The 144,179-nt window shown below is 44.1% G+C and overlaps 1 pseudogene; it reads left to right on the top strand.

Annotated features, from left to right (window-relative positions):
• The first annotated feature begins 65,687 nt into the window (after positions 1-65,687).
• On the top strand, positions 65,688-143,971 carry LOC132885858 (zinc finger protein 585A-like; annotated as a pseudogene).
• The last annotated feature ends 208 nt before the right edge of the window (positions 143,972-144,179 follow it).

The raw sequence follows: 144,179 nt of genomic DNA, 5'->3' as shown, positions 1-144,179 counted from the left end.
CCACTTGATTCTCAAACCTCCTTGCTCTTCTTTTCCAACAGTCATCACAGATCCATGTAATTTAACCACAAATGTATTTATTTATTCAACCCACTGTGCTGTGTGCGCACGCGTGTTAAATGTGACAAAATAAAGGCTTGTTCTTAAAATGCATATCACGGGTAAATTCAGGAGCAAGATCAATGTAATTCTCCTATTTTATAATAAACTTTGGTCAAATATGTGTCACATTTTGCATTTTGTGCAATTTTTTTTACCTTGTGCAATACCAGAAAAAAATCAGTTGAAATCAAGCCATTTGAGGCGAATTGGTCCACCTCTGAAAAAACTTGGCATTTGGATTTCCCGGGAAGCATTGATTTTTGTGACGCCACGTGCGGGACGCCTCCCTCTGAATCCTACGTCAGTGCTGGTTTGTTTATGAGAAAATGACCTGGTGGTTTTCTGCAAATTTCTTCAACGTTATCATGTAATTATTAAAATGGTTAACACATGTATCGTAGGAGGGTGTAGCAACACCAGTCTTGATGGGATTAGTCCTCATCGTTTCCCAAAAGACCAGACAATGAGAGAGAAATGTGAGCGCTTGGTCTACACAGGTTGTGCACTGAAACTGTGCAAAGCTCGCGCAGCCTGCTGGCGCTTCCGCAGGTGACGTCACGAATCTGGCTCCAGACTCCCTTGGGATTTTTCCAGACGCGTTTTGTTATTTTATTTTTTTCTGCTGTAGACAGATGGCCTTGTGCAAAATTACCGATCCTCCATTTTGAGCTAATTTATCACTTTGCCACGTAGATGTGTTGCTGCACTCGCCAGCAACATGACAGAAGGTGGATTTATGCTCCATTCATGGTCCAAGAATGTTTAAACTGCAAAGATTTGGACATGTTTTGCGAGAAGTTCACGGGCACATTGGGCGCCTATGAAGTTGTCTCTCCTCTGCTCTGCACATTTTACTGAAGACTCATACGAGACCGCTGATCTGTTGAGGAGCATTGACTATAAGCCTGTATTGAAAGAGGGTGCAGTACCAACAATTAAAGGAAAAGAAAACTACAGGAAAAGGAAAGTATTTATTTATTTATTTATTTATTTATTATTTTTTTAAAAGGAAAGTTCAATTGCACCAGTCCTCCCGGAGTGAGCTGAGGGTTGTTGGTAAAACCCAGGTTGGAAGAGGACATGGCATATCGCTCAGGCAGTGACCTCCCCGTGGTTGTTGCTAAAACCGTGACGTCCCGTCCCGGGTTTTAGTAATTGCCTGAGCCGAGCAGTAATGGTGGAGTATGCTATATGGACTAAATAGAGAATGAGTGGACCAGCCATCTTATTTCTAAACTGGATATGCTGCCATCTTGCCCTTACGTGGAAAAAGTGAATGAACAGAGAACTGAACAAACAACTGAAAGTCAGATTGTTTCAAAACAATTGGCCAAAAGATCAGCCTTCAAGAAGCAAGAACACAGATGGGTAAGCTGCAACTCTTGTTTGGTTAAAAAACAACAACAAGAACAGCACATTGTTTACTTGCATTTAGATTAATACATGTAACTTGTATTGTGTGTTTAAGTTACTCATATAAGATAATTGTATCAAATCATCAATTAGAATGTTTTACTCGCCTAAAAGAAACTGAATTACTTTCATTAATCTCGGCATCAAAAGCCTCAACTTGTGTACTAGATCCCTTACCTACATGCCTATTCAAACAGATAATACCTGAAGTAATTGAACCGCTTCTAAAAATAATAAATTCTTCCCTTACGATTGGCTATGTACCCAAATCCTTTAAACTAGCAGTTATCAAACCCCTGATTAAAAAACCTGACCTTGATCCCTGTTAGCTGTCCAATTATTGGCCAATATCAAACTTCCCCTTTATCTCCACGATCCTTGAAAAAGCTGTGGCACAGCAGTTATGCTCATATTTACATAGGAATAACATCCATGAAATGCATCAGTCAGGATTTAGACCTCATCATAGCACAGAGACAGCTTTGGTTAAAGTAGTAAATGACCTACTGTTGGCGTCTGATCAGGGCTGTGTCTCGCTGCATGTGTTGCTTGACCTCAGTGCAGCATTTGATACCACTGATCATTACATTCTTCTGGATAGACTAGAAAATGTTGTGGAAGTTAAGGGAACGGCTCTCTCCTGGCTCAGCTCTTATTTAACTGATCGCTATCAGTATGTTGATATAAATGGTGATATTTCTAGATGTGGGCGGCACGGTGGTGTAGTGGTTAGCGCTGTCGCCTCACAGCAAGAAGGTCCGGGTTCGAGCCCCGTGGCCGGCGAGGGCCTTTCTGTGTGGAGTTTGCATGTTCTCCCCGTGTCTGCGTGGGTTTCCTCCGGGTGCTCCAGTTTCCCCCACAGTCCAAAGACATGCAGGTTAGGTTAACTGGCGACTCTAAATTGACCGTAGGTGTGAATGTGAGTGTGAATGGTTGTCTGTGTCTATGTGTCAGCCCTGTGATGACCTGGCGACTTGTCCAGGGTGTACCCCGCCTTTCGTCCGTAGTCAGCTGGGATAGGCTCCAGCTTGCCTGCGACCCTGTAGAACAGGATAAAGCGGCTAGAGATAATGAGATAATGAGATTTCTAGATGTACTGAGGTAAAGTTTGGTGTTCCACAAGGGTCTGTCTTGGGTCCACTGCTTTTTTTCTTTATATATGTTACCTCTGGGTGATATTATTCATAAACATTGTATTAGTTTCCACTGTTATGCTGATGACACACAGTTGTATGTTTCTGCAAAACCTGATGAGAGACACCAGCTTAATAGAATTGAGAAATGTGTGAAGGGCATTAGACACTGGATGCTTATTAATTTCCTTCTGCATAACTCTGACAAGACTGAAGTACTTGTACTAGGGCCACATGTAGCTAGAAGTAAGTTTTTTGATTACATGGTAACTCTGGATGGCCTTTCTGTTTCTTCACGTGCAGCAGTAAAAGACCTCGGAGTGATTATTGACCCCAGTCTTTCATTCGAAACTCACATTGATAACATTACCCAGATAGCTTTCTTTCATCTCAGAAATATCGCTAAGATAAGAAATGTAATGTCACTACATGACGCGGAAAAACTAGTTCATGCTTTCGTTACCTCCAGGTTGGATTATTGTAATGCCTTACTGTCTGGATGTTCCAATAAGTGCATAAATAAGCTCCAGTTAGTTCAAAATGCAGCAGCAAGAGTCCTTACTAGAACTAGAAAATATGACCACATCACCCCTGTCTTATCCATACTGCACTGGCTCCCGATCAAATTTCGTATTGATTATAAAGTACTACTATTGACCTTTAAAGCACTTAATGGTCTTGCACCACAGTACCTATCTGCTGGTACCTCGTATAGTGAAGGCTACATCAGGGGGCAGAGCCTTTTCTTACAAAGCCCCACAGTTATGGAATAGCCTTCCAAGTAGTGTTGGGGAATCAGACACAGTCTCAGAGTTTAAGTCTAGGCTGAAAACATATCTGTTTAGTCAAGCCTTTTGTTAATGGTGTTTATGAGGTAAAGGTGTAGATCTGGAGGGTCCTCAGACATAGTGTGTTTTGGTAAACTGGGATGTATGGATGCTGTCAGTCCCCACTCGCTTGCTCACTCGAGTTTGTTGATGGTGTAGTGGCTGGCTGCTTTATGTCCCGGGGCTCCCTCATGCCTGTGTTACCTTCTGGCTCTCCCCTTTTAGTTATGCTGTCATAGTTAGTTGCCGGATTCCCTGCTTGTACTCAGTGCAATATGTATACTGTTCCTACTTATTCAGGTGACATTGGGCATACCTAACAACCTGTGTTTTCTCCCCCCCCCCGCCCCGATCTGTCCCTCTGAGTTACATTTTAATCCTGAGATCGAGATGCTGACCTCTTCTGCTCCTCGGACCTGCCTGATCCATCCTGGTGCCCTGTGTCTGGTTGGAGTCTCATTGCATCGCTCCTGTGGAGGGCGGCCCCATGTGGACAGTTGGGGTCATGCCTGGAGGACACTCTGGACTCTTTCAGTGGTGCTTTTGTGGCTGGGGACTGCAGTTGTCTTGCTGACTTGGGGACTGCAGTTGATTTGCTGACTTTAGGACTGCAGTTGACTTGCTGACTTTAGGACTGCAGTTGACTTGCTGACTTTGGGACTACGATTGTCGTGAATGGTTTTGCGCTCGGGTTTCCATCAGTGGGGGGTTTATATCATCAACGAAGCTGACTTTATGTTAGGACTGTTAATGTTATAGTCATGTTGTTGTTGCCCAAATGAGGATGGGTTCCCTTTTGAGTCTGGTTCCTCTCGAGGTTTCTTCCTCATGCCATCTGAGGGAGGTTTTCCTTGCCACCGTCGCCACAGGCGTGCTCCCTGGGGATAGATTAGGGATAAAATTAGCTCATATTTTAAGTCGTTCAAATTCTGTAAAGCTGCTTTGCGACAATGTTTATTGTTAAAAGTGCTATACAAATAAACTTGACTTGACTTATTTAATTTGCTTCAGAATGTGATTGTCTCAGTTCATCTGATTATTTAATTAGCCTTTTCCATTTTATCAGTGAAAATGCATGCATGTACATGTTGCATAAGTTTTAACATCTATCCTGTTTTAATGAGAGTCAACCCACAATCCATGAAGTCAAATCAGTCTTAGTTGAGCAAGTCGGTAACAGTTTTTCTTACTTTCACCATAAATTTTTATTTATATGACTTTGCTCTATAGCTGTCAAAGGCCTCGACCTTAAAACCAGTTACCGCATTGATGTCACGCACTCAGGCATGGCTAGCTCAGTGGGGCAGCACAAATGCCAACTTTGCAGTGGATTTTAACTTGCAAAAAAATATATTTTTTTTTATTCCCATTTATGCAGCATACAAGAGTCAAGGATGGAGATACTATCCAGTCAGAAATGTATTTAAAAATAAAAGGTTATGTGTATCTGCTTTAACTTACCCACAAATGTATTTATTCCATGTGAAAAGTATACTGCAAACCAGCTACCAGATTTGGGACATTATGACATCCTGAACTATTTAGTATTTAGGTTCAAACTTGAAAAAATTTTGCAGCCCACTAGATGACGGACACAAAACAATAAATTTAACAAGAACTATCATACAGAAACAAGTGTGACCAAAAATTAATCAGGCCTATTCACATTTAAAAACATAAAATCAAAAAAAACCCTCAAGGGGGCTATCCCTGCCCCCTAACCTGCAAGGTATTTCAAACTTCTTTGACACTAAGGCTACCTGCCTTGGAGAACACACCATCCAAGCCTCATTAAAAAAAATTAAACAGTATAATTAGGCCTAGAACTAAGCTACACCTTACTCTTTGACGTTTACACATAGCGCTATGGTTAACGGGGGAGGGAACCCTCCAGCTTACTCGCGCTGGCTATAATTTGCTGCACAAACAAAACATAGATTGTATATAGCACAGTCAAACAGTATGCTAACGATACTCACATACCACATAAGTCCAATCAGCTAATGTTTATTTCCGATCCATGGCATGTCAGTCTGAAGTCTTTTCATGTCCTTGTTCTAATAACTGGACGGACAACGCGGCTTCTTTCGGAGTTTCGAATTTTTGCTTTCCATCCACTGTCACCTTCAATATAGCTGGGTACAACAATGCATCGTCCATAATCATTTTCTTTCATCGCACCTTTATGTCATCAAAAGCTTTATGTCTCCAGACCACTTCTGCTGAGTAATCATTGAAGGAGATTTTGGGCTCTCTGTGTGTGGAGTCATCTTGACTGGATTGATGAGAAGATCCCATCTGACATGCTGCCTTCATTACTCGTTGCTTGTCCCTAAAGTTGTGGAACTTCATCATCAATGGTCTGGGACATTGATTAGGGCCGAGTTTTGGCGCTAAAGACAGATGAGCCCGGTCAAGCTTCAAATGGCCTGCTTTTGTGTTCATTTGGAGGTCATCAAAAATCCACCTTTTGAAGAATTTCACCAGATCAGATCCTTCAGTCTCCTCAGGTAAGCCAACTACACATATATTACATTTGCGACCCTGGTCATTGAGATCGATGTGCCCTAGGCATGTCATGCATTTATTTCTCAAGAGATGCTATCTTGGCCTTAGAGGTTGTAGTCGTCACCTTTACCTCAGCAATACATTTCTTGGCTTCTCCAACCCGAGTGGCAACTGCTTGTAGCTCCAAGGTCCGTTCTTTAATAGCCTCCAAGACCGTGGCAACTTTGGTGTCAATGACTTGAGTGAGGTTATCTGTAATCCTATCCAAAGCTTAAATAATACCTGGCTCCATAGCACCTAAATTTGCAACAATGGGTAGCTCTGTGCTAGCATCTAGCTCTCCACCATCATCAATACTGGAAGGAGGTTTCTTTGAAGATTTATTTGGTTTTGTGGGCATGTTGTCTGGAGTTCTCAGAAAATAACTGTCCAGGCTCATGTTAAGCTATCTCCTGTTCAAAATTCTGTACTTTTATCGCATAGACAGGGGAAATATACACAAACTGATAAATGCCAGTGGAGCTCACAGCGATGTTTACGATGCCATCTTGCTCCCCCAATAAGAATATGTTTTAACAAATCTGTTTTTAATTTCTTTTTAAGAGGAATTGACTTCACTTACTCTTGACTGAAAATCAAAATAATTGGCTTGAAATCAAAATACAGTCAACATAAAACTCATACATATATACAGTATGTAATTACATCAAGGTGTGTGTGTGGTTACATCTGCATAAAATCACCACAAAATACAAATGCACACTTCCTCATAGATTCTGTGTGTAGATTTGCCCTCACTCCCATGCAATGGGATTTCTTGCAGTGACTTCAGTATGCGATCGAGCTGCTGGCATAGCCACCCCTTTTGGAGGGTTCCTTTCAGCTGGGCTATCTCTGCCTTCAAAAGAGTAATCTTATGGCAGTACTTTCTCTTCTGTCTCTCATGCTTCTGCTTGCTCTTTTTGCCTCTGCGACGAGTTCTCTTGCTCTTTGAAGGGCAAGTAGCTCGCTGGACAAAAACACTATTTCTTACAGTACCCAAAGAAATTATCCAGATGGTCATCCAGTCACATTTCCCTCACCTGGACTTCTGCTAGCAAGGCAATAGTATTTCTACAAACACATGCAAGCCTTTGCTCTTGAGCCATACAAGAACATAATGTGCCCTAAACCAGATGTGGTGCCTCCAGATGGGGCAGAAGATGAAGAAATAAAGATGCATGGAGATAAAGGAGAGGAAGGACAGAGTTGAGGTCACAGGTGCAGGTGAGGATGCGGGTGAAGCTGCAAACATGGTCATGGTCATGGCCATTGCAGAGAGATTGAAATACATGGAGGATACAAGGGGGAAAAGTGGTGCTTAAATGAAAAAGGAAAAAAAAAACACGTTACAAACGTAAACATGCTCACAAAAATGTACAGTGAAAAAATTGTGGACGTACATGAAGCAAACATGCATATGTGCCCCAAGTTTCATTTTGATTTTTTTAAAAATATTTGCAGAAAACTATGCCACTCCAAGATTGGCTTGCATACAGTGGTATGCAAAAGTTTGGGCACCCCTGGTCAAAATTGCTGTTACTGTGAACAGTTAAGCAAGTTGAAGATGAAATGAGCTCCAAAAGGTATAAAGTTAAAGATGACTCATTCCCTTTATATTTTAACCAAAAACATTTTTTTTAATTTTCATCTTTTACATTTTCAAAATGACAAAAAAGGAAAAGGGCCCAAAGCAAATGTTTGGGCACCCTGCATGGTTAGTACCTAGTAACAACCCCTTTGGCAAGTATCACAGCTTGTAAACACTTTTTATAGCCAGCTAATAATCTTTCAGTTCTTACCTGGGGGATTTTCGCGCATTCGCCCTCAAAAGCCTTCCAGTTCTACAAGTTTCTTGGGCTGTCTTGCATGCGCTGCTCTTTTGAGATCTATCCACAGATTTTCAATGATGTTTAGGTCAGGGGACTGTGAGGGCCAGGGCAAAACCTTCAGCTTGTGCCTCTTGAGGTATTCCATTGTACATTTTGAGGTGTGTTTTGGATTATCGTCTTATTGTAGGACCCATCCTCTTTTTAACTCTTTTTAATTTTTTTACAGATGGTGTGATGTTTGCTTCCAGAATTTGCTGGTATTTATTCAAATCCATGCTTCCCTCGACCAATGAAATGTGCCCTGTGCCACTGGCTGCAACACAACCCCAAAGCATGATCGATCCACACCCATGCTTCAGAGTTGGAGAGGTGTTCTTTTCCTGGAATTTGGCATCCTTTTTTCTCCAAACATACCTTTGCACATTGTGGCCAAAAAGTTCTATTTTGATTTCATCAGTCCACAGGACTTGTTTCCAAAATGCATCAGGCTTGTTTAGATGTTCATTTGCAAACTTCAGACGCTGAATTTTGTGGCTAGGATGCAGGAAAGGTTTTCTTCTGATGACTTTCCCATGAAGGTCATATTTGTTCAGGTGTCGCTGTATAGTAGAACAGTGCACCACCACTCCAGGGTCTGCTAAATCTTCCTGAAGGTCTTTTGCAGTCAAACGGGTTTTTATTTGCCTTTCTAGCAATCCAACGAGCAGTTCTTTCAGAAAGTTTTCATCTTCCAGACCTCACCTTGATCTCCACTGTTTCTGTTAACTGCCATTTCTTAATAACATTACAATCTGAGGAAAGAGCTACCTGAAAACACTTTGCTACATTCTTGTAGCCTTCTCCTGTTTTGTGAGCATCAACTATTTTATTATTCAGAACGCAAGGGAGTTGCTTAGAGGAGCCCATGGCTGTTGATTTTAGGGACAAGTTTGAGGAGTCAGAGAATTTATACAGCTTTGAAATCTGCATCATCTGACCTTTCCTAACGAAGAATTTGAACAAGCCACAGCTCAATAAGTTAATTAAGGTCTGGAACCTTGGTAAAAGTTACCTGAGAACTCAAATGTATTGGGGTGCCCAAACTTTTGCATGGTGTTCCTTTTCTTTTTCATCTCATCTCATTATCTCTAGCCGCTTTATCCTGTTCTACAGGGTCGCAGGCAAGCTGGAGCCTATCCCAGCTGACTATGGGCAAAAGGCGGGGTACACCCTGGACAAGTCGCCAGGTCATCACAGGGCTGACACATGGACACAGACAACCATTCACACCTACAGTCAATTTAGAGTCACCAGTTAACCTAACCTGCATGTCTTTGGACTGTGGGGGAAGCCGGAGCACACCCACGCGAACACGGGGAGAACATGCAAACTCCGCACAGAAAGGCCCTTGTCGGCCACGGGGCTTGAACCCGGACCTTCTTGCTGTGAGGCGACAGCGCTAACCACTACACCACCATGCCACCCTCCTTTTCTTTTTTCACTCTCCAATTGTACAAAACAAAAATAATACACAAATCTTGCAGAAAACGCTGAAAAGAAAATGTATCGTCTTTACCTTTACGCCTTTTGGTGATCAGTTCATCTTCTGCTCACTTAACTATTCACAGTCACAGACATTTTCAGTAAGGGTGCCCAAACTTTTGCATGCCACTGTAGCCACCAAAGGAAACAATCCCCCCGGGACAATGATGGTTATCATCGTTTGCGATGGACAACAACATATAAAGTCCTTAGCAATGCGCATAACAAGAGAAGGCACCATCAGTGGATAGAGTTTGCTGCCGTACTTTCTGCAGCAACCCGTTTTCATCTCTCTTGGCATTTCTACTTGTGTCGAAGGTCTTTACACCCCTGAGCAAACAGGTTTCTCCATATCCATCTGTCGAGAGCAAAGCATTCAGAGTTGTCAGGGGATACACCAAAACTTTGGAGAGAGACTTTAAGATTGTCTTTGTATCTCTTCTTGGGACATCCTCTATTATGAGTGCCTCTGCAGAGTTCTCCAAAAAAGACCTTTTTTGGCAAATGTGTATCTGACATTCTGACCACATCCTGCCCATCAGAGTAGAGTTTGACGTACAACCCCGATTCCAAAAAAGTTGGGACAAAGTACAAATTGTAAATAAAAACGGAATGCAATGATGTGGAAGTTTCAAAATTCCATATTTTATTCAGAATAGAACATATAGATGACATCAAATGTTTAAACTGAGAAAATGTATCATTTAAAGAGAAAAATTAGGTGATTTTAAATTTCATGACAACAACACATCTCAAAAAAGTTGGGACAAGGCCATGTTTACCACTGTGAGACATCCCCTTTTCTCTTTACAACAGTCTGTAAACGTCTGGGGACTGAGGAGACAAGTTGCTCAAGTTTAGGGATAGGAATGTTAACCCATTCTTGTCTAATGTAGGATTCTAGTTGCTCAACTGTCTTAGGTCTTTTTTGTCATATCTTCCGTTTTATGATGCGCCAAATGTTTTCTATGGGTGAAAGATCTGGACTGCAGGCTGGCCAGTTCAGTACCCGGACCCTTCTTCTACGCAGCCATGATGCTGTAATTGATGCAGTATGTGGTTTGGCATTGTCATGTTGGAAAATGCAAGGTCTTCCCTGAAAGAGACGTCGTCTGGACGGGAGCATATGTTGCTCTAGAACCTGGATATACCTTTCAGCATTGATGGTGTCTTTCCAGATGTGTAAGCTGCCCATGCCACACGCATTAATGCAACCCCATACCATCAGAGATGCAGGCTTCTGAACTGAGCGCCGATAACAACTTGGGTCGTCCTTCTCCTCTTTAGTCCGAATGACATGGCGTCCCTGATTTCCATAAAGAACTTCAAATTTTGATTCATCTGACCACAGAACAGTTTTCCACTTTGCCACAGTCCATTTTAAATGAGCCTTGGCTCAGAGAAGACGTCTGCGCTTCTGGATCATGTTTAGATACGGCTTCTTCTTTGAACTATAGAGTTTTAGCTGGCAACGGTGGATGGCACGGTGAATTGTGTTCACAGATAATGTTCTCTGGAAATATTCCTGAGCCCATTTTGTGATTTCCAATACAGAAGCATGCCTGTATGTGATGCAGTGCCGTCTAAGGGCCTGAAGATCACAGGCACCCAGTATGGTTTTCCGGCCTTGACCCTTACGCACAGAGATTCTTCCAGATTCTCTGAATCTTTTGATGATATTATGCACTGTAGATGATATCTTCAAACTCTTTGCAATTTTACACTGTTGAACTCCTTTCTGATATTGCTCCACTATTTGTCGGCGCAGAATTAGGGGGATTGGTGATCCTCTTCCCATCTTTACTTCTGAGAGCTGCTGCCACTCCAAGATGCTCTTTTTATACCCAGTCATGTTAATGACCTATTGCCAATTGACCTAATGAGTTGCAGTTTGGTCCTCCAGCTGTTCCTTTTTTGTTCCTTTAACTTTTCCAGCCTCTTATTGCCCCTGTCCCAACTTTTTTGAGATGTGTTGCTGTCATGAAATTTCAAATGAGCCAATATTTGGCATGAAATTTCAAAATGTCTCACTTTCAACATTTGATATGTTGTCTATGTTCTATTGTGAATACAATATCAGTTTTTGAGATTTGTAAATTATTGCATTCCGTTTTTATTTACAATTTGTACTTTGTCCCAACTTTTTTGGAATCGGGGTTGTATAATACCTACTAGGAATGTTTGCACGTTCCAGAACTTTAGTATTGGTTACTCGATCTTGCCATTTAAGAGGTGAGAGCCACTCAGCTATGAGCAACTGAGCCGGCAATACATGAGCAAGCAGTTTTTGGGTCACCTTTTCTAGACCCCTCCCCAAAGTTGGGGCAAGCAGTCCTATTCTAAAGAGGGCTGCTTGACCGCCCAAAGTGACACCGAGCTGTGCCATTACTCAGTTGGCAAAACAGAACGATCATTTCCTTTGAGCCGCTTTTGTGTAGTTTTGTGGTTACCAGCTTCCAGCCAATCACGAGCCTGCTGACATTACCACTTGACCATCGCCAAAGGACTTAGAACTTCAGGTGAGAATGAGTAGGTCAATGACATCTGCACATGATGAGTTTAGAGTGGAGGCTCCCTTGCACAGAGGTGGCCCACATTTGACTTGGCTCCAATGTTGAGTGCCAAGGAAGTTTCCAAGACAAACCCAAATCTTCCGCAGCTGCAGTGGGATGGCCAGAGATTCCTTCAGCATCTGCACTCTGCCCTAAATAGCTGTATTTCCACAGTACAGTGCTATTCCATAAGGGACTTTATGTAGTACAACCCCAATTCCATAAATTTGGGACAATGTCCAGCCATCCACCATCTGTAACCACTTATCCTGTGCAGGGTCACAGGCAAGCTGGAGCCTATCCCAGCTGACCATGGGCAAGAGGCAGGGTACACCCTGGACAAGTAGTCAGATCATTGCAGGGCTGACACATAGAGACAAACAACCATTCACACTCACATTTAAACCTACGGTCAATTAAAGCCACCAAATAGCCTAAGCTGCATGTCTTTGGACTGGGGGGGGAACTGGAGCACCCGGAGGAAACCCAAGCAGACACAGGGAAAACATGCTAACTCCACAAATAAAGGCCCCTGTCAGCCACCAAGCTCGAAGCCAGAACCTTCTTGCTGTGAGGCGAGAGTGCTAACCACTACACCACCATAAATTTGGGACACTGTGCAAAATGTAAATAAAACACAGAATATAATGACTTGCAAATCTTAGAAACCCTATATTTCATTGAAAATAGTAGAAAGGCAACATAACTGTTGAAACTGAGAAATGTAATTTTTTTGAAAAAATATATGCTCATTTTGAATTTGATGTCAGCAGCACATTTCAAAAATTTAAGATGGGCATGTTTACCATGATGCTGCATCATCTCGGCTTTGACCAACAGTCTGCAAACATTTGGGAACTGAGGAAACCAATTGCTGGAGTTTTGAAAGAGAAATGTTGTCCCATTATTATCTGATATACAGTTTCAGTTGATCAGCAGTTTGTGGTCTCCTTTGTTGTGTTTTGCGCTTCATAATGCGCCAAATGTCTTAAATGGGAGACAGGTCTGGACTGTAGCCAGGGCAGTTTAGCACCTGGACTCTTACTACAGAACTATGCAGTTTTAATATGTGCAGAAAGCAGTTTCACTTTGTCTTGCTAAAAGAAGGAAGGCCTTCCTTGAAACAGATTTTGTCTGGATGGCACCATATTACATTGAAACGTGTATATACAGTGGTGCTTGAAAGTTTGTGAACCCTTTAGAATTGTCTATATTTCTGCATAAATATGACCTAAAACATCATCAGATTTTCACACAAGTCCTAAAAGTAGATAAAGACAACCCAGTTAAACAAATGAGACAAAAATATTATACTTGGTCATTTATTTATTGAGGAGAATGATCCAATATTACATATCTGTGAGTGGCAAAAGTATGTGAACCTCTTGGATTAGCAGTTGATTTGAAGGTGAAATTTGAGTCAGGTGTTTTCAATCAATGGGATGACAATCAGGTGTGAGTGGGCACCCTGTTTTATTTAAAGAACAGGGATCTATCAAAGTCTGATCTTCACAACACATGTTTGTGGAAGTGTATCATGGCATGAACAAAGGAGATTTCTGAGGACCTCAGAAAAAGCATTGTTGATGCTTATCAGGCTGGAAAAGGTTACAAAACCACCTCTAAAGAGTTTGGACTCCACCAATACACAGTCAGACAGATTGTGTACAAATGGAGGAAATTCAAGACCATTGTTACCCTCCCCAGGAGTGGTCGACCTACAAAGATCACTCCAAGAGCAAGGCATGTAATAGTCGGCAAGGTCACAAAGGACCCCAGGGTAACTTCTCAGCAACTGAAGGCCTCTCTCCCATTGGCTAATGTTAATGTTCATGAGTCCACCATCAGGAGAACACTGAACATCAATGGTGTGCATGGCAGGGTTGCTAGGAGAAAGCCACTGCTCTCCAAAAAGAACATTGTTGCTCGTCTGCAGTTTGCTAAAGATCACGTGGACAAGCCAGAAGGCTATTGGAAAAATGTTTTGTGGATGGATGAGACCAAAATTGAACTTTTTGGTTTAAATGAGAAGCGTTATGTTTGGAGAAAGGAAAACGCTGCATTCCAGCATAAGAACCTTATCCCATCTGTGAAACATGGTGGTGGTAGTATCATGGTTTGGGCCTGTTTTGCTGCATCTGCCCAGGACAGCTTGCCATCATTGATGGAACAATGAATTCTGAATTATACCAGCGAATTCTAAAGGAAAATGTCAGGACATCTGTCCATGAACTGAATCTCAAGAGAAGGTGGGTCATGCCGCAAGACAACGACCCTAAGCACACAAGTTGTTCTACCAAAGAATGGTTAAAGAAGAATAAAGTTAATGTTTTGGAATGGCCAAGTCAAAGTCCTGACCTTAATCCAATTGAAATGTTGTGGAAGGACCTGAAGCAAGCAGTTCATGTGAGGAAACCCACCAACATCCCAGAGTTTAAGCTGTTCTGTATGGAGGAATGGGCTAAAATTCCTCCAAGCCGGTGTGCAGGACTGATCAACAGTTACCGGAAACGTTTAGTTGCAGTTATTGCTGCACAAGGGGGTCACACCAGATACTGAAAGCAAAGGTTCACATACTTTTGCCACTCACAGATATGTAATATTGGATCATTTTCCTCAATAAATAAATGACCAAGTATAATATTTTTGTCTCATTTGTTTAACTGGGTTGTCTTTATCTACTTTTAGGACTTGTGTGAAAATCTGATGATGTTTTAGGTCATATTTATGCAGAAATATCGAAAATTCTAAAGGGTTCACAAACTTTCAAGCACCACTGTATATCATTCAGCATTAATGATGGTTTGAAGTGGCCAAACTTGCTGATCAATTAATCAAGTTCATTTGATCAGCAACACCTGGCTGCTAATTGCCTTCATAATTTCTATGGAAGCAGTAAGGGTGTAATTAATTTTTCACACACTGCTACTGCATTTTTTGGCTTACTTTGTGTTAAATAAATAATGACAGGGTGAATATGTCATGTGTTGTTGGTCAACTGAGGTTGTATTTGCCCAATTTTAAGACCCGGTAAGGACCAGATGATTTTTTTTTATTATGTCCTGACACTTAAAACCTAGACTTGAAAGAGGGTGTACTTTCTTTTTCACATGACTGTATGTGCATATAAAATCATCACACTTTGTAATGCACCAAATGTTTTAAATGGGAGACAGGTTTGGACTGCAGGCAGGGAAGTTTAGCACCCGGACTCTTTTACTACAGAACTATGTAGTTTTTAATAGTTTTTTGCACATATTTTTATTTACTTTGTTTATTTTGTTTATTTTCTATTTTGTTGGTACAGGCAAATATGTTTAATTACTTGTGTTTAGGAGTATGTGATTTAAAAATAGTAAATAAAAATAATAACAAAGATAAATAAATAATAAATTATATATATATATATATATACACACACACACAGGAAGTAAATAGTAAATAGTATTATTAATTAATTGGAAAGGGGGTAGGATTAAATAAGCTAATGCTTCTTCCTACTCCTTTTCAAACATGTTAATATTGTTTCCATTGTTTTTAATTGAATTAAGTGTTTTTATTTGTTATTTTGTTTTTGGTTTTTGTGTTTGTTTTTTTCTCTTCTGTTTTGTACTACTTTGACATGTTTGAAATAAAGCATTCATTCATTCATTCATTCATTCATTCATTCAATATGTGCAGAAAGCAGTTTGGCCTTCCCTGAAACAGATTTTTTCTGGATCACACCATATTGCTCTGAAACATGTATATATTATTCAGCATTCATGATGCCTTCCCAGATGTACAAGCTACCCAGGTCATGTGCATTAATGCACCCTCATACCATTACAGATGCTGGCTTTTGAACTGTGCACTGATAAGCCGGATGGTCCCTCTGCTCTTTAGCTTTGAAGACATGGTGTCCATGTTTTCTAAAAATAATTTCTACTTCTGATTTGTCAGACCTCAGAACAGTTTTCCACTTCGCCTCAGTCCATCATAGAAAAGCTCGGGCCCAGAGAAGGGGGTGCCATTTCTGGATATTGTTTATATCTGGTTTTAACTTGCATTTGTGGATGCAGTAATGAACCGTTTTCACAAATGATGGTTTTCTCAAGTGTTCCTGAGCCCATACAATGATTTCCACTACAGACACGTGTCTGCTTTTAATGCAGTGTCACCTGAGGGCCTGAAGATCACAGGCATCCAGTGTCAGTTTTCAGCCTTGTTTCTTGCATACAGAGATTTCCCCAGATTCTCTGAATCTTTTAATGATATTATGTACCATAGATCATGTGATCCCCAAATTCTTTGTAATTTTACATTGAGGACCGTTATTCTTAAACTTTTGCACTGTTTGCCCATGCAGTCTTTCCCAGAGTGATAAACCCCTCCCCATCTTTGTGAGAGACACAGCCTGACTGGGATGCTCTTTTTATACCCAGTCATGTTACTAACCTGTTAGCAATTAACTAAAATTAGTTTTTTAAGCATTACACGTTTTTCAGTCTTTTGTTACCTCGTCCCAACTTTTCTGAAACGTGTTGTTGACAAATTCAAAATGAGCATATATTTTTCAAAGAACAGTAAAATTTCTCAGTTTCAACATTTAATATGTTGTCTTTCTCCTATTCTCAAAGAAAATATAGGGTTTCCATGATTTGCAAATCATCATATTTTGTTTTTATTTACATTTTACACAAAATGTCCCAATTTTATGGAACTGGATTTGTAAACTTCCCAAGCAGATTTCTTCATTTCTGACTTTTCTTTTAGCCAAAATTTCCCATTACCATTAAAAAAAAGGAATATAAAAACATGTATGTCTTAACTTGACAAATTCTCATGTCAAGAGCTGTTGGTTTTATTGTTAGGGCACTTGTGTTTCCTAAACAATTTTGATTGAGGAAAGCTCCCTCCACATTGCCCACACTGATACGACTTCTGTTATTTATGAATCTGCAGGTGTCTGTGGAAGGCACTTCGGTGACGAAAACTCTTCCCACACTGTCCACAATGATAAGGTTTCTCTCCTGTATGGATCCGCTCATGGTGTTTGAGAGTACTCCGACAAGTAAAACTCTTCCCACGCTGTCCACAATGATATGGCTTCTCTCCTGTGTGGATATGCTCATGGCATTGGAGATTACTCCAACAAGTAAAACTCTTCCCACACTGTCCACAGTAATATGGCTTCTCTCCTGTGTGGACATGCTAATGCTGTTGGAAATTACTCCAATAAATAAAACCCTTCCCACACTGTCCACAGTGATACGGCTTCTCTCCTGTGTGGATACGCTCGTGCTGTTGGAGAAAACAAATGATGAAAACTCTTCCCACACTGTCCACAGCAATATGACTTCTCTCCTGTGTGGATACGCTCATGCAGTTGGAGAACACTCCGAGAAGTAAAACTCTTCCCACACTGTCCACAGTGATACGGCTTCTCTCCGATGTGGATGCCCTGGTGATATTTTAATTGGCGACTCTTCATAAAACTTTTCCCACAATCTGAGCAGTGGTACATCTGGAAAACACCAGAAAATGATTCAAGATGCTTCATTCACCTCCACATATTATACACACACACGCAAAGAGAAAGAAACTATTACATTGTTGCACAAAGCCATGAAGTTTATCTTCAAGTGGTGAATGTAGACATCACGAGGGAGAAGTGAACAAGTGATATTTTTCAACATGAGAAGACCACCATCATGCAAACATGAAAATATTGTTAATTATAGTAAACCCCGATGTGGGTGGAGCACAGAAGCACGGCAGGCGAGAGTTCGTGTTTTCACACACGCACTTTATTGAGCTTTTCAGCTTTCTTTCTTTCTTTCTTTCTTTCTCTCACTCACTCACTCACTCACTCACTCACTCACTCACAAGTGTTGTGGTCAGGAAGCCCCTCTTCTCTCCTCTCCCCCTCCCTTTATACTCCATCCCTGCAACAAACACACCCACACACACACACACACACACACACACACACACACACACACAAATTGACATCAGGTGTAATGACCTAGCCACTTACCTTCCCCGACCCCACCCTCCATTCACAGACTGCTGCTTGGCCACGCCCCCGCTGCCACATACCCCCACAGCCCGACTCAGGCCGGGGAGCCGTCCGGCCTGAAGCTGACTCCCCCCCCGATGGGACAGGAAGTCCGCCACCACCATCTGTGCCCCCGGCCTGTGGATCACCTCGAACTTAAATGGCTGGAGAGCGAGATACCAACGGGTGATCCGTGCATTGGCATCCTTCATGCGGTGGAGCCACTGGAGGGGCGCGTGGTCCGAACAGAGAGTGAAAGGGCGCCCCAGCAGGTAGTATCGCCCACTTGATGGCGAGACACTCCTTTTCAATTGTGCTGTACTTGCTCTCGCGCATCGACAGCTTTCGGCTGATGTACAGCACCAGGCGCTCCTCACCCTCCACCTCCTGGGACAAAACGGCCCCCAGCCCCCTGTCCGATGCATCAGTCTGCAAAATAAAGGGGAGAGAGAAGTCAGGGGAGTGTAAAAGTGGCCCCCCACACAGTGCAGCTTTTACCTCTGAGAAGGCCTGTTGGCATTGCTCCGTCCACTGGACCGGATCTGGAGCCCCCTTTTTAGTGAGGTCGGTTAGCGGGCTGGTGACGTCCGAATAGTTAGGTATAAACCTACGATAATAGCCAGCCAGCCCCAAGAACCGCCTCACCTCCTTTTTGGTCTTGGGCCTCGGGCAGGCTGCAATCGCTGCAGTCTTGTTAATTTGGGGACGCACCTGCCCATGACCCAAGTGGGACCCCAGATACCGTACTTCCACCCGCCCAATCACACACTTTTTCGGGTTAGCTGTGAGGCCCACTCGCCTCAGCGACTTTAGAACAGCCCTCAGGTGTTCCAAGTGCCGTGGCCAATCATGACTGTAGATTATTATGTCATCTAGATAGGCGGCCACGTAGGCAGTATGAGGGTGGAGGACCCTGTCCATAAGCCGCTGGAACATAGCGGGTGCCCCAAATAACCCAAAGGGGAGCGTGACAAATTGGTGTAAACCAAACGGAGTTGAAAAGGCCGTTTTCTCTCGGGATAGAGGAGTCAAGGGGATCTGGCAATATCCCTTGGTTAGATCCAGTGTTGAATAAAAGCGAGCAGCACCTAACTGATCAAGCAACTCATCAATGCGAGGCATTGGGTACGCGTCAAATTTAGACACCGCGTTGACCTTTCTATAGTCCACACAGAACCGGACCGACCCATCAGTCTTGGGCACCAGGACCACTGGGCTGCTCCAGTCACTGTTGGACTCCTTGATTATGCCCATTTCGAGCATGGCCTTGAGTTCATCCCGAACCACCTTTTTCTTGTGTTTGGGCAAGCGGTAAGGGCGGCTACGCACTACCACCCCCGGGGGCATTTCGATGTGGTGTTCTATGAGGTGGGTACGACCCGGAAGGGGCGAGAACACGTCGGAAAATTCCTTCTGCAACTTGGCTACCTCCATGAGTTGGGTCGGCGAGAGGTGGTCTCCACAAGGGACCGGAGTGGTCTACGATGTTATCTTTTTTATCTCTGGCCCCAGCTCTGCCTTCTCTGGGACTACCAACGCCACGGGGACCCCCTCATTCCAGCGTTTTAAAAGGTTGAGGTGGTAGACTTGCAGTGCCCCACCCCATCCGTTTGCTTTACCTCATAGTCGACATCCCCGACTCGCCGTGTGACCTCGAAGGGCCCTTGTCACTTGGCGACTAATTTAGAACTCGACGTGGGCAATAATACGAGTACTTTTTCTCCCGGCGTGAATTCTCTAAGGCGCGTGCCCCTGTCATACAACCGGCTTTGATGTTCTTGTGCCTGCCGTAAATTCTCCTGGGTTAATTGCGTGAGGGTGTGGAGTTTTGCGCGCAGGTTAAGAACAAACTGGATTTCATTTTTACTCGGTGAAGGTCCCTCCTCCCAATTTTCCCGCAGCACATCCAGAATGCCATGCGGCTTATGCCCATATAATAATTCGAAGGGTGAAAACCCTGTGGAGGCTTGCGGGACCTCTCGTACTGCAAACAACAGGGGTTCGAGCCACTTATCCCAATTACGCACATCTTCACTAATGAATTTCCGGATTATGTTTTTGAGTGTCTGGTTGAATCGCTCTACTAATCCATCCATTTGTGGGTGATATACACTGGTGTGGATGGACTTAATCCCCAGTAACCCATACAGCTCGCGCAGTGTGCGTAACATAAACGAGGTGCCTTGGTCTGTCAGGATTTCTTTCGGAATCCCGACCCAGGAGATAACGCGGACGAGCGCTTCCGCAATACTGCGTGCTGAGATATTGCGGAGAGGCACTGCCTCCGGATATCGTGTTGCATAGTCCACCAGAACTAAAATAAAGTGATATCCCCGTGCTGACCGATCTAATGGCCTGACAAGATCCATCCCAATTCGCTCAAACGGGGTCTCGATTAGAGGAAGAGGGCGCAACGGCGCTTTTGGAGTGGCCACGGGATTTAGTAATTGGCATTCACAGCACGCCGCACACCACCGACGGACATCCCTGCGAATCCCAGGCCAATAGAGCCGGGCCATTTATTCGGGCTAGTGTTTTGTCTTGCCCCAAGTGTCCAGCCATGGGATTAAAGTGAGCCGCATGGAATACGAGTTCCCTATGGCTCTTTGGGATTAACAACTGGGTTACTCGTTCCTTGGTTTGAGTGTCCTGCGTCACTCAGTACAATCAATCTTTAATAATGGCAAAATAGGGGAAGGTTGGTGCCACGCTTGGCTGAAGAGTTTGACCATTGATTACTCTCACTTGGTCAAACGCATGCCGCAGAGACTCGTCTCGTGACTGCTCTAACGGGAAATCCCCAAGAGAATCCCCGAGAGAGGGAGGAGGAGCGGGGTGCTCCTCACTCTGACGCGGTGTTGACGCAGACGGCTCTGTGACAGCTTCTCCAGCCAGTGCCACACCAGGATCTTCCTGTGACCTACTAGGGCAGGACCCACTGCGTGTTAAATACTCCATTAATTCTTTAAATCCCAGCCAATCAGTACCCAAGATCAACGAGTGGGTAAGACGAGGATTAACCGCTGCCTTCATTTTATGAATTTGGCCCCGGAATAGAATATGGACAGACACTAGAGAGTAATGGTGAACATTCCCGTGCACACACAACACTTTCACTGCTTGTGCTCCCCCCAATGCCTCACCTTGCACCAGGCGTTGGTGAATTGAGGTCTGATTGCAACCGGAATCCACCAAAGTGTGATATGTATCCCCTTGAATACTCACCAGTACGCGATACGTTCCGGCCCAATCGGGGGCGGTTCCTGGTGCGTCGGGGATCCGGATGACAGCCCCCACCTCCCTTGCGGGGCTCTGATTCAGGAGACGCCCCGATTCCTTGCCGCGCCAGCACACCGGCCCAGGCTTTCTCTCTGCACTGGTGTTATGGGTGTCACTCACCTGAGGGGGAGACAACACAGACACAGAAGAGGGAGATGGGAGGACACCACGGGTGCGACGGGCCGGCTGGGGAGGAGCCAGCCGCCGCCTTCATGGCAGGGGAACGGGGTGGGGAGGGGGACCAGAGACAGGAGAGAGAGAGGGAGGGAGAGAGGGGGAAGAGAAGCAAGGGGAGGCGCCTTGTCTGCCTGCCGTCAGAGCCGTCTCCAGATGGTCCTCCGCCAGCTCGATGGCTCATTCCAGCAACGCCGGGCGGTGACACTGGACCCATTCCGCCATTCCTTCCGGAAGTTGAGAGATAAACTGCTCCAGTGCCACCAGATCGATGATCTCCTCGCCGTCTCGGTCTTCCGCCCTCAGCCACCGCCGGCAGGCGTCCCGGAATTGCTAGCCGAATGCAAACGGCCGGCCGACCTCCTCCAGTGTCAGCGTCCGGAAGCGCTGACGGTGTTGCTCCGGGGAGCGGCCGAGCCGCTGCAGGATGGCTTTCCTCAGGTCCGCATAAACCAGCCGGCTGTGAGCAGGGAGCTGCTGCGCTGCGAGCTGTGCCTTGCCAGTTAGGAGCGGGAGGAGGTGCGCCGCGCGCTGCTCCAGCGGCCACCCCCACGCCTCGGCTGTTTGCTCAAAGAGAGCGAAGAACGCTTCCGGATTGCCCGGATCTTCGTGAGGGTGGCGGCAGCGGCGGCTGGCGGCCCTGCTGACGTGAGCCGGTGCCGGAACGCCTGGCGATCTTCCTGCTGGGCCAGCATCAAGGCTTCGAAGCGCTGCTGCTGCTCCTTCTGGAGGGCGATCAGCTCTTGATGCTGGTTCTGCTGGGCGGTAGCGAGGGCAAGGATGAGCTCTTTGAATGGGGAGGACTCCATGGGGCAGTTCCCTTATGTGCGTCCCGGGTTTCGGCACCACTGTAGTAAACCCCGATGTGGGTGGAGCACAGAAGCACGGCAGGCGAGAGTTCGTGTTTTCACACACGCACCTTATTGAGCTTTTCAGCTTTCTTTCTTTCCTTCCTTTTTTCTTTCTTTCTTTCTCTCTCTCTCTCACTCTCTCACTCACTCACACAAGTGTTATGGTCGGGGAGCCCCTCTTCTCTCCTCTCCCTCTCCCTTTATACTCCATCCCTGCAACACACACACACACACACACACACAAATTGACATCAGGTGTAATGACCTAGCCACTTACCTTCCCCGACCCCGCCCTCCATTCACAGACTGCTGCTTGGCCACGCCCCCGCTGCCACATCAATATTATTGAGACATATCCACAAAAAATACTTGAACCAATATTGAATATTAGCAATATGCCAAATCAGTGGGAAAACACTGGGAGTGACATCATCAGAGTGAAGATATTGGCAAAAGTCACGCATATCTGCAATGTATTTTGCAGACATATACCGGTAATTTTTGCATTTGTCTGTCTGTATTTCAAAAGCATCAAACCAGATGTCCCACGAAAAATAAGATATGGTTCTATCTACTTCAAATTTTCTTCCAAACATTACACTGGGCAAATACATTATGTTGTAACACGGCCTGTGAAACGAAGGCCTCCGCAGATCCAAATTTAGAAACTCATAACCTGGCCACCGATGGTCCTAGCCACAGCAAACTTTACAGGCACTTACCGCTCCCCAAGCCCTTTCGAACCAGACCAAGCACGGCTGTGGCTTGGACCGCTATTTGTCCTAGAGTCCCCGAAAACTTTAACTCAACTCAAACGGCTCGAGCCAGCCTTAAAAATTTCATAACTCTGCCACCCAAAGTCCCAGCCCCAGCAAAATTTACAGGCACATCCCTCTCCCCGAGACCTTTTGGAGGAGAGTAGGCACGGCCTGATCCGACATCAGAAGCAAGCGCAGCTTGTGGAAAACTTTAGCATGAGTCCTGGCTCCAACCGCTCACAAGAATTTAAAAATTCATAACTTGGCCAGCAAAGGTCCCTGCTCCGCCAAAATTTACAGGCACCTTCCTCTCCCCGCGTGGCACGCTAAATAAGGCAATAATAATAATAATAATAATAATAATAATAATAATATACTCAGTGTTCACTGTTGTTTTTATTGCACGATGCAGCTGAACTCGTGTTTTAGGGTTGACAGTATCTGATTGATCCAGCCAGTTGATTAAGAGTTCAGTTTACATCAGTGATGGGCGGTAGCGCCGCTACATGTAGCGAAGCTATTAGTTTAACTACATTTTCCTGTAGCTTGGCAGTAGCATCGCTGATTTCTGAATCAAATAACTTTCCAGAAGTTACATTATTTTTTTGATCAAGTAGCGACGTAGCATCCACAAAAGCTACAATTTCCAGGACATGTATGAGAAAAGCAGAGGTTTGCTCTACAGTATGATTTTGAAATGCAATAATCAGACAGAAATAAAGCATGTTCATGCGTAAGCTTCTACTCTGCTTGTCTGGCTTTCGAAACGCATGCGTATGGCACTGGAACAAGCAGAGCGATTGAGAGCGGCACACACACACACACACACACACAGCACAAGAGGATGGAAGAAGAGACAGGAGGAAAACGAGAAGGGCCGTCCACTGACATCACGCCGTGGCCTTATCTGCAAAAATATATGACACTTGTCGAATCGTCAGAGAAAAAATATGTTTAAATGTGTGCTTTGCAATCCCAAAACCAAATTGTTGTCGACATCTAAGACATCCAACACCAACCTCAGAACCCACATTCAGGTGAATTAATTTCCCTACTGCAGTAGGCTATAATGAAATGTGTGTGTGTAAAATAATACCCTACAGTTTGACTCAGAATTGAGCGGAAACGAGGGAATAACGTCATGTTAACGCATGCTGACTAGCAGGGGGAACTAGCCTACAAAAGTGGCAGTACTAGCCTGTCTAAGATAGTTTATCCACTGTCTCTGGTCAGTGTTTTTTAAAGCTTAGGCTACATGCAGTTTTTATCATTGTGAAATTAGATTAGCATATACATAAGTGTTTTTATCAATAGGCTCCAGTTATTCAGATATTCAGAGTGATGTTCAAGGTCCTAGGCCAGGAGTCTCCAACCTTTTTTTCTCCGAGAGCTACTTTGACAAAATCAATGTGGCCAAGTGCTACTCTACAACTATTTTACAGCATTTATCTATTGGCCTGTTGATAGTCTTAGAGATACTGTAGATGTTACATCCTTTATCATATTCACTTGCAGTACTCATCTAAAGTGTCATCTAAACTTGTGGAGAGAAAAATATTTTAACTATAACTTTTTTGGTTCCTTTTTCCATAGTAGTCAAATCTGATGAGCACTACTAACATCAACTCTCATGAGAGAGCAGTAGAACTGGGATATTATCATTTTATAGCGACCAGACAGAAAGTTTACACAAATCTGTTTACATTTCATTTGACCCTTTGGAGAGCTACTTTAAAGCAGTTGGTGACCCAGCTACCTGTTGGAGACCCTTGACCTAGGCCTACTCAGTTTAGTTTTTTGGGGTAGACCTGATTAACTTAGCCTACCAAGGGAAATATAACCCTAGTCCTTACCACAACCACACACACAAAAAATAATCATGAATCAATCATTTCTTCTCTAGATGGTCCATCCAAATAAAATGGCATGCATAGACAAGGAGCGCGAACGGGCCAAGAGGAGATGTCTACCTCTGGATGATGAAGATCATGCTTTACAAACCAGTTTGTCACAGTTTTTCAAGGGAGGGGGGCACACGCATCATATCTCAGGAACGTTTTGATAAACTCATTCTTAACTTCATAGTTCAAGGAATGCACCCACTCCACACTGTGGACAGATCAACAATTATTTAGTGAAATTCTGCCCTCAAGGCATTTGATGTCAAGGCGGACATTGGGGCGGCTGCTTGACAAGGAATACTCTTCCATGAAGAGTGCTTTGGCTGATGTATTGTCCAAACAGAGTCACATATGTACTACCACAGATGCCTGGTCATCAAATAATAGGAGCTTCCTTGGTGTCAGTATCCACTGGATAGATGAAGACTCCTTGAACATCTGCTCTGGGGCAATAGCCTGTCGTAGAATTGTAGGGAGGCACACTTTTGATGTTTTAGCCGAGATGCTTGAAGATGTTCACAGAGAATTCAACATAAAAGACAAGGTGACTCTGACAACTACAGATAATGGGTCTAACTTCATAAAGGCATTTACTATGTTTGCAGAAGTTCAGAGAAGTATCCAGGACTACAGACAAGAGGAGGAAGATGATGATGATGAGGAGGAAGATCATCCCATCTTCATCAATCTCACAGACATCCTAGATGAAACACAGGAAGATTACAGCCTCCCTCCTCATCAGCGGTGTGCCTGCCACACCCTCAATCTTGTTGCCACCCGAGATATTGAGCACGTGTTGACCCAATCAGAGCCATTTAAGAGAGTATCGAGATCAACACTTGCCAAATGTCAGGCTCTTTGGAACAAGCAACACAGGAGCACTTAAGCCTCTGATACTATTCAAGAAAAGCTAGGCTGTCAGCTGATAGTGCCCATTTTAACCAGATGGAACTCCACTTACCATGCCATGGAGCGCTTGAATACTTGTATCCTAACAAAAGAACAAGAATTCTATGAAGTCTGTGAGAAGCTGCAGGTGGCACAGTTCAAGTCAACAGAATTTACATTCATACAGGAGTATGTGAAGGTAAATATGATGTGTGCAAATAGTACAGTTTGTCAACATGACAACCACTATAATAATAATAACAGGGGCGGCACGGTGGTGTAGTGGTTAGCACTGTCACCTCACAGCAAGAAGGTCCTGGGTTCGAGCCCCGGAGCCGGCGAGGGCCTTTGTGTGTGGAGTTTGCATGTTCTCTGCGTGGGTTTCCTCTGGGTGCTCCGGTTTCCCCCACAGTCCAAAGACATGCAGGTTAGGTTAACTGGTGACTCTAAATTGACCGTAGGTGTGAATGTGAGTGTGAATGGTTGTCTGTGTCTATGTGTCAGCCCTGCGATGACCTGGCGACTTGTCCAGGGTGTACCCCACCTTTCGCCCGTAGTCAGCTGGGATAGGCTCCAGCTTGCCTGCGACCCTGTAGAAGGATAAAGCGGCTAGAGATAATGAGATGAGATAATAATAATAATAGCCTGAATTTCATATGGGATAAATAAAGTATGTAATAATAATATTAATAATCATAACTCAGTTGTATGAGTTAAATAATTGAACAATATGTGATGTGACATTAATATTTTTATTTGTCTGTACTCCAAGGTTCTGATGCCTTTGGCCAAGCTGTTGACGTGTTACAGTCTGACCGAATGGGCTTCTTGGGAGTGTTGGTGCCAACCATCTCAATTCTACTTGAGAAGATGGAACGGATGAAGCGGGAGAGCCAACTTCATCATTGTAACCCCCGGTAGATGCCATCATCAGTGGGATTAAGAAAAGGTTTGACTACATTTTTCAAGATGCCAGGTTGCTCACAGCCACTGCAGCTCACCCAATGTTCAGACTGACCTACATCCCCAGTGACAAGAAGGCTCAAGTTGTGTCAGACCTGAAAGCAGAAGTACACCTGCTTCAAACCCAGTCTTCAGGTCACATGCAAACAGATGAGGACAACGCAACTGATGATGGTGATGAGGTAACAGGGTACTTCCCATCCCTGAGATCAGCCACAGAGCTGAATGAAGTGGACTCCTACTTGCAGTCATCTGAAACCAAACTTGTAAATGCATTCCAAAACCTGCCACTGATGAAAAAGGTCTTGTTAGGGTTTTGCTGGGATTCGAACCTTGTTTGTTGGTGTGATAATCCAGCAAACCCCCACTAGGCCACCAGGGGGATGACTCAAGTGCAGAGGCATGAGGCAGAAGTAGAAAAGTATCAAAAAGTTTATTTACAATATTTACAGTCCAAACAAAAATATAATTCAAAAAACGCTTAGAAGATGAAGGGAAAAATAAAATATCCAAAAGGTCAAAGTTAAATACAAAAGCAAAAAACTAGAAAAGAAAAGGCAAAATACCAATGCTCAGAAGATCAAAAAACAGTAAACACAAAGTCCAAAAAGAAAAGCAAAGTGCAAAACCAAAGAGACAATGGCAAGGAACACAGAACAGAGGTAACTGGAGCTAAACATAACAGCACAAAGACTCTGTGACAAGAGGACTGAACTCAGGGGTATAAATACACAAAATAAATTGGAAACAGGTGACACTAATGAAAACAGGCAATCAACACCAACACAAAACACAGGACACAGTGGCGACCTCTAGAGGCCAAAACAAACATAGACAAAAAAACAGGAAATAACAGCGGCCTCTAGAGGCCAAAACAGTCCCAGTCCTAACAGGTCTTTCTTAAATACAACACAGGGGTCCCAGCAAGTGCAGCATGTGAAAGACTGTTTAGCATAGGAAAAGATATTTTCAGACCAAAGAGAAACCGCCTTTCTGATGCCACTTTTGAAAAGCTTGTCTTGTGCCGTGTAAACAAACACCTCTTGTTAGAACAATAAGGGCCCAGCCATGCAACATAACCCCCCTCCCCCTCCCATACCCCAGCACTAAAACATGTATTTGAGGACTTTGACTCTCATTTCAGCTTGGACCAGTTCATTTACTATTGTCCCAGTGATCACTCTCTGAGCCATGCTTTATAATCATGGTGTTAGATATTATGGTTTCCTTAAACACAGTTTAACATGGTTTTTAAACACGAAGTTCATTTGTAACTTGAATAGACTTAATTGGAGTCTGAAGAAGTTTTCTCATTAGAGGAGGCCCTGAGGAGATAAGATGCCTGTTAATATGGTTTTGATTTCCCTAGAAATTTTAAATTGGTCAATTTAAACCTATAGCCATATCTTGCCCATAGAACACTACACAGTAGCTTTAATTTGGTACTAAATAGTTTGTTTCCTAGAGTACTGGTTTACCTAATAGTAGGCCAATAACTTTTTTGTTTCATTCCCAGCAGTAAGCATGGTTGCTTTTATTTATGTCTCAATGCTTCACATAATGCACTGTCTACACTGTGTTAGATCATGGGCTTTTCTTCAATAAATGCTTTAACCAGTGTATCTATCTGACTGTCATTTTGCACTGATCTGGCATTAGGTTGGTACAACGTGAAGTAACTTCTGATGTAGTTAAGATACTTTTGCCATATTTGTGTAACTTAGCTTGCTATATTTCTATGGGTGGTAGCTTTTGTGGAGTGAAGCTTAATTTATTGTTGAGTAACTGATAGCTTAGCTCACTACATTTTACAAGTAGCTTGCCCAACACTGGTTTACATGTAACTTTGCAGTACAGTATTAGGTGCCAAACTGTCAATCAGTGGTTGTTATTAAGTGCATTTTTTTTTCAATCATAATGAGAATGACAGTCATAGTCAGGATGTAGATTTATATTTTAAGAGTTTTTCTTTCTTCTAAGTTCTAGTCCAGCAGATCTTAATATGAATGCCAAATGATATTACCATGTCCAGCTTTGAGTCCTTTTAAAAGCCATTTTGTTACAAAGTTACTTGGACTCTCGTATTGTGGTGATTTTATATGTAATCTCACACATTACATGAAGAATTACATCAAGGTATTACATCCAAATGTAAATGCACACATACCTTGATGTAATCACACAAGCAATAATTTGTTTTATGATGACTGTATTTTGATTCAAAGCCAGTCATGTTGATTTTCTGTAAAAAGTTTATGAAGTTGATTTTACTCCAAAAAGCAATGACAAATAGACTGGTCAAAGCAATATATTGTTATAGAACCTTGGAAATGTGTGTTAAGCCAGAATAACCTGAAACCAGAATAAAGCCTTATTTAGATGAATATTTTTAATTTGCTCTGGGTGGTCTATCCAGTGCAGACTGGGATGTATCCTTGGATAGTGCAGTCTGGCACTGGAAATAATGGAACACTATAAAAATGGATGATTTGTGACTTGGCGCGAGATCACTCTGCAGACTGACTCGGCTTTTGTTCATTGATTTAATAAGTCTAAACCTTTCTGCAACCTCTTTGACTTCGAATTATTTTTGCTTTGGAGAGTTTCTACAACATATTTTTTGGTGACCCTGAAGTGATTTGGAAGAAGCCTCTTGCTTGACTGCACTTGGGTGTCTGAACTGCACTGCACAAACAGCAGCTGCAACAAAACAGTGAGCGATTTTTTGCTACTAATCTGATCTATAAAAAGTTTGCTCTGTTGTGGTTTTGGCTACAGGTGTGGTGGTAAGAGGACTAAAAGTCTCCAAATTTGAGCAGCTTTTAAAAGTGGAAACTTTTTTTGTGAAACACAGTAATTCTGAGATTGAAAGGGAAGATGGCATTGGTCTTGGCTTTTGTGGTTCTTGTTATGTGTTTTGAGATATTTTCTACTGGCTGATTTTCCCTAAAAATCCTGTCTTTCCAAAGAGTTGCAGAAAACTGTTGCTGTTTTTAAGAAAAAGCTTGTAAGAGAAACAGGTCGTGTGTAAAATCCTGCAATACTGCTTTATTCTGGTATAAATAAAGGGCTACATGGGCAGGTCACATTGTGAGAACGTGTTGTGAGAAGAATACTGCAGTTTTTGTGGACCTATGAATAGTGTGTGTGTGTAAATAGGTAAAGTGCTGAATTGTATTGTTTCTTTATTATGTGTGTCAGAGAAGAAAAGGCACCAGTCTGTGTGTCCGCACATGCGCGCTGCAGATGTCCTTGTGTGTGTGTGTGAAGTATTGTCAAGGTGACGTCAGAGCTCAAGCAGGTGTGTGTGTGTGTGTGTGTGTGTGTGTTTAGGCCCCACCTTCTGAAACTCCCTTCTCTTTGAATCTCACCATCTGAATTTCTCTCTCTCTCTCTCTCTCTCTCACCCTCTCTCTCCTGCCTCAGTGGTAATAAAATGTCTGTAAATGGCTGTGCGATGCATCTAGTGTGTAGGCTTCCAACCCTCACCGCTGGCTAGCAGACCTTTACAGTGCCATAAAAAGAGACCTGAGTGCCTAAGTCTCTCCTGCCAGTACATAGCCTCTCCACAGCAAATCCTATGCAGTGCCTCCTTGTGGCTACAGACAGAAACTGGGCAACTGGGCACTGCAAAGCCCCAGGCTAAACTGCAGGGAGCTCAGAGGAAGTTTAACCCCAAGACATGAGGCATGCATGGCCCACCAGCATGTGGGCACGCCCTGATGCCCATGAACCAGACCCCCAGCTATGGGCAAATAGCACGGGTACGCAGAGCTCATTAGCCTTGGTAGGCAGTCCATCTAGGTGAAAGAAAACCCCAAAATCAAACCTGCAGCCATCCTGGTGTCAAATGTTGTGCGCTGCACTCCTTTGGACCCCACCAGCAAGGCATAGAGGGATATCCTGACATACATTTGGGCAACCCAGGACCTCCATACCTTGTACCAACTACTTCTGCCCAGGCCTGTGCTCTGGAGAGGCCACTCCAGCCTCACCCTAAATTGTGAGGAAATTACACGGAAGCTGGCAGTCTATGGGTGATAAGCCCATTCCTGATTGACATAGGGTACAGGTGCCATGGGTCAGCTTCGATGGTGGGAGTGACCATCACATCCCAATGGTCAGCTACCGCACGCCTCAAGCCGGGCAGCCCCCGGCCAGTAAGGTACTGGCCTGTCACGGTCTGCCTACTTCAGTGGGTGCCTGGAGCTTAGAGCACATCGTTTAACAAGCAGATCATTAAACGTGTACCAGGCAAGCAGGAAAAGAGTAAAACGAAGACGCCAGCTTTGGTAGCTGGAATGTGACATAGCAGCCCTACAAGAAACCCAACTTCCAGACAGCGGATCTCTAAAGGAAGAGCACTACACCTTCTTCTGGCAGGGGAAAGGTACAGAGGAAACAAGGGAACATGGGGTTGGCTTCGCTGTTAAAAACATCCTGCTCCGCTCGAGTGAACATCCATTGGGCAGCATGGAGAGAATCCTCACCCTTCGGCTGCCTACATCGGAATGCCCTGTAAACCTTGTGTGTATTTATGTACCAACACTACAAGCCATGCCGGAGGCAAAAGACCAGTTCTATGATCAATGTGATAGCATCATCAACAAAGTTCCAACATGAGAGCACATTTACCTCCTGGGAGATTTTAATGCCAGGGTGGGCGCAGACAGAGTCTTGACCAAGTGTGCTAGGTCACCATGGCATAGGAAAATTGAATGAGAATGGCCAGTGACTCTTGGAGTTTTGCTGCTACCACAAGTTTTGCATGATGAACACCTACTTCCAGAACAAGGCATGCTGCAAAGCATCCTGGAGACACCCAAGGTCAAAATTTTGGCATCAACTGGACTTGGTCATCACCAGACATGATTCCCTGAACATGTGCAATACCAGATCCTACCACAGTGCAGACTGACACCGACCACTCCCTTATTGTCTCAAAGCTAAAGCTAAAACCAAAGAAACTCCACCACTCTAGGAAGAAATGTCAACCAAGAATCAACATCAGCAAGACTGCCAACTCAACCAAAAACCAAGAGTTTATACACCACTTGGAGAAGACATTGACTAGTAACCAAGCACAGTGTGCCGAGAATAGGTGGAACTTCTTGCAAAATACCATTTACAATACCGCTGTTTGTACCTATGGAAAGAAAGAACACAGACTGGTTTGAAGCCAACATCCCAGTGTTAGAGCCGGTCATTGATGCCAAATGTAGCACAGTAATTAGCTACAAGCATGACCCAAGCCAGCAAAACCTACAAGCACTGAAAGCCACCCACTGAAAGGCCCAACAAGCTGCCTGTCGTTGTGCAAACGACTACTGGATCAAACTGTAAGCCAAAATCCAGCAGGCATCGGACACTGGTAACATCAGGAGCATGTATGAGAGCATAAAACAAGCAACAGGCAAACCAATAAAGAAGTCTATGCCCCTGAAATCAAAGTCTGCAGATTTGATGCCAGACAAAGACAAGCAAATGGAGCATTGGGTTGAGCACTACCTGGACCTTTACTCCAGAGAAAACTCCATCACTCAAGAAGCTCTGGATGCCATCGAGGACTTACCGGTTCTGAAAGAACTGGACTTGGAACCCAGTGTGGAAGAGCTTGAGCTATTGATGCCCTCAGATGTGGAAAAGCCCCTGGTGAGGACAACATCCCACCTAAGATTATCAAATGCGGAAAGCCAGCTCCTGCTAAAGCCATTTCATGAACTCTTGTGTCTTTGCTGGAGAGAAGACAAAGTACCTCAAGACATGCACAATGCCAAGATTGTCCCTTTATACAAAAACAAAGGTGACCGTAACAACTACAGAGGCATTTCCCTACTGAGTATTGTGGGCAAAGTCTTCACTCGGGTGGTCCTAACTCGAATACAAGTCCTAGCTGACTGCATCTACCCAGAATTCCAGTGTGGATTCAGGTCCGAGAGGTCTACAGTTGACATGATCTCCATATGCCAGTTACAGGAGAAATGTCACAAACAGATGCCACTATACATTGCCTTTACCGATCTTACCAAGGCTTTTGATCCTTTTAACATCATCAAATATAATTTCCAGGGTGACCATGGAATCTTAATAAAGAAAACAAGAACTAGGATAATACTTGTTCTTATCATATTCTCCCTGAACCATTTCCATTTTGGAAACTGAAACCATATTTCCAAAATATGGCTTGCATTTCTACTTTTCTTGCAGTGGTAACCAATCAAAATATAAAGAAAAGATACATTTCACTTTTTAATTTTTTTTAATTGTAAGGTCCACTGATTGCAACCAGGGCAGGATGGTGGTGTAGTGGTTAGCACTGTCGCTTCACAGCAAGAAGGTCCTGGGTTCAAGCCCAGTGGCCGATGGGGGCCTTTCTGTGTGGAGTTTGCATGTTCTCCTTGTGTCTGCGTGGGTTTCCTCCGGGTGCTCCAGTTTCCCCCACAGTCCAAAGACATGCAGGTTAGTTTAAGTGGTGGCTCTAAAATTAACTGTAGATGTGAATTGCTGTTTGTCTCTATGTGTCAGTGCTGCGATGATCTGGCGACTTGTCCAGGGTGTACCCCGCCTCTCGCCCATAGTTAGCTTACCTGCAACCCTGCAACCCTGCACAGGATAAGCAGTTATGAATAGTGGATGGATGGATGATTGCAGCCAGCTGAATGCCTTTACCTTAACCCTCCCTTTCCAAGAGCGTTTCTGAACGTATGATAGCCTTCAGGTTCCCATAGCATACTTCAAACACTTATGTTCGCACTTCCTTGCTTTTTCTTGTGCAATATAATAAGTATGATCCTCCATTCTACAAAATGTGGGCTGTTAAACTTCTTAGCCAGCACCAGCAAATGCTGATTCCTCTTCTTTCTTCTTCTTCATCTTTCTTCCGGGTTCATATTGCCATTTGTAAAAATGCAAAACATGAAAGGCATTCTCTCAGGGTCTGCCCCTTCTGGATTACTGTAGTGGCACAAAATGAGGGCTCCATCGAAGTGGACCTGTGCCCTATGTAGATCTAAAGTGCTCATTTCATGGTCACCCTGGAAATTATATTTGATGATGTTAAAAGGATCTATGAATCATTGCTCATGAAAATGCAGTGATTCATACGGTAGTTACAGGTAATTATACACTCATGAAAACATACTTATGAGTACTATATTCCATTTCTGCTAATAGATTCCCCTAAATCCTATTTACTGTCATGAAATTGGAAAATGCATAATTTTTTCATGTTCCTTTTTTTAGCTCATCTGGCCGCAGACAAGGCCAGATGAGCTTATGCGATCATGCATTGTCCAGCCATTGTCTGTCGTCGTCCATTCACAATTTACAAAAATCACTCCTCCTCCTACAGGATTGATTGGATTTCGATCAAACTCACAGACAATGTTCCCCAGGCAGGTGTGCATGAAAGTTGTCAAGATGGTGGCACCACCTGTCATATTTACGATTTTATGGGCATCTGAAATTTTTGGGTGACTCGTCACATTAAACATGACTTCATAAACTGCTGGGACATTTTCACTGAAACTCACCTAGAAGAATCTAAAGACATATACCAACAAGAGTTGTTCACCAGGTGGCGCCACCTACCATGAATGAGGCAACAGAAGGGTCACGTGCAATTTCATGAAAATCGTGACTCCTCTTACAGGAGTGATCAGATTTTGATCAAACTCATATGGAATGTTCCCTAGGTTGGTATGTATTAAAGTTGTCAAGATGGTGGCACCATACATCATATTTAACATTTTAAGGGCGTTTGAAAATTTTGGGTGACTTGTCACACCAAACGCTACTGTTCATAAACTACTAGGATATTTTCACTGAAACTCACCCAGAAGACTCTAAAGGCATATTCCAACAAGAATTGTTCACCAGGTAATGCCACCTGCCATGGATGTGGCTACACAGAGGTCATATGCAATTTCACAAAAATTGCTACTCCTCGCACAAGATTGACTGGATTTCAAAGTCACATACAACAACAGCAACAGCCTCATTGAGGCTATTTTTCATTTTCACTTGACAATCAAATGGTTAGAATATACACGGGCCTAAACAGAACACAGGCTGATGTGAATACTTTGGACAAGAAGAAACATCCATCCATCCATTATCTGTAGCCGCTTATCCTGTCCTACAGGGTTGCAGGCAAGCTGGAGCCTATCCCAGCTGACTATGGGCGAAAGGTGGGGTACACCCTGGACAAGTCGCCAGGTCATCACAGGGCTGACACATAGACACAGACAACCATTCACACTCACATTCACACCTACAGTCAATTTAGAGCCACCAATTAATGCATATCTTTGGACTGTGAGGGAAACTGGAGCATCTGGAGGAAACCCATTCAGACACGGGGAGAGCATGCAAACTCCACACAGAAAGGCCCTTGTCGGCCACTGGGCTCAAACCCAGGACCTTCTTGCTGTGAGGTGACAGTGTTAACCACTACACCACCGTGCCGCCTGCAAGAAGAAACAGTGGAGTATTTTATGCTACACTGTGAGAAATATGAGGCAGAAACAAAACATCTGATTCAAAACCTCAGAACAATAAAAGTACACTTTTTGATCTAATAGATATTCTACAAAACAGTTCAAGAAATGAGTGTGATCAGGAATGCTGAACGACTAATTTGATTGAGAAGATATAGTCAGGGGGCCAAAACTGATATTAAAACTTTGTCAGACACTTTTTGGTACAAAAAGTGAAACCCATCCCCATTGTATTGTACCAAATATTAATATCCAGTATTAATATTTAACCCCTTAACATGTGTTCTAGCCAGGTTGTCAGCTTAGAAAATTGTTTTTCTTTTGTCCATTTTAACACTATTTTCTTAAAAGTGGTAAAATCGGGATTTTTTTCCCAAAGTGCTTCCTCTTTCTTCCGTGTTACCTCCTGTAATTTTGGGCAAATGTGCAATATAATCCAACTTATGTGCAAGCATAATCTTTAAAAAATAATAATCAATAAATACCACAAGAGTATCACACCGCAAGGGGCACTGTTGTATCACTCAAGTCAAGTCAAGTTTATTTGTATAGTGCTTTTAACAATAAACATTGTCGCAAAGCAGCTTTACAGAATTTGAACAACTTAAAATATGAGCTAATTTTATCCCTAATCTATCCCCAATGAGCACGCCAGTAGTGACGGTGGCAAGGAAAAACTCCCTCAGATGACCTGAGGAAGAAACCTTGAGAGGAACCAGACTCAAAAGGGAACCCATCCCCATCCGGGCAACAACAGACAACATGACTAACATTAACAGTCTTAACATAAAGTCACCTTCGTTGATGCTATAAACCCCCCACCAACAGAAACCCGAGCGCAAAACCGTTCACGACAACCGCAGTCCCAAAGTCAGCAAGTCAACTGCAGTCCTAAAGTCAGCAAGTCAACTGCAGTCCTAAAGTCAGCAAGTCAACTGCAGTCCCTAGTCACAAAAGCACCACTTCAAGAGTCCAGAGCATTCTCCAGGCATGACCCCAACTGTCCACATGGGGCCACCATCCACAGGAGTGATGCGATGAGACTCCAACCAGACACAGGACACCAGGATGGATCAGGCAGATCCGAGGAGCAGAAGAGGTCAGCATCTCGATCCCAGGACCGACATGTAACTCAGAGGGACATATTTGGGGGGGGGGGGGAGAAGAGAGAGAAAACATAGGTTGCTAGGTATTGCCAATTGTCACCTGAATAAGTAGGAACAGTATACATATTGCACTGAGTACAAGCAGGGACTCCAGCAACTAACTATGACAGCATAACTAAAAGGGGAGAGCCAGAAGGTAACACAGGCATAAACACAGGGACATAAAGCAGCCACCCACTTCACCATCAACAAACTTGAGTGAGCAAGTGAATGGGGACTGACAGCATCCATACATCCCAGTTTACCAAAAACACTCTGTCTTAGGACCCTCCAGATCTACATATTTACCTCATAAACACCATTAACAAAAGGCTTGACTAAACAGATATGTTTTCAGCCTAGACTTAAACACTGAGACTGTGTCTGATTCCCAAACACTACTTGGAAGGCTGTTCCATAACTGTGGGGCTTTGTAAGAAAAGGCTCTGCCCCCTGATGTAGCCTTCATTATACAAGGTAGCAGCAGATAGCCTGCACCTTTTGATCTAAGTAGGCGTGGTGGGTCATAGAGGACCAGAAGTTCACTCAGGTACTGTGGTGCAAGACCATTCAGTGCTTTAAAGGTCAATAGTAGTATTTTATAATCAATATGAAATTTGATTGGGAGCCAATGCAGTGTGGATAAGACAGGGGTGATGTGGTCATATTTTCTAGTTCTAGTAAGGACTCTTGCTGCTGCATTTTGAACTAACTGGAGCTTGTTTATGCACTTATTGGAGCATCCAGACAGCACAGCTGTGATTTTGGCATGAGGCAGCAGATCCAGTGAAGATGATCACAGCAGGTGTCAACAGTCTGAACAAAACTTTATAAAGGAGTGAATTTCACACAACAGATTAACTTGGTCTATTTCTGTATGAAAACATTTACCTCAAGATTCTACCATCAAATGTTGCCAGAAACAGGTAGGCGAAACTGTTTTCCAACTAGCTATACATCCCAGACAGATAGCTAGGCTAAGGTACTTTCATATCTACTAGCCTATTATTCAGGGGGCCAAAACTGATATTAAAACTTTGTCAGACACTTTTTGGTACAAGCATACAACCTATCCAGTACTAATATTTAACCCCTTAACATGTGTTCTAGCCAGGTTGTGGGTGTGAGGATATTATTATTCTCTTGGGTGGCTTTCATGTGCAGATGAACTTTTCAAAGGTCATTTGCCAGCATCTTGCTGATTCTGGACTGAGGGACATTCTTGAGGAAAGTGGTGTGTTCGGAAAGAACACAGCTGAAAACATCATGAAGGGAAAGGGATGGAACTGTGTAGCCCGTGCACACAAACTTGCCTTTGAAGCACTTTGGAGAATATTGTGGCCAACCTTTCTGCAATGGGTGGATGACAATGATAGCATAATAGACAAAAGTTGCTTCGAGTTGGCAGATGCACTCTCAAAACACATACGATGTGGAGAAATTGAGGCAGCTGCAGCATACTATGAAGATCTTGTTCTGAAAGTTGGAGAGGTTCAGGATCTCCTTGCTGAGTTTGACAAGGCTAATGAAGACAAACCAACATTTACCTTCTGGCGGCAATACATGGACCTTGTGTCTATTCTCCTGGTATTCACACGGGCACTGAGATGTGGTGACTGGAAGCTTTACATGTCGGCCTTCAAGAGCATGATGCCCTGGTTTGCTGCATATGATCACACTCACTACACAAGATGAGGTGCTGTATTCATAGCAGACATGGAACATCTGGCACAGACAGCACCACGGGTCTACCAGGGCTTCCTAGATGGTGATTTTGTAGCCAAAGAGGCCAAACACAGCTTTAACGAGGTGCCTTTTGATCTTTGCCTTGGGCACATCTACAAAACCGGAAAGGTTGCTGGAGGATTGGTAGGCATCACTCGAAATGAGACAGCTAGAAATCATTGGTCCATCACCTACAATGAACGTGCATCTTTAGCACAGGACACTAGATCCCTGTTTGGACTGACACATGATGGAGAAGATGATGAAGACAACCACAAAGACTGCCTTCCATCAAGACTCAGAAGGGGTTAATGATGATGTCATTCAACTTGTAGACCAATTCCAGAGATACCATGTCTTCCAAGTGGAGAATATGTATGAGTTGGTGTCTTTGACAACTGGTGATGTTGCTTCAGAAGATATACTGAATGACCTAACACATGCTACAGAGTCTGGGAAACAAATGATAACTGAGCTGGTGAAAAAAAGAATGAGCACAATGAACACAAACTTCCATAACAGCCTCACTAAGAGAAAACTCAAAACATTCTCAAATCTTTACATAACAGATAGCAAACTTGGAAAACTCAAATCCAAGTGTGTGAAGCCTGACAGGGATATTTTCCGTCACATCACTGTATCCATGGACAGTAGCAGAGAGGTTAACATAGATGGGCTTCTCCAAAAGGAACTGTGTGCAGTCCCCTGTCACTTGCCACAACAGAGTCAGTGCTCAGACCTACAAGCAAAGCTGACTTAGCCACTATACTACAAGCTGGTGCAAAGGAGACAGGGCTAAGTCCATCTCTTGTGAGAACATGCACTATCATTGATGGGATGGCTTTAGTAAGAGCAATAGGAAAACCTCAAAATGCATCAACCTTTGGGGATTATGCTGAATTGTTCAAACAGAAAGTGACTGGCAATCTACATGGGAACATTACTAGAGTGGTGTGGCAACAGGGACGTGGTCAAGCGTCGGTCTGTGAATGGAGGGCGGAGTCAGGGAAGGTAAGTGGCAGAATCACTGCACCTGACATGAATTAACCTGTGTTTGTGTATCTCTCCCAGTGACCACGCCCTATAAAAGGAGAGAGAGAGCAGAGAAAGGGAGCTCTCCCCAACCTGGACACTTGTGTGCGTGTGTGCATGTGTGTGGGCGAGCGAAGTAAACCACTGAAAAGCGCAAAATAAAGTGTGTTTGTAAGAACTCAGTTCTGGCCTGCCATGTTTCTGTACTCCACCCACCTTCAACTATTTCTACAGTGGTGCCGAAACCCAGGAGGAGCACAGAAGAGAACAGCCTCATGGAGTCTTCCCCCTTCAAGGACCTGGTCCGTGCCCTCACCACAGCCCAACAGAGCCAGCACCAGGCACTGGTCGCCCTCAGGAAGGAGCAGGAACAACGACTTGGAGCCCTGGTGCTGACGCAGCAGGAAGATCGCCAGGCGTTCCGGCACCTACTCGCGTCGGCGGGGTCCACCATCACCACCACCGCGGACCCTCCCCACCTCACTCTAATGAAGATGGGTCCACAGGATGACCCTGAAGCCTTCCTCACTCTTTTTGAGCAGGCAGCAGAGGCTGTGGGGTTGGCCGGTGGAACAGCGCGCGGCGTGCCTCCTCCCCTTGCTAACGGGTGAGACGCGGCTGGCCATGCTACAGCTCCCCGCCGACAGCTGACTGGTCTATGCCGACCTCCGCAGGGCTGTCCTCCAATGTGTGGGGTGCACCCCGGAGCAGCAATGGCAGCGCTTCCGCGCGCTGCGCCTGGAGGAGGTCGGCCGGCCGTTCATGTTCGTCCAGCAACTCCGGGACGCCTGCCGGTGGTGGCTGAGGGGCAACAACCGTGACGGCGAGGGAATCATTGACCTGGTGGCGCTGGAACAATTAATCGCCTGACTTCCAGAAGGAACAGTGGAGTGGGTCCAGTGCCATCGCCCGGCGTCGCTGGATCAGGCCATCTTGCTGGCGGAGGACCACATGGCAGCTGTTCCGACGGCAGGATAGTGTGTCTCCTCTTCTCCCCTCTTTTCTCTCTCTTTCTCCTTCTGTTCCTCGTCCTCACCCCATTCCCCCATCGCGGAGGTGGGGGCCTGCTCCACCCCAGCCGGCTCGCCGCACCTGCGGTGCCCTACCATTTCCTATTTCCTTGCCTGTGTTTTCCCCCCCTCAGGTGAGCTCTGAAACACCGGTGCAGAGGGAGAGCCTGGGCCGGTATGCTGGTGCTGCGGGGAGCCAGGGTACCTCCAGCATCAGTGCTCAGCGATGGAGGTGGGCGCGGTGGTCCGGATCCCCGACGCGCCAGGGACCGCCCTCGATCGGGCCGGAGCGTATCACATACCGGTGAGTATCCAAGGGGATACGTATCAGGCTTTGGTGGACTCCGGCTGTAATCAGACCTCAATCCACCAAAGCCTGGTGCAAGATGAGCCATTGGGGAGAGCACAATTGGTGGTGTTGTGTGTGCATGGGGATGTTCACAACTATCCTTTAGTGTCGGTCCACATTCTATTTCGAGGGGAGAAATTTAGAGTAACGATGGCGGTTAATCCTCGCCTTACCCACTCGATAATTTTGGGGACTGATTGGCCGGGATTTAGAGTATTAATGGCACATTTAGTGAAGAGTGGGGCCTGCCATAATTTAGTGGGGGGAGGTCCTGGTGTGGCATTGGCGGGAGCAGCTGTCACAGAGCCGTCTATGTCATCGCCGCATCAGAGTGAGGAGCAGCAGGCTCCTCCTCCCTCTCTTGGGGAAACCCTTGCGAATTTCCCGTTGGAGCAGTCACAAGACGAAACTCTGCGGCATGTGTTTGACCCAGTGAGAGTAATCAATGGTCAAACGCTCCAGCCAAATGCCACCCCATCCTTCCCATATTTTTCCATTATTAAGGATAGGCTATACCGAGTGACGCAGGACACTCAGCGTAAGGAACCGATAACACAGCTTTTGATCCCAAAGAGCCACCAGCAATTTATATTCCAGGTGGCTCACTTTAATCCCACTTTAATCTCACTTTAATGGCCCGGTTCTATTGGCCAGGGATTCGCGGCGATGTCCGTAGGTGGTGTACGGCATGCCGCGAATGCCAGTTAGTAAATCCCGCGGCCATTCCAAAAGCACATTTGCGCCCTCTGCCATTAATTGAGACCCCGTTCAAAAGAATTGGGATGGATCCCCTTTGCAAACCCACAGACAATGCTACAAAATATGTAAAGAAACATCAACTTTTAGAATGTTTTCTCTTTTATTCAATATTCAATAATTTTACATTTGTTTAGCATAAGAATATTATTAACTAACATGTTTTCAACAGGGCAGCACGGTGGTGTAGTGGTTAGCACTGTCACCTCACAGCAAGAAGGTCCGGGTTCAAGCCCCGTGGCCGGCGAGGGCCTTTCTGTGCGGAGTTTGCGTGTTCTCCCTGTGTCCGCGTGGGTTTCCTCCGGATGCTCTGGTTTCCCCCACAGTCCAAAGACATGCAGGTTAGGTTAACTGGTGACTCTAAATTGAGTGTAGATGTTAGTGTGAATGGTTGTCTGTGTCTATGTGTCAGCCCTGTGATGACCTGGCGACTTGTCCAGGGTGTACCCCGCCTTTCGCCCGTAGTCAGCTGGGATAGGCTCCAGCTTGCCTGTGACCCTGTAGAACAGGATGAAGCGGTTAGAGATAATGAGATGAGATGTTTTCAACACAAATATTTTCGCACTGAACAATAAACTTTTCAACAAACTGTTGATAAGAACAGCACAAAAGAAATCAAACCACTCTCAATTGTGTGTGTGTGTGTGTGTGTGTGTCTGGGAGTGACAGACAATTTACACTAGTGGGAGGGATGGGCTTGGTGGCTTCTACATAGTTTGTCAACAGGGGTTAAATTGGGCCGGGGCTGTCCGGGGCTGAGCCCCGGCACATAAGCTCGGAGCGGATGGCATATGATCACGCACACATCAAAAGCAACAAACCCTTTTCACGATTTTCAGTTCTGAATAATTAAATATCGTTTTATTAATCAATAAACCCATGACTTTTATGAGATAGATCATAGTTTTCCTGATAACAAGACGACCTGTCAAAGCTATTTAGAACAGAACTTGCGATCAGAGATTCTGGTTTCTGGAACACTGCATGGGTTGCCAATTCCGCTTTTCATAAGCGACTTTGGGGTTTCTTTTTTTGTGAGCTCGCTTTAAAAAAAAATCAGAAGTCGTGGTTTGCGGGTTTTTGGGCTTGTGTTTCAGCGTTGTGACTTGTTTATAATTTTCTCCGTACACCGTCTCCCCTTTTACCTGCATACGATCCTAATCCATCAGAGGTGCTTGAACGAACTGTCTGTGCATTTGGCGAGTTCAATTTCCATAGTCCCCAGTTATCGACAGAAATTAGTCAGGGAGAAGGGGGAGATGTCAGTTAAAGTTAGCTAGTGAACATAATCATTATCATATTTTTTATTATTAAAAACAAAATATCAAATAATACTGAAGAGGGGAAAAAATAATACTGATCTAAATATGTTGTGTTTTTATTTTTAGACAGTATGTGTTTAGCAAAACACATACTGTCTAAAAATAAAAACACAACATATTTAGATCAGTATTATTTTTTCCCCTCTTCAGTATTATTTGATATTTTGTTTTTAATAATAAAAAATATGATAATGATTATGTTTACTGTATTGTTAATATTATTAGTGTTTTATTATTTATTGTTAATATTTAATTTAATGTTAATTTATTATTATTTATTGTTAATATTATTAGTGTATTATTAGTGTAATTATTATTATTGTTATTATTATGTATTCAATTATTTATTTGGCATGTGGTGCTTTTTGTATTGTCTAGAACATACATAAGATGAGCATATTATAGCAGCAAAATAGAAGCACAATCATTTGAATGCAGCAAAACTTTTGCTGCATTCAAATGATTGTGCTTCTATTTTGCTGCTATAATATGCTCATCTTATGTATGTTCTAGACCAGGGGTTTTCAAAGTGTGGGAGAGTCAGCCCCCCCTCGGAGAGCAAATAAACAACAGCACCCCCCTTACAATTTTTGTTGTTGCTATACTTAATGTTCCATTCGTATTAAAAGAAAATGGTTGTTGTACACATTTTTTTCTTTTTCACATTTTAAACATCTGTGCTTTTTAAAACATCTTGTTTTACACATTTTAAACATCTCATAGCATCGTTAGCTAGCACCTCTTGGCAGACAACACACTGTGACAAAAACAAAGACACTGAGAAATGGTCCTATAAACAACTTTATCAATATAAAAGATTACCAGGACTACAAAAATGCAGAAAAATAGGCTTTACTTATCCAAATGCACCTGTTGGTTCAAAAGTTAAAGTGCATAGAACCTCACAGCACAACATGAAGTTACCTTAAAATGTAATATAAATGCCTCAGCTTTCATGTAAGAAAAAAAAAACTATTAATACTAGCACCGTGTGCAGGCAGTCTCTCTTGAAGACTAAATTAAACAATAATTATAAACTAATAAAGTAAATGGCTCAGCCTTCATAGAAGAAAAAAAAACAATTTGAACAGAATCTTACAGTATGATGCTGAAGCTGCCTAAACAATGGAAAATAAAATACCATTTTGGCAAAAATGTTGGCATCCATTAATTTCTTGTATTAAGTAAAAAAATAAATAAATAAAGTGCACACAGTCCTTCACTGTAAACATCACACACTTTCAGTAACAGAATTTAAGCCTACAGAAACACTGACTCACACATCATGCAATGTTGCCAGATACTGCTGACGTTTTCCAGTCCAAAATATATTCAAAACCTGCCAAAATGCACTTGAAACCGTCAATCTGGCAACACTGCGCGCGTGCTGCTTCTCTTGAACATAGACATCCGGAAGTAAGGCGGAAGGTAGTTTGTCGACGTCACCTCAAGACGACGCCAACGATTGGTCAAATTTGCGGGAAAGTTGCGGTGATTGGATATAATTGCAACACCGCCCTGAATTCGCGGGGATTGGTTGAATTTGCGCTGAAGTTGCAAATCGCAACATCCTGGAGGCTCTGTTTTTTTGCTTGGCCGTCTCCTCACTCCCTGTAGCTTTAGGTACTAAAAATCGATCCATTTTGTCTCTCACGTTGCGCCCCCCCCCCCTGAAGAACTCTGGCGCCCCCCAGGGGGGGCGCGCCCCACACTTTGAAAAGCCCTGTTCTAGACAATACAAAAAGCACCACATGCCAAATAAATAATTGAATACATAATAATAACAATAATAATAAATGCTTCCAATGTTATAGTGTTGTTTGTATTTGGTTGCAGTCACTGCATGAATATATTTGATTGACAATTTGACTGACAGTGTTTTGGCATATTTAACATTTATCCTCCAAAATAAATCAACTGTTTTGGTTTAAGATTGTGCAAGCCTTCAAATTTTCTCACTGAACATATCTCCACATTTTTCACCTGTAGGCATGTGACAAGATTTAACATGATATTGCTCAACCTACCTCTTAAATGTGTGTTAGTCAGCTAACAACTTATTAAAATGCACCAGAATTCAGCAAATAGCATGTATGATAATAAAAAACTTCTGGGGGAGGACCCCCAGACCCCCCACTAATCATTTCCTTCAAACCAATGTACAACAACCTGTACAATCTGTTACATTGGCCAACCAATCTACATTCAAACTGCCATAATGTGTAGGGGGGCACTACAAGACACACATAGGCCTACAACACACAGATAAGGTGTATATCTCTGTGCAATATGATATGGTTATCAAATTAGAGGGTTATTTTCCAAAAAGTATATTGGGGCAGGGCGGCGGGGGCAGGGGCAGGTACGAGGCAGAGCCCCCCCACATAACCAATCCCAATTTAACCCCTGTTTGTCAACCCTGGGCTTAATCTCCGTCAGTGCCATACGCATGTCATTGTCCACATGTAGACGTGCTCTATGTTTGGCTTTCAGTACCCTTAAAGCTGAAAAGCCAGACTCACACAAGTAGGTTGTTGCAAAAGGGAGAAGGCATTTCAATGCCCTGTCAGCCAAGCTGGGATAGTCCTTTCTTACTTGTAGCCAGTAGTTAGACAGGGGAAGAGCCTCAAAGTACATTTTTAAATCCCCTGAGTTTGTCATCTCAATCAGCTCCTCCTGTGACTTTAAGTCCAGACTAGAACTGACGCCGGGGGCAAAGGGGTTCCTAACCCAGTTTAAATGTGTGTTTTCGAGGTCAGGGAAATAGTCTTTGAAATATCCTTGGAGGTGCTCCAGGTGGGACTGGATCAATGGAGAGACGGAGCCCAAATTATCACATGACAGCAGCTCCTGGTGAAGTAGTGTGAACATTTCTGTAACTCCCTCCTGGAGCTTGTTTGACCACAGCATGATCTTTTTGGAAAAAGCATGCACTTTGTCTTGCACCTGGAGTATGTATGTGTCACGTCCTTGCATGCTTTGATTCAGTACATTTAGATGCTGGAAAATGTCTGACATGTATGCAAGTTTGCGGATCCAGGTTGCATCAGTGAACCGATCTGCCAGCTGATGCTTTTCAGATGAGAGGAACTCTGCAACCTCCCTCCGCAGCTCATAGACACAGTTCAAAACTGCGCCCTGTGACAGCCAGTGCATGTTCAAGTGAAGCAGCAGCCCCTCAAAACAAGTGCCCATCTCATTACAAAGCAGGGTAAACAGTCTGTGTTTCATGGGACGGGCTTTAATAAAATTCACTACTTGTATAACCTCCTGTAGTACCTGATTCAACTCGTTATCCATCCTTTTTGTGACCAGTGCCTCGCGATGGAGCATGCAGTGTGTGGCCACTACATGCGGGGCATTCTGCTTAATGAGAGCGGTCACTCCACTGATCTTCCCGGTCATTGCCGCGGCTCTGTCCGAACACACCCCCACACAACGGGTCCAGTCCAATCCGTTAGACTCGATGTAATCATCCAAAACTTGAAAAATGTCTTTCCCAGTAGTTCTTCTTTCAAGTGCTTTACAAAATAGTATTTCCTCCACAAATCTTTCCTGTGAAATCAATCTGATGTACACAAGCAGTTGGGCCTCACTGGATAAATCTATGCTCTCATCCAGCTGAAGTGTGAAGTATTCGCTGGCTCTCACCTGCTCCAACAGCTGAGCAGATACGTCTTGAATCATGTTACCAATCCGTCGGCTCACGGTGTTATCAGAGAGTGGGACAGCATCGATTTTTTTTAGCAGCATCCTCACCAAGCAATTCTCGGACAATGTCTTTGGTGGCTGGTAAAATCAAATCTTCTCCAATTGAGTGAGGTTTTTTAGCATGAGCAATGTGGTACGAGGCTAAAAATGATGCCTTCAGGGCCCGCTCGGGGACAGTAGCTTGCTGGGTGAATGCAGCAGATTGCCTGACCAAATGCTCTTCTTTGCGTCTGAAGAAATCTACTGTTTTTTCAGCATCTGTCGGATGTTTTTGTACCAAGTGACGCTGAAGTTTCGAAGGTTTGAAGCACTCATTTGACAGGGTCTCCAGACAGAGGACGCATTTCAGGCAATCATGGCCATTTTTCTGTAAGGCTGTAAAGCCATACTTAATGTATGCTGCCTCATATTTTCGGATTTTAGTTGGCCAGGACTTCTTAGTTTTTTTCGCAGCAGTGTCCTCCACAACAGGGCTGTTGGTTTGTTCCTTCGAAAACCTGTCAATTTTGCACTAGCAATATGCTAGCTTGAGGAGCAAAGCAGCTTGATAAATGGCGCAAACCGCAACGTCACAGGCAATCGGAGAGATGAGCATGGCAAGCAATGTTTTGATATGATGTATTATTATCAATAATTATATTTTATAACAATGATTAAAAAACTAATTACAATATATTTAATAATAATTATTTAAATTTTTTTTCGCAATTTTTTTGTTATCGTCCCTCCAACTTTCTGAGGCCCCCCTAGCACCCCCTGGCAGCCCCCCAGGGGGCCGCGGTCCCAACTTTGAAAACCACTGCCTTAGGGAATTCACACTGGGAGATAAAGTACTCGTGTTGTTGCCCACGTCGAGCTCCAAATTGACCGCCAGGTGGCAAGGACCCTTTGAGGTCACACGCTGAGTCGGGGACATCGACTATGAGGTGAGGCGAATGGACAGGGGTGGGGCGTTCCAGATTTACCACCTCAATCTTTTAAAACTTTGGAATGAGGAGGTCCCCGTGGCATTGGTGTCGGTAGTTCCAAAGAAGGCAGAGCTGGGGCCGGAGGTTCAAAAAGGAAAATTGACATCGCTCACCGATCCGGTCCCCTGTGGAGACCATCTCTCCCTGACCCAACTCACGGAGGTCGCCCAGTTGCAGACAGAATTTTCTGACGTGTTCTCGCCCCTGCCCGGCCGCACCCACCTCATAGAACAACACATTGAGACGCCCCCGGTAGGGCCGTAACCAGGATTTTTCAAATACCGAGGTCAAACATTGCGATACATCTTATTTGCCAAAAAAAAATGTCCTAATATGGTGACTTTTCATACATTTTGGAAACGAGTCAAAATCACAAGCCCAACAAGATGAACATGTAGGTGAACATGTTTATTTTAACAATTTCAAAACTGCACGATCACAAAAGTATTTTGTATGTGTGTGTGCGTGAGTGAGTGAGTGAGTGAGTGAGTGTGGGTGAGTGAGAGAGTGAGAGAGTGAGTGAGTGAGAACGCAATCTAGCCGAGCCTGAATGGACTTCAATTGCTTTTTAAAAAATATATGCCCTTTTCAATAGCAAAATACTAGACGGTTATTGGACAAAACCAACTAAAACGCCACATTCGGAGACTGAGCCTCACTGGAGATGGGAGTCAATAAGAGGGACGGGACAAGACTTCCCGAGAGGAGGCTCATCTCCAGCTGGTGATCGGAGGAGGAGCTGTGAACGTGGCTGGGCTGTTCATGATTGACAGAAAGCAGTCAGAGGTGGTACATCATGTTGTAAATAAAATGTGAACATAAGTTTGCTACCCGTTTTCATTTCCGTTCGAAAATACAACCAATGATCAAAACAATAGTGTCTTGTGTTCACGTTAGCCTATAGTCTGGTAAGTTAGCAAAATAGCTCAAGTCTCGTCAGCACCCAATAACTTCATAAACAACAGGTCACGACTGTCCAGCCTTTTCTGATCTGAAACGCACCAAATCAAATCGAGAGAGAGAATAAAAGAGTTTGTGCCGCCTGGAAAACGAAAATCCTATCTAGCTAAGTGGCTTCGACTGTTGTTGCTTGAAATGCTAATTAAAATTGCACTGTTAATGATCATAAGCATTCCGGCACATAACTGTCAATGACTGGCAAAATTAACTCACCTTCTTCCCTTTCTTTTTCTCTCACTTGTTGACTTTCCAAAGCTGAGTTTGGTTTGTTTTAGTGTAGTAGACTTCTTCATCTTATGTCAATTTTCAGATTCCACGACTAATTGACAAACTGACTGGCTGCGGAGTCAGACCTTGATGAGAACACTTCTCAACTCTTGTATATCCCGTGGTGCTTAGCTGACTATCGCGAGGCTGCCTAATATGAAATGTTTCCAATGTCGGATATTTCAGCTTCGTTTAAAAATGATTATGTGGACTTTATTTTTAGACAAACAAATGAGAACAGGGGGATGCAAGCTGAATTTAGAATTTTCCACCGATCAAAGTCAGAACGATTTTCATCATATATTAATTTCACATTTCTGAGTGAAAAAAAAATACCGTGGGAAAAAAATGCCGCGGACATGACCTCGGTGTCCTCAATGGTAGTTACGGCCCTGGCCCCCGGGGGTAGTAGTGTGCAGCCACCCTTACAGACTACCCGAACACAAAAAAAAGGTGGTTCGGGAAGAACTCGAGGCCATGATCGAAATGGGCATCATCGAGGAGTCCCACAGTGACTGGAGCAGCCCAGTGGTCTTGGTTCCCAAGGCCGACGGGTCGGTCCGGTTCTGTGTGGACTATAGAAAAGTCAACACGGTGTATAAATTCGATGCGTACCCAATGCCTCGTATTGACGAGTTGCTCGATCGACTAGGCACGTCTCATTTTTATTCGACACTGGATTTGACAAAGCGATATTGGCAGATCCCCTTGACTCCGCTATCCCAAGAGAAAACGGCCTTTTCCACACCGTTTGGCTTACACCAGTTTGTCACACTTCCTTTTGGGCTGTTTGGGGTGCCCGCTACATTCCAGCAGCTTATGGATAGGGTCCTCCACCCCCACGCCACCTACATGGCTGCATACTTGGATGACATCATTATTTATAGTAATGACTGGCCACGGCACTTAGACCACCTAAGGGCTGTCCTTAGGTCACTGAGGTGAGCGGGTCTCACAGCCAACCTGAAGAAGTGTGCAATTGGGCGGGTGGAAGTAAGGTATCTTGGCTTCCACTTGGGCAATGGGCAGGTGTGTCCCCAAATCAATAAGACAGCAGCGATTGCGGCCTGCCCGAGGCCCAAAACCCAAAAGGGGGTGAGACAGTTCCTGGGGCTGGCTGGCTACTATTGTAGGTTTATACCTAATTATTCAGACGTCACCAGCCCGCTGACTGATCTCACTAAAAAGGGGGCACCAGATCCGTCCAGTGGACGGACCAATGCCAGCGGGCTTTCTCTGAGGTAAAGGCTGCACTGTGTGGGGGGCCACTGTTACACTCCCCTGACTTTTCTCTCCCCTTTGTTTTGCAGACGGATGCATCGGACAGAGAGCTGGGGGCTGTTCTGTCCCAGGAGGTGGAGGGGGAGGACCGTCCAGTGCTGTACATCAGCTGCAAGCTGTCGGTGCGTGAGGGCAGGTACAGCACAATAGAAAAGGAATGCCTCGCCATCAAGTGGGTGGTCCTCGCCCTCTGCTACTACCTGCTGGGGCGCCCTTTCACCCTCTGTTCGGACCATGCGCCCCTGCAGTGGCTCCACCACATGAAGGATGCCAACGCGCGGATCACCAATTGGTATCTGGCACTCCAGCCATTTAAGTTCGAGGTGGTCCACAGGCTGGGGGCACAGATGGTCTTGCCGGATTTCCTCTCCCGTCGGGGGGGGGGTCAGCTGCAGGCCGGACGGCTCCCCGGCCTGAGTCGGGCGGTGGGGGTATGTGGCAGTGGGGGCATGGCCAAGTGTCAGTCTGTGAATGGAGGGCGGAGTCAGGGAAGGTAAGTGGCAGAATCGCTGCACCTGATGTGAATTAACCTGTGTTTGTGTGTCTCCCCCAGTGACCACGCCCTATAAAAGGAGAGAGAGAGCAGAGAAAGGGAGCTCTCCCCAACCTGGACATTTATGTGCGTGTGTGCATGTGTGTGGGTGAGCAAAGTAAGCCACTGAAAAGTGCAAAATCAAGTCTTTGTAAGAACTCAGTTCTGGCCTGCCTTGCTTCTGTGCTCCACCCACCTTCAACTATTTCTACAAGTGGATCTAGTCTTTGATCAGTACCTACAGAACTCCATAAAGGGTGGAACAAGAGCAAAACGTAGCACCACTCTGCAAAAAATTCGCACCATTGTAAGTAATGATGTAAAGATGCCAGCTAACTGGAATAGTTTCATTGAAATGGACTAAAACAAGGCCAACCTTACACAATTCCTTTCAGTTGAACTTGAAAGGCATGTCATTCAGTATGGTCTTGAAATTGTAATAAGTGGGGGATTTGATGATGCTGAAAAAGTGCCATCGGCAGCTGGGATTGATGTTTTCTACCTACGGGCTGCACATGAAGAAGCAGATACCCGCATATTGCTACATGCTGTTGATGCCACAACCAAAGGGTATGAGAGGCTCATCATTCAAAGACACAGATGTACTGTTGTTGCTTCTTGTGTTTACACACTGGCTGAGCCCAGAAATTTGGATGAATGCAGGAACTGCCAAGAAACCATGCTACATTAAAGTGCATGATATTAAAATGTCAAATGAGATTCTGAATGGTCTGTTGGCATTTCATGCCATCACTGGATGTGACACTACCAGTCACACTGTAAAAAAAGAATAGTTGAGAATACTTGAAATTTCAAGGCAACCGTCTGCATTAAGAATTTTATGTTTTGCCAATGATGTGCCCATGATAATCCAAACTATGATAACACTCTTATCTTTATTAAGAATTCTTAATTAAGTCAATTTTCAATTCCTCATTCTGCCAACATAGATTTCTCTTTTTGCTGAACAGTGGCATTCACAAAAAGGCAATTGAGGTTATCCCAATTCTTGGGGGGGCTTTTTTCACCTTTATTTGGATAGGACAGTGTAGAGACAGGAAATGAGCAGGAGAGAGAGACGGGGAGGGATCGGGAAATGACCTTGGGTCGGAATCGAACCAGGGTCCCCGGATTTATGGTATGGCACCTTATCCACCTGAGCCACGACGCCCCCAAGGTTATTATAATTTATCATTAAACTATACATGCCTTTTTTCATTGTTCTACACAATTACAAAACTTCAATAATGTACAATAAACTTCACACTTTTTTAAAAACTTTATTTCAATATTGAAGTTTTGTAATTGTGTAGAACAATGAAAAAAAGCATTCCTGATCCCTCCTCGTCTCTCTCTCCTGCTCATTTCCTGTCTCTACACTGTCCTATCCAAATAAAGGTGAAAAAGCCCCAAAAAAAATCTAAAAAAAAATTGTGATAACCTCAATTGCCTTTTTGTACTACTGTGAATGCCACTGTTCAGCAAAAAGAGAAATCTATATTGGCAGAATGAGGAATTGAAAATTGACTTAATTAAGAATTCTTAATAAAGATAAGAGTATCATAGTTTGGATATTCATGGGTACATCATTGGCAAAACATAAAATTCTTAATGCAGATGGTTGCCTTGAAATTTCAAGTATTCTCAACTATTCTTTTTTACAGTGCAGTTCACTGGAATAGGAAAAAGGAAGGCATGGAAAGTGTTCCAGTAGCGCTCTCATCTTCTCCACAACTTTGGTGAGGATGAAGTACCAAGTCCAGCAATTCTATCCTCAGCAGAACAGTTTGTCTGCAAACTTTATGATCCAAACACGACCAGCACTTCAGTCCATGAAGTTCGCTGTGCCCTGTTTCAGAAAGTGAAAGTCAATGTGGATACTTTACCACCAACTCAGGATGCCTTGTCTCTGCACCTCATGCGGGCCCACTATCAAACAAAGGTTTGGAAACAGTCACTAGTGACCCATCCACAGTTGCCCTCACCAACCAGTTGTGGTTGGCACATGAAGGATGGAATGCTTGTCCCCCAGCTTTTAACCAAAGAACCTGTACAGGCCAGATGCTTGGAGCTGACGATTTGTGAATGCCAGGAAAGTGATAGTCAGTGCAGTACCAGGCAGTGTCAATGTCGAAAAAGTGGAATATTTTGCAGTGAGGCATGTGGGTGTGCCTGTGCAGTTTGGTGCAAGAATACTCACATCATTATTATTGAGTGTTGCCACATTATATGCAACTGTATTGTTTCAGATTATTTGGCATGACATTGTTTTTCCTGTTTTGTAGATTAGATTTATGTTATGCCCTTTGGGGTAATGCATGTTTTGTACTATGAAGGTATTCATTATCAAAACACTAAACTCTTCTTTTGTGTCCCTGACCAGGACTCAGACAGAGCACATGGACATGGTCCCTGCGTGCCTTCTGTTGGCTGCCTACCTGAGTGCCACAGCTTTGATGGGGAAAAACATACCTTTGCCATACAACTATGACATAGTTATTACTACTAACTAGTTACTAACCCCTAACCCTAAAGAAGTGAGAGAGCAGTTATATTAGGATGGAATTAATAACTATAGTGATATGTCAATTAAATATAATTTGTGTTACAACCTGGTACATTAATGAAGTCAAATAGCACCTTAGACCACCATCTAGAGTTCTACATTTCCGCCTGGACATTAAAGTATTATAACTTGTGCAGCATTGCACTGTCTCTCCCTACAAGCTTTAAACTAGGCATGACTCATTCCCATAGATAGGGGTACTGATCGATAGAGGTTTTGGCATACTATGTTATGTTTCCAAGCTGATATTCACTTTGGAAACTGGTTCTCTTTAGGCGGAGATTGATTTTTTTCATGTTCTAGTTCTGTTTTCTCTTAAACTCTACAATAAATGTTCATTCTGACACTTCCGCAGACATCCCATGAGTGTTAGCTTTTATTTGATACCATTTTTATGTATATGGTCCTTGTGGTTTTGGAGATATACAACATTTATTGTTGGCATGTTGTGTTGAGCAGGAAACCTAAAAATTGGCCTGAAATTGCTTGTAAAAGTCACAAAAATATTTTTTTCACCTTGACAGCCACCCTAATATCTTACCTATGGGTGTTTTCTAACTAAAAAAAAATAGGGTGACAGCTTGTACCAAAACATGTCCACAAAAGTCTTAAAGTGCATATCACGGGTAAGTTCAGGAGCAAGATCAATGTAATTCTCCTATTTTATATTAAACTTTGGTCAAATATCTGTCACATTTTGCATTTTGTGCAATTTTTTTTACCTTGCGCAATACCAGAAAAATGCAGTTGAAATTAAATCATTTGAGGCAAATTCGTCCGCCTCTGTAAAAACTTGGCATTTGGATTTCCTGGGAAACATTGATTTTTGTGACGTCGCGTGCGGGACGCCTCCTTCTGAATCCTACGTACGTCAGCGCTGGTTTGTTTATGAGAAAATGACCTGGTGGTTTTCTGCAAATTTCTTCAATGTTATCATCTCACCTCATCTCATTATCTCTAGCCGCTTTATCCTTCTACAGGGTCGCAGGCAAGCTGGAGCCTATCCCAGCTGACTATGGGCGAAAGGCGGGGTACACCCTGGACAAGTCGCCAGGTCATCACAGGGCTGACACATAGACACAGACAACCATTCACACTCACATTCACACCTACGGTCAATTTAGAATCACCAGTTAACCTAACCTGCATGTCTTTGGACTGTGGGGGAAACCGGAGCACCCGGAGGAAACCCACGCGGACACGGGGAGAACATGAAAACTCCGCACAGAAAGGCCCTCGCCGGCCCCGGGGCTCGAACCCAGGACCTTCTTGCTGTGAGGTGACAGCGCTAACCACTACACCACCGTGCCGCCCAATGTTATCATGTAATTATTAAAATGGTTAACAGATGTATCGTAGGAGGGTGTAGCAACACCAATCTTGATGGGATTAGTCCTCATCATTTCCCAAAAGACCAGACAATAAGAGAGAAATGGGAGTGCTTGGTCATGGCCGTAGCCAAATGAGGCCACCGAGGTCCGGACCCCGGTCATTTTTAAGAGCTGAAAATACATTTGTATGCTAAATATTCAACTGGATAAAAAAATAAAGAATAACATTAAAACGTCTCTGTAAAAAGTGCATTGTTAATTATGTTAAACGTTGATTCTGTCTTCTGTGTTTGTTTTGTGCATGCGGCTCTGAGATCAAGAACACAAAAACGAATGAGTGTGCAACTCGGGGGAGTGAACGCAGTGAGGTAGACACGTTTTTTTTCATGGTAATCATCAGCGCACTTTCATGAAGCTGTTAAATTTACATTTTCGAAGCAGCACAGTTTTGTCCTCATTGCTTGGGCCAGATCAAACAATTAAACAAGCTTAAATTATTCTTAGTCTTGCCACATACATGGTTTTTTTTTCAAAACTGATGATATTCAGTTCAAACACCATTAAAAGTAATTTCAGGAATAGATATCTTGTGTGACATGTAATTCACCCCTCTCATTTAAATATGTCGAAAATTTTTCAGCGCGCGCTTTGCACGTGCATCATGGACCTCAGTGATTTTAAAATCCTGGCTACGGCCCTGCGCTTGGTCTACACAGGCTGTGATAAATGCCTTGAGACCTCAAGAATGGCACAGGAAAAGTTTTAAGCCATTTGAGGCGAATTCATCCACCTCTGAAAAAACTTGGCATTTGGAGTTCCCGGGAAACATTGATTTTCGTGAAGTCACGTGCGGGACACCTCCTGAATCCTACGTCAGCGCTGGTTTGTTTATGAGAAAACAATCTGGTGGTTTTCTGCAAATTTCTTCAACATTATCACGTAATTATTAAAATGGTTAACAGATATATCGTAGGAGGGTGTAGCAACACCAATCTCGATGGGATTAGTCCTCATCGTTTCCCAAAAGACCGGACAATGAGAGAGAAATGGGAGCGCTTGGTCTGCTAGTACCACATCACCAGGAAGTAACTTATCTAAAATGTTGCAATGTTCAGTCATATATTTATCTGAGGTCCTACCACCCCAACCTTCAGAGATGTAGCAAATCACACCTTGTGGAATTATTCCAATCAAATACTTAACAGTATTAGAGTGTTTGTAGTTGGAGAAAGTCAAAGCTCTTCCTTGAAGAGTTGATGGCCTCTCAATAAACACCTCAAAGCAATCTATAATCAAAGCAACATTTGTTTTAAAGTGTTTCCGAAAATCCATGGGCATTGTTTTTTTTTAGTTGCTCCCTTTCAGGCCATCGAATGAGACATTTCATCTTTGCATACATTATGTTTACAATGGTTTCATAAATTCTGGAGGCTGTTGTAGGTGACACACTGAACCAATGGCCCAACAATGTCAGTGGAACATTTAAACGAAGTCTCATTAACACCATCATCATTTTCTGGAACTTTGTCAATAAGCACCTGTCTGTTTGAGGAATGGATTTGGAAATAAAATTGAATATAGCCATCAACATTAAATAGTTGGGAAGGCCTGTGAAGTATTTGACCTTGTCATCATTTCCTTTGAAGGAGTCTGCTGTGACTGTAAAATGACCAAGTTTATCTTTTAAATCCATGTTTTCCATGGTCAGGCGTTGCATTTCTGCTTGCAAAGCGGAAATATAATCTTTTGTGACAACAGTTTGTACCTCCACACTTTTTTTTCTTTTCATTGATCTCTTCCACCTCTTCATTTCGCAGTTCTGGTATATTAACCTCAGTGTTCTCCATCACAAGGTTCTTTTGCAGATCCAACAATGCTTGTGCCACATCATGCCGTCTGCGTTTCACTTCACGCTCAAGTATCCTCTTGTGCCTATCTCCTCCACGCTTACTTGATGATACCTGAAACTTGTCATGACCCATCTTCAGCATTGGGATCCAGTTGGGGGCAGTTGACTCGTAAAGCTTTGCTGGCACACCTGAAATGCAGCAGCAAATTTTCTTTCATTAACATGTTAACAGTGTTTTCTTTACTACATTAACAGTTGTTCCATTCTTCAAATTAAGTCTGTTAATTATATGGGCTTTTAATTCTGTTTCAAACAATGATTATGAAAGACCTGTTCAGGATTTGTTAATTTATATTTCATATAATAATCAGTGCAGATTAAATGAAATTCTCCACTATCATGTTAAAAAAATTATAGCACTTGACCACTATTGCAATCTGTATTCATGCTGTTGTGGATTTTTTAATTTCATAATTTATTTTTAATTTACTACTTATCTGTTTTGATTCATATATCTTTGAATTATTTGGACATGGGGAAAAACTATATTTAAAATCCAAAGAGGGATGGAGGGAGCAAAATTAAAACAAAAGAAAGAAATGAAATATATAACATCAATGTGATAAAATTAAGGATGTTTTTATTCAGTTAACATTTAAAAAAATGTTCTACAACACTCTAGCCTAGTGACTTACCAGTAACAAAATGGTCTGAACATATTCTGTACTGTTGTAGACTTGAAGTATTCAGATCCGCTCTGCATAAAGCAGCTAAATAATACTCTCTCTGTCTCCGGGCAGAAAGCTCCTTAGTTTGCTCCCCTTGTGTCTCAATCACAGCTGGTATTCTGAAGAACGACTTCTTTTCACCTTTCCCATCAGCTTTGTTGGAACACCCTAACACAGCACAAAAGTTTACCATTGTAGGTTTATGATGAATCAAGTGCCTCGTGGGTTTAAATTCCGCGCGTTGCCGTTATTTCCCCCGATCACGAGTTTGTTGGTCTTCCAATACATAGACATCCTAACACATAGACGGAGCATCCAATGTAAATTCTAAAAGCGCTGACGAGACGCGGGGCCGCCATCTTGGAGTGGTGATCCGCTGCACTCAGTGTAATACTAAATACATTAGATATAAACAGCTTAACGTTTTTCTATCGGCTACAACCACCAATCTGTTGCAAATAAAATGCGGTTTTAACAATCTAAATCCATTATAATGATTCAAATGTGTGTATGTTTTCTTTAAATAGATTGTTAAGAACATATCAAAGGAGAAATTAATCTAGTCAGTGAATTTATAAGAGCCTTTTACATCCTTCAACACAATCTGACAACCCTTCAGCAAAGCTGATGTATTTAGGTTGAGTGGGGCACTTTGTTTGGTATGTAGGACAATGTGTGATGACCATATATTGACCACAAACATTTTTTGTCTTGTTTTAAAGCATATCAAAACATTTATTTATAACAAATTAATGTCAAACATAAAAAATATAACAATGTAGTAAATAAATAAACTAGTAAACAAATAAAAAAGGTAGTATATGAATAAACATTTAATAACAATATATATAATATTAGCATACAACATTAAAACATCACTCGTGAAACCACTACCTGATGACGATTTAAGTCTCTTAGCTCCTTCTCAGCTCTGGTAATATACTATTTAAAAAAAACAACAAATAGTACGGTAATGTTAAATCTTACTTGTGAAAAGTAACCCCCCTGCTTCTGTTTGAAACGGTTCGCTCGTTTGAGCAGGAGTACACTGAGCACCAGCCTGGCAGCTTGTCTCTTGTCTTCTTCTTCAGTCGTGCAGTAATAGACGGTACTTTTTATTATTATTATTATTATTATTATTATTTCCGGCGGCACGGTGGTGTAGTGGTTAGCGCTGTCGCCTCACAGCAAGAAGGTCCTGGGTTCGAGCCCCAGGGCCGGCGAGGGCCTTTCTGTGTGGAGTTTGCATGTTCTCCCCGTGTCCGCGTGGGTTTCCTCCGGGTGCTCCGGTTTCCCCCACAGTCCAAAGACATGCAGGTTAGGTTAACTGGTGACTCTAAATTGAGCGTAGGTGTGAATGTGAGTGTGAATGGTTGTCTATGTGTCAGCCCTGTGATGACCTGGCGACTTGTCCAGGGTGTACCCCGCCTTTCGCCCGTAGTCAGCTGGGATAGGCTCCAGCTTGCCTGCGACCCTGTAGAAGGATAAAGCGGCTAGAGATAATGAGATGAGATGAGATTATTATTTCCCAAAACATTCAAAATACAAACAAATAGAGCACCATATATATACAGATCCAAAATATCAAAATAGTAAAACACACACATAGCAATAAAGTTAAAAATATGAACAAGAAAGGGGTTACTTAACTCTTTACATATGTTAATCGAGTAAATCAAAGTCATCCAAAAAAGATATAAAATAACCAACATCCTTATTTTCAACTAACTTTAGAGATTTGGCAAAAAGCTTGAGGTCATTCTTCCAGTGTGTAACATAAGGTTTAGTTTTAAATAAAACGACATTTGTGAATAAAATGTTTACCTAAAAGTAGTAAATTATTAATACCATATTCAATTTTTTTATTATTTAAAAACACTCCAAATTTAATTTCTTTAATGGATAAAGGGGCAAACTGAATCCCCCTAGACTAATAGACGGTACCTTGATATCTCGCGCTTTCTCACCACTCCAAGATGGTGACCGTATTTCTCACGTCAGAACAGCCAACTCTCCGTCTATGTATTAGGATGTCTATTGGCCCTTTTCCACTACCCTTTTTCAGCTCAATTCAGCCCGACACGGCTCGCGTTTCGACTACCAAAAAACAGCACGACTCAGCTCGCTTCAGCCCTGCTTAGCCCCTAAAACTCGCACGGTTTTGGAGTGGGGCTGAAGCGAGCCAAAGCGAGCTGAGTGAGGCTGGGGGCGTGAGCAGACACTCCCCTGTGCACTGATTGGTGAGGAGGAGTGTCCTCACATGCCCACACACGCCCCGCGAGCACACTGGGATCTGTAAACACCGTAAACCCGGAAGAAGAAGAATTACGAATTACGAGAATTTCTGAAGCCTTATGCGCCTCGCCTCATCTATACGCTCTTGTCAGTATCTGTTCGCGTTGTCGGTGACAACAAGCCACAGCACCAAGACCAGCAACACTAACGACTCCATGTTTATTGTTTACTATCCGGGTCGTGAGACTACCGCTTAAAAGCTCACTGATGTCACTGTTTGCGCTGCTTAACGACATCACGTGACGTCCACCCACTTTCGCTAACTCCACCCAATGTGTCCACCCACTTCCAGCCAGCACGGTTCAGCGCGGTTGTAGTCGAAATGCAACTCCAACAGCCCCGCTCAGCTCGACTCAGCTCGACTCAGCACAGCACGGCTCAGCCGCGTTTGTAGTGGAAAAGTGGCATATGTTCCAATATAGGATTTCCGGCAAGATGGCGAACTAAGCACACACTTCACTCCGAACACGGAGTGATTCATGCCCCAAACCTAAGCAAAACAAGTCCCTCTAGTTACGGAAATTAGACCCACTGAGCTTTAAGGTTTAGCCCATCATATTTTTTTCCTCTTTTATCCTATTTGCTGTCATTCTGACCATGGAAATCACGTCTGAGAAGACCGAGGCGGCAGGTGCCTCAGCACTAGCCCTGCACGACTACTGCGGCAACGTGACTGCACCTGTGGAAGACATGGAGTCTGCAGCCACGAAGAACTCCCGTCCTTTACCCGAGACACCAACCAAGCCTGCAGTTGACGCGAAGAAAATGAAAATACGTGAGTCCACAGTTGATACTGAAACCGAGGTATCCAATGCTACCATACTGGCTGCAGTACACAACCTCTATGCCATGCTGTAAGAATATAATCCTGAATACTCCTAAACTTACTCTTGTAAATGCGCGGCCCAAGGGTGACTGTCGTTTAGTGTAGCAGTTTAGGGTTTACTTTAGGCCAGCTACAATACGTGCTGCTCTGTACATTTTGCACTTCCACATGTTCTGTTCCCGTTTCATATCCTGATTTTGTATATGTTTTCGTGTGAAACATCCTGTTAGAACTGTGCATAACTCTTGTGTGACCTTGACGGTGTGTGCAAGCACATTCTGAAATTTTCCACTGCTGATACTCCCTGCGAGGAGTGTATATAAACGCCCCGACGCAGCTGCGCGTTGGGCACGGCTGAGAATAAACCAGATTGATTTAACTCGTGTGGTTTGCTCTCTTTTGTCCCAGGAGTACTCCTTTGGTAACGCATCTGAACAGCACACAGCGCAATCCTAACACATGCTAAAAGAAATGAACTTGCAACTGAAAGAAAACACCACAATGATATCAGAAGTAACTAAAAGTGTTGAATTTAATGCTAAAGAAATCGAAATATGCAAAGCAGAAAACGTTGCTGTTCAAAAACAGATTACAAATTTGGCAAAAGAAAACGCCAACCTCTGAGAGAGGGTTTTGGAGTTGGCGTGTTATAAGCGTCGTTGGAATCTGAAACTACGCGGGCTAAAGGAAAAGGACAACGAAGACACTCGTGAACAGGTGTCCCACATCATCATGCAGATCATTCCAAAATGGAAGGAAAAAATCAACTTTGTCATCGACTCGGTGCACCGCTTGGGCCAAAAGCAGAAGAACAAAAACAAGCACATCATCATACAATTCACAATGCGACACTCCAGGGATGAGCTGTGGCGCCTCTCAAAAGGCTCTGCAGTGTGCTCGAAGCTCAGCATCGCGTTCGCTGAACACCTTCTCCCGGAGGACAAGGAGGCGAGAGAGGCTGTGTGGCCAAAGATCAAGGCAGCAAGAGAAGCTGGTCAGCGAGCCTACTACAAAGGTCCGATTGGCTACATAAACGGGAGTGCCATTGAGGTCACCGAAGTTGGTAACGTATAGAGGGACATGTTTAAATTGACCACTTGTAAGGGGTTCAGTTCATTTTTGCCTAGGAACCTACAGGCGAGGTTTATTCCTGTTACTCCCTGAAGTTTTCTTCAAAGTTCAGAGTTTCACTCTCTCTCTTTAGTACTGTTCTTTTTTTTTCCGTCCGATTAATGTTTTCTATCAAAGAAGATTTTAAGTTAATTTCTTTTAATGCAAGGGGACTAAGAGACAGTGTCAAAAGAAAAGCTGTCTTTCTTTTTTGTAAAAATAAGAAATCACACATTGTTTTACTACAAGAGACTCACTCTATAAAGACTGATGAAAAATTCTGGTCCAACCAATGAGGAGATAAAATAATTTTTGGACATGGTACCAATCGCTCTGCTGGTACAGCTATCCTCCTGCACAACTTCCCTGGGAAAATTCTCACCACCAGAAAAGGCTCAGATGGACACTGGATCTTTTGTGTTTTGTCTATCGAACATTCCTTTATTATTTTGGGAAACATCTATGGTCACAACAACTTAACACAAAACAAGGAACTACTCTCTGATATCAACGATATTATTAAGGAACTGAAACTTACTTACCCAACAGACAATGTACTGCTGGGGGGTGACTTTAACATGGTATGTAATGAATGGTTAGATCGCTGTCCCACCAAATTTGTTAACCACCATTATAATCCTCATCTGTATAATTTCTGCAACCTTCACAATTTGATCGATCCTTGGCGTATCTTACATCAAGATCAAAAAGACTTTTCTTGGTTTAAGCCAGACGGGTCAAGCAGATCCAGAATTGATTTCTGGCTCATCTCTGACTGCTTAAAAGAACTTGTTAGTGATTGCTCAATCTCTGCTGCTCCTCTATCAGACCATTGTCTCATAAGTTTACTATTGAAACCTTCCAACACTGTCAAACGCAATAGGGGTTACTGGAAATTCAATGCTGATCTTTTGAATTCTGAAGTATTTTGCACGGGGATAAGGAGTATTATCAAAGACATCTCTGAGGATGATAGCTTTTCTTCTTTTACATCAAAATGGGAATATATCAAATTCAAGATAAGAAACTTCTCTATATCATTCAGCAAACAACTAAAACACTCCACTCAGCTAGTGGAGAACGAACTGTTAAGGGAAATTTATCTATGCTGCAACAAACCCACTATCTCTGATTCTGACAAAAGGAAACTACTTAACTTGCAAACTAAACTTGATGACTTCTACACCAAAAAAGCCAAAGGGGCTTATATCAGATCAAGAGCTAAATGGATAGAGGAAGGGGAGAGGAACTCTGCTTATTTTTGCAGGTTAGAAAGGGCACGACAAGAAAAAAACCAATTTAGAAACATTGTTAATAAATGGCACTGAATGTTCTGACCCCAAAACTATAGCAAAAGAGGTCTTCACCTTCTTTAACTCATTATACTCAAGCAATTTTTCACCAGAGGCAGCCGACACTTTTTTTTTGACAAAATAAAAGAATACATCCCACTTATCTCAGAAGATTTCAAATTAAGTTGCGATGCACCTCTATCACGTGAAGAATTAGAAAAGGCTATGCAATGTTTAATACCAGACCGTTCACCAGGTTCAGACGGCCTCACAGCAAACTTCTACAAACACTTCTGGGAGGATATCAAACACATTTTGTTTTATACTCTGAATGAAGTTATTGCTAACTTGTCACTCCCACACACCATGAAACAAGGTGTAATAGTACTTATTCCCAAACCTGGTAAAGATGGAAAATACCTTGAAAACTGGCGACCAATTACTCTGCTTAACAACGACTATAAATTATTAACACACATCTTCTCGAACAGACTAAAAAATGGTCTTCACCAAATAATCAGTGAAACACAATCGGGGTTTATGAAAGGCAGATCAATACACAACAATGTACGTCTAGTATTAGACCTACTAGAATATAACAACTACCTACAGGATGATGGTTTTATTCTCTTCCTTGATTTCTATAAAGCATTTGACACAGTCGAACACTCTTTCATTTTTCAGGCTCTTAAAAGATGTGGGTTTGGAGATTTTTTCAGGAACATAATCAGATGCATCTACCATGACACTAACAGTTCTGTTTCTCTTTCAAAAGGTACATCCCCCCATTTCACTATCAGAAGAGGTATAAAACAAGGGTGCCCCATCTCACCTTATCTATTCCTAATTGCAGCAGAAATGCTTTCCATCCTAATTAAAAACTCAGAAATTGAACACATTAATGTTTTCAATACTAAACTTCAAATAAGCCAGCTAGCCGACGACACCACTTTGTTCCTGAGAAACCCTGAACAAGTCCCAAAAGCCATAGACTCTATAAAATTATTTTCAAATGCTTCAGGTTTACACTTAAACCTTAACAAATGTGAACTTCTAGCTATACACAACTCCCTCCTCTCATCGGTTTATGGCATTCCCATCAAATCCTCAGTTAAATATCTAGGAGTGCATATTACAAAGGATGCAACTCTAAGTGATTCTCTTAACTTATGGAGCAAATTAGAAGAATGTAAATCTAGATTGGATAGGTGGTTCAATAGGGACTTATCTCTATTAGGTCGAATCTACATAACCAAAATGGAAAGTATTTCTAGATGTATTTACCCTGCTAGTTCTCTACCCTTTCCTGACAAAGTAATTAAAACCATAAATAAATTAAATTTTGACTATATTTGGAGAAGGAAAGTCCACTATCTAAGAAAGGCATCCATGGTAAAAAGTTATGAAGATGGTGGACTGCAGGCAATTGACTTTGATTGCATCAATGGCACATTAAAAATAAAGTGGCTAAGATCATTCCTTGTTAACAACAACAGTTTTTGGTATTGTGTCCCTAGGGAAATCTTTAGAAAACTTGGTGGTATTCTTTTTCTCTTGCACTGTGATTTCATCCCAAAGAAGTTGCCTTTAAAACTATCCTCTTTCCATTCTCAAGTCCTCCTCTACTGGAACCTTCTGTACAAACACAACTTCACTCCACACAACACACCTATCTGGAACCGCAGATATATTCTTCACAAAAACAAATCAATATATTTTAGCGAATGGATGGAGAGGGACGTGTGGTCGATAATGCACCTGCTAGATGAGGATGGCAGTGTCTTATCATTTGATAACTTCTGTTTAAAACACGGCTTTCAATGTGATCGACAACAATACAACAGGCTCATGAAATGTATCCCTCCTGCCTTTTTATTAATGGCCAAAAACTCAAAACAATTCACTTCTGCCCCTAGCCTTCCTAGTGCCTTAAGAGTAGGTGAGGACGACTTCATAAACAAAGATATACCTAACCAAGTAATCCGAGGATTGTTCACTTCTTATCTCTTTCCTTATCACCAATATAAAAACTTTAATCCTAAAAATATTGATTCACACACTATCAAAAAACTACGCACTCTCACTTTAAACCTACCTATCCCTCCCAAAACAAAGGAACTCCACTTTAAAATATTTAATGACATATATCCCTCAGGGGAGCTTATTAACTAAAGATTTAATATAGAGCTGAAGAATTGCATATTTTGTTGTGAAAATGTTGAAACTACAGATCATTTATTTTTCTTATGTTTATACAGTAACACCTTTTGGGACGATGTATGTGACTGGCTCTGTGAAAACATTCCTACCGTTCCTTTTTTAAACTTGAATCTACTCAAATATGGGTGTATACACAAAGACAAAAACATAGAGCTAGTGTGCTAAATGTGGTGACGTCTCATCTCATCTCATTATCTCTAGCCGCTTTATCCTTCTACAGGGTCGCAGGCAAGCTGGAGCCTATCCCAGCTGACTACAGGCGAAAGGCAGGGTACACCCTGGACAAGTCGCCAGGTCATCACAGGGCTGACACATAGACACAGACAACCATTCACACTCACATTCACACCTACGCTCAATTTAGAGTCACCAGTTAACCTAACCTGCATGTCTTTGGACTGTGGGGGAAACCGGAGCACCCGGAGGAAACCCACGCGGACACGGGGAGAACATGCAAACTCCGCACAGAAAGGCCCTCGCCAGCCCCGGGGCTCAAACCCAGGACCTTCTTGCTGTGAAGCGACAGCGCTAACCACTACACCACCGTGCCGCCCCATGTGGTGACGTGTTTAGGAAAATATTATATTCACAAATGCAAATGCATAAAGACAATCCCCATTTTCCCTTCCTTTAAAAACGAGTTATGTTTGTACAGTAAATCCGTCAGATATTTAAAAACTAAGAGGAGTAACGAACTTATATCAATAATAGACAGCTTCAATTTGTTATAATGTACCCCCCCTCCATTACTTTCTTTCGAGTGTCTTTTTTTCCTTTCTTTCTTTCTTTCTTTCTTTTTATCTATTTATTTATTTTTTTCCTCTTATGTTTTATAATTTCTTGTTATGTGTACTATGTGTGCTATGTTCCTACAAGGTTCTGTAAAAAAGACATACATTTGCCTTAATGCTCTGTAAACCTTTGAAACTTCCAATAAAAAAAAAAACACCAAAAAAAAAAAAAGTCTATGTTCCAATATGGCGCAGGGTCTGTTTTCTTCCGGTTTCCGGTGACGTCAGTGGGAAGGGTCTATATGAGTTCTTCTGAGCTGCACTCCATACCTCTAGGTGGCGGTAATGCACAGATTCGTTGTCAAAAAAAAAAAAAAAACTTCGAAGAAGAAATAATTCCTGAACACCACTGATCTGAACGCTGCAGAATAGCGCGGTTCCTTTTCTGCAAGGGAATTTGAAGTTGATATTTTGTGTAGCATCATTAAAAGTGAGTTAATCTGAAATTTACCACATAAGTTGTTCGGTTAGCAGGTAGTGGAGATTCTGGACTCATGAGTCTCAGTGTCCTGATTCTTTTCACCTTTTTATAATGAACTCAGAGTCCAGACGGCGCTCTTAGGAAAATCTCCACAGACTCCTGCTGCTGCCTCAAAGGTAAAGTTTATTCATGTGTCTCATTTTTCTTTTATTTTTTTAAACTACACTACCGTTCAAAAGTTTGGGGTCACCCAGACAATTTTGTGTTTTCCATGAAAAGTCACACTTTTATTTACCACCATAAGTTGTAAAATGAATAGAAAATATAGTCGAGACATTTTTCTGGCCATTTTGAGCATTTAATCGACCCCACAAATGTGATGCTCCAGAAACTCAATCTGCTCAAAGGAAGGTCAGTTTTATAGCTTCTCTAAAGAGCTCAACTGTTTTCAGCTGTGCTAACATGATTGTACAAGGGTTTTCTAATCATCCATTAGCCTTCTGAGGCAATGAGCAAACACATTGTACCATTAGAACACTGGAGTGAGAGTTGCTGGAAATGGGCCTCTATACACCTATGGAGATATTGCACCAAAAACCAGACATTTGCAGCTAGAATAGTCATTTACCACATTAGCAATGTATAGAGTGGATTTCTGACTAGTTTAAAGTGATCTTCATTGAAAAGAACAGTGCTTTTCTTTCAAAAATAAGGACATTTCAAAGTGACCCCAAACTTTTGAACGGTAGTGTATATGAACTTATTTATAGTTAGGTTTTTTTTTTTCTTTTTTATCAGACATCTAGTTTTTGGGTTTGTTTACCTGACATGTTTCGACGTACGACTGTCGTCTTCCTCAGAGTGTCACCGGATGTTAATTGGTGACGCATCTTTTATCAGCTGATGTTTCTGAAGGCGTGGCCTTCCTGTCTGGATTGACAGGTCGGTCACGCCTTCTACTGTCTGTTCGTCCCCTGCAAGATGGCACTCCAGGTGTGGGAGAGCATGTATGCTCCCTCATCCCGGTTGATGGTCCTCGGGCTTCGCTTACGGATCTCTATGGCCTCCCTGATCCAGCGCTGATGTTTGTTATCTTCTGTGCGGATGACTCTGGCATTCCCCCAGTCCATAATATGATTTTCCCTTTTGCAGTGATCTGTTATGGCTGACTTATAATTTTCCTGTTGTGCCTTTTCTTTTATTGTTCGGGTTTGTCTTGTAGCTATCTCCTTTTCGCACTCTTTTTCTTATGTTCATTTTTTCTTGTGTTGAAACTCCTTCCTGTCTCCCCAATGTAAGTTTTATTGCATAATTGACATGGAATCTCATATATGGTGTTGCATCTGTTGTCCGGATGTATTCTGTCTTTGGGATGAAACAGTAGAAGGCGTGACCGACCTGTCAATCCAGACAGGAAGGCCACGCCTTCAGAAACATCAGCTGATAAAAGATGCATCACCAATTAACATCCGGTGACACTCTGAGGAAGACGACAGTCGTACGTCGAAACATGTCAGGTAAACAAACCCAAAAACTAGATGTCTGATAAAAAAGAAAAAAAAAACTAACTATATTTAATATAAGACATAATGAACGTAATCGAAATATGAACTTATTTATATCCTGGTGTAACCAGTTCTGGATAGCATAAGGCTAATAATAAAAGACTGCCGACTTTTGCCTTTATTTTTGGGCACAATGCAATAAATGTTTAGATAAATGAACTGACCAGCTTTCTGAAAAAAAACAAAACGGGTGTTTTTTGCACTGAATGGAGGGTTTTGGGTTTTTTTTTTTTTTGCTTTCTTTGAAAGGAATTTTTTTCATGTGATTTAAGCCAAATAATTATTGTAATTTCAGTCGCTTGCCTTGCATGGCTGTTTCAAAGATTCAAGATTCAAAGATTTTTTTTTTTTTTTTATTGTCAGTTCACTATATAGGTCTGTCTCAGAAACTGGTCTCTCATTTGGGACATTATGGTCAAAAAATAAATTTAATTTATTTATTTATTTTGCATTTACCTAACACACTCAACGTTTCTTTTATCATGTTTAATAGATTCGATTAGATAAAACTTTATTGATCCCTTTAGGAGGGTTCCCTCGGGGAAATGAAGATTCCAGCAGCATCATTACAGATAAACAGAGAAAAGAAATAGAGGAAAACTTCTAGATAAATTAAAATAAATTAAGTATTTACATATATAAAAAGAATAAGATATGAGGAGGGGGGGAAAGAAGAAGAAAAGAGGGGGTGGCGGTAGGAGAGATATTGCACTTTATATTGCACATTGTCTGGTATTGCTGATTGTTAGGCTAGGCTACTGCTCCTTCCCATCCTCTGTCCTCCTGCTACCCCTCCTCCCCCCAGAGAGGAGCTGTACAGTCTGATGGCGTGAGGGACAAAGGAGTTTTTGAGTCTGTTCGTCCTGCACTTGAGAAGGAGCATTCTGTCACTGAACAGGCTCCTCTGGTTGCTGATGACGGTGTGCAGAGGGTGACTGGCATCATCATCCATGATGTTCAATAGTTTGTCCATAGGAGCAATTCCAGCGTTATGGACGTGACACTTGAACTCAAAATGGCAACAAATGACCCAGTGCATGTTTTATTGTCTCCCAGTATTTAAACAGGTGTTGCATATTTTAAGGCTGTACCATACTGGAGAAGTGATAGAACAAGAACAATTCCCATAGTACATCTAGGGCATGCCAGAAAATGCCAATAAAAGATGCGTTATGGATGTGACAGAAAAAGTATCACTTTTCTTGGGTGACTGTACATTTTTATCAAACTCTGTGAAATTGTAAACCTAATGTCGAAATGGAGATATCCATTTGATAGAGAGGTCCAAGGTGAATATTAAAAAATCTTTGTTTAAAATATTTTGTATTTCATGCAGAGTTTCGGAAGGAAAAGTCAGCGTTATGGATGTGACGAAATTCCGTTATGGATGTGACGCGTCTGAAATAGACATGGCATATGTTTAGAAAATCAGCAATTTAACCACCATAACCCTTTGAAAAACTCTCTAAATATCAGCTAAAACTATCAAAGTTCTTAAATAATATTTAGGATGGCTATTGTTTTGCTGTTTTGTGGATTTTAGCATACATTTCTGTGGCTTGTGGCAATAATATCGAATTGTACATGATCAAAGTTGATTTTAGCTTGGGTTTTACATTATAAGAAAGAAAGACTGACAGTGACATATTAGGTTGGTTACAAATTAGTTCAACTTATTCACATCTGTAAAATACAGGCCTAGGTGATATCTCTGGGAGTGGTTTTGATGTATTACATGTTGCTTTATTTTTGCATGGTGAGGTTGACATTTACATGGAATTGCCCTTATGATGATTATTTGAAATTATGCTATATTTGACACATTTGGACAACTTCACTTTGTGAGTGTGTTTATAAGTACATAATCTTTCTGCAAACCCAAACTAATGAATTAAGTTTTCTACTCCTTTAAAGCAGATTACAGGGATGGCAATTTTCCGCCGAACGGCGGAAATCCGCCGTTTTGAATTTCAATTTTATCATTTTTGTGGAACGTCTAAATCCGTAGAGAAAAGTTTTAGGGGGGGTTCGGTACCTAACTTGTATTGCTGCTACCGAGATTAGTGTCAAATCGTATCGAAACCACATGTCTCGCGAACAACGGAAGCTTCTATATCGAGTGTAACAATGAACAAGAGGGCTCTGATTGGTCCACTCTACATCCGCTGTACACGCACTTCCGCTTCCCTACTTTCCCGGTTTGGTTTGTTTTCACGACCGGCATTTTTAAAAACACGAGCAAAGATGGAGCAGCATGAAGAGCGGTTGATTGAGGAAGTACGGACATCTATACGATTCCAGTTCTAGTCATTATAAAAAAAAAAAAAGTTCTAGTCATTATAAGTAACCGGAGGATAAACACTCCACTAACCACACCCACCAACTACTCCTAGCGACTTCGCGCCCCCTTGCGTTGTGCCGGTGAATAACTTTAGATACTTATTTTTATCATGCATTTTTCACACAATATACATGTAAAATGGCTAGAAAATAGGTAGAAGAGGCTAAAAAGGCTAAAGCTTCAGGGGGGGCTCCGCCCCCCTGAACCCCCCATTCGGAGTTTCAGCTGAAATAAAATTTTCCTGTTGCCATCCCTGAGATTAATTTTCCTTGGCTTTTGCTTGGCCCAACATTGGGCCACCCTCTCATATGGCCCTTTTCCACTACCCTTTTTCAGCTCGCTTCAGCTCACTTCAGCCCGACACGGCTCGCGTTTCGACTACCTCAGAGCGGCGCGACTCGGCTTGCTTCAGCCCTGCTTAGCACCCAAAACTCGCACGGTTTTGGAGTGAGGCTGAAGCGGGCCAAACCAAGCCGAGTGGGGCTAGGGGCGTGAGCAGACACTCCCCTGTGCACTGATTGGTGAGGAGTGTCCTCACACGCCCCGCGAGCACGTTGGGATCTGTAAACACCGTAAACCTGGAAGAAGAAGAATTACGAATTACGAGAATTTCTGAAGCCTTATGCGCCTCGCCTCATCTATACGCTCTTGCCAGTATCTGTTGGCGTTGTCGGTGACAACAAGCCACAGCACCAAGACCAGCAACACTAACGACTCCATGTCCTCCATGTTTATTGTTTACTATCCGGGTCGTGAGACTACCACTTAAAAGCTCACTGATGTCACTGTTTGCGCCACCTAACGACATCACGTGACGTCCACCCACTTTCGCCAACTCCACCCAATGTGTCCACCCACTTCCAGCCAGCGCGGTTGTAGTCGAAATGCAACTCCAACAGCCCCACTCAGCACCGCACAGCTCAGCCCAACTCAGCCACGTTGGTAGTGGAAAAGCGGCAATAGTCCATCTCGCTGTTATCCATGCTGATGTGGATCAAATTGTCCAGCGAGTCTTCTCCTAGCTTATTAAAGTCAATCGGCTTTGTCCGTCTAGTGGGGGACAACATCGGCAGCCAATGAGATCACCTATAATGAATCGGAAACTTCCAGGATGTTTGACGTTTTCTTTCAATATTTTTATTGCACGGTTTGAACACGTGATCTTGACATAGCCAACAGATTAGTTTGTTTACATCATACCACGTGGACATATTACTTTGACAGAATCAACACAAACATTGGGGAAAAAAGACCGCTTGTTTAACACCAGTCAGTATGTAAATGGATCTGTTATTTGCTCTCCTATGTATCTAGTTACTTGTGGGTAGGAAATTTTAACGTATCGGTATAAATCTAAGCGTATCGGATTTTAACTACAGTGACTAAGCGTATCGGCAGGCAGAGCAAGCGTATCGGGCCCGATACACTAAAACGCTTTGGGGAAAACCATGGCAACTGTCACGAAGATCTGTGGGAATTCCCGTGGCAGGTACAGAGGACGCACGGAAACGGAGAGCAGTTCAATGTCTTTGGTACACAGTTTTTCTCTTACTAGTGTTCTACACCAGCGCTCGTTTATGTACATACACCGCCTCCACGCGTCTTACCGGTAGCCAAGGCAACCCGGTCTGTGCGTAATGGCACCACAAAACCATCAATCGCCAGGTCACTGTCAGAGTCCATTTCCCCTAGCCATGTTTCAGTCAGGGCCAGTATACAAGCGTTTTTAAACTTATGCTGGTAGCGGACAAGAGCTAGCAAATCATCTGTTTTATTTTGGAGAGATTGAGCATTGGCCAAGGTAATAGAGGGCAAAGGAATGCGTGACAAGGGCCATCTTGCTCACTCACATACCCCGCCTCTCCTACCTCACTTCCTTATTTTGCGACGAGAAGAGCTGGAAAAGTTCCCCTTTGTATTGTCCGCGTAGAAGTCTGCGATGTTAGGAAACTGTAAATCCGGGGGTGGTCCCATGCCTGTGGACTTTTCGAAACTTAGGAGAAGGTCTCTAGTGTATAATATTCTGGTCAGTTTCAGCGTAGTATGCAGTCCTGCTCCCAGATAGGCCCATAGCACCACCAGTGCAAACACAACAATCCACTCCATATCGGCTGAGCGACCGATTTGATCCATTTTTCCAGTGGCCTTCTGGCTTGTCCACGTGATCTTTAGCAAACTGCAGACGAGCAGCAGTGTTCTTTTTGGAGAGCAGTGGCTTTCTCTTTGCAACCCTGCCATGCACACCATTGTTGTTGCTGTTGAAACCTTCAGGTTTCTGGATTCCACAATCTCCTGGGACCTGAAGTGGGAGACCAACACAGTCACCATCATCAAAAAGGCCCAGCAGAGGTTGTACTTTCTGCGCCAGCTCAGAAAGCTCAACCTGTCTAAGGAGCTGCTGATACAATTCTACTCTGCTATCATTCAGTCTGTTCTCTGCTCTTCCATCACCGTTTGGTTTGGATCGGTCACCAAACAGGACAAGAACAGACTGCAACAGACAATAAGGTCTGCAGAGAAAATTATTGGTGTCAGCCTGCCCTCCATCCAAGACCTGTACCTGTCCAGAGTCAGGAAACGGGCAGGTAACATCTCTGCAGACCCATCACACCCTGGTCACAAATTGTTTAAACTTCTCCCCTCTGGGAGATGCTACAGAACACTGTACACAAAAACAACCAGACACAAGCAGGGCTCTACATGAACTTTTGAAACCACTTGTCCTGTCGGGCAAGTTGAAAGGAAATTTACTTGTCCGAATGTGAAGTTGACTTGTCCGAAGAAAAATTTGAGAAAAAAAAAACACAAGTAAACTATTTGTAATAAACTAATTTCACCAGAATTACTTTAACACAAAAATTTTTTCACTGCAGAAAAAAATTGGACTCCATCAATCATTAATTTATTTATGAGAAATTGAAAACCAGAAAATTAAAATTATATATATTTTCATTTTTATATTATTAACTTTGAATATAAGTTCAAATTGATTAATAATTGTTGTCTAATTATTCAGTGTGGCTCCTGTATGGTATTTAATGGTTGCGATGAAAGTTGCGGTATTTTTTAGGTTTTTGCTGCAATTACATTGCGGGAGGAAGTGAAAGTTGCGAGAAATTGTGATTTTCTCTTTTTGTGATTAAAATTGAGTGATATGTTAAATATTAAGTTATTACTGAAAAACTATTGATTAAAAAAAGCAAAGATACTGAGAAATGGTCCTACAACTTTACCAATATAAAAGATTACCAGGACTACAAAAATGCAGAAAAATAGGCTTTACTTATCCAAATGCACCTGTTGGTTCAAAAGTTAAAGTGCATAGAACCTCACAGCACAACATGAAGTTACCTTAAAATATAATATAAATGCCTCAGCTGTGAGTGCAGGAGGCTGAAGAGTGAGTGTGAAGGGTGGGAGGTGTCACCAGCAATGCTGATGGCTCTGCAGGTGAGACAGGAGTGATGGATGCCCGTAAGGGAGGGCTAAGGGGTCCCGATGATCTTTCTGGCTGTGTTCACTATGTGTTGCAGAGTCTTCTGGCAGGAGTCACTGCAGCCTCCCGTACCACGCAGTGCTGCAGCCAGTGAGGTGTTGTTGGACCAGTTTTGGTGGGTTATATGAACTGTGGGTCCCTTTTCAGTGTAAAAGTTTGTCTATAATTTTTTTTTCTGAAATATCTTCCAGCTTCAGTCACTTTTGTTGGTAATTGGTTGCCAAATTCAATTAAAAACACAAATGTTCAATGGTATTTTCCAGGGACAGAGTTGCATCAGGTGTCTGATCTCTCACAAGAAGTTTCATTACTTCACAAACCCCAATATAGTATTTAGCTGCAACAGGCTACTCTAAATAGCTCAGTTAAAGCTAAGTGTATATATAATACAACAAACTTTGTCTTTTTAGATGCTTTTTGTATATTAGTAAATCTTTATCACCAGTTGGCCACTTTTTACTGCATTTTTGTTCCTTAAAAGCGGATTTCTAAAACATAATTAAATTGGATGAAAAAAGATACATTTACAATTTTCGTATTTATTGATCTATGCAAAATATTTTTCCAGGACCCAGAAAACCAGATTTATTTCTTATGTCCCACATTTTGATTTTTCTCTCTGAAAAACTGCTTAATTTAATTCTGGAACCATATTGGTAGCTAGTTTATTATGCGTGTACTCATGAAGTTTTCATCTGTATGAGTAGACAACATGGCTGCAAGGTTGTAGGACTTGTGTGTTGCTCAGCTCCAATAATTTTACTTATTCAACCAGTCCGTCCTCCTCTAAAGTATCCTGGTCAACAACTTTCAAAAATTTGTGGAAAAATTGTTTGGGGGAAGTTTGTTTGAAGTCGAGCTGACCGGTTTTGTGTGTGATTATTGGAGTGTTTATGTGCAAACTCACATAAGAAATGTAATATTTCTTTGGAATCAATACTGAAGAAATGGCGAAAGAACACGTCCTCCTCTTGTCTTCTGATAGTCTTTGTTTCTGAAGTCATCAATGGCATTTCGTATTCCACTGTTGATACTTTTGTCCAGTCTGAAGGATTTCTTAAGGCTTTAATTGATGAGCTTGTGAAAAGAATCACCATTGGTATGAAGGCAGCCATAGTAGATTTCCTCAAAGAAGAATATGAAAACCTCAGAATTGACCTGAATGAGATGAAAGACAACACAATGCAGGAAAGTGATTATTGTGGATCTTCAAGACAAAAATCTTTCGATAGTGGATGAAATTAATGCAAATGTACAATATAATTGGCGTAATTGCTTGTTGTGACATGGCATACTTGGACTGACTGAGCACCTGATGAAAGAAGATACTGACAAGGCAGTCATTGCAGTCTTCCATGAGAAACTAAAGATTCATGTTGACCAGTCAGATATTGATCGATCTCACAGATTGAATGAATGTCAAGACATCAGCAATGCAGGTGAGATGAAATAAGCCTCTTCCCATAATTGTGAAACTTGCTTTGTACAAGAAATGTGCTCAGGGATTCTTGAGATGAGGGACAAAACCTGTCCGGGAGATAAAACTCATTGTAATGATTAAAATGTGTTTAGAAAATGTCAAATAACTTGATTAAACAATAAAACAACAACATATATATACTACAAAATGTTAATGTTTTTTACACATATATTGTATTTTAAATAGCCTAGTGTGCTGCCTGAACCTAAAAATACCCATGTCCGAAAGCACGTTTCATGACTTCACAATACTTAAATAATTGTTTAAAGTACATTAAAACAAACAAAATTGCTACTGTGATCATGTATTTTAAATGACTATTCAACCTGCGTAGGAACCAACCATTTAAAAAATATATTTATGTACTTTTTACGGGATTGAAATCGTGTCCGGACTTTCTGTCAACACCATAAGATTTTTCTAAAAACGCAAAAAATCAGGCATTATAGTGGCCAACTCACATTCTAAGGACCCCTTTTCTGCTCCCTGTGTGGTGGACATGCCATGAGGGCTCTGCTCTGGTAAGTTAATATTTCACATATTTGTCTTAAATTATCTTCTTTTACAAAACCACCTATGTCACAACCATAGAGTGTCAACACCATGGTCGATAAAATTTAAGGTTTATGTGATTTTATTCAGAAATAAAAGTTTAATCTAACTTTATTTTGGAGGCCATAAGCAGCTGGTGAAAAACAAGATGGCTCCTGCAAAGAAAACGCGTTATGATGAAAAGTTGAAGATTTCGTCAACTCCGTAAGACTCCATCAGACGTCAACTCCATAAGAAAATTTGTCTTATGGAGTTGACCACTTAACTTATGGTGTTGACAAATGGGACTTGAATGTATTATTTACCCATTTAATTAAATTTTATACATTGACATTGTAGTTTTATTTTATATTTTAATAACATGCATTCATTCAATATGAAATACACAGAAGATAATTATTTCTTTTGTAATACTGAATTCAGTCTGTATGTACTGTGTGCGCGCGCGCGTGTGTGTTCATTATGTGAGAAATAAGTAAGTTACAGTACAATACACGTTATGCTTTCCATTTAAGGTGCTTAAATAACGAAGAGCTTTTGTATTATTTGAACAATCATATTTGTTGAATATGGTATAATTATTATTATGCTGATTTCAATCTGCCTATTATAAGGAAAGTAATGGCCCTTTTCCACTACCCTTTTTCAGCTCACTTCAGCCTGACACGGCTCGCGTTTCGACTACCAAAGAACAGCACGACTCGGCTCGCTTCAGCCCTGCTTGGCCCCTAAAACTCGCACGGTTTTGGAGTGGGGCTGAAGCGAGCCAAAGCGAGCCGAGTGAGGCTGGGGGCGTGAGCAGACACTCCCCTGTGCACTGATTGGTGAGGAGGAGTGTCCTCACATGCCCACACACGCCCCGCGAGCACGCTGGGATCTGTAAACACCGTAAACCCGGAAGAAGAATTATTACGAATTACGAGAATTTCTGAAGCCTTATGCGCCTCGCCTCATCTATACGCTCTTGCCAGTATCTGTTGGTGTTGTCGGTGACAACAAGCCACAGCACCAAGACCAGCAACACTAACGACTCCATGTCCTCCATGTTTATTGTTTACTATCCGGGTCGTGAGACTACCGCTTAAAAGGTCACTGATGTCACTGTTTGCGCTGCTTAACGACATCACATGACGTCCACCCACTTTCGCTAACTCCACCCAATGTGTCCACCCACTTCCAGCCAGCACGGTTCAGCGCAGTTGTAGTCGAAATGCAACTCCAACAGCCCCACTCAGCTCGACTCAGCCCAACTCAGCACGGCACGGCTCAGCCCAACTCAGCCGCGTTGGTAGTGGAAAAGCGGCATAAGTCAAGTACACACATGTATACATTTCATCAGCTTGTGTCCAGCAAGCTAAGTGGAGTCCACCTACACTATGTCAGCAATGATGATTTCCTGACTTATGATGCTGTTCTCCCCCAGTCCCTACGATCCATCCCGGGAACAAGAAAGGTTCATCAAGTTGTAGCTCAGGGCAATATGATCTACTGTAGGCATATTTCATGCTTTTGTAATGAGCCACAAATCTGCCGCTGTTTTAATCCAGTTGCACACCACCACACTCAGCATGCAGATGAACATGGGGCTGTTCAGAGTCCTCTTGCGATGTTGGTAGAAGCAATGGAGAAGGAGCCATCCAGAGCACCTGAGGGCTTAATGTCAGCAGTGGGGCTGAGTGATCTCCACACAGGAGATTGGCTCTCTGTGGTTTACGACTACAATTGGTGGCTGGCTAAAGTGCTTAAAACCGATCAAGAACATGGGGATGTCCAAGTAGAATTTTTTCACCCTCATGGGCCAAGCAGTCGTTTCCAGAGGAAACAAGGGGGTCAGGATGTCTGCTATGTCCCATTTGCTGACATCATAGTCAAACACCAATCATCACCAGTTTGTACAAGCCGCTCCAGAGAAATCTATCAGCTCTCCCCAGAAGTCATGGACTTCATAGATGAAGAACTTTTCAATCGGTTGTTGCCAGGTCTTTAAATTCATGCCATGACATTGGATGAGTTCAAGATTTTCAGGGATGTTTACATTCAAAGGCTGAATTACTGAATGTTCTGAATGTTCTTTGTCCATGATCCACATATTTGATGAGAGGGACTGTTCAAGAGATTAGAAAAGTCTACTGCCCAGTTACTGTTTTTGAAGTGGGTGAGAGTGCAAAAAAAATGAGTTTTTGAAGTTCAGTGGTCATGGTAAATGAAGTTATACCCTGTTCTCTTCTAATCCGTCAACACCGTAAGATGTGTGTCAACTCCGTCAACAGCTCGTCAACTCCATAAGATGAGTTTTCTTTTCATTTTTGTTTTTAAAAGGAGATTTTATTATATTGTCTCAGATTATCTCAATAAAAACCTCATTTCCTAAATGAATTTGTAATTTTTATATAGCTGAATACCATTGTCTGTTTTTTAGATTAAAAACTAAATGTGAATGTATATTTCCCCACTAATAATAAGCGATAGCTCCATAATTTATTTATTTTAAGTAATCGTAGTAGTTTGAAAATGTGGATAGATCAGCACAGATTAAAATGATCTCCAATATTCAAAAGAACTGCAATAATTTTATTCAAAATACATATTTTCTAGGTTTCTGTGTGTCTTATGGTGTTGACAAAATTCCATGCTTGTCCAGCAATCATGACAAAAATGTTAAAAATGTTAAACCTGGGAGATTGTATTTTGACAACATTAAAAGGCCAACATCTGGGGCAACTATAATATATAAATATATTTTGGAAAAATCAACATTTTATTTTTAGAAATTAAAAACCCATTTTATCCCTTGTCTCAAGAATCCCTGTGCTGATATATTTTTGGCCAAACATCATCTTAAGAACTCCGGGATTAGTATCCCTGAAAGCGTAACTGCTAGATACCAAACTGTGTTGGGAAATGTCAGTTCTCTCCCCTCAGTTTCCACTTGCTGAACTTTGGATGGCCGAGTCATTGCTTTATTGATAAACAACCTCACTAGAGTGATGATCAAGGAAACCCTTCTGCCCCTTTTCTACCAAAGCAGTTCCAGGGCTGGTTCGGGGCCAGTGCTTAGTTTGGAACCGGGTTTTCTATTTCCACTGACAAAGAACTGGCTCTGGGGCCAGAAAAACCGGTTCCAGGCTAGCACCAACTCTCTACTGGGCCAGAGGAAAGAACCGCTTATGTCCGCGGGGGGGCGGAGTTGTTGAGACCAACAGCAATATCAAGACCACGAAAGATCACCATTTTTAAGCGACGAGAAGCAGCAGCTGTACAAACGTGAAGTCATTTATTATTATTGTTGTTGCTGCTGTTGCTGCTTCTTCTTCTTCTGTGTTTGCTTTTGCTTCGATGTTCACGCCAAGGTTTATGCAAACATAGCGACGTAACTGACGTATACAGCGATGTAACTGATGTATACAACGACGTAACTGACGTATACAGCGATGTAATGACGTGGCGTCCCTTAGCACTGCGAGCTATGGAAAAGCAAACTGGTTCTCAGCTGGCTCCCAAATTGAACGAGTTGCAAACCAGCACCAGCACTTGCCCCGAACCAGCACTGGAACTGATTTGGTGGAAAAGGGGTATTCCTGGTGGTGGCAGTTAGTTAGCTCGAGTGTCTTGTGTTTTTCCTGCAGTAACCTTGAGTTTGTGAAGGAAAAGTTTTGTTCAAGGTCAAGCCTGTTTACTGCATGTAATGGATTTGTGGATGCTTGTTTTATTTGATGAATTGCAACACAAGGAAGTTTTACACAAGACTTCAAATTTTGGAATTATGTTCATAAGAACTTGTATAAAATTGTGTACTTCAGGGTTTTCATTAGTAACCGATTTGCTGATCGAAATCATCGGTTGTAATGATGTCTGAATCGGTTGTTTTTTGGCCAAATGCAATTTTCCCATAATTGTTCAAACTTTCTCGTCGGACTTATTTGATGACTTGTTTATATAATATAATAAACTTGTTATAATAATAAACTTGTCCCCCTGGCCCCTCACTGGGGCTCCGCCACCTTTTATTTTTGAAAAGTGGAGAACCCTGCCCAGTTTACATTTTAAGTTATTGCTATTTTGCATGTTTGTCATTATACATTCGATTTCTTCATTCTGCAAGTGTTCGTGTTCATGTTCTGATTTCCGAAATCTTGATTGGGCTTTGTGGCATATGAAGTGTAATTGCCATGAGACCCAGGAATGACTGTTGAATTTCTATTTCAGATGGTCCATAGAGAGCTAACGATTGGCTGTTAGAAATTGCGAAATTCGTTTTCGGCCGGTCCCCCCACCAGGGCCCAAATCGGCCGAGAGCAGGTGCTGGCTGCGCTGGAGTTGGTCAGCGTCCCAGAGGCAGCGATTGCAGGGATGTTCATTGGCCAAGTGTGCATGAGGCTCGAGATTGTCGTCATCCTACGTGTCGGTGGAGTTGCCTGCACAAGGGAGAGAGAAGGAGAGAGACCGGGAGAGACCGAGAGAGACCAAAAGCTCATCAGGCTGATTGAGAGACAGGTGAAGAGCAAACTCAGTCTCTTTCTCTCTCTCTCCCCATTAGCTTCCAGAGGCTAATTAGAGAGGAAAAAACACATCCACTTCTGTCACTCCATCCCTCTGTTATGCCAACCTCATCTGTCCATCCCTTTGTCACTACATTCAACCATTATTCCAGATTTCACTCCTGCATTCCTCCACCCTCTTCCATTTATGACATAAAGCCAGCGAGCACATTCGAATTCTGACTCGCCTTGGAGAGCCTTTTTATACTCCTCTGGCTACTTGAACAAGGGTGAATTAAGGTGCCAATTATGCCACTCCAGGCTTGTGTGATAAGCGGGCCCCACCACATGGTCATGCTGCTTTTGGCTGTCCAAAACAATGGTGTTGAAACGCTGCTTTTTCTTCAGCACCATGGGAGCAGTTGTGCGAGGAGCGGTGCATTGCTTTGGCAGTGATTTTTCCGAGGCAGCCGTCACAATTAAATGAAAAAAGTTATATTTGCAAGTTTTGTCTTTATTAAGCAACACAACTTATTCTTCCAGGACACAGAAAATCAGATTTACTCTTGCATCGCAGACAATTAGAATATCATGAAAAAGTTCAATATTTTCCATCAGTTATTTTTAAAGGTTCTGACTATAAATTTGAATTCTGGGCAAAAATGTTTTTTTTTTTTTTTTTTTTTTTTATTGCTGTTTGGAGTTTTGAGATGTTTTGCGTTGATTTGAGTTGAAATTGAGGAGTTGTGGTGCTGCACACTCTGGGTCTCCTATGTGTAAATGTTTTGCCGAGATAAAATGCATCCCGTGTTTTACGATTCTGGACGTTGCCGAAGCAAGTGACCAAAAATATAACATGACCATCGTGGAGTGTGTTTTGACCTACTTTTACCCAAAACAAGTCAATATGGGCAAACATGGCGGACTCCATTCTGCCAGTGGAAAAGGAAAGGAAAATATGAAAACAAATCAGGTGGAAAGTGTGCTAGAAAAGCGATGGACACCAAAATGATGTGAAGGGACAGATAGACCACTAGAATCGACTGAAGGATGAAACAAGCACGAAACATGATGAATTTGCAGCACTTGTATTGGATTGGGGAGTCTAAAGTTATACAACATGTTTTTATCTGACAGAGAATGAAATAACACATTACGTGGCATTTAACAGATGCTCTTACATAGAGCAACATACAATAAGTGCAAAAATCAGGTACACGAAGTGCTGAACTTATAGACAAGAAAGTTCTGGTGCCAACTGAACAAGTGACAGTAATACTTAGTGAAGTATTCTGCTGAAATACAAATACTCAGCAAACAGCCAAGGAAACAAACTAACCTCACAAATGAACTGAAGTACAACTAAATAGAGAAAATTAAACTCCAGTGGCTAACCCCAGGCCAGCCTGGGTTGGTCTAGACCGATATGCATTTGTGCAGGGGAGAGGTGAGTCTTTGGTCTGTGCTTGAAGATGGTCAGGGAGTTGGCAGTTCTGACCTCAGTGGGAAGGTAATTCTACCAAAGGGGAAGCCAGGACAGATGACAGTCTTGAGCCAGCTGGGCAGGAGCACAAAGGAGGAAGGGCCAGGTGACCAGTAGTAGCAGAGCATGGGGATCTGGCTGATGTGTAGGGGCGGATCAGACTCTGGAGGTATGCTGGCCCTAACCCCTTGGTAGTCTGGTAAGCTAGCACCAATGTGTTAAATTTGTTACAAGCTGCAGTAGGTAGCCAGTGCAGGTCAGCAAGCAGAGAGATGACATGGGAAGAACGAGGGAGGTTGTAGACTAGACGAGCTGCAGCATTCTGGATAAGCTGCAGGGGGCCTGATGGCAGATGCTGGAAGGCCAGCAAGGAGAGAGTTGCAGTAGTCCAAGCATGAGAGGCTCAGTGCTTGGACCAGGAGCTGACGAGTAGGTGGTGAGGAAAGGGTGGATCCTTTGGATGTTGTAAAGGAGGAATCTACACATCTGGGCCACTGCAGCAGTGTTCACTGAGGAGGACAGTTTGTCAGCAAACACAATCCCTAGGTTCTTTACATTGGGTGAAGGTGACCAAGAGATGTCCAACAGGGAGATGATTATGTCCAGGCATGGAGAGGATGGAACAGGAATGTAGATTACCTCTGTCTCTTGCCTGGGTTGAGCTTCAGGTGATGGTTGTCCATCCAGCTCTGGATGTCATGCAGGTAAGCAGAGATGTGAGCTGTGTGTTAGGAGGAAAAGGGGGGGGGGATGGTTGGGTGTCATCAGCATAGCAGTGTTAGGATAGGCTATGAGCAGAGAGGTGTCGAGGGAGAAGTGGACCAAGGACTGAACCTTGAAGGACACCAGTGGTAAGTGATACTGTATCAGCACCATGCCCAGACTAGGTAACCTGGAAGGAATGACCAGAGATATAGGGTTTTAACCAGTCTAGGACTGTCCTGCAGATCCCCAGAGCTAATAAAGATGACAGGAAGATGGGGTGATCAGTGTCAAATGCAGCAGAAAGGTCGAGGAGATTCAGGACAGAGGAGAGGGAGGTGGCACGTGCTGCGCAGAGTGCTTCACTGATGGAGAGAAGCGCAGTCTCGGTTGAGTGTCCGGCTTGGAAGCCAGACTGGTGAAGATCCAGGAGGTGGGTCCGCAGGAGAAAACAGGAGAGATGGTTAGCAACAGCACGTTCAAGCATCTTTTGATGAGAAGAGAAACTGGGCAATAGTTCTGGATGACCGAGGGGTCGAGGGCCAGTTTTTTTTCAGCAGAGGAGTGATGTGGGCCTGTTTGAGGATTGAAGGAAAGTATCTGGAGGACAAGGAGGAGTTGACGAGGGAGGTGATAAATGAGAGAATGTTAAAAGTGATGGTCTGGAGGAGAGATGAGGGGATAGGGTCAAGGGCACAGGTGGTAGGACAGTGAGGGTGCAGGAGCTGGGAGACCTCAGAAGTGGGGGGGGGGAACAGAGCAAAGGTGAAGAAACGGGGAGGATGGGGCAGGTGTGATGAAGGAGTTGCAGATGTCCATGATCTTCAAAAAAGACTGCAGAGTCCTCTGCAGTGATTGAGGACTGAGGTGCAGCTGGTGGAGAGTTGAGAGAAGAGAAAACAGTTGACGAAGGTTGGAAATGGACGTATGAGTTTTGGCATGATGAAACTTGATCTTGGCTGATTTGAGCGAAGCTGTGAACTTGGCAAGGAGGGACTGGTAGCGAGACAGGTCAGCGGGGGCCCTGGATTTTCTCCACTTCCTCTCTGCTGCATGTTGACTGCTTCTGTTAGAGTGAAGTGTTCCAGACATCCAGGGACTAGGAGGGGAAGATCTTGCTGGCCTGAAGACAAAAGGAGATGATGAGCAGAGAAGATGCAGCAGATTCAGCAGGAAGATTGGAGAAGGATTCAAAGAGGAGAAGGGAGAGAGGGAGTGGAGGTTACAATAGACTGTAACAGTGGGGGTGGGGGGGGTGGTTGGGAGGCAGAATGAAATGAAGTGGTGGTCAGACAGATGGAGAGGGGTAACTGTGGGATCTGAGGCTGAGCAGTTTCTGAGGAAGACCGGGTCAAGAAGGTTGCCAGCTTTATGGGTTGTAGGTGAGTGCAGCAGGGAGAGATTAAAGGAGTGGAAGGAAGGCAGCAGAGTGGGAGGCTTTGAGGTGGAGGTTGAAGTCTCCCAGGAGCATCAAGGGGTGCCATCTTCTGGTGCCTTTTTTCCACCAAATCAGTTCCAGGGCTGGTTCGGGGCCAGTGCTGGTGCTGGTTCACAACTCGTTCAACTCGCGAGCCAGCTGAGAACCAGTTTGCTTTTCCATAGCTCGCGGTGCTAAGAGAAGCCACGTCATTATGTCACTGTATACGTCAGTTACGTCACTGTATACGTCATTACGTTGCTGTATATGTCAGTTACGTTGCTACGTTTGCATAAACCTTAGCGCGAATATCGAAGCAAAAACAACACGGAAGAAGCAGCAGCAACAACAATAATAATGGATGACTTCGCGTTTGTACAGCTGCTGCTTCTCGTCGCTTAAAAATGGCGATCTTTCGTGGTCTTGTTATTGTTGTTGGTCTTAACAACTCCCCCCCCCCCCCCCCCCCCGTCAGTGGAAACAGAAAACCCGGTTCCAAACTAAGCACTGGCCCCGAACCAGCCCTGGAACTGCTTTGGTGGAAAAGGGGCATGGGAGCAAGCGGAGTAGGATGTCCAGTTTATCAAAGAAACCTTTCACAGGGCCAGGAAGGCAATAAATAATGACAGAATGGTTTACAGGAGAAGAGACTGAAACTGGGTGAAATTCAAAGGAGGAGATGAAGCGATGGGAGAGTGGAAGAGGTGAGAACTTCCATGACTGAGAGATCAACACAAAAGCAGTAACAGATATATATTCGTCTTTGGTTTCATGGATGTATTTGTGAAATGTTAACCACAAGTTACATACCTGCGACTCAACTCTCTGAGGTCGATGTAGACTCACGAGGTTTTCCATGCGTTACCATCTTGGTGTGACCAGTTCCATAATTATGCTAATTAGTTCAAGCTCCTCATGTTCAGCCGTTTCCTTAGGACAGGGGTTGGCAACCCTAGGCATGCGTGCCACAACTGGCACACCGAGGAATTTCCAGTGGCACACTGACAATGATGCACAAACCTAATTATTCAACACATTAAAAATGTTCAAATGTCATCTTGAACTGCTGTCATTGGCTTTTGCATGGCGAGCCTGCTCTTTTAGCATGACTACACAACAATATAGCGCCCCCCCTCCCAGTGTTGCCAGATATTGCTGACGTTTTCCAGCCCAAAATATGTTCAAAACCTGTCAAAATGCACTTAAAACCACCCAAGCTGGCAACACTTCCTCCTCTCCATATTTCTCACGAGATGGGCGCACTTGATGCAGCAGTTGCGCCAAGATGGCAAAGAAGCTGACAGTTTGGGCTTTCCTCTCCTCGTGGACCAAAGAATATGGGTTCGTTTCTCAGAGGGACCATGCTGTGTGCACGTTGTGTTTTGAAACTGTTGTGTGTCGAACATCCAGTGTTAAACGTCATTTCGAGGCAAAGCATGAAAAGACTTTCAAAGATCAGACAGATGGGGACGAATCAATCTCACGCGCAGTGTGCGGATATGGGAAGCAAGCCCACACTTTAAAAGTCTTTACCTCAGCTAAAAACAATGCCACTGAAGCTAGCTATATAATTTCTCACTGCATAGCTAAACATGGAAAGCCATTCACAGACTGTGAATACATTAAGGAGGCCTTTCTCTCCAGCTCGGATGGTCTTTTTGAGGGGCTGCCAAATAGAGGGACAATAAAATCAAGAATAAAAGACAAGACATGTATATGTAGCTCTGCAAAAAAAAGTTTGCAGAGCTATGTATACAATTACAAAGCACAGCGCAGGGTCAAGGAGACATCATTTACGCCTGCTGGGCATCTTTACCCGAAAAGTTCAACTGTCTTCGCAATATCACACTGGCTTTATTGTCAGTGTTCAGATCAACATATCTGTGTGAACAGATATTTTCGCACATGAAGAATGCACTTTGCCTTTCCTGAAGTCATCTGACAACGGGCCATTCGGAAGCATGCGTCCAACTCAGTGACCAATTACCATCCCCACATCTCGGAGCTACAGTGGAGCTTGAAAGTTTGTGAACCCTTTAGAATTTTCTATATTTCTGCATAAATATGACTTAAAACATCAGATTTTCACACAAGTCCTAAAAGTAGATAAAGAGAACCCAGTTAAACAAATGAGACAAAAATATTACATTTGGTCATGTATTTATTGAGGAAAATGATCCAATATTACATATCTGTGAGTGGCAAAAGTATGTGAACCTTTGCTTTCAGTATCTGGTGTGACCCCCTTGTGCAGCAATAACTGCAACTAAACGTTTCCGGTAACTGTTGATCAGTCCTGCACACCGGCTTGGAGGAATTTTAGCCCATTCCTCCATACAGAACAGCTTCAACTCTGGGATGTTGGTGGGTTTCCTCACATGAACTGCTCGCTTCAGGTCCTTCCACAACATTTCGATTGGATTAAGGTCAGGACTTTGACTTGGCCATTCCAAAACATTAACTTCATTCTTCTTTAACCATTCTTTGGTAGAATGACTTGTGTGCTTCGGGTCGTTGTCTTGCTGCATGACCCACCTTCTCTTGAGATTCAGTTCATGGACAGATGTCCTGATATTTTCCTTTAGAATTCGCTGGTATCATTCATTGTTGTATTAATGATGGCAAGCCGTCCTGGCCCAGATGCAGCAAAACAGGCCCAAACCATGATACTACCACCACCATGTTTCACGGATGGGATAAGGTTCTTATATGCTGGAATGCAGTGTTTTCCTTTCTCCAAACATAACGCTTCTCATTTAAACCAAAAAGTTCTATTTTGATCTCATCTGTCCACATAACATTTTTCCAATAGCCTTCTGGCTTGTTCACATGATCTTTAGCAAACTGCAGATAAGCAGCAATGTTCTTTGTGGAGAGCAGTGTCTGTCTTCTTGCAACCCTGCCATGCACACCATTGTTGTTCAGTGTTCTCCTGATGGTGGACTCATGAACACTAACATTAGCCAATGTGAGAGAGGCCTTCAGTTGCTTAGAAGTTACCCTGGGGTCCTTTGTGACCTCACCGACTATTACACATCTTGCTCTTGGAGTGATCTTTGTTGGTCAACCACTCCTGGGGAGGGTAACAATGGTCTTGAATTTCCGCCATTTGTACACAATCTGTCTGACTGTGGATTGGTGGAGTCCAAACTCGTTCGAGATGGTTTTGTAACCTTTTCCAGCCTGATGAGCATCAACAAAGCTTTCTGAGGCCCTCAGAAATCTCCTTTGTTCGTGCCTGTGGCAGCGGGGGCATGGTCTTGCATCGGTCTGTGACAGGAGGGCGGAGTCGGGGAAGTTAAGTGGCAGAATCACTACACCTTTTGTTAATTAATGTTTGTGTGTCTTCCCAGTGACCGCGCCCTATTTAAGGAGAGAGAGCGAGAGCAGAGGGAGCTCTCTCTCCACAACCAGACGGCTGATGTATGTGCGTGTCTGAGTGTGTGGGAACATATATTTAAAGCTGAAAAGCTGAATAAAAGAGAGTTTGTGAAATCAGTTCTGTCCTGCCGTCCTTCTGTGCTCCACCCACCTACATGGACGGCTACAGTGGTGCCGAAACCCGGGACCCGAGCACAGAAGACAACAGCCCCATGGAGTCCTCCACCTTCGCCGACCTGATCCACGCCCTCGCCACGGCCCAACAGAGCCAGCACCAGGCGCTGCTCGCCCTCCGAAAGGAGCAAGAACAACGGTTTGAGGCCCTGGTGCTGGCGCAACAGGAAGATCGTCAGGCGTTCCGGCACCTCCTCGCGTCGGCGGGGTCCACCATCTCCACCGCCGTGGGCCCTTCCTCACCCTCACGAAGATGGGCCCGCAGGACGACCCTGAGGCATTCTTCACGCTCTTTGAGCAGGTAGCAGAGACCTCGGGGTGGCCGGTGGAACAGCGCGAGGCGCGCCTCCTCCCCCTGCTAATGGGAGAGGCGCAGCTGGCCGCGCTACAGCTCCCCACCGACCGCCGGCTGGCCTACGCAGACCTTCGCCGGGCCGTCCTCCAGCGGGTGGGACGCACCCCGGAGCAACAACATCAGCGTTTCTGCGCTTGGAGGAAGCCGGCCGGCCGTTTTGCATTTGGCCAGCAACTCCAGGACGCCTGCTGGCAGTGGTTGAGGGCCGACAGTTACGACGCCGAGGGACTCATCGACCAGGTGGTACTGGAACAGTTCGTCGCGTGTTTACCAGCGGGAACCGCAGAGTGGGTCCAGTGCCACCGCCCAGCGTCGCTGGATCAGGCAATCGAGCTTGCGGAGGATCATCTGGCGGCTGTCCTGGCGGCAGGACAGCAGATGGCATCTTCTCTTCTCTCCTCTTCTCTCTCTCTCTCTCCCCCTCCCCTTCTCCTCCTGTGTCATGTCCTCTCCCCGTTCCCCCACCGCGGAGGCGGGGGCCGGCACCACCCCAGCCGGCCCGCCGCACCCGCGGTGCCCTCCTGTTTCTCCCTTCTGTGTCTGTCTCTCCCCCACCTCAGGTGAGTGAGCCCCAGATCACCGGTGCAGAGGGAAAGCTCGGGCCGGTTTGCTGGTGCTGCGGGGAGCCGGGCCACCTTCAACAGCAGTGCACGGCGATGGAGGTGGGCGCGGTGGTTCGGATCCCCGATGCGCCAGAGGCCGCCCTCGATCGGGCCGGAGCATATCGCATACCGGTGAGTATCCAAGGGGCTACATATCAGGCGTTGGTGGATTCTGGTTGTAATCAGACCTCAATTCGCCAAAGCCTGGTTCAAGACGAGGCATTGGGGGGAGCACAAGGGGTGAAGGTGTTGTGTGCACGGGGATGTTCACCGCTACCCTTTGGTGTCGGCCCACATTATTTTCAGAGGGGAGAAATTTATAGTGAAGGTGGCGGTTAATCCTCGCCTTACCCACTCTTTAATTTTGGGGACTGATTGGCCGGGATTTCGGGGTTTAATGACACGCCTAGTAAAGAGTGGGTCCTGCCATTTGACAGGGGGAGGTCCCGGTGTCGCTTTGGCGGGAGCAGCTGTCACAGAGCTGTCTACGTCATCTCCGCGTCAGAGTGAGGAGCCGCCGGCTCCTCCTCTCTCTATTGGGGAATCCCTCGCGGATTTCCCATTAGAGCAGTCGCGAGACGAGACTCTGCGGCATGCGTTTGACCAAGTGAGAGTAATCGATGGTCAAACGCTCCAGCCGAACGCCACCCCGTCCTTCCCCTACTTCGCGATTATGAAGGATAGATTATACCGAGTGACGCAGGACACTCAAACTAAAGAGCGAGTCACGCAGCTTTTAATTCCGAAGAGCCGCCGAGAATTGGTATTCCAGGTGGCTCACTTTAATCCCATGGCTGGACACTTGGGGCAGGATAAAACACTAGCCCGAATAATGGCCCGATTCTATTGGCCGGGGATTCGCGGCGATGTCCGTAGGTGGTGTACGGCATGCCGCGAATGCCAGTTAGTAAATCCAGTGGCCATTCCAAAAGCGCCTTTGCGCCCTCTACCATTAATCGAGACCCCGTTCGAAAGAATCGGGATGGATCTCGTCGGGCCATTAGATCGGTCAGCACGAGGGTACAGCTTTATATTAGTTCTGGTGGACTATGCAATGCGATACCCAGAAGCCGTGCCTCTTCGCAGTATCTCAGCACGCAGTATTGCGGAGGCACTCTTCCACGTCATCTCCCGAGTTGGAATCCCGAAAGAGATTCTGACTGATCAAGGCACCTCGTTTATGTCACGAACACCGAACGAACTGTATGGGTTATTAGGTATTAAGCCGATCCGCACCAGCGTGTATCACCCACAAATGGACGGTTTAGTGGAACGGTTTAATCGCACCCTTTAAAACATAATTAAATTTGTGAGGATGCGCGTAACTGGGATAAATGGCTCGAACCCTTGCTCTTTGCAGTGCGAGAGGTTCCCCAAGCCTTCATGGGGTTCTCCCTGTTTGAATTATTATATGGGCGTAAGCCGCGCGGCATTTTAGACGTGCTGCGAGAAAATTGGGAGGAGGGACCTTCACCAAGCAAAAATGAAATTCAATACGTTATTGACCTGCATGCAAAACTCCGCGCACTCACACACCTAACCCAGGAGAATTTGCGGCAGGCCCAAGAACGGCAAACCCGCCTGTACGACAAGGGTACGCGCCTTAGAGAGTTTGCACCGGGAGAGAAAGTACTCGTACTGTTGCCCACATCAAGCTCTAAATTAGTTGCCAAGTGGCAAGGACCCTTTTGAGGTCACACGGCGAGTCGGGGACGTCGACTATGAGGTGAAGCGAACGGACAGGGGTGGGGCGCTACAGATTTACCACCTCAACCTACTCAAACTCTGGAACGAGGAGGTCCCCGTGGCGTTGGTGTCGGTGGTTCCGGAGAAGGCGGAGCTGGGGCCGGAGGTTCAAAAAGGAACATTAGCATCATGTCCCTCTCTGGTCCCCTGTGGAGACCACCTCTCCCCGACCCAACTCGCGGAGGTTGCCCAGTTGCAGACCGAGTTTTCGGACGTGTTCTCACCCCTGCCCGGCTGCACTAACCTCATAGAGCACCACATTGAGATGCCCCCGGGGGTGGTAGTGCGTAGCCGCCCTTACAGGTTACCCGAACACAAGAAAAAGGTGGTTCGGGAAGAACTCGAGGCCATGCTCGAAATGGGCATCGTCGAGGAGTCCCACAGTGACTGGAGCAGCCCGGTGGTCTTGGTACCCAAGGCCGACGGGTCGGTCCGGTTCTGTGTGGACTATAGAAAAGTCAACGCGGTGTCTAAATTCGATGCGTATCCAATGCCTCGTATTGATGAGTTGCTCGATCGGCTAAGCACGGCTCGTTTTTACTCGACACTGGATTTAACAAAGGGTTATTGGCAGATCCCCTTGACTCCATTATCCCGTGAAAAAACGGCCTTTTCCACACCGTTCGGCTTACACCAATTCGTCACACTTCCTTTTGGGCTGTTTGGGGCGTCTGCTACGTTTCAGCGGCTGATGGACAGGGTCCTCCGCCCCCACGCCACCTATGCGGCCGCGTACTTGGACGATATCATTATTTATAGTAATGACTGGCCGCGGCACCTACAACACCTGAGGGCCGTCCTTAGGTCGCTGAGGCGGGTGGGTCTCACAGCCAACCCGAAGAAGTGTGCGATTGGGCGGGTGGAAGTACGGTATCTGGGCTTCCACTTGGGCAACGGGCAGGTGCGTCCCCAAATTAACAAGACTGCAGCGATTGCGGCCTGCCCGAGGCCCAAGACCAAAAAGGGGGTGAGACAGTTCCTGGGGCTGGCTGGCTATTATCGTAGGCTTATACCTAATTATTCAGATGTCACCAGCCCGCTGACTGATCTGACTAAAAAGGGGGCACCAGATCCGGTCCAGTGGACGGAGCAATGCCAGCGGGCTTTTTCTAAGGTTAAGGCTGCACTGTGTGGGGGGCCACTTTTACACTCCCCTGACTTTTCTCTCCCCTTTGTTACAGACGGACGCGTCGGACAGAGGGCTGGGGGCCGTTTTGTCCCAGCAGGTGGAGGGGGAGGATCGCCCCGTCTTGTACATTAGTCGCAAGCTGTCGGTGCGTGAGGGGCGCTACAGTACCATCGAGAAGGAGTGCCTGGCGATCAAGTGGGCGGTCCTCGCCCTCCGGTACTACCTGCTGGGACGCCCTTTCACCCTCTGTTTGGACCACGCGCCCCTCCAGTGGCTCCACCGCATGAAGGATGCCAATGCGTGGATCACCCGTTGGTATCTGGCACTCCAACCCTTTAACTTCAAGGTGATCCACAGGCCGGGGGCGCAGATGGTCATGGCGGACTTCCTCTCCCGTCAAGGGGGGGGGGGGGGGGGGCGAGTCGGCTGCGGGCTGGACGGCTGCCCGGCCTGAGTCGGGCGGTGGGCGTATGTGGCAGCGGGGGCGTGGTCTAGCATCGGTCTGTGACAAGAGGGCGGAGTCGGGGAAGTTAAGTGGCAGAATCACTACACCTGTTGTTAATTAATGTTTGTGTGTCTTCCCAGTGACCGCGCCCTATTTAAGGAGAGAGAGCGAGAGCAGAGGGAGCTCTCTCTCCACAACCAGACGGCTGATGTGTGTGTGTGTGTGTGTCTGAGTGTGTGGGAACATGTATTTAACGCTGAAAAGCTGAATAAAAGAGTTTGTGAAATCAGTTCTGTCCTGCCGTCCTTCTGTGCTCCACCCACCTACATGGACTGCTACAGTGCCATGATACACTTCCACAAACGTGTTGTGAAGATCAGACTTTGATAGCTCCCTGTTCTTTAAATAAAAAAGGGTGCCCACTCACACCTGATTGTCATCCCATTGATTGAAAACACCTGACTCTAATTTCACCTTCAAATTAATTGCTAATCCTAGAGGTTCACATACTTTTGCCACTCACAGATATGTAATATTGGATCATTTTCCTCAATAAATAAATGACCAAGTATAATATTTTTGTCTTATTTGTTTAACTGGGTTCTCTTTATCTACTTTTAGGACTTGTGTGAAAATCTGATGATGTTTTAGGTCATATTTATGCAGAAATATAGAAAATTCTAAAGGGTTCACAAACTTTCAAGCACCACTATAAGTAAGGGGAAGCAGGGCCAGGGATCACACTGACTGACAGGCAAAACATTTATTTTGTAACAAGGCTACTTCAAATTTGCAGTTTATTGTTAAGCCACTTTATGTAGGCTACTTGTCAATGTTGTCTGACACTCATTATTTAATTTTTTTTCAGCAGTTTTATTATTCATCAGTTCCATTTCCATTAGGCTTCTACGACTTTATTGTGAATAACTTGGGCCTGTTACCTACTGAAAGATTTTGGATGTTATTTTGTGACTTTGTATAAGCTGCTTGCAATGTTGTTATCCAATGGGGGGGGCGTCCTTAAACCTTGTGTGTGAGGTTAATGGCATAAAACAAGTGCAATGGTGTTTTACATTTGCTCAATGCATTAAATATCCATATCCGTCTAAAATGTGTGGTCTAATTACACATAGTTAACAACACCTATTTGAATGGCACACTAATGCCGCTTTTCCACTACCAACGCGGCTGAGTCGGGCTGAGCCGTGCCGTGCTGAGTTGGGCTGAGTCGAGCTGAGTGGGGCTGTTGGAGTTGCATTTTGACTACAACCGCGCTGAACCGTGCTGGCTGGAAGTGGGTGGACACATTGGGTGGAGTTAGCGAAAGTGGGTGGAAGTCACGTGATGTCGTTAGGTGGCGCAAACAGTGACATCAGTGACCTTTTAAGCGGATAATAAACAATAAACATGGAGTCGTTAGTGTTGCTGGTCTTGGTGCTGTGGCTTGTTGTCACCGACAACGCAAACAGATACTGGCAAGAGCGTATAGATGAGGCGAGGCGCATAAGGCTTCAGAAATTCTCGTAATTCGTAATTCTTCTTCCGGGTTTACGGTGTTTACAGATCCCAGCGTGCTCGCGGAGCATGTGTGGGCATGTGAGGACACTCCTCCTCACCAATCAGTGCACAGGGGAGTGTCTCCTCATGCCCCTAGCCCCACTCAGCTTGGTTTGGCTCGCTTCAGCCCCACTCCAAAACCGTGCGAGTTTTGGGTGCTAAGCAGGGCTGAAGCGAGCTGAGTCGCGCCGCTCTGAGGTAGTCGAAACGCGAGCCGTGTCGGGCTGAAGTGAGCTGAAAAAGGGTAGTGGAAAAGGGCCATAACTAACAAGAAAATTTCTAATTGGCACTACATGGCAAAAAGGTTGCCGACCCCTGCCTTAGGATGTTCAGTCCCAAAGCGGAGGAAAGAATGATCATGTCTCATCCACATGATATTGTTCTTGTGGGACATAGAAAAATGCCATGCACAAAAAAAAAGTAAAAATCTCAGATGACTTTGCAGTCAGTACCTTTTTAAGAAAGTGAAACTTTAATATATTCTAGGTTCATTACACATAAACTAAAATGTTCCAAGCATTTTTCTATTTTAATTTTGATAATTATGGCCAACAGCACAAAAAAATCCCCTCAAAATAATAGTATATTTCACTTCAAATTTGAGTAAAACAGTATAAATACCGTGCATCTGTGTTGTTCAGTATACACAACCACAATCCCAGGAAAGACTGCTGACTTGACAGTTGTCCAGAAGATGATCGATGTCCTCCACAAGGAGGCTGAGCCACAGAAGGTTAATGCTAAAAAGGCTGGCTGAAAAAGGTGCACAAGCAACAGGAATGACTGCAGCCTTGAGGTGATGGTCAAGAAAAGTCAAATCATGTATGAACTGAAAGGTAATGCTGACTAAGACAAAGGTGTTAGCATTTAACTTTTTCAACAGTTTGTGCTACAGTAGCCCTTCTGTGAAATTGGACCATATGGGTTAACCTTTGTGCCCAAGTGAATCAATGAGCCTTGGCCTCCTATGACTCCGTCGCAGATTCACTGGTGGTTGTCCTTCTTTGGACCAAATTTGTTAGGTACTAAGCACTGCATACCAAGAACATGCCACAAGATGTGCCATTTTTGGAGATGCTCAGACCCAGTCATCTGGCCATCACAATTTGGCCCTTGTCAGAGTCGCTCAGATCCTTACGCTTGCCCATTTTTCCTGCTTCCAACACATCAACTTTGAGAACTGATTGTTTACTTGCTACCTAATATATCCTACCTTGTGACAGGTATCATTGTAACAACATAATGTAATTCACTTTAACTGTCAGTGTTTTTAATTTAATGGCTGATTTGGTGTGTGTCAGTATGTTAATTTATCAGCACCATTTGCAACCTTAAAATTTGTGGTACTGCATCCATTAAAGGTAGGTAATTTGGTGGTCAAGCCGTATTACAGTATTGTAGGGGAAATTTCCAAGAACCATTCCATCAAAATATGGGGACAAAAAGTAAAGTATAATAATGAATCATAAAAAGGTATAATAAAAGTATAAAAGTAAAAAGTATAAAAATGAATCATTTCATTATGTTTTCCAGATGTACCACTGCTCAGATTGTGGGAAGGGGTTTATGAAGAGTCACCTTCTCGATTATCACCAGCGCATCCACATTGGAGAGAAGCCGTACTGCTGTGGACAGTGTGGGAAAAGTTATACTCAGCAGAGTCATCTCCAACAGCATGAGCGTATCCACACAGGAGAGAAGCTGTACCACTGTGGACAGTGTGGAAAGAGTTTTACTTCTCGGAGTCAACTCAAACGGCATGAGCGCGTCCACACAGGAGAGAAGCCATATTATTGTGGACAGTGTGGGAAGAGTTTTACTCAGCAGAGTGCTGTCCGACAGCATGAGCGTATCCACACAGGAGAGAAGCCATACCACTGTGGACAGTGTGGAAAGAGTTTTACTTATCAGAGTCATCTCAAACGGCATGAGCGCATCCACACAGGAGAGAAGCCCTATTACTGTGGACATTGTGGGAAGAGTTTTACTCATCACGATAGTCTCAAACGGCACAAGCGCGTCCACACAGGAGAGAAGCCATATTCTTGCGGACAGTGTGGGAAGAGTTTTACTCAGCACTGCCATCTCCAATGTCATGAACGCATTCACACGGGAGTGAAGCCGTATCACTGTGGATTTTGTGGGAGAAGTTTTAGTCACCAAGGTGCCTTCCGCAGCCATCTGCAGAGTCATACAGAACAGAAGCTGCATCAGTGTGGGCAGTGTGAAGGGAGCTTTCCAGATTCAAGATTATTTCGGAAGCACAAGTGCTCCAATAGTAAAGCCGACAGCTCTTGACGTGAATTTTCAAATGAAGATATATACATTTTTTTTCAAAATTACTTTTTTATAAAGGGTAATGGTAAATTTTGGATAAAAATGTGACTCTCCAGTACAGGAGCAGTCACGTGGGTCAGTTTTTCAAGATTGAATTGTGTTTTTATAAAAGGTCATTTAAAAAACTTTCCAGTTATGAATAGATCAAGAAATTTGGCCAATACACTTCTGGGATATGGGTATTTGAAATGGTCAGATTTGACTTTTTAAGAAATGCCAGAAATGAAATCTGCTTGTCAAGTCTACTGTATAAAGTCCTTCACAATGCACAATTGAAAAAGATATGAAAATGAAATTTGGGGCACATTCATGATGGCTTCACCGATGTGTGCACAATTTTTTCACTGTACCTTTTTCCAAGCATGTTAACATTTACAAAATGTAGATGGGGTATTTCTTTAAAAAAAATTATACAGGATTTTCCCCACTTGTATCCTCCATGTATTTTCCTCCCCCAGTCTTCAGTTCTCTCATCTCATCTCATTATCTCTAGCCGCTTTATCCTGTTACAGGGTCGCAGGCAAGCTGGAGCCTATCCCAGCTGACTATGCGTGAAAGGCAGGGTACACCCTGGACAAGTCGCCAGGTCATCACAGGGCTGACACATAGACACCGACAACCATTCACACTCACATTCACACCTACGGTCAATTTAGAGTCATCAGTTAACCTAACCTGCATGTCTTTGGACTGTGGGGGAAACCGGAGGAAACCCACACGGACACAGGGAGAACATGCAAACTCCACACAGAAAGGCCCTCACCGGCCACGGGGCTCGAACCCGTACCTTCTTACTGTGAGGCGACAGTGCTAACCACTACACCACCACCGTGCTGCCCTAGTCTTCAGTTCAAAAGTTCCTGCCTGCACCTGTGACCTTGACTCTGGCCTTGTCCTTTACGTTTCTGCACCTTTATCTCCTTCATCCTCTGCCTCATCTGGAGGCAGCACATCTGGTTTAGAGCACATTATGTCCTTGTAGGGCTCAAGAGCAAGTATTTGGCTGTGTTTGTTGCATCATACCATTGCCTAGCTCACGGAAGTCCAGGTGAGGGAAGTGTGACTGGACAACCAGCTGGATCATTTCTTTGGGTACTGTAAGAAATGGTGTTTTTGTCCAACAAGCCCCTGCCCTTCAAAGAGAGAGAGCAACACCCCCCCCGCTGCTCTTTGATAGCTTTTGATATGCTGTTGTGATTTTTATCCTACTTTTGCTTATTGTAATGGTTATCTTGGCAAATCTTCATTAAATAAAGTTAAACCCCACTTGTGATTTGTGTACCTTTATCTGTGCTGAGTATGGTTTTCCTGGAAGAACGTTCTCATGAGTTTTACACAGGACCACCAAGGGTCAAGTCAACTTTATTGTCAAATATGCTATACATGCTCGACATACAGCACAAATGAAATTTCAGTCCTCTCTGACCCACGGTGCAAACAGGCAATGCAATAAATAAAAATAGAGTAACTGAAATAAACAATATAAACAGTATAAACACTCTAGATAAGAAATAGACTAAACATATACAGTACATATATTTTATATATGTATATGCATCCACTTACACAAGTGGATGCATATACTTGTAATTCTGTAATAAAGCTTCGCAGTTGTACTGTAGCTAATTCAAAGCCATGAATAAATGTTAAATTAGCAATAATTTAGGTTTTAACCAGTACAGTACAAAAAGGTGATTAGCATGGTGTTCCAACAGGCCCAATCTGGAAAAATGTAGTTAATTGAGCCGTCAGAAACCTGTATGACAAAAGGTATCTGGCTCATTTCATTAAATTTAGTCTAGTCTGTCATTCAGCCACTGGAGGCTCAAAGCATCACAGCACATGTTTGTCAATTTAAAAAATAAATGGGAATGAAAAAGAAAGGCCTGTATGTGTCTGTACATATTAAGAACTGACATGTAATTTGTCAGTCTTTGAACTGAAGCTAACTGGAACTTCTCTGGTTTATGGTTGCTTACTTTTGAGGTGCCTTCATTGCTTGTCCACATAGCACATATTAAATGTAGTGATTGTAATGTTAGGCTTCTGGAAGACTTTGAAATGTATATTAGTACTCATGAAATTAATGCTGATCGTGTTTGATGCCCCTCGCAATAACTTCAACACATGACAGAAAGATCATAGTCACTGCACACAAGAAATAGAAAACATCTTTAAAGCTTTCTCTCACCAACTTGATTGACAATGCTAGCATTGGCAGCTAAGCACTTTCCATAACAAACTTGAACTCTATTTTTGGGATCAAAGTCATCTTCAAATTCATCATTACTGATATCAGTTATGATATTCTCATCCCAGAGTTGTACAACCCCGATTCCAAAAAATTTGGGACAAAGTACAAATTGTAAATAAAAACGGAATGCAATGATGTGGAAGTTTCAAAATTCCATATTTTATTTAGAATAGAACATAGATGACATATCAAATGTTTAAACTGAGAAAATGTATCATTTAAAGAGAAAAATTAGGTGATTTTAAATTTCATGGCAACAACACATCTCAAAAAAAGTTGGGACAAGGCCATGTTTACCACTGTGAGACATCCCCTTTTCTCTTTACAACAGTCTGTAAACGTCTGGGGACTGAGGAGACAAGTTGCTCAAGTTTAGGGATAGGAATGTTAACCCATTCTTGTCTAATGTAGGATTCTAGTTGCTCAACTGTCTTAGGTCTTTTTTGTTGTATCTTCCGTTTTATGATGTGCCAAATGTTTTCTATGGGTGAAAGATCTGGACTGCAGGCTGACCAGTTCAGTACCCGGACCCTTCTTCTACGCACCCATGATGCTGTAATTGATGCAGTATGTGGTTTGGCATTGTCATGTTGGAAAATGCAAGGTCTTCCCTGAAAGAGACGTCGTCTGGATGGGAGCATATGTTGCTCTAGAACCTGGATATACCTTTCAGCATTGATGGTGTCTTTCCAGATGTGTAAGCTGCCCATGCCACACGCACTAATGCAACCCCATACCATCAGAGATGCAGGCTTCTGAACTGAGTGCTGATAACTTGGGTCGTCCTTCTCCTCTTTAGTCCGAATGACACGGTGTCCCTGATTTCCATAAAGAACTTCAAATTTTGATTCGTCTGACCACAGAACAGTTTTCCACTTTCCCACAGCCCATTTTAAATGAGCCTTGGCCCAGAGAAGACGTCTGCGCTTCTGGATCATGTTTAGATATGGCTTCTTCTTTGAAATATAGAGTTTTAGCTGGCAACGGCGGATGGCACGGTGAATTGTGTTCACAGATAATGTTCTCTGGAAATATTCCTGAGCCCATTTTGTGATTTCCAGTACAGAAGCATGCCTGTATGTGATGCAGTGCCGTCTAAGGGCCCGAAGATCACGGGCACCCAGTATGGTTTTCCGGCCTTGACCCTTATGCACAGAGATTCTTCCAGATTCTCTGAATCTTTTGATGATATTATGCACTGTAGATGATATGTTCAAACTCTTTGCAATTTTACACTGTCGAACTCCTTTCTGATATTGCTCCACTATTTGTCGGCGCAGAATTAGGGTGATTGGTGATCCTCTTCCCATCTTTACTTCTGAGAGCCACTGCCACTCCAAGATGCTCTTTTTATACCCAGTCATGTTAATGACCTATTGCCAATTGACCTAATGAGTTGCAATTTGGTCCTCCAGCTGTTCCTTTTTTGTACCTTTAACTTTTCCAGCCTCTTATTGCCCCTGTCCCAACTTTTTTGAGATGTGCTGCTGTCATGAAATTTCAAATGAGCCAATATTTGGCATGAAATTTCAAAATGTCTCAATTTCGACATTTGATATGTTGTCTATGTTCTATTGTTAATACAATATCAGTTTTTGAGATTTGTAAATTATTGCATTCCGTTTTTATTTACAATTTGTACTTTGTCCCAACTTTTTTGGAATCGGGGTTGTACAAAAGAATCCGCAACTAAATCACTCAACTTTTAACTATTATTGTGATTTAAGAGCTCTGTGATTTTCTCCTGCTATGAATCATACAGGAACTATGCTATGCCTTATCGATTAAAAAGGCTGCACTTTTCTCATGCGCGCACACAGCAAATTAGAAGCCTTCTTGCAGAGCAACAGGGAGATTTTGTTTACACAAAGATGAGCTTGTTTTCTACCATTTTATTGGCTACTTATTGAAATTGCATCAAAATGAATACTTGAATCCAGTGAGTGGGAAATCGCCACTGGATTTTGATAGCAAATATGAAGGGTTTTCCTCAGAAATGCGCAATCAGTGGTACAAAGTCTGAAGGGCGGTTGTAACAATTCCCTGTGGTAGGACAATGATGGACTGGAACAGGCACAACAGTTCAAGCTGCACTTTTCTTTGTAATCCTCACTTTTCAGTGGCACACACGTACACACTCGGGTTGCAGGACACAGCTCACTCTCTCGTTATTGACTATCTGAAAAACGCAGAGACACATTAATAGACAACCAGTAATTAGACACGGGGTAACTCATCATGTTACTTGCTGGTTCAACCTGACTCCTTGCTGTTCACAGCTGACTCTTGATCACACCCTCACTGCCACGTACCCCCACTGCCTGACTCGGGCCGGAGAGTTGTCTGGCCTGCAGCTGACCTCCAAACCCATGCCCCCGGCCTGTGGACCACCTCAGACTTGAAAGGCTAGATACCAATGAGTCATCTGTGCCTTGGCATCCTTCATGTGGTGGAGCCACTGGAGCAGGGCATGGTCGGAGCAGAGGGTGAAGGATCATCCTAGCAGGTAGTACCAAAGAGTGAGTACCGGCCACTTGATGGCCAAACATTCCTTCTCTGTGGTGCTATAATATCTTCCCCCTCCACCACCTGGGACAAAACAGCCCTCTGTCCGATGCCTTGGTCTGCAAAACAAAACTGAGAGAAAAGTCAGGTGAATGCAACAGTGGGCCCCCACATCAAACCGCTTTAAGTTGATTGAAAGCCCATTCTCATGGCTCCATCCACTGGACCAGATCTGGTGCCCCCTTTTTAGTGAGGTTAGTTAGTGGTCATGTCCAAAAAAAAAAAAATGCTCATCATAGCCAGCCCCAGGAACTGCCTCGCCCCCTTTGTTGTCTTAGGTCTTGGGCAGGCCAAATTTGCTGTAGTGTTAGCAATTTGGGGATGCACCTGCCCATGATCCAAGTGGAAGCCCCGGTACCGTACTTCCACCCATCCAATTGGACACTTCTTTGGGTTTGCCATGAGCCCTGCATGCCTCAGTGACCTCAGGACAGCCCTTACTGTGGATGTTGTAAATGCCATTGCCAATCATTCTTATAAGAAATAATAGTGTTTAAGTAGGCAGCGGCATACGCATTGTGGGGACAGAGGATTTTGTCCATGAGATGCTGAAACGTTGCTGGGCCCCTAAACAACCCAAACAGAAGTGTGACAAATTGGTGTAAACCAAGTGTAGTGGAAAAGGCCGTTTTTTCATGGGTCAAGGGGATCTACCAATATCCCTTTGTCAAATCCCAAGCCGTGCCTAACCATTCAAGTAGTTCATCAATGCGAGGCTAGGGATGGCGAAAACTAAAAAAAATCTTGACCGACCACCGAGCCTCATTAGCCGGTTAAAGTCGGTTAACCGGCTAATGAGTTAGTCGGTTAAAGTTTACAGGGATGCAAACGTTTTCGCGGAAGCTGCGCAAATGTGCGCAGTTTTCTGATTTACTGTTTTCTTCTCCTACTTCCTATGTTTCATGGACTGTAACAGCATTTGCTTATTTAGTAATTTTAATACAGAATTTACTCTGATGAAATTATTCAGACACTCCAACGCCCCCCCTAAAAAAAAATCAGATCTGCGCGATTCAGTTGTTAAAAAGGCGGCATCTGCGCCTTTAGTTTGTGTGGAGAGATATGATCTGCAATAACATGCATTGTTGGCTACAGACCGAAACATACTTTCAGAATGCGCTGGCCAAGGCAGGACTAAACTCGATGTGCCTTCTAATAATAATTAAAGAAAAAAAAATAGAATAGTAATTTGTAAGCTAAAAAGCCTGTGTCTACACTTTTCTTTCGCCGAGTGGCAGCGGGAGGGCAGGACATGACTGAATGGGTGTTTCTGATTTGTCAGCTGTCTTTAACTGGGGCAGGACATGACTGAATGGGTGTTTCTGATTTGTCAGCTGTCGTCCTTACACCGCATGGCATGCCCAAGCATTTACAACACAGAATTCCAGGTTCTCCGCTCCAAAATCGGCAGCTTCAAAACGACTGATTTTTTTTAACCGACAACCAAAAAAAAATTAACTGGTTGATGTTGATTCGGTCAACCACCGGTCAAACGGTCATTGGTCATCGGTTAACATCCCTATGCAAGGCATTGGCTATGTCTGAAATTGAGAGACTGCGTTGACTTTTTTTCTATGGTCCACACAGAACTGGACCATTCTGTCAGTTGCTGGGTCACCTTGAGTTCATCCCAAACCACCTTTTTCTTGTGCTTGAAAAGCCTATACAGGCAGCTGCGCACCACCATGCCCAGGAGAGTCTCTATGTGGTGCTCCATGAGGTCAGTGTGACCAGGGATGGGTGAAAACACATTGCAGAATTCCTTCTGCAAATTGATAACCTGTACTCTCTCAGATGGTGCAAGATGGACTCCACAGGGGACTGGGGTGAATCGGTCCATGCCTTTTGGACTTAACTTTGGTCCCAGCTCTGCGTTCTCTGGAACAACCATTGCCAGAGCCATTAGAACCTTATCTCTCCATGGTTTCAGGAAACTGATGTGGCAAAATTTTGACATGCGTTACCTCTATCTGTGTGCCTGACCCCTTAGTCAACTTCCTCAATTTGCTGTGTAACCTCAAAGGGCCCTTGCCACTTGGCGAGTAATTTTGAGCTCGATGTGGGCAGTAAAATGAGTATTTTATCTCCTGGTGCAAATTCTTTGATCTGTGTCCCTCTGTTGTACAGGCAAGATTAGATGGCAGTGCAGCAGTAGCACGCAGAGGCCTCTCCGGATCCTAGACGGTGCTTTCTTGTGTCATTTTGTTCCTTTGCCTGACTTTGTACAGCACATGGACATTGGATCAACTGGTGTTCACATCCACTATTGCCAGACACTCCTTCAGTACAGAAATCATGCAGAAAACATCATAAAAGATTATCTGCTGGAGAAGCTACATGACCTCAGCCTGCTGCAAGGAACAAGCCTTCAGTCCTTAGCCTCACCTGAGGCTGGTAACCTGGGGAGGAGCCATTGAAAGTGGTGTGCAAGGAGGCAAAAATGTGGCAAATGTGGGTGTGTCCATGCTAGGTTAACAGCTAACCCTAGCCAGTTGGCTCTCCTATCCATTCTACTCTCCAATGTCTGCTCCCTGGAAAATATACTCAACTGTATTCAATTCCAGCGGACTACCCAGCATGAGTTTAGAGACTGTTGCATCCTTGTTTTCATGGAGACTGTTAGGGTTTTGCTGGGATTTGAACCTGGTTCACTGGTGTGATAATCCAGCAAACCCCCACTAGGCCACCAGGGGGATGACTCAAGTGCAGAGGCGTGAGGCAGAAGTAGAAAGGTATCAAAAACAGTTTATTTACACTATGTACAATCTAAGGGAAAAAACAAAAAGAATAATCCAAAGCTCAGAAGATAAACCAAAAATAAAAATATCCAAAGGTACAAAGTCCAAAATCCAAATAAGAAAAAAGGTAAAAACTCAAACGCTCAGAAGATCAAAAAGGTCAAAAACAAAATCCACAAAGTCCAAAAGAAAGAAGCAAAAACCAAGAATACAAAGACACAGACGGCGGCACGGTGGTGTAGTGGTTAGCGCTGTCGCCTCACAACAAGAAGGTCCTGGGTTCGAGCCCCGGGGCCGGCGAGGGCCTTTCTGTGCGGAGTTTGCATGTTCTCCCCGTGTCCGCGTGGGTTTCCTCCGGGTGCTCCGGTTTCCCCCACAGTCCAAAGACATGCAGGTTAGGTTAACTGGTGACTCTAAATTGACCGTAGGTGTGAATGTGAGTGTGAATGGTTGTCTGTGTCTATGTGTCAGCCCTGTGATGACCTGGCGACTTGTCCAGGGTGTACCCCGCCTTTCGCCCGTAGTCAGCTGGGATAGGCTCCAGCTTGCCTGCGACCCTGTAGAAGGATAAAGCGGTTAGAGATAATGAGATGAGATGAGACAAAGACACAGGCAAGGTACATGGGACAGAGGGAACTAGCACTAACAGCATAACATAGGAAAAAGACTGTGACAAGGGAACAAACAGAGGGGTATTTATACACAAACTAATTAAGGACAGGGTGGGGCAGGAAACAGGCAATAAGACAAAAACAGAACACAGTGGTGACCTCTAGAGGCCCAAAACAAACATGACAAGAAAAGGAAATAACAGTGGCCTCTAGAGGCCAAAACAGTCCCAGTCCTAACAGGACCCCCCCCCCCCCCCCCCCCCCCCCCCCCCAGGAGCATCTCCTGACGTTCCCAGGACAATCAGGATGGGCCGAATGGAAGTCCCGACAAAGTTCTTTATCGAGTATGTCCCGAGCTGGGACCCAGCAGCGCTCCTCAGGGCCATAGCCCTCCCAGTCCACAAGATATTGGAGGCCCCCGCAAACCCGGCGGGAGTCCAGCAGGTGGCGCACGGTGAACACAGTCTGACCCTGGAAGATGCGGGGGGTTCCTAGGGGCAGGGGCATACGTGGACGTCAGTATGGGCCGCAACAGGGAAACATGGAATGTGGGGTTGATCCTTAGCATACGTGGTAACTGGAGCCGGTAGGAGACAGGGTTAACTCTGCGTACAACCTTGAAAGGGCCAATGTAATGAGGAGCAAGCTTGCGGTTCTCCACCCGCAGCGGAAGGTCCTTGGTGGACAGCCAAACCCGCTGCCCAGGGCGGAAAGTGTGGGCAGGTCTCCTATGGCGGTTGGCCTGAGTCTGGTTGGTACTGGAGGTCTGGATGAGTGTCCTCCTGACCTTGCTCCAGGTCTTGCGACACCGTCTCACGTAATGGTTGACCGAGGGCACCCCAGCGTTCCTCCTCCTGGTCTGGGAACAGAGGTGGCTGGAACCCGAATTGGCACTGGAACGGCGACAGCTTGGTGGCCGACGACTGCAGGGTGTTGTGGGCGTACTCTGCCCATGGCAGCCAGGTGCTCCACGATGTCGGGTTATCCATAGCCAGACCTCGCAGGGTGGTTTCCAGCTCCTGGTTGAGCCTCTCCGTCTGGCCGTTGGACTGGGGGTGGAACCCAGAGGAGAGGCTGGCAGTGGCCCCGATGCTCTTACAGAAGCCGTGCCATACTCGGGAGGAGAACTGGGGCCCCCGGTCAGAGACGATGTCCTGAGGGAGACCAAAGACTCGGAAGACATGAGTGAACAACAATTTAGCAGTGTCAAGGGCAGAGGGGAGTTTGCACAGTGGAATAAAGGGGCAGGCCTTGGAGAATCTGTCCACTATGACCAATATGACAGTGTTACCTTGAGACTCAGGGAGACCCGTGATGAAGTCGACCGCCACATGGGACCAGGGACGCCGGGGAATAGGCAGAGGATGCAGGAGACCCTGGGGACGCTGTCGCGGGTTCTTGGTTCTGGTGCAGACCTCACAGGACAGGACGAATGACTTCACTTCCTTCTCCATGTTAGGCCACCAGAAGCGTCTTTTCAGGAAGTCCAGGGTCCTCCGAGCTTCTGGGTGGGCGGTGAGAGGGGAAGAGTGACCCCACTGGAGAACCTTGGCCCGGACTTGACGAGGGATGTACAGGAGGCCCGGTGGCCCCGTCCCAGGATCAGGGTCCTGGCGTTGAGCTTGTCGAACGGTCTCCTCAATACCCCAGCGGACAGGAGCCACAATCCGGGATATAGGGATGATAGGCCCGACTTCACTCTCCCTGTTAGTGTCAGAGAACAGCCTGGACAGTGCGTCAGGTTTGGTGTTCTTGGAGCCGGGGCAGTACGATAGGGTGAAGTCAAACCGACTGAAAAACAGGGCCCACCTAGCCTGTCGTGGGTTCAGTCTCTTGGCTTGCTGGAGGTACTCCAGGTTCTTGTGGTCCGTCCAAACCAGGAATGGATGTTGCGCTCCCTCCAGCCAGTGCCTCCACTCCTCAAGGGCCAGTTTGACCGCTAGCAGTTCTCGATCCCCCACATCGTACCAGGACTCAGGCGGTGGGAGAAGTAAGCGCAGGGGTGCAGCTTTCCTTCCGAACGTTGAGAGAGCACCGCGCCGACACCACTGTCTGAGGCGTCCACCTCCACAATGAATGGTTTGGGAGGTGTCCGGGAGGACCAGAATGGGTGCCATGCAGAAGCGGTCCTTGAGGTCTTTGAACGCCTTTTCCACCTGAGGAGACCAGACATAAGATCCACCTGTCCTTTTGGTGAGGTCCGACATGGGTGCTGCTACAGAACTAAAGTTCCTGATAAACTTGTGGTAGAAGTTAGCAAATCCTAAGACCTGCTGAACCTCTTTGACGGACTTGGGAGTGGGCCAGTCCCGGACAGCCAGGGTCTTGGCTGGGTCCATTTGGAGTTGGCCTGTCCGTACAATAAAACCCAGAAAGGAGACCTCGGGAACATGAAATTCGCATTTCTGGGCCTTGGCGAACAGATTGTTCTGTAGCAGCCTCTGGAGAACCTGGCGGACATGGTGGCGGTGCTCCTGCATGGTCTTGGAAAAGATAAGGATGTCGTCGAGGTAGACAAAAACGTACAGGTTAATCATGTCCCTCAAGACGTCGTTGATTAGGGCCTGAAAAACAGCTGGTGCGTTGGTGAGTCCAAAGGGCATCACCTGGTATTCTTAGTGCCCAGATGGGGTGTTGAAGGCAGTCTTCCACTCGTCTCCCTGTCGGATACGGATGAGGTGGTATGCGTTCCGTAGGTCCAACTTGGTGAAGACGGTGGCGCCTTGGAGCAGGTCGAATGCTGTGGGCATCAGCGGAAGGGGATATCGGTTGCGCACAGTGATCTTGTTCAGGCCCCTGTAGTCAATACATGGTCGGAGCCCCCCATCCTTCTTGCCGACAAAGAAGAAGCCGGCACCAGCGGGTGAGGTGGAGGGTCGAATGAACCCAGAGACCAGGGCATCTTTGAGGTATTCCTCCATGGCCTTGCGTTCTGGCTGAGAGAGGGAAAACAGTCTGCCACGAGGAGGGGTAGTCCCAGGGAGCAAGTCGATGGCACAGTCGTAGGCATGGTGTGGAGGAAGAACGACGGCCCTGCTCTTGCTGAAAACTTCCTTAAGATCCCAGTACTCTGTGGGAACTTGAGATAACTCGGTGAGATCAGGAGGCTCAGCAGGAGACACAGGAGAGCTAGAGAGCAGACGAGGCATAGCAAGCAGGACCCCACTCCACAACCTGGCTAGTGACCCAGTCTATATGAGGGTTGTGGCGGGTAAGCCAAGGGAGACCTAGAATAACTGGGAACTCAGGTGAAGGAATCAGGTGCAGGGATATTTCTTCCTTGTGACCTTGAGACTGGAGGAAGACTGGAGAAGTTACTTGGGTGACTCTTCTGTCACCTAAGGCTTGGCCATCCAGGGCAGACATAGACAGTGGGACTTCAAGAGGTGCAGTCGGGACATTGATACTTTGGGCAAAGTTAATATCCATAAAGTTTCCAGCCGCCCCTGAGTCTAACAAAGCTTGACAAGAGTGGACGGACTCACCCCAGGAGATGGAGACCGGGATGTAGATTCCTTGGCCAGGGAGTCTGGGAGAGAGGGTAGGCCCCGTCACAACCCTCCCTCGGCTGGACGGGGCGGTCCTTTTCCCGAGAGTTCGGGACATGATGCTCGGAAGTGACCAGGCTTGCCATAGTAGATGCAGCACTTGTCCCTCCTTCTGCGCTCCCTCTCAGATGCGGAGAGGCAAGTACGGCCCACTTGCATGGGTTCTGGACAGTCACTGGAGGAGGTAGACGGGCTCCAGGTAGAGGCAGGGAGGCCGGGGAGGCTCAGGAATTGGCGGAATTCTCTCATCCTGTTGTCCAGACGAGTAGAATGTGAGATCAGTGTTTCGAGGTCACTTGGGCATCCGATAGAAGCCAGACCGTCTTTGATGGGGTCAGACAGACCATGGTGGAAGGCTGACACCAGGGCAGTCTCGTTCCATCCAATTACTGCTGCAAGCGTCCGGAACGAGATGGCGTAGTCTGCGACGCTTCCCCCTTGCCGGATGGACATGAGCTTTCTGGCTGCGTCTTTACTGATGTCTGCTTGATCGAAGACACGCAGCATCTCCTCAGTAAATAGCTGGAAATCAGAGCACTCAGGTCCCTGTCTCTGCCAAATAGCAGTAGCCCAGGCTCGCGCCTTACCAGCTAACAAGGTTATCACAAAGGCAATCTTGCGGCGATCCGTAGTGTAGGTGGTAGGCTGAAGCTCAAAGGTGAGTTGACACTGGGTAAGGAACTCTCGACACTCACTGTGCTTGCTGTCGTACCTCTGTGGTGCAGGAAGGCTGGGTTCGCGAGGTGAAGGCAGCATGGCAGGAGGCATTGGAGCAGGAGCAGAATCAGGCGGAGGAGATGGGGACAGAGAAGTCAGCTGTGCCAGGGTTCTCCCAATCTGCTGAAGCAGTACCTCGTGGCAAGCAAGGGTCTCACATTGGCTTGCGAGAGTGTCCATGATGGATCCGAGGCGTGTTAACGCAGCCATCATTCCCTGAAGGTTGGCCGGGTAGACAGATGAAGAAGCCTCTGCTGAGTCGGTCATGACGGAGTCTTTCTGTTAGGGTTTTGCTGGGATTTGAACCTGGTTCGCTGGTGTGATAATCCAGCAAACCCCCACTAGGCCACCAGGGGGATGACTCAAGTGCAGAGGCGTGAGGCGGAAGTAGAAAGGTATCAAAAACAGTTTATTTACACTATGTACAATCTAAGGGAAAAAACAAAAAGAATAATCCAAAGCTCAGAAGATAAACCAAAAATAAAAATACCCAAAGGTACAAAGTCCAAAATCCAAATAAGAAAAAAAGGCAAAAACTCAAACGCTCAGAAGATCAAAAAGGTCAAAAACAAAATCCACAAAGTCCAAAAGAAAGAAGCAAAAACCAAGAATACAAAGACACAGGCAAGGTACATGGAACAGAGGGAACTAGCACTAACAGCATAACATAGGAAAAAGACTCCGTGACAAGGGAACAAACAGAGGGGTATTTATACACAAACTAATTAAGGACAGGGCGGGGCAGGAAACGGGCAATAAGACAAAAACAAAACACAGAACACAGTGGTGACCTCTAGAGGCCCAAAACAAACATGACAAGAAAAGGAAATAACAGTGGCCTCTAGAGGCCAAAACAGTCCCAGTCCTAACAGAGACGTGGCTCAACGACAGAGTTCTGGACACTCCCATTCAGCTGGACGGGCTAGCCTCATTCCGAGCCATCAGAAATACAGCTCTGTGCGGTAAGACGCGTGGAGGTGGCTTGTGTATTTACATCAACACAGAATGGTGCAAGAATTTGGTGCTAGTCTCTGGTTATTGGTCATCGCTAGTAGAGTTTGTGACTGTTTAAATGTAGACCACAGGAATCCACTTCCACATTCATAATAGTTTACATTTCCCCCAGTGCTCATGCTAAGTACAGTGTACTGTACGGTACTGTCAGAGAACTGCAGAATGCACACCCAGATGGATTGTTTGTCACTGGAGATTTCAACCATGCAAATCTCAGGTCAGTGCTCCCTAAATTCCATCAGTATGTTGACTTTGCAATGAGAAGGGTGAACATGCTGGATCTTGGTTGCACACAAATTCCCACCCCCACCTCAGCTATTTAGACCACATCTCTGGAATGCTAATTCCAGCATACAGACCGCTTGTCAGACACTCCAAACTGGTTCTAAAGCAGCTAAAAACCTTGCCAGAAGGAGCCATCTCTGCTCTGTTTTGAGAGAACTGACTGGGACATGTTTAAGAAGGCTGCAACCAATAGTGACTACACCAACTTTGAGGAGTACACAGCATCAGTGACTAGCTACATCAACAAGTGCATCGATGTCAATGTGTCTAAGATCATCACCAATTGTCCCAACCAGAAGCCGTGGATTGCTGCAGGTGTGCGCACACAACTGAGGACCCGAGATGCTACTTCTGAGCAGGTGATGGGGCAGCCCTAAGCGTAGCAAGGACCAAATTTTCTCAGGCCATCAGATCAGCAAAGCACGCACACGTCCAGAGAATTCAAAGCTACTTTCATGACAGCGGTAACATGCAGTGCATGTGGCAGGGCATCTAGGTCATCACCAACTACAGGACAACACCTGCCTGTGACAATGATGCCTCCCTTCCAGATGTGCTGAACAAATTCTACGCACGATTTGAGGTGCGGAATAGCGTAGCAATGAGCAAAGACCATCCCTCCTCCCAATGACCAGGTGCTGTGTCTGACCATAGTCAATGTAAGGAAAACTCTACGCAGAGTCAACCCACAGAAGGCTGCTGGACCAGACAACATCCCCAGTAAATTGTTCAGACAATGTGCAGAACAGCTAGCAGATGTTCTTACTGACATCTTCAATATCTCCTTGAGCAACGCTGTCGTTCCAAAGTGCTTCGAGACCACTACTATTGTCCCCATGCCAAAGAAGTCTTCAGTGTTCTGCCTCAATGACTACCGTCTTGTTGCACTCACACCCATCATTATGAAGTGCTTCAAGAGGCTCATCATGAGGCACATAAAGACCCTGCTGCCTCCCTCACTGGACCCCCCTGCAGTTCACGTACTGCCATAACCAGCTGCCACCCTTCATCTGGCCCTTAGCCACCTGGACAAAAAGGACACATACATTCAAATGCTCTTCATAGACATCAGTTCCCCATTCAACACAATCATTCCTCAGCAGCAAATTGGAAAGCTGGGCCTGAACCCCTCCCTCTGCAACTGTATTCTGGACTTCCTGACTGAGAGACCTCAGTCACTCCAGATTGGGAGCAGAACTTCCAGCACCACCATACTAAGCACTGCCCCTCCCCCCCCAAGTGTGCTTAATCCACTGCTGTTCACTCTGACTCACAACTGTGCAGCAGTGCACAGTTCTAATCATAACATCACGTTTGCTGATGACATGACTGTGGTGGATCTCATCACTAAGAATGACAAGTCAGCAAACAGAGAGGGGGTGCAATGGCAATCAGACTGGTGCAGAATCAACAACCTGTCTCTGAACGTAGACAAAATAAAAGAGATGGTTGTTTGCTTCAGAACAATACAGAGTGACCACTCTCCGCTGTACATCGACAGCTCGCCTGTGGAGATCATTAAGGGCACCAGATTCCTTGGTGTTCATCTGGTAGAGAACCTCACCTAGTCCCTCAACACCAGCTCCATAGCCAAGAAAGCCCAGCAGCATCTCTACTTCCTACGAAAGCTGAGGAAAACACATCACCCATCCTCACATTATTCTACAGAGGGACTATTGGGAGCATTCTAAGCAGCTGCATAACAGTCTAGTTTGAGAATTGCATGGTCTCAGCTTGCAAGACCTTACAGCGGATAGTGAGGACAGCTGAGAAGATTGGAGTCTCTCTTCCCTTCATCAAGGGAATTTACACCACATGCTGCATCTGGAAAGCCACCAACATTGTACATGACCCCATGCACCCCTCACACAACCTCTTCACCCTCCTGGCGTCTGGAAAGAGGTACCGAAGCGTTTGGGCCTTCACAGCCAGGGTTTGTAACAGTTTCTTCTTACATGCCATCAGACTCCTCAACTCTGAGGGATTGGATTGATACACACGGATTGTTGATCACACCACTCCCACTGCAGTCTTTGCACAGTGAAGAACAATACACTGTCATGTTTTACAATGTTTGCAATGCTTCTCACATACACAATGTTTACTTTTTTTTCTTTACACATGCTACCTCAAAACGCACACTCATACTTTGTGCCCGTTGTCAGTTACAGGTGCTGATTGGCACTATACTGTCTGTGCAGTGTTCGGAAGGTTACTTTAGAAAAGTAATTCGTTACAGTTACAAGTTACCCTGTTTAAAATGTAATAGTAGTGTAACTATTTCAATTACTATATCTGAGTAATGTAACTAATTACTTTTCAATTACTTTTTGATTACTTTTCTAATTTTTGAATGAGTATTCTGTGCCGTTAACCATTTTCAAATTTTTAAACCTGGCAGTGTTAAGCTCAAAACAATACTAAACACTGTCTACTGAACCCCTTTTAATACATGAATTAACATCACATCTTTTATAAGGATAATATAATAATAACCACCACAAGGTCAGACTTCAAGACACATTTTACTGTAAAATCAATCAGAGTTGACATACAAAGTCACAACCAGGCCTGGAATTTCATCGTTTTAGGGGCAAGGCCACTTGGCCTATTGTGCTGTCAATTTTTTGAGGGCACGAAGGCCAAAAGCCAAGGCACCGAGGCCATAAAATAAAACAATGATTATGAGTTCACATCTATAATGAACTTAATTTAAGGACTAATGACTCTTCTGAGGAAGTTTCGACTGGGACTCTAATCTATCAAGCAGGTAAAGAAACATCTACACTATTATGTCTGAAGATAAGAAAATATTGAACACATCTAAACTTATCAATCCATCACTCACTTCAAAAATTGTAAAACTTATTAAACCTATATCCTCCCATAATTTTTGTTCAATTGATACTGAATGTGCAAGAGCATCTTCAGACTGTACTACTACACAGATTTTTGATGAATCAAAATTGAGCCTGGAGTACATCAAAATGTTTGACTGTAAATGGAATATATACTAGCATGCAGGCTACTGATTAACCCATAAGAGCCCAGACCGATTTCTCAATCAAGGAAAATTATTGAGGAAATAAAATGAACTAAATAGACGACAAAGAAAACATTTCTGACCTTTTATTTTTTAAAATAGCACTTTCATGTCTCAAGATCTGAAATATTCACAGCAGGGCAGCACTGTGGCCTGAGGTAAAACATGATAGTTTAAGTTTGTTTAAATTACAAAAATGAGTACACCCAATGACTGTTAACCCGAAAGTTCATTCTGTGCAAACAGTTTGAGTAAATACCACTTTTAAAGATTAGTTTTATTGCATTACTTAAACAGTATGAGTATATGAAGAGTATATGAGACAGTCATTGGATGTACTCATTTTTGTAATTTAAACAAACTTAAACTATCATGTTTTACCTCAGGCCACAGTGCTGCCCTGTTGTGATTGGCTCAAAACTCAAGACAAGTTGAGTTGACAGCTACAGAGGAAGTTGCACCATTTTCTAATTTACACAGAGCAATTTAAGGTCTTTGCACCTTTGACAGCAAGCTAATTAGCATTTGTTACCGGCTACAGTCGGTACTCGGCATGTTAAAAGTGGGTCAACGTTGTAACGACATAACGTTACTGTACAAGCAATGCTTATTTAATGGTAACAAACTTAAGCCTTATATGTTGAAATTCCTTTCTTATTCGTTCGTTAATTTATCACACAGTCTTACCTCAGTCAACTTCTTCCCTCCTTCTGTGAAAATTCAACGTCTCAGACACGGACACAAGTGGGCGGGGATGCGTTTGATTAAGTCTCCTGATTGGCTGGTGATAGATTGGTGGGCGGGGGATGCGTTTGATTAAGTCTCCTGATTGGCTGGTGATAGATTGGTGTCATTATAGCGCGTCGGAGCGGTTCATGCCAGGCTCGAGTCCGATCCACCACTGATGAATTGCCCAATAAGAATCCAGAATGTCATCAAAAGATGTATTTTTTTTTCTCAATAGACACAGGTGATGTTAAAGCCTATTGGCAGTCACGAGGCAGACTACAAAACCGCAGGGCATCAAGGCCACTGTGGCCTTACAGCAGATATTTTTTCCAAGGGCACAAGGCCAAATTGAGAGGGCGGCCATGGCCCTCGCGAAATTCTTGCCTTCTTCAGATGTAATTAAAATTGTAATTCTGAATATTTTCGTAAGTAACTGTAATTGAATTACACATTTTTCTCCAGTAACTGTAATATATTACTGTTACATTTATTTTGTAATTAAATTACGTAACGCCATTACATGTATCTCGTTACTCCCCAGCACTGTGTCTGTGCTAGTTGTCTTTTTTGCACTGTCTTAGTTTGCACTTTTTGTTTGTAGTTTGTTGTCTGCAATGTTTGCACTCGTGCACTTTGTTATATGTACTTTTGTTGTCCTGTGATGTTTAATGTAGCACCATGGTCCTGGAAAAACATTGTTTCATTTGAACTGTGTATTGCATCAACTGTCTATGGTTGAAATGAGAATTTAAAAAAAAAAGCCTTGACCTTGATTAACTTTCTTGCATTTGTAGCAAATTCTCCATGATTATGTGACTCAGTGCATGGAGTTTTGCTCTCAGGCCAAGAACATACCTAATTTAATTTTTGCTTTGTGAAGATCCCTCCTCCCAAGTTTCTTTCATGACATCTAAGATGCCACAGGGCTTGCACCCATATAGCAATTCAAACTGGGAAAATCCAGTGGAGGCTTGTGGGACCTCACGTCCTGCAAACAGAGGGTCTAGCCACTTATCCCAGTTTCTAGCATCCTTGTGAAAACTTATGAATAATGTTTTGAAGTGTTTGATTAAATCATTCTACCAGCCCATCTGTCTGCAGATAGTAAGTGCTGGTATAAATCGATTTACTTCCCAATAATTTGTACAGTTCATGGAGTGTGCATGACATAAGTCGTGCTTTGATCAGTCAGGATTTTTTTTGGAATCCTGACTCAGGAGATAATATAGAAGAGTGCATCCAGAACATCGTGCTAAGAGGCACTGCTTCCACATATCACGTTGCATAATCCACAATGACTAACAGAAAGCGATACCCATGTGGAGATCGATCTAATGGCCTAAAAAGTTTCATGCCAATTCTTTTGAAAGGGATCTCAATTAATGGTAATGGGCACAATGGTGCTTTTGGCATGGCAGCTGGGTTTACCAGCTGGCATTCGCAACAAGCCGCACGCCACCTGCAGACATTGGCGCAAATCCTTGGCCAACAGAAACAAGCCCTGAGATAATTTAGTGTTTTGTCTTGACCCAAGTGCCCAGCCATAGGATTATGATGAGCCGCATGGAATAAAAGTTCCTTACAGCTCTTTGGGACCAACAACTGTGTCATCTCTTCTTTAGTCAGAGTGTCCTGCATCACTAAATATAGCCTATCCTTAATAATACAAAAATACGGAAAGGAAGGCGCAATATTAGGCTGGAGCTTCTGACCATCAATTACTTTCACTTGGTCAAAAGCGTGCCTCAGGGTCTTGTCTTGCGTCTGCTCCAGTAGGAAATCCTCTGAGGGATTTATGAGAGAGAGGAGAGGCAGGGCCCGCCCCTGCCCTTCCCACTTGCCATGTCATCATGATGCGGACGGCCCTGGCACTGCCTCCCCAGCCAGTGTTGCCGTGGGATTTGTAACATGCTACTGCAGGACCCATCCACTACTAATTTGTGTTATTAATGTTGTAAATCCCAGCTAATCTGTCCCCAGGATAAGTGGATGGGTGAGGCTCAGACTGACCGCTGCCTCTACACTGTTTTTCACCTGGGAATTGAATAGTGATGGGCATTAGAAGATATTTGTGGACATCTCCATGTACACACCTCACGTTCACTAACCGTGCATTTTTCCAGTGCCCCACATTGAATCAGGCTTTTATGCATGGAGGTCTGATTTCAACCAGAATCCACCAAACCCTGATGTGTACCCCCTTGAATACTTGGATGTGGTATGCTCCTGCTTGATCAGGGAAGCCCACAGCACATCAGGGATGCGAATTGGAATCCCCACCCCTTTGCGGAAGTGCTGATTCCACGAAATCCCAGCCTTCCTGCTGCACCAGCAGACCTGCCTGGGCTTTCTCTTGACTTTGGTGGGCACAGATGAGTTCAACTGTGGATGGGGGGTTAGTGGCAACATAAACACGCAAGAAGAAATGGGTGAGTAGACATGAGGACAGATACGAGTGCAAGGAGTGGGCATCAGGGGAATTGGCCCCTGTCTCTGTGGGACTGGGGTAGGGGAGGGGCAGGGAGAGAGAATGAAAGAGAGAGGGAGAGAGATGGGAGCTACAGGAGTGTCTGCTCCCACAAACACCAGCAGGTAGTCCTCTGCCAGTTGGACCACCTGCTCCAGTGATGCTGTGCAGTGACGCTTTGAAATTAGCTCATGTTTAAAGTCTTTAATTTTCTGTAAAACTGCTTTGAGATAACATCTGTTAAAAATGTGATACAAATAAACTTGACTATAGAATTTCTAGGCATCACCTTTGACAGCAACTGGATGCAAGCTTCACTACCTCTCAGAAAAATCAAATTGCTTCAGAGAAGTCATGAGGGAGGCGATAGCAATTTCAAAAGGGAATTGTTTATATGTTTGGGCATCTTAATTATGCAATATGAATTATTCTCCAGGGATGCTCCTTTGTATCCAGGCTTCTTGATCTCTCTAAATCTGTAGAGAACTTCATGATAGGGTGAGCTCAGACACAGGCTGCAGATCTGAATACCGGTTCTGGTCTCCTTCTGTTGGATAAATGGAATGGTATCTCATTCTTTTATAATGAAACCTGGAATCTCCATTAGCGATTAAACTGTTCACAAAAGCAGCCCCTTCCAGTGGTGGTGGTGGTGGGCATAGCCGGCCCATGGCATAGGCAATATAGGCAAATGCTAAGGCCGCTGCGTCCATCCAGGGGCGCAGAAATTGGGGGAGAAAAATTATGACTTCCACTATTCTGAAAACGAGTCAGCATTATAATGCCTTAGCCTAATTTAATTGTACAGCAAAGCATGTAGTCAGGGTGCGATTTGTCAAAAAAAGCGGGGTGGGGTGTGGTGGTGGTTGTTAATCATGAAACAATAAGCGCTCAACAGTGGTTCGCCCTGTCTATAGTGTGTCTTCGGGTGCGCAAGTGCGCATCCGCGGCTATTCTCTGTTTTGGCCATGTAATAGCCTAAGTGTTGTTGGCTAAAGAGTGTTTTTGCATAACGTAGATAACTGACATAGATCTGTTGCTCGTTTTGAATATGGCTGCACTTGGAGCAGTCTGTCGGTGTCGTTGAGCAGTCTGGGCTGAAGTAAAGGTCTTTTATGCACCGAACACGTTTCGCAGCGAGATATTCCAATGGTGCCTGGCACGTTTTTTTTTTTAAAATAAAACAAAGTTGCTTTGTTGATCTGTGTTCTCATTAAAATGACAGTTTAGCAGCTCATTCAAGCAACCATGTTGCGAAGAGCTTCCTGGAGGAAAATATAATAAACGCATTGAAAACAAGAAACAATCTCAGTGCGTCAAGACTGCAGGGAAACGAAACAAGCACTCAGATGTGTTCTCTTTACAAATAGCATAAATGGCACACTTTCTCTCCTGTAAAGGAAGAAGACACAAAAGCAACTCACCGAGCGGGTGGTGAGGAATTCAGTAAATAATAATAATAATTATTATTATTATTATTATTATTATTATTATTATTATTATCATTAATAGACCTGTTACTTTCCCAAGGCGCCCCCTCTCGTCCGACCAGGCTTTATATATGCTAGACTACCACTTGGGGAGGATGGTTGTGCTTTTGGGTATTTAACAAACAGTGGTGGCTGGTAGTCTTTCAAACAGGGGAGGCTGGTCGGTTATGATATTTCCAGATTCTAAAAGAAAAAACATCAATTTTGCCCATATTCTTGCCTCTGATCTGGCTGATTGTTGGCAGGGTCACAAACTGTGAAATAACAGGTTCTTTTGGCCCATTAGCCTACTGTCCAATATACATGATGGTGGTGTTGGGGGGGAGGGGTATATTTTAACATTTTATATTTTAAAATTGTGGCATGTTGTTTAAAAATTGATCATTATTGAAATCACCTCTTTGTCAGGAACCGCAGCAGTAGAGCTGGGTGCCACACATTTCATTCAATGACACTTTCCCTATATTTTACTTATTTTGACTGAGAAATGTTTTATTGACAATTTTGATAACCCTTCACTTTTAATCCAGGTCTGTAGTGTGAAATGTTCTCGGCTGTGTTTTTGTTTAAAAATGTTTTCCAAATTGTAGCTGTGTTTAATTCATATCCAGAAAAATATATATTCCAATATAATATACTCAGCATAAACATTTTAAATAGATTCTATATTTTTGGTCCATCCATGACATATTACTAAAGTAGCCTATTTACTGTTGTTGATGTGGGTCACTTGCTGTTAGCCAATTCACTTTCTCGTACCAGGAGAGCTGAAAGGAACGAGTATTATTCCCTACCTTTTTCACCAAGTCAATTTGAGGCGTTGGTCTACCCTGCTCTTTAATTTTAATTTTTTCCTCGAAAGGAAGACTGGCAAATGGCTTCGCCAAAATTAAATCAGCAATGCTTGGCATCCGTGCACAGCTTTCTTGCTAGCTGACTAGCCCCCTCAAGTTCAAGTTCAGTCACTCAAATAAACAAAATTTCTGGAACTAAGATAGCAAACTTGACAACACTATATTTACACTTTATTTACAATGAAAATATATACAAACTAAAAAAGCTGGTAGAAACCGTATGTAATGAATGAAATCGAAATGTAAGCTGATCTTTTACAATACACCACAGCACTTGCGAATCCGCATGGGACTGAACTGAAATTCACCGCTGCCTGTCTATAGTTGAAACGAGCTGTCAATCAAAGAAAATATCCGGCCGCTTTCACCAATCACCAGTCTCCTCGCGGAAACTGCCATGTCCCTCCCATGTGAGGCTGGGAGTCCGTAGGCGGGCATTTTCGCAGTATTTGTCCAATAATCATCTTGCATTTTGAGATTGAAAAGCGCATAGCTCCCAAATGCCATTGAAGTGCACTGAGGCTGGGCTGCATCGCGCTGTCATGAGGGGGAAAAACTCACGCACACATTAAAGTTATAATGGAATGATTTCGCACTGTAGTAGGTTGAGCACATATATTTCTATGATTCTGGATCTGAAATAGCAATGTTATAAGGTTGGCTATAACATAAGCCTAGCGCAATTCATCCTACATGATGTTCGTCATTTTTAGAGGAGGCTGAGCCTCCCTCGTTGTCTTAGAGCAATCGCCCGTGTTAACAAAGTTATTCAAGCTCTTCTCAGCCTCCACCCATAGGTGGGATGTGCTCCTGAAATATGTGAAAATCACTCTGAAATCATGGGCTGAGACCAGATGGGAAAGCAGGATAAAAAGCATTGAAGCAGTAAGGTATCAGGCTGGGCAAGTCAGGGATGCTCTTCTGGAGGTGAGGGAAACAACTGCAGACCCTGTGGTGAGAGTTGAAGCCTAGTCTTTGGCTGAGGAGATTGGATCCTATCGCTTTTGCATTTGTACAGCTATATGGTATGGCATTCTCAGCAAGATCCAGCATGTCAGTAAACTGATGCAGTCACCTTCCATCCAGCTTGATGTGACTGTCAACTTGCTGAAGAAAACCAGAGATTCCCTCACCAGTTACAGAAACACTGGATTTTCTGATGCACAGACAACTGCAAAGGAGATGTGTGAAGAGATGAATGTGGAGGCTGAACTCAAAAAAAGGCATTTGAGAACCACAAAAAGGCAATTTGGCTATGAGTCTCCAGACGAGCCAATACAAGATGCACTACGAAACCTGGAAACCACATTTTTTAATGTGGGCATGGATAGTGCCATCTCTTCACTTGATGAGAGATTTCAGAGTCTTGGAGAGATGAATAACATCTTTGCTGTGCTCCTCAATTTCCCCAACTTGAAAGAACAGAACTTGCTCCAGAAGTGTCAAACCCTAAGTGCTGCCCTGACCCACGACAGCCAGCAGGACATTAGTGGCACAGAACTTGCAAAGGAAATGCAGAATTTCCCACCATTGCCCTCAAAGAATATGACAAACATGGAACTTTTGACCTTCCTGCAAGAGAAGAAGCTGGCAGAAATTTACCCCAACATGTGGGTTGCTTTGAGAATCTCTGCCACTCTTCCTGTTACTGTGGCTGCTGCTGAAAGAAGCTTCTCTAAGCTCAAACTAATAAAAACTTATCTGAGATCTACTATGATGCAAGACCACCTCAGTGGACTTGCCATTATAAGCATCAACCATGTGGTCTCAAATCAGTTATCATATGATGATGTTGTAGATGACTTTGCTGCAAGAAAGACTAGGAGGGTAAAGCTGTAGCAGGTTATGTGAGATTGAGGATGCTCTGGTGTTGTTCAAGTTCAAGTTCAACTTTTATTGTCAATTTCCTTACATGCACCAGTCATACAAAGGAGCTGAAATTACGTTTTTCACTCTCCCATACGTGGACAGACATCAAAGTGCTGAGAAAAAAAAATAGGAAAGCAGCACAACATATCAACATATAGTAAACTAGTATTTCCCTTGTCTCGTCTCGTCGTCTTCCGCTTTATCCGGGACCGGGTCGCGGAGGCAGCAGTCTAAGCAGGGAAGCCCAAACTTCCCTTTCCCCAGACACCTCAGCCAGCTCCTCGGGAAGAACACCGAGGCGTTCCCAGGCCGCCGAGAGACATAGTCCCTCCAGCGTGTCCTGGGTCTTCCCCGGGGCCTCCTCCCGGGGGAACATGCCTGGAACACCTCCCCAGGGAGGCGTCCAGGAGGCATCTGAAAAAGATGCCTGAGCCACCTCAGCTGATTCCTCTCGATGTGGAGGAGTAGCGGTTCTACTCCGAGCTCCTCCCGAGTGACTGTGCTTCTCACACTATCTCTAAGGGAGCGCCCAGCCACCCTGCGAAGTAAACTCATTTCGGCCGCTTGTATCCGTGATCTTGTTCTTTCGGTCATTACCCAAAGCTCATGTCCATAGGTGAGAGTCGGAACGTAGATCGACTGGTAAAGCGACCGCATCACTGCGGAGGCTGCACTGATCCGCCTGTCGATCTCACGCTCCATCCTTCCCTCACTCATGAACAAGATCCCGAGATACTTAAACTCCTCCACTTGAGGCAGGACTTCTCCACCAACCCGGAGAGGGCAAGCCACCCTTTTCCGGTCGAGAACCATGGCCTTGGACTTGGAGGTGCTGATTCTCATCCCAGCCACTTCACACTCGACTGCAAACCACCCCAGTGCATGCTGAAGGTCCTGGTTTGAAGAAGCCAACAGGACAACATCATCCGCAAAAAGCAGAGATGAAATCCTGTGGTTCCCAAACAGGATTCCTTCCAGCCCCTGGCTGCGCCTAGAAATTCTGTCCATAAAAATTATGAACCGGTGACAAAGGGCAGCCCTGCCGGAGTCCAACATGCACTGGTAACAGGTCTGACTTACTGCCGGCAATGCGAACCAGACTCTTGCTCCGTTCGTACAGGGACCGGACAGCCCTTAGCAAAGAGCCCCGAACCCCATACTCCCGAAGCACCCCCCACAGAATACCACGGGAGACATGGTTGAATGCCTTCTCCAGATCCACAAAGCACATGTGGACTGGTTGGGCAAACTCCCATGAACCCTCGAGCACCCTCTGAAGGGTATAGAGCTGGTCCAGTGTTCCGCAACCAGGACGAAAACCGCATTGTTCCTCCTGGATCCTAGGTTCGACTATTGGTCCAATTCTCCTCTCCAGTACCCTGGAGTAAACCTTCCCTGGGAGGCTGAGAAGTGTGATTCCCCTATAATTGGAGCACACTCTCCGGTCCCCTTTCTTAAAAAGAGGGACCACCACCCCAGTCTGCCACTCCAGAGGCACTGTCCCCGACCGCCACGCAATGTTGCAGAGGCGTGTCAACCAAGACAGCCCCACAACATCCAGAGACTTGAGATACTCAGGGCGGATCTCATCCACCCCCGGTGCCTTGCCACCGAGGAGCTTGCAAACCACCTCAGTGACTTCGGCTTGGGTAATGGACGAGTCCACCTCTGAGTCATCAGCCTCAGTCTCCTCAATGGAAGACATGACGGTGGGATTGAGGAGATTCTCAAAGTATTCCTTCCACCGCCCGACAATGTCCCCAGTCGAGGTAAACAGCTCCCCACCCGCACTGTAAACAGTGTTGGCAGAGTGTCGCCCACGTGAGCATTGAAGTCCCCCAGTAGCACAATGTAGTCCCCAGTCTGAGCACCCCTCAGTACCTCTCCCAGGGACTCGAAGAAGGCCGGATACTCTATACTGCCATTCGGCCCGTAGGCGCAAATAACAGCAAGAGCCCTCTCCCCAATCTGAAGGCGCAGAGAGGCGACCCTCTCGTTCACTGGGGTAAACTCCAACACATGGCGGCTGAGCTGGGGAGCTATAAGCAAGCCCACACCAGCCCGCCGCCGCTCACCATGGGCGACTCCAGAGAAGTGGAAAGTCCAGCCCCTCTCGAGGAGCTGGGTTCCAGAGCCCAAGCTGTGCGTGGAGGTGAGCCCGACTATCTCTAGCCGGTACCTCTCAACCTCCCGCACAAGCTCAAGCTCTTTCCCCCCCCCCAGCGAAGTGACATTCCATGTCCCAACAGCTAGCCGCTTTGTCCGGGGATCAGGTCGTCGAGGCCCCTGCCTTCGACTGCCACCCAATCCACACTGCACCAGTCCCCTACTGCTACCTCTGTGGGTGGTGAACCCACAGGAGGTCGGGCCCACATCACCTCTTCGAGCTGAGCCCGGCCGGGCCCCATGGGCAAAGGCCCGGCCACCAAGCGCTCGCAAACGAGCCCCAACCCCGGGCCTGGCTCCAGGGTGGGGCCCCGGCTGCACCATACCGGGCGACGTCACGGTCCTTAATTGTTTTTCCATAGGGGTTTTGGTGAACTGCTCTTGGTCTGGCCTGTCTGCCTTGGGAAACCCTGACAGGGGCATAATGCCCCCGACAACATAGCTCCTAGGATCATTCAAGCACACAAACCCCTCCACCACAATAAGGTGGCAGTTCTAGGAGGGGTATTTCCCTTGTACTATATTCAGTATCAACAAATACACATAGTTACATATCAACAGTTTTTTTTTCCCCCCTGGTCTACATTTAGTTTTTCAATAGTTGAAGTTGAAGGCAGTACCAAAAAACACCACTAGAGGTCTTTTTAATATCACAATTTTATATATTTTTTAAATTTTTATTTAAATCCTTGTATTTTTCATGCACACTGGTTTCTTTAATATCTTATTTTGTGCAATGCCTTATTTATATTGCATTTACGAATTACAACACTTGTTTACATTTTTTTATTTTGGGAGTACTGTAAATGTAATACTTTATGTAAGCCATTTATATTATGTTTCATATATTCAGTTCATATTTTGTATTTTTCTTTAATTCAGTATTAAATATTTTGAATGTGCAATTTCTTTATTTAATGCCTTTAATTAAGTATTTTGAACGTGCAATTTTTTTGTTTAAATAAAAGAATGTTTTAAGACGGGGCGGCACGGTGGTGTAGTGGTTAGGGCTGTCGCCTCACAGCAAGAAGGTCCTGGGTTCGAGCCCCGGGGCCAGCGAGGGCCTTTCTGTGTGGAGTTTGCATGTTCTCCCCGTGTCTGCGTGGGTTTCCTCCGGGTGCTCCGGTTTCCCCCACAGTCCAAAGACATGCAGGTTAGGTTAACGGGTGACTCTAAATTGACCGTGAGTGTGAATGGTTGTCTGTGTCTATGTGTCAGCCCTGTGATGACCTGGCGACTTGTCCAGGGTGTACCCCGCCTTTCGCCCGTAGTCAGCTGGGATAGGCTCCAGCTTGCCTGCGACCCTGTAGAAGGATAAAGCGGCTTGAGATAATGAGATGAGATGTTTTAAGACGAAGCTATTCCATTTCTTTTTACTATAGATACACTATCAGTGGCTTTAACTGGTGTTGGGGAGGGGGCGCCACCTAAAATCTTGCCTAGGGTGTCAAATTGGTAAGGGTCGGGCCTGGTGGTGGGGTTTAATAATCAGCAGTTTGCCAATGTACTGTGGGTGGTAAAAGAGAGCAACTGGACTTGCTTGAAGATTCTTGAAGACATTTCACCTCTCATCCGAAAGGCTTCTTCAGTTCTGTCTGACTAATAGGGAGTATCAGGTATTTATCCTCTCATGGATGAAAAGCAATCCTAAGGTGTCGTTGAGTCATCCTGTTGGTGTGGGTCACTGGGGGCTGGGTGTGAACAGCCTCAAGAGTCGTTGGGGTGATCAATGGATTGCTGGTTCTCTCTGTCCTCCTGTGAGTCACTGAAAACAGCTGGGTTTTGGTGTGCATTCAGTTGGCTGGGAAGTGTGCCAAGGACTGCATTGTAGGTGGCTGATAAACGATGTCTTAGACCAGTGGTTTTCAAAGTGGGGGCCGCCAGGGGGCACTTGGAGGGATAACAAAAAAATTGTGGAAAAAAATATACTTTTTTAAAAATATTTATTAAATATATTGTAATTAGTTTTTTAATCATTATAAAATATAATTATTAATAATACTACATCATATCAAAACGTTGTTTGCCATGCTCATCTCTCCGATTGCCTGTGATGTTGCGGTTTGCGCCATTTATCAAGCTGCTTTGCTCCTCAAGCTAGCATATTGCTAGCGCAAAATGGACAGGTTTTTGAAGAAGAGACCGAAGGAACAAACCAACAGTCCTGCTGTGGAGGACACTGCTGCGAAAAAAACCCTAAAGTCCTGGCCAACTAAAATCCGAAAATATGAGGCAGCATACATTAAGTATGGCTTTACAGCCATACAGAAAAATGGCCATGATTGCCTGAAATGCATCCTCTGTCTGGAGACCCTGTCAAACGAGTGCTTAAAACCTTTGAAACTTCAGCGTCACTTGGTACAAAAACATCCGACAGATGCCGAAAAAAACAGTAGATTTCTTCAGACGCAAAGAAGAGCATTTGGTCAGGCAATCTGCTGCATTCGCCCAGCAAGCTACTGTCCCTGAGCGGGCCCTGAAGGCATCATTTTTAGCCTCGTACCACATTGCTCATGCTAAAAAAAAACTCACTCAATTGGAGAAGATTTGATTTTACCAGCCACCGAAGACATTTTCCGAGAACTGCTTGGTGAGGATGCTGCCAAAAAAATCGATGCTGTCCCACTCTCTAACACTGTGAGCCGACGGATTGGTGACATGGCTCAAGACATATCTGCTCAGCTGTTGGAGCAGGTGAGAGCCAGCGAATACTTCGCACTTCAGCTGGATGAGAGCACAGATTTATCCAATGAGGCCCAACTGCTTGTGTACATCAGATTTATTTCACAGGAAAGATTTTTGGAGGAAATACTATTGAATAAAAGTAAGAGAAAACATTCTAAAAGTTGATGTTTCTTTATATATTTTGTAGCATTGTCTGTGGGTTTGCAAAGGGGATCCCTGGCCAGAAGCTAATGCTGTTTGGGGGGCCTTGGCATGGAAAAGTTTGGGAACCCCTGTCTTAGACCACCACCTCTGTTCAGTGATGGCCGTTCCAGGTTGACAAAAATGGCTTCTTTAACTCCTCGCTCATACCAATGATCCTCTCTGGCTAAAATGCGTACGTTGCAATCCTGAAATGAGTGTCCTTTGTTGTTAAGATGAAGATAGACAGCAGAGTCCTGGCCTGAGGAACTGGCTCTCCGGTGTTGAGCCATGCGCCTGTGAAGCGGTTGTTTTGTTTCCCCAATATACCAGTCTGTGCATTCCTCACTGCACTGAATTGCATACACTATGTTGTCCTGTTTGTGTCTGGCTATTCTGTCCTTAGGGTGGACCGGTTCCTGCTTCAGGGTGTTACTGGGTCTGAAATGTACCGGAATGTTGTGTTTGTAGAAGATCCTCCTGAGTTTCTCAGATCGACCAGAAATGTAGGGAATGACAATGTTCTTGCATTTGTTCCTGTTATCCTCCTTGTCCATTATGTTCCTTTTTCTGCTCTTGAAGAAGGCCCAGTTGGGATACCCGCAGTTCTGAAGTGCTTTCTTGATGTGACTCTGCTCCTTCTCTTTTCCCTCTACCGTTGTAGGAACGTTCTGAGCCCTGTGTTGCAAGGTCCTAATGACCCCCAATTTGTCTTCCAGTGGGTGGTGAGAGTCGAAGAGTAGGTACTGGTCTGTGTGTGTGGGTTTCTGGTAGACCTCGATGTTAAGGCTTCTGTCTTGTCTAATCTGTACATCACAATCCAAGAAGGCTAGATTATTCCCACTGATGTCCTCCTGAATGAAATTGATGTTGATATCCACTGCATTGATGTGCTTAGAGAAGGCTTCCACCTCATGGGTTTTGATTTTAACCCAGGTGTCATCCACATATCTGAACCAGTGGCTGGGAGCAACTCCTGAAAAAGTGGTCAAAGCTTTATGTTCCACTTCCTCCATGTAAAGATTGGCCACAATAGGGGACACCGGTGAGCCCATGGCGTATCCATGGTTCTGTCTGTAGAAACTTTCATTAAACTAGAAATAAGTGGTAGTCAGGCAGAGGTCAAGCAGGGTGCAAATCTGGTCTGTGGTGAAGTTCGTTCTATCCAGTAAGGTGCTGTCTTGAAGGAGTCGTTTTCTAACAGATTCGACTGCTTCTGTGGTGGGAATGCAGGTGAAAAGAGAAGTGACATCATAGGAAACCATGGTTTCATCTGAGTCTAGTTTGAGGTCTGCAACTTTAGTAGCAAAATCTTGGGAGTTTTTGACTTGATGTGGTGTATTCCCAACAAGAGGAGCCAGGATGGTGGCTAGGTGTTTGGCAATGTTATAGGTGACAGAGTTTATACTGCTGATGATAAGTCTGAGTGGAGCTCCTTCCTTGTGAATCTTGGGGAGTCCGTATATAAGAGGAACGGCTTCCCCAGGGTACAATTGGTAGTGCAGAGATCGGTTGATGGCTTGGTCCTTTTCTAGTTGTTGCAGGCAGCTAACAACTAGCCAGACACAAACAGAACAACGTAGTGTATGCACTTCAGTGCAGTGAGGAATGCACAGACTCGTACCGTATATTGGGGAAACAAAAAAACGCTTCACACAGGCACATGGCTCAACACAGGAGAGCCAGTTCCTCAGGCCAGGACTCTGCTGTCTATCTTCATCTTAACAACAAAGGACACTCATTTCAGGATTGCAACGTATGCATTTGTAGGTACAGTCCGTCTAAGAACTACAACAGCCTGTCTCTTTAAGAAACTACAACTCCCATCACCAACTTCCACGTTGACCTACGTCACATCCTCCATAAAGGCATAAATAACGGAACAACACTTCTGTCTTTCACTCTCTCGTCTGGATTTCAAGCCATCTGGACACAAGAGATACCCCGCACCAGAAAACCAGATAAAGACGTCTTTTCTTTTCTTTCTTGCAAGATCCACGATTTAGCGCGATTTCTTCACTGGCCACGGTAAAAATCCAGAATCGCACGATTTTAAACTCAGCTTGAGTTACAACCGGTTCTCAGTTATTCCTTATACGTACGTACGGACTGCAGCCCAAACAGTTCAATTAAAAGTTAGGAGCGACCAGAATTCCTCCTAATTAAAAAAGCTGTGCACATTATTCTGATCAGAGACTTTCTTCTCATCACGAGCGACCACGCGTCGGACCAAGAAATCCTCTGCTTTCTACAGAAGCGACTCACATGCTTCACAACGGTGAAACTCCAAAAGTCTCGGAACATCTCTTCATAATCTTGCGTAGAGGCAAGATACTAAGACTGGAAAATTTTGGGCATAAAAGCTAGTCTTAGGAATTAGCTTTATGAAGTGTGAATTTAAACTCAGGAATGGTTTAAATGTGTACACTGTAGACCCTCAGGGTATTGAATTATTGTTCTATTTTGTTTTGATCTCTCAATAGATAGGTTGCATGCTCTTTCTCTATTCCTCTCTAACCCTTAACTTCATTATTACACGTATTTTGATTTCATCAAGATTTCAGTGGATTCAGTACTGTTATAAGCTAGTGAAATTAGCCTACGGCTAATTCTTTTGTCCCATTAGCATCCAGGGCTAAGGGTATTGTCTCAAGGGAACACGTGGTGGCCCTCCTCCACAGGCCTCACAAACACACCTTAGCTAGCTTTCCTTTGTCTTAGCTTAGCTACACAAGGCCTACACCACGTGGTCACAAGGCCTCACACCCACAAAAACACCTTAGTTAGCAACAGAGCTAATCCTTTGTTCTACTTAGATAACATTCCTTTGTCTTAGCTAGCAACCAAGCTAGGTCTCCACCACGTGGACACACACACACGTGGAGTTAGCTACCGGCTAATCCTCAAATCCCACGTGGTAACCCCCATACCTTAGCGAGCCACACACACACGGCTAATTCTTTGTCCCGTTAGCAAGCTAGGCTAACCTTCTACTTAGGCTACAGGCCTCTCTCACACACATACACACACACGCGCACACACACTCATCCACTCAAGTAGATATCATATTTATATATATTTCAATTGCTATCATTCTTTTTCTATCTTTGTTATAATAAATTCATTTATTATTGAAACTGTATGTTTATCTGTGTTCCAATATTTTTGAAGTCGCCCAATCTCAAAAGAATTCTAAAGGTGCATATGAGTTATGTAATACGGTAAGTGATCATAATAATTTGGAATATACCATAATTTAGCTGTTTGGTAATTTATTATTAAGCACCAAAATTAATGGTACGATTCAACGAGACTGATTCAACGAGAACGATTCAATGATTTAATGAGACTGATTTAATGAGATTGATCACTTAATTCCAACTGCACCTACACATTTTAGCCAGAGAGGATCATTGTTATGAGCGAGGAGTTAAAGAAGCCATTTTTGTCAACCTGGAATGGCCATCACTGAACAGAGGTGGTGGTCTAAGACATCATTTATCAGCCACCTACATTGCAGTCCTTGGCACACTTCCCAGACAACTGAATGCACACCAAAACCCAGCTGTTTTCAGTCACTACGTTTACATGCACATAGAGAGAATCGAATTTCTGCCGTTGCTCGACTGAAATCGAAGTTCAAAATGCCATGTATACACCTTAATTCAGCTGAAATTGAACCGAACTTGATTTCTCGGAATCAAGCTACACGACCTAGTTTATGCGATTTCTGCCGAGCTACTTTGTGCATGTATATCCTATCGAGCTAGTTGTCGAGCTACTTCCGGGAGTGACGAGACCACAAGCGGGAAACACAACAGCCTCGGTCAGCATGACAACAGTAGTAGCCAGCAGCAGAAGAGGATAGGAGGAACAAACGAAGAAGAGAAAATGTGGATGTAGAGCTCTCTGAAGTGTGGGTGGAGCACAGAGGACGGCAGGACAAAGCTTCTGGTACTAATAGGCTTTTTATTGTCAGACTTTTCAGTTTAACAGCCTACTTTTATTCTTGAGAGAAAAACACGCGCGCGCGTGCTGTGTTCTAGTCCTGGGATGAGCTGTCCCCTCTGCTCTCCCTCTGCCTCTTTAAATAGGGCGCGGCTACTGGGAAGACACACAAACACAGGTTAATTACCGTCAGGTGAAGTGATTCTGCCACTCACCTTCCCTGGCTCCGCCCTCCTGTCACAGACCGGCGCTTGACCACGCCCCCACTGCCACAGGCAAGCAGAAACGTGCACTTCTGGAGCAGTGAGGAGAGAGTTCATGCTCATTCAGCTTAAGGAGTTGAATATATTAAAATTCATGGACGGGAGAAAAACGCGCAATGGAGAACACGGAACTGATAACTTTGTTTACACTCTTGAATAGCTCTTCTTCATGACGACAACCGGAAGTGTACCAACACGATGGGGCGTGTTGCGCCACCTGTGGCTCGGGTGCACAATGCACCTCACACAATAGCCCGATTTCATTGTGTGCATGTAGGATTGGATTTCTCTGGCACCCTGCTGGGACCTTCAGCTCGATTACCGACAGCAGCTCGATTTGGATGTGCATGTAAGCGTAGTCACTGACTCACAGGAGGACAGAGAGAACCAGCAATCCATTGATCACCCCAACAACTCTTGAGGCCGTTCACACCCAGCCCCCAGTGACCCACACCAACAGGATGACTCAACGACACCTTAGGATTGCTTTTCATCCATGAGAGGATAAATACCTGATACTCTCTATTAGTCAGACAGAACTGAAGAAGCCTTTTGGATGAGAGGTGAAATGTCTTCAAGAATCTTCAAGCAAGTCCAGTTGCTCTCTTTTACCACCCACAGTTTACTATGACCTGGATGACTGAGAATCTTCACAGACAGTTTGCCAATACATAACCAAAAGAAATGCACTGCAAACAATTTAAAACTGAATTTGAGGAGAAAATTCCTTAATACTAGTGAAATTATCTTGCTGCATGGACAGATAACTTTACTTAACAAGACATCTTAGAATAAGTTGGTTACAATCTAGAACTAGTTTTAATAATCTGAGTTGGTGTCTTGCACTCTTCTACACTGCAAAAACGATATCTTAAGTTAGAATGTCTTGAATATAGTTGAAACGATCTCGCATTTCCTATTAGAAGAATACAAACACCAACTCTGAGATTATTAAAACTAGTTCTAGATTGTAACCAACTTATTTCAAGATGTCTTGTCAAATAAAATTCTGTCCATGCAGCAAGATAATTTCACTAGTATTATGGAATTGGAATGCCTCCAGTGTTCACTCCTTTGAAGTTTTGAATTTGTCTGAAAATGTATTCTGTGTATAGATTGAAAAGACAGGGCGAGAGTATGCAACCCTGTGGGACTCCTCTTTTGATCTAATTTTTGTCAGACATACTCTGCTCAAGCTGGATGGTTGCTCTCTGTGTCCAGTAGAGGCTAGCAATAAGTCTGAGGCCTTTACCATTCATTCTGATATTATGCAGGCATTTGATCATTTTTTCATGATTGACATTGTCAAAAGCTTTTTCATAAGCTATGAAACAGGCATACACATTTTTGTCTAGATTTATGTATCTTTCACAGAGTATCCGCATGTTTAAAATGCCTTCCCAAGTGCCTTTACCAGCTATGAACCCACTCTATATCTATTACCATTGCTAACTATAGGGAGATACTTGGTAGGTTCCCAAAGTCCTTTCCAAGGTGACTGGCCACTTCCTCCTCATGCCAGAGTGTGCCCTGATGAGTCACATCACCTTGCTGTCACACCTTCCAAGCCATTGACCAAGCATTACACATAGTTCCTCTGCCTTGTCTGCTGCTCCAGACTTTGTGCACTGGAAGGGGTGGCATCCCCAATAATGAATTTGAAATTATGCCTTACTTATTTAGCCCAACAGTCGAGTTGCACCATATGTATTGTAGATATAAAGGGCTCATTCTAAGCTTATGAAAATGCAATAATTTGTAGTTACAGGTAATTATACACTAATGAAAACATTCTTATGAGTACTATATTCAATTTCTGTTCATAGAGCTCCATAAATACCACATCGTGGACCTATAAAGCAAGACAGCCTTTCGATTTCGTGAAATTTAGTCCCCTCTGAAGTTTGGTCATTTTGATGTATGTTTATTTCTGTAATATCTTAAAAAACAAATAAAACCCCCCCAGGCTATTCTGTGGCTGGGAATTTATTTAATTTGAGGGGATTCCCGAGCAAATAATGTGCATGAAATCACTAGCTTCATGCAGTCAAGCAAACAGAGGAAGTCCAGTGTGTGCATGCACATGTTTACCTTCTTTTTCTTTTGGGTTTTACGGCAGTTGGCATCCAGTGATACATTACTGCCATCTAGAGGTTTACCTTGACCATGCACTGACAGTTACATCATTCTGTCGCTAAATGAACAGCTGATCACACCGAGGTGCTCGCTGACCGCTGATATTTATTAGTTTGGTCCTGCATTTCCTTTCCTTTGCAACATAACGTCTTTTCTTCTCACTTTCTGTTACTGTAATCAGTCTTTTACATTTCATTCGCACACTCACATCCTCCATTTTTCTCTCCTGTTTCAAATTTGTATCCCACAATGCCTTGCATGAATGGGGAAAGCCCACCACATGATGCATGACGTAGTATCTTGAATTGATTCATGGTGAAGCAGGAAAAAATAGCAGAGAATTTAGGGCCATGTGGCCATAAATTCATTAATTGTTCTGTTAAAAAATAAAATTAAATTGGAAGTCAGTGATTAAAATTCAGTAGCTTTTGTTCCACAAAATAAAAATAATTGGGTGTCGGGGAAAATCCTTTTTATGACCTAAACTTGAAATATCTGAAAGGCAGTCTACCTTTAATTTACTCTTGTGAAAATGGAAAATGCATCAGGGCAGCACGGTGGTGTAAGTGGTTAACACAGTTGCCTCACAGCAAGAATGTTCTGGGTTTGAGGCTGGCGGGGGGCTTTCTGTGTGGAGTTTGCATGTTCTCCCCGTGTCTGTGTGGGTTTCCTCCGGGTGCTCTGGTTTCCCCCACAGTCCAAGGACATGTGGTTAGGTTAATATGGGACTGCCTTGGGCTGAGGTGCCTTTGAACGAGGCACCTAACTCCCAACTGCTCCCCAGGTGCTGTTAGCATGGCTGCCTGCTGCTCTGGGTATGTGTGTGTGCTCATTGCTCACGTGTGTGTTCACTGCTTCAGATGGGTTAAATGCAGAGAGGAATTTCACAAGTGTGTGATGAATAAAGTTGTGATTTCTTTCTTTCTTTTTCTTTCTTTTTCTTTCTTTCTTTCTTTCTTTCTTTCTTTCTTTCTTTCTTTCTTTCTTTCTTTCTTTCTTTCTTTCTTTCCATTTTTCATTTTCACTTGACCATTCAGAATATACATTGACCTAAACATAACACAGGTACATGGGAATACTGTAGGCAAGAAGAAAAATTAGAGTAGTTTACAGGGGCACAGCTGGGGGGGAGGGTTCCTGGGGTGCCCGTGACCCCCCCCCCCCCCCCCCCTTGTCAGATCATATATTTTTTCAATAGCCGCATAAGAATATTAGAAAAGTGTCCACTGTAATTTTTCTAACTTAAAAAAAAAAAAAACTAGATTGTCACCTCAGCCTCATTAGGGTTTCTATAACCTTGACTTACTGTGGTTTGGGCGTGAAAACCCAGTTTGTCAGAGTGTGTGTGGGAGAGGCAGATGTAAGTGCAGATATGTTAAATAATACACAGTGCGATATGAGCATAAAGTGCGTGAAACACACACAACAGGCAACTTTTGGCAAAGTTGTAATCAAGGAAACAGGCAGGAGGTCAATTGAGGCATAGACAGAATATCAGAGGCAAAACTATACAAGATCAAGGGACGAGAAACAGGAATTGATAAACCAGGAGGTCAACAAGGACAGGGAACAAGGCTCTGTAAGACACACTAGACGCGGCGTAATACTTCGCATTGTCCTTGCATGGGCGCAGTCCTTAAATAGCCTAAAGATAGTTAATTGATTAAAGACAGGTGTTCTTTGTTAATAGCGCGCAGCCCGAGGCACGCCTTCAGGTGCACAAGCCAAGGTACGCAGGACTGACACAGTCCTGCACAAGCGCAACATGATCGCACTAGAAAGCATGGTCAAGCTGCCAGTGTAGTTGCAGTCTTTTTAGTTGTGAATTATGAGTATTTCCTCTTGTGTTAATAATTCGCCATGTCAAGTCAAGTTTATTTGTATAGCACTTTTAATAATAAACATTGTCGCAAAGCAGCTTTACAGAATTTGAACGACTTAAAATATGAGCTAATTTTATCCCTAATCTGTCCCCAATGAGCAAGCCTGTGGCGACGGTGGCAAGGAAAAACTCCCTCAGACGACATGAGGAAGAAACCTCGAGAGGAACCAGACTCAAAAGGGAATCCATCCCCATCCGGGCAACAACAGACAACATGACTATAACATTAACAGTCCTAACAAAGGCTTCAAGAGGAAAATGGGAATCCTAATAAGAGCTGCTTCAAGATTAGAACAACAAAGAAAATGAAGATCTTGTGAAACTCAAATATTTAGATCAGATCTAAAGAGACAAAATCTTTTACATGAGGAACTTCAGTTAAGATGTGAGTCAGCATAAATTATTCTTATGATTTATACATTTATGTATTTATACTACTAAACACTTGAGGCAAAATGTTACTGAAACCTCTCTTCAATTGAAAATCTATAAATTTAAACAAAAGGTAATGCACGCACATTGCATTTTTTTAAACTCGTCTATTAACTTTATACAGTACTTCATTAATGATAAGAAAGATCTCAGTTGACCAATTTGGGCTGGCATCACGTCCAAAAGACCAGCCCTAGCTACTGCTTGGCAACCAAGATGGGAGGTAAAAACAATCCAGTCATTTTTGTTGGTGGTTAATGTTTGTTTAGCAATTTCATGAATCAGGGCTCGAAATTAATATATTTTTTCACCAGCCAGCTGGACTAGTTACCTTCCAAAGTAACTAACCAAACAGAAAATCAACTAGCCAAAATTTGTTCATGTATGAAGTTTACTTCTGTCAAAAATAAAACAAAAGAGAGTAGTTACCATTGTTCATGACTAATGTGCATTTATTTCAAGACCCGAGTATTTTGATACTGTTGTTAAATGCATAAATGAGAACAACACAGAGCACCATAATATAATCCAAAAAAAATGCCAGACCCCTTACTAGTTCTTTTAGGAACCAATTCGTCTGCTTCCATTTTTAATTTATTGCTGAAATTGACAGAGCTTACATGGTAGCCTATGCAACACCAGCGACTGCACGAACTGAGTCAGCGCTGACTAGAAACCAGAAACTAGAAAATCTTCCCACAAGTTCCTTTCAGCACCTAGATGTCGCCCGGGATTGGTTGGCGAGTGCGTGTTTTTTTTTTTGTTGTTTTTTTTACCTTTAGGCAGCCTCTCACGTTACTGCCTGAGGGACAGGGAGAAAACCACCGGAAAAGGTTTTAAACAAACACAAGTCGGCAGATGACCATAAAATACTCGATAGGTACAATATAATAATTTTATGTATCTCACACAGAATTTTCGGAGATATATCGAGTATATTCGATATATCGCACAGCCCTAGTCTGAATCTTCGCTTCATATATATTTTTTATTTTCAACTAGCCAGCTGGGCTGGCTAGTGGCAGGAATTACCCGCCAAATGACAAATTAAGTCACCTCGGGCGACCGGACCACCGTGAATTTCGAGCCCTGTGATTTTTTTATATATATATATATATATATATATATATATATATATATATATATATAATAATACCTGTCAAACACAGGAAATATGCCTTGGACACTTGTGGTATGGTTGCACATACAATTTCATGGTCAGGTCACCTTACCATAAATGATCCTTTGCTGTGCATCAGTTCCAAGCATTGCCAAAATATTCAATGTACTGTACTCCCAGCTAAACTAAGAATAAAAAATGCCACAAAGAATTGTTTTTTGAGGGCCATGGAAGCAAGTTTCTTTTAGAAACTGAGAAAGATAAGTGTATGTAGTAATGAACACATTCCAGGAGAAGCCTGTCAAATGTTTCCATAGAAATTTGTATTTGCCTATGATAAAATGATCAGAACATAGTTTGGTAAATTTTATAGGCTCTCATTTTGACCCATCAGATGATCCATCTACACACTTGTACCCACTTTTCCCACCATTCTGGGTATTTATGATGATCAGGAAATATACTAAACCAGGGTTTGACATTAATGGTAGTCTGACTGGACGGGACAGCGAAATGTTTGTTTCACAGAGACTCAGATTGTTGGCGCGCCCGCGTCTAAGACACACTATTTCGAATAATGAACGCATTGTCGAGAGGGGCAGGGGCCAATATGGACACGAGCATTTTATACCCTATTTGGAATGTTTCGTGGCACATTACAGACCCTCCAGGATTTCACGATGTTCCGATTTGCAACTTCAAAGCAAATTCAACCAATCCCCGCGAATTCAGGGCGGTGTTGCAATTATATCCAATCGCCGCAACTTTCCCGCAAATTTGACCAATCGTTGGCGTCATCTTGAGGTGACGTCGACAAACTACCTTCCACCTTACTTCCAGTGTTGCCAGATTGGGTGGTTTCTCGCCCAGTTGGGGGGTTTCAAGTGCATTTTGGCGGGTTTTGAACATATTTTGGGCTGGAAAATGTCAGCAGTATCTGGCAACACTGCTTACTTCCATGTTTCCATTCAAGAGAAGCAGCATGTGCGAGTCAGTGTTTATGTAGGCTTAAATTCTGTTACTGAAAGTGTGTTATGTTTACAGTGAAGGACTGTGTGTGCACTTTACATAATTTTTTTTAACTTAATACAATAAATTAATGGATGCCAACATTTTTGCCAAAATGGTATTTTATTTTCCATTGTTTAGGCAGCTTCAGCATCATACTGTGAGATTCTGTTCAAATTGTTTTTTTTTCTTCTATGAAGCCTGAGCCATTTATTTTATTAGTTTATAATTATTGTTTAATTTAGTCTTCAGGAGAGACTGCCTGCACACAGTACTAGTATTAATAGGTTTTTTTTCTTACATGAAAGCTGAGGCATTTATATTATATTTTAAGGTAACTTCATGTTGTGCTGTGGGGTTCTATGCACTTTAACTTTTGAACCAACAGGTGCATTTGGATAAGTAAAGCCTATTTTTCTGCATTTTTGTAGTCCTGGTAATCTTTTATATTGGTAAAGTTGTTTATAGGACCATTTCTGTGTCTTTGTTTTTTTAATCAATAGTGTTTCAGTAATAACTTAATATTTAACATATCACTCAATTTTAATCACAAAAAGAGAAAATCGCAACGATTTCTTGCAACTTTCATTTCCTCCCGCAATGTAATCGCAACAAAAACCTAAATAACACCGCAACTTTCATCGCAATTTTTTGGAAACCCCCCCCGCAACATCAGACATTTTAGCCCGCAACAATCACAAAAAAGGCCCGTGAAATCCTGGGGGGACTGATATTACTTGACTTCATGGTCTCAATATCGAAAATCTTGAACAAATATGCAACTTCCAACATAATTATCTGGATATTCAACAGATTTCAGCATCGGATGAATTTGTTTTGACCGCCGCGATATTGAATATATGTCGGGCCCGTTCGTGTATTTACGCCGCCCCGTTTGTAGCGTCCCAAGCGAGTAAAACCTGATCCAAGTCTTTCGCTAGGTGGCGTCTTACGGTCTATGTACGAATATTCAAAAGAGACAAGAAAACATGGATAAGAAAAAAAAGAAAAATACATCTATTTTGTCATTCTTCAGCAGAAAGAGAATACATTCACCTGAAAAAACTGATACCCCTGATACCCAAGGTAATTAGTCATACTAGATTTACAACAACTACTACTACTGCAACATCAACTACTACAACAGCAACCACTACTACTACTACCACTGCCACTACCACTGGTGACTACTACTATAGACCTACACCAAACTGAAAACAAGTTAATAAAATAAATTATAATTTACAAGGAGAAGATAATATAGATGTGATATATAGTGGCCTGTGGTTGAATTCCAAAATATTGCCACTGATTAAACAATATCTCAATATATTTGGTTGAAGCATTGATTTTTGTCATCTACATTGCTTCATATGGCTTCTAATAAAAAAAAAACAGAATTGAGAAGAAAAAAACAGCCCCTGGGCTGCCCCAGCTGTTCATTGGGCTCGCTTCGCTCACTAGGTTCGCTTCAACTGAAGGATACTCACTGGGCCCCCCATTGTAGAAATGGGCCCCTGTTTTTTTCCCAGGAGGGGCCCTATGGGCCCCTTGACCTGCAAAACAATCTGAGTTTCTGCTTTCAGACAAGTCAAGTCTGCATCTGCTTGCCCGATGGGACAAGTTGAATTATGTCCAACTCTCCCAGAAGTTCCAGGAATCTCCTGCATGTTGATAGCGGCTCCCTGAGTGAGAGTACGAGTGCATGCTGATTACTCTGTCTTGTTAAGTAGACCAATCAATGTTCTGTGTGGGTGGGCTTTACGTCTTCTCTTCTGGTCCGAGAGTCCATCAGTTCAGTGTATCCAGGGAGCATCATGGCAGGGTGTCCCAAAAGACCAAAATACAAAACCCACTTCACCTCAGACAACACAAAAGTGTACCCTTGCCTAATAAAGGTAAAAATAATGATGGTGTTGCGCATTGTACTGTTTAACAGTGACTTTAGCATTGCCCATGGCGGGGTAAATGATTGTAAAAGACATGTTTAGTTTATTTTAACAGTGTCATTTGTTCATGTGCAGATTATTTATATGAGCTGGCTTGTTGCTTAGACTACATGATAAGGCCTAACTCCTTGAAGACTTGCTTAAAGTTGCAATAGAATATAAAATATGAGTTAAATAATAATAATAAGCAATTTACATAAATAGTATAAGTAGTCTATATATTTTGTCACATTTTCTACATAAAGGCCGATCGAATTTGGTTTACAGACTTGAGAAAATTACTCAACAGAGTATTACAGATAGCTGCCCTAGACAAGATAGTAATGATACTGTAACAACTTTGAGGGTGGCCAATGAGGAACTGGAGCCAGACCCTGCAATTCAAGATTTGCTCTTTTTAACCACACTTTTCAGTGACGATTAAACTACTACATAGACACATTACACACGCACATGCAATGAGGTGTCACCTCTCTCTCTCTCTCTCTCTCTTTCTCGTGTTCCTGACTGTCTGAAAGACACACAGAGACACAGGTTAATAGACAGCCAGTAATTAGACACAGGTGCACCTCGTCATGTGTTACCTACTGGTTCAACCTGACTCCTCGCTGTTCACAGCTGACGCTCAACTACACCCTCACTGCCATATACCTCCACCACCCGGCTCAGGCTGGGGAGCTGTCCAGTTTGCAGTTGACTCCCTCCATTGGTGGGAGAGGTAATCCACCAACAGCATCTGCACCCCCAGCCTGTGGACCACCTCAAATTTAAAGGGTTGAAGGGCCAGATACCAGTGAGTGATCTGCACATTGGCATCCTTCATGTGGTGGAGCCACTGGAGCAGGGCATGGTCGGAACAGAGGGTGAATGGATGTCCAAGCAGGTAGTACTGGAGAGTGAGGCCCATCCACTTGATTGCCAGACACTCATTTTCCATGGTGCTGTACTTTGACTCTCGCATGGAGAGCTTGTGGCTGATGTACAGCACCGAGTGCTCCCCCTCCCCCCACCACCACTTGGAACAAAACGGCCCCCAGCCCTCTCTCCAACAAATTGGTCTGCAAAACAAAAGGGAGAGAAAAATCAGGAGAATGTAACAGCAGGCCCCCCCACAAAACCACTTTTACCTGAGCAAAAGCCCGTTTGCATGGCTCCATCCACTGGGCCGGATCTTGTGCCCCTTTTTAATGAGGTCAGTCAGTGGGCTGGTGATGTCTGAAAAGTTAGGCACGAACTGCCTATAATAGCCAGTCAGCCCCAGGAACTGCCTCACCCCCTTTTTGGTCTTTAGGTCTTGGGCAGGCCACAGTCACTGCAATCTTATCAATTTGGGGATGCACCTGCCCATGACCCAAGTGGAAGCCAAGATACTATATTTCCACCCATCCAATTGCACGCTTTTTTGGGTTTGCTGTGAGCACAACACGCCTCAGTGACCTCAGGACCGCCCTGAGATGTTGCAGATGTCATTCCCAATCATTATCATAAATAATTGTCTTCTAGATTGGCCACCACATATGCATTGTGGGGACAGAGAATTTGGTCTATGAAACGCTGAAACATCGCTGGGGCCCCAAACAACCCAAAAGGAAGGGTGACAAATTGGTGTAACCCAGAGTGGAAAAGGCCATTTTCTTGTGTGATAAAGGAGTCGAAGGGATCTGCCAATATCCCTTTGTTAAATCCAGTGTCGAGTAAAAACAATCTGTGCCTAACCAATCGAGCAGTTCATCAATGCAAGGCATTGGATATGTGTCAAATTTAGACACTGCATTGACTTTTCTATAGTCCACACAGAGCCGGACTGACCCTTTGGTTTTGGGAACCAAGACCACTGGGCTACTCCAGTTGCTGTGTGACTCCTGTGACCCCCATCTTAAACATAGCCTGCAGTGCATCCCAAAATGATATTTTTCTTGTGTTCAGGGTGCCAATACAGGCGGCTGTGCACATTGAGTCTCAATGTGGTGTTCTATGAGGTCAGTGCGATCAGGGAGGGGTGAGAACATGTCACAGAATTCCTGCTGCAACCTAATAACCTGTGCTGTCTGGGACGGTGAGAGGTGGTCTCCACAGGGGACCAGGGTGAGTTCGACCACACTTTTTAGACTTATCTCTTGTCCCAGCTCTGCCCTCTCTGGGTTTGCTGTTGCCAGGGCCACAGGAACCTCCTCTCTCCATGGTTTCAGGAGATTGAAGTGGTAAATTTGACATGTGTCACCTGTATCTGGGTGCTTGACCTCATAGTCAACCTCTCCAATTTGCCGTGTGACCTCAAAGGGCCCTTGCCACTTTGAGAGTAATTTTGAACTTGAGGTGGGCAGTAACCTGCAGACCTTATCTCCCGGTGCAAATTCCCTGAGCTGTTGTACAGGTGGGCTTGATGTTCTTGGGCCTGTAGCAGATTCTCCTGGGTTATGTGACTCAGTGCGTGGAGTTTTGCTCTCAGGTCAAGAATGTATTGAATTTCATTTTTGCTTTGATAAGGCCCCTCCTCCCAGTTTTCTCTAATGATGTCTAAGACACCACGGGGCTTGCACCCATACGGCAATTCAAATGGGGAAAACCCAGTGGAGGCTTGTGGGACCTCACATGCTGCAAACAACAGAGGGTCTAGCCACCTGTTCCAGCTTTAGCATCCCCGTGAACAAACTTTCAAATCCTATTTTTAAATGTTTGGTTAAATTGTTTGACCAGCCCGTCCGTTTGTGGATGATAAACAATAGTATGAATCGATTTAATCCCCAATAATTCGTACAATTCACGCAGTGTGCGTGGCATAAAAGTAGTGCCTTGATCAGTCAGGATTTCTTTTGGAATCCCGACTCAAGAGAATAATGCGGAAGAGTGCCTCCGCAACACTCTGTCCTGTGATATTGCATAGAGGCACTGCTTCTGGGTATCATGTTACATAATCTACTATGACTAACACAAAGTGATACCTGTGTGCAGGTTGATCTCATGCCCCAATGAGATCCACGCCAATTCTTTCAAAGGGGATCTCAATTAAAGGTAATGGGCACAATGGTGCTTTCGGTGTGGCAGCTGGATTCACCAGCTGGCATTCGCGACAAGCCGTACACCACCTGTGGACATCAGCACGAATTCCTGGCCAATAGAAATGGGCCATGAGACAATTCAGTGTTTTATCCTGCCCCAAGTGCCCAATCATAGGATTTTGATGAATAGCATGGAATAAAAGTTCCCTGCGGTTCTTCAGGACCAACAACTGTTGTCTCTTCCTTGATTTGAGTGTCCTGTGGCACTTGATCTAGCCGATCCTTAATAATGCAAAAATATGTAAAAGAAAGTGCAATGTTAGGTTGAAGGATCTGGCCATCAGTTACTTTCACTTGGTCAAAAGCATGTCTCCGAGACTAGTCATGTGTCTGCTCCAGTGGAAAATCCCCTAAGGAATTCCCCAGAAAGAGCGGAGAGGGCCCCCCAGTGTCATCATTATGCAGACCTGATATGGACGGCCCTCCCCAGCTAACATTGCGGTGGGATTCTCCTGTTATTTACTACTGCAGGACCTACCCACTACCAACTGTTTCATTAATGTTTTAAACCCTGGCCAATCTGTTCCCAGCATAAGTGGGTGGGTGAGGCTCAGACTAACCACCGCCTACACACTATGTTTTTCTCCCCAGAAATGAATAATGATGGGCATTAGCAGATATCTGTGAATGTCACCATGCACACATCTGACCCTCACCAATCATACATTTCCCGGTGCCCTGCATTGAATCAGGCTTTGATGCATGATGGTCTGATTACAACCAGACTCCACCAAAGCCTCATGTGTACCTCCTTGAATACTCTGATTCTGTATGCTCCAGCTCAATCAGGGGAAGCATACGGTGTATCAGGAATGCAAATCTGTAGCCCTGCCTCCTTGCAGAAGCGCTGATTCCCAGCCTTCCCTCCATGCCGACAGACCTGCCTGGGCTCACTTCCAGTTCTGGTGGGCATGGATGAGTCCACCTGTGGAGAGAAAGAGAGGGGGTTATTGTCAGCACAGAGACAGAAGGAGAAGGGAGAGAAGAAACTCAAGGATAGACACGAGTGCAGAGAGCAGGTTTTGGGAGAATTGGCCCCTGTTTCTGCGGGACTAGGTTAGGGGAGGGATGAGGAGAGGAAGGGGAGAAAGTGAAAGAGAAGCTGTGGGAGTGCCTGCTCCTGGAAATGCCGTCAGGTATACTCGTCAGCTATACTCTGCCAGCCAGACTGCCATCTACAGCAATGCTGCTTGGTCACACTGGATCCACATTGATGTCTTGCTTGGCAGTTGGGCGATTACCTGTTTCAGTGTCACGCGATTGAAGATGTCCTCCATGCCACACTCACCTGCCCATAACCACTGTTGGTAGGTGTCTCGGAGCTGCTGTGCAAATGCAAATGTCCACTAGCCTAGCCTTTAGCTTAGCCCCGGCTTTGCAGCCCCTGGGTCTCCTCCTCAGCTCTGCCGGGATGGGGTGTCGTATCCCGGCTCGTCCCATTGTTTTCAGGGCCAGCAGCTCCTCTCTTGAATGAGTGAGAAAACTGGCTCCTGGTTGTGTGTTAAAGTTAAAAATATCCATGTGATATGAAGAAAAACACGCTATGTCTTAGTAAGACGAGCAGAAAAGTAAAAAGGTGGAAAAAAGAGGTTTAAAGAGCTAAAAACTACAGAGCTACTGGAGAGGCAGCCGTCTTCCACAGCGCCACACTAGGTTAGTTTTTTTTGTGTTGTTTCAGTTAAAGTTTGAGTTTTATTGAAAAATTATAAATCATTAAAGTGTAATGATTATCATAACTATACCTGTTTGTGATAAACTTTGTTAAACACTGTCAGTAAATGCAGGTTGATTGGAGAGGAGATGGATATATGTGCAGGAAGAGTGTCTTTATTATAAAAGAAACAAACAGGCATATAGTCCAAAACGGCAGGGTGAATCAATAATGATAAACAGGCAAAAGGGTCAAGCGAGGCAAAAAAAGACTAAACTAGGCAGGACAAGAACGGAAACCAAAACACAAACAAGAGCCAATAACCAGGAAGACAATGCAGTAACAGCGGCTCAGTAATGGTGATAACCAGTGCAATGGAGCACTTGCATGTGATGTCACAGCCGATCCAGATTGTGACAGACGCCATCTTGTTGGTCAAACGGCATATTTCCGCCTTCTACTTCAAGTTCTGGTTCTACTTCTGCTTCTACTTCTACCTTTTCTTCTGGAAACCCCTACTATATACAATTCTACTACAACGGCTGCGGCTACAAGCTCTCCCTACCTGTGCAGGTTTTTTATGTTTTTTGTGTGTATTTTTGCGTGTTGTTCGTCTGTATCAGACTTCAATATCCACTACAACCGTATGGACTTACTGGACATTGGTTTCCAGCAGAAAATGACGGTTTGTAGCGATTTCCATCGCATGCACAACATTCCGGACGAGATAGCGAGACCAGCGGGGTCTCCGTGGATTGTTATCGGAAGCAAAGTGAAGGAGGCGGCGTCGGGAGCGGAAGCAAAAGCGAGGCTGCAGGCAGAGCCGGCCTGTTGACTAAGCTCAGAAAACAGCCACTCAAATCTCCACTGCTAAGCCTCTACCTCTCCAATGCCAGATCCATGGTAAACAAGACGGACGATTTGGAATTACAGCTGGAATTACCTTATTCTATTCTATTCTATAATCGGCTGGTCAGTGCTATACTCAATACTTAAGTGACTTACCCGTCCAATGAGGATTGTTATTTTCTTTGTAATTTTTTTTTTTTTTTTGGTGGTCAAGCTGTATTACAGTATTGGAGGAGACATTTCCAATAACAATTCCATAATAGGGGACAAAATGTCAAATGAATGAAGCATCTTGAATCATTTTGTGTTTTCCAGATGTACCACTCCTCAGATTGTAAGAAGAGTTTTATTAAGAGTCACCATCTCAAAAATCGCCAGCATATGCACACAGGAGAAAAGCTGCATCACTGTGGACAGTGTGGTAAGAGTTTTACTCGTCAGAGTACTCTCCAACAGCATGAGCACATCCACAGAGGACAGAAACCGTACGAGTGTGGACATTGTGGGAAATGTTTTTTATTTCAAAGTAACCTCCTACATCACCAGCTCATCCATACAGGAGAGAAGCCATATGGCTGCTCACAGTGTGGGAAGAGTTTTACTCGTCAGAGTACTCTCCAACAGCATGAGCGTATCCACACAGGACAGAAGCCGTATGAGTGCAGGCAGTGTGGGAAACGTTTTTCATGTCAGAGTAATCTCCTACGACACCAGCTCATCCATACCGGAGAGAAGCCGTATGACTGCTCACAGTGTGGGAAAAGTTTCGCTTGTCAGAGTTATCTTAGACAGCACAAGCGCATCCACAGAGGAGAGAAGCCATATCCCTGTGGACAATGTGGGAAAAGTTTTACTTGCAAAAGTACTCTCCACCAGCATGAATGTATCCATACAGGAGAGAAGCCATATCTCTGTGAACACTGTGGGAAAAGTTTTACTTGCAAGAGTACTCTCCAACAGCATGAGCGCATCCACACAGGACAGAAGCCATATCACTGCTCACAGTGTGGGAAGAGTTTTAATTGTCAGAGTTATCTCAGACAGCACAAGCGTGTCCACACAGGAGAGAAGCCATATGACTGCTCACAGTGTGGGAAAAGTTTTACTTGTCAAAGTAATCTCCAACAGCATGAGCGTATCCACACAGGACAGAAGCCATATCACTGTGGACAGTGTGGGAAGAGTTTTACTCGGCAGAGTAATCTCCAAACACATGAGCGTATCCACAGAAGAGAGCCTTATGAATGCTCACAATGAAGGATGAGTTTTACCTGATATGTTAATCTCAAGATACACAAGCATATCCACGCAGGACAGAAGCCCCTAACACTCTGGACAATGTGGGAAGAGTTTTAGTCACCCAAGTGCCTTCCACAGCTACCTGCAGTTTCATTCAGAACCAAAGCCCCATCACTGCGGGCAATGTGGACGCAGCTTTACTCATTCAAGATAATTTAGGAAACACGTGTTCTAGCAATAAAGCCAAGAGCTCTTGACATGGGAATTTGTCAAATTAAGATGTACATGATTTTATATTACTTTTTTAAAAAGGGAATGGGAAATTCTGGTTAAAACTATATGTTTATATGTTTACTATATGATTACAGAAGCAGTCACATGGGTCAATTTTTCAAGACTGGGTTAGTGTGTTTTCATGAAAG

The sequence above is a fragment of the Neoarius graeffei genome, chromosome 1 (assembly GCF_027579695.1).
Source record: "Neoarius graeffei isolate fNeoGra1 chromosome 1, fNeoGra1.pri, whole genome shotgun sequence".
Lineage (NCBI taxonomy): Eukaryota > Metazoa > Chordata > Actinopteri > Siluriformes > Ariidae > Neoarius > Neoarius graeffei.
The sequence above is the reverse complement of the archived record's forward strand: the minus strand, read 5'-3'. Positions and strand labels throughout refer to the sequence as shown.